The sequence below is a fragment of the Bombina bombina genome, chromosome 1 (genome assembly GCF_027579735.1).
Source record: "Bombina bombina isolate aBomBom1 chromosome 1, aBomBom1.pri, whole genome shotgun sequence".
NCBI classification, from domain to species: domain Eukaryota; kingdom Metazoa; phylum Chordata; class Amphibia; order Anura; family Bombinatoridae; genus Bombina; species Bombina bombina.
The window spans coordinates 1,131,592,412-1,131,736,590 of record NC_069499.1 but is presented as its reverse complement, the minus strand read 5'-3'; the positions used below and the strand labels follow the sequence as shown (position 1 = coordinate 1,131,736,590).

At 37.6% G+C, this 144,179-nt stretch overlaps 1 protein-coding gene across 1 annotated transcript; it reads left to right on the top strand.

Moving 5' to 3' along the window:
• The first annotated feature begins 53,073 nt into the window (after window positions 1-53,073).
• LOC128645577 (keratin, type I cytoskeletal 19-like) lies at window positions 53,074-126,111 on the top strand. Its single transcript, XM_053698655.1, has 8 exons — window positions 53,074-53,507; window positions 87,855-87,937; window positions 95,757-95,913; window positions 99,605-99,769; window positions 108,886-109,011; window positions 111,973-112,193; window positions 120,070-120,092; window positions 121,022-126,111. The coding sequence occupies exons 1-8, from the start codon at window positions 53,118-53,120 to the stop codon at window positions 121,105-121,107; spliced, it is 1,251 nt and encodes a 416-aa protein (XP_053554630.1). The 5' UTR covers window positions 53,074-53,117; the 3' UTR covers window positions 121,108-126,111.
• The last annotated feature ends 18,068 nt before the right edge of the window (window positions 126,112-144,179 follow it).

The following is a 144,179-nucleotide window of genomic DNA, read 5'->3' as shown; positions in this document are numbered from 1 at the left end:
AGGTGGCGTTTTTTTTTCTGGGGAACTTAAAGCCGGCAAGGGAATACCCGGAGGTGTTGAGGGATAAATTGTGGAAGGAAGTGAACCTGGGGAGAATGGCAGGTCCATTTCGGGACCCGCAATTGCCAAACTTGAGGGTGTCACTGTTGGGAGTGGTTCCCAAGAAGGCGGCAGGGTAATTCCGGATGATACTGTACATCACCTGTCCCACCCAAAGGGGTTATCGGTCAATGATGGTATCGATCCGGAATTGGTTTCTGTCAAGTATGCGTCTTTCGACAAGGCAGTGGCGGGGGTGAGAGCAGTGGGGCATTGATGGCAAAGGCGGATGTTGAATCGGCTTTCCGTTTGCTGCCGGTACACCGAAAGTGTCATCATCTCCTGGGTTTTAGGTTTGAGGACCTCTTTTTCGTGGACCTCTGCCTCCCGATGGGCTGTTCTATTTCCTGTTCTTACTTTGAAAAGTTCAGTTCATTCATGGAGTGGGTGATGAAGAAAAAGGTGGGGAAGTTCTCAGTAGTACACTATTTGAATGACTTCCTGTTCATCGGTCCGGCGGGGTCAGAGATGTGTAAATTGCTGGTCAGTGTTTTCGGGGAGGTAGCACAGGATTTTGGTATCCCAGTAGCAGCAGAAATGTCAGAAAGTCCGTCCATGTCGTTGAGCTTCCTAGGTATACAGTTGGATTCGGACAGGATGGAATGCAGACTTCCGGAGGATAAAATCCGGGATCTGCAGTTGGTAATTGGTAGTGTTTTGGGGAGGAAGAAAAGTCACGCTCAGGGAGGTGCAGTCGCTATTGGGTAAACTGAATTTCGCTGGCCGAATTATACCCATTAGATGAGTCTTCTGCCGCAGACTGTCACTGGCGACGGTGGGGGTGTCAAATCTGAGACATCACATTCGGTTGTCGAAGGAAGTGAAGGAGGATTTGAAAGTCTGGAAAATCTTCTTAGAAGATGTTAATGGTAAATTGATAATGCAGGAAAGGGGGTGGTCTAAGGCTAGACACGGCGGTTATTAGAAAGATTGGTAGGTGGAGGTCTGAGAGATTCCGTGGGTATGTGAGAATGGGTTTGGTGTTATGAAAGGGGGGTAGCTGATGGGTTGTAATCTTTTCATTTAGCAGATCCAGTGAAGTGTTGGATTTTAGGACACCCGTATGTTTTTGGGCGAATAAAGCAGCAGCAGTAAAGGAAGATAGGGTCCAGATGGGTTTTCCTAGAGACCAGGTAGTTGTGAAATGGTTTAGGATCCGGGGAATTAAGAGGGGGGCCTGGTATTGGGGAAAGTGTTGGAATACACGAGATTGTTTAACCCTCCAAAAGTGTTAGTAATTCATGCAGGAGGGAATGATTTGGGGTTCATGCCCCAAAAGGACCTGGTTGAGGATATGAAGAATAGTTTTGATAGATTACTACAGCTGTTTCTGGGTTTAATTCTAGTATGGTCTGAAATTGATAGTAGATTAGTGTGGAGGGCAGCATGGGACCTTAAGTAGTTGGAGGTTTCCAGAAGGAAGGTCAACAGAATGGTGAGCAGGCATGTGAGAAAGTTGGGGGGTATCGGACTTCGCCATGTTGAGTTCGAAGGGGAATCGGGCAGGTTTTCAATTTTACACTTAAAGAAGGGATCAAAAAGGCCTTGGCTTTGTGTGGCAGTACTCACTGAGGGGCGAGTTTTGGTGGGGTGCTTGCCATGGTCTGTTGAGGCTTACACCTGATGGATCATGGCTGGTACTTTTGGCGGTAGCAGAAGGGAAGAGTGATGGTGGACGCCACACCCTAAGAAGGGGTGGGAGCTTATAGTGAGGACAAAAAGCAAGCACAGAGGAGTTTAAAAAAAAAAAAAGGTTTTAAATGTTGAGAAGTTAAGATGTTAACTTGTTAATTGGTTTGGTTTTAATAAATAAGCTGCAGCCTTTTCTCTCCCAATCTGGTGGTTTTGTCTTTATTGATGATTGGTGGAATGGATGACTTAGAAATGTGGGGTCAAGGAAAAGCCCGGTTGACAGTATGGAAGTAGGGCACATTTGACCCCACGTCCTAGGAAGCAATGGTTTGTCCCAGAGAAAAGGGGGGGAGCTTGAGGTGGCGGTTTGAAGACCCCTGACAGGAAATTACATCATAGTTAACCCCAGGAGCAGCACGGTAAGAGGTTTTTTTCACGCCCTCCCTCCCTCCCTCCCAAGTTTTGAGTTTGGTGGTGGTGGTTGTTGCAGCAATGGCTTGCTATGGTCTATTGAGGCTTACGCCTGATGGATAATGGCTGGTACTTTTGGCGGTAGCAGAAGCTAAGAGTGATGAGAGTCATGTTACATGCTCTATTATTATATTACTGGAGGATCCTAAGTGTGGTTTTAAATTTTTCATATTTTATGTGTTAACTAATTAAAAGTTAAGTTTTATCATTTTTCCACAAGTTCAATCCAATATTTTGGCTGTTAAATTAGTGTCTGCTATTTAAGCTGCAATCTACTCTCCAAACCCAGAGTGCTACAAGTGTATTCTTTTTTAGAGTATGTCTCTTCCTACTCTTTCATGCTCTGTCACAATGTTATCTATATGAAACACATGAACTAGCACTGTCTAACTGTGAAAACTGTCAAAATGCACTGAGATAAGAGGCAGCTTTCACCAGCTTAGAAATTAGCATATGAGCCTACTTAGGTTTAGCTTTAGACAAAGCAAATTTGATGATAGAAGTAAATTGGAAAGTTGTTTAAAATTGTATTCCCTATATGAATCATGAAAGTTTAATTTTAAAGGAAACAAATGAATACTGACAAATGTAATCAGTATTTATTTGTTTTCTTTAAACTTTGGGGTTATATATATATGTGTTTTTATATGTGGGTACATATGTTTTTACAGACATATATACACATATAAACACAGAAATACATATGAACACACATCTATACATATATATTGCAGTCAAGGTGCTGAAAACATGTAAAATCATATTTATGCAATATTCATAATTAATAAAGGGCCAGATTACAAGTTAGGCTCTATTTAATGCTCCCGCTTGAGAGTTTACTGCGCTAGAAGTAAGCTCTTTAGACACATCGGGTTGTGCTCGTATTACAAGTTGAAAGTAAAATGATATCACTCACGCTCTAACCCAACAGGTGTGAAAAACTGAACTTGAATATCGCATGCGCAATAACCTATTCCCCCATAGAAGTCAATGGAGCAAAAAAAGCTAAAAAAAAGCCTTACACCCTACTCGCATGCTAACCCGACATGAAAATATGAATATTTCACATTACAATGTTCTTCACATAGAAGAATATGTTCTATTTATTAATATATATATATATATGATCATATATAGGCATAGATATATACAGGTATATATAGGAATAGCTATGATAGAAATAATTAAAATATATTTCCCTATGTGAAAATTTTTAGACATGCATATGTATGTATCTCAATATTACATTTCTAAGACCGTGGGGCCGAATTATCAAGCTCCCATTCGGAGCTTGATGCCCCTGTTTCCGCGCGAGCCTTCAGGCTCGCTGGAAACAGCAGTTATGAAGCAGCGATTGGCCGTGAATTTGCAGGGGGCGGCATTGCACAAGCAGTTCACAAAAACAGCATACGCTGTTGGCATTAATCGATGTGCAGCAGACATGATCTGCTATATTGGATCATGCCCGCTCGCACCTTAATAAATAGGCTCCTTAGTATCTTTGAGCTCTCATTTTTTTGTGCAATATTTTTTTGTAATAATTTTTATTAGATAGTTTTATTATGAGTGTAACTGTACTTTGTAATGTATTTGTGAAGTGTTTTGCGACACTTTTTTGTTTTGCAAAACAGTTAACCAGAGCTCTGAGGATGCAGTAATCATTCTAGCATAAATCACGATTACGCTCCAGCGATCGCATTTACTTTCAACTTGTAATCCAAGAGAGAGATAAAATAAAAAAACCTCAGTCTAGTGTAGTTAACATGTGAGCGGGAGCGATAAATTTCACTCCACTCGTAATGTAGCCAATAAACAAAACAAATCTGGAAACAAAATTTTTCCTTTTTTTTTTTCCAGATTTTGCCATATTAAATTCCAAAAACAATAATGAAGGGAAAGCTATTTGGACACTAAAACAACAATATATAACTTTCCTGTAAATATTTAAGTCTATATACAGGAATAAAATCCAAATGGATTATATATTAAACTCTTTTTATTTACCCTCTGACACTGAAGGAGTTACAACCTAGGAACTAGGAATATATACCTCCCAACATTTGTAACTTAGGGAATCAAGAGGTTGATGAGGGCTGTCACCGTTTTGTGGGCAGGGCACTGTCTGGACATGGGCATGTCTGGATGGATTGTAGGCATGTCTGGATGGATTGTAGGCATGTCTGGATGGCTTGTAGGTATGTCTGGATGCTTTTTGGTTTGGGCTAAGGGAAAATCTGTGAATCGGGACATATTGCTTTCTCAGATGAACAGCGGGACAGAGCTCAAAATGATTAGCCCCGCCTAACACAGTCAGTGTAATGATCTGGAGTAGTAGACAGTAACAGATGCTTAGCTGAGCTAGTTCATGTCAGGCCACTGCTCATTAAAGTGTTGGCAGACCCAAATTTTGGTCTTTCCATTTTGGGGGGCCTGCAAATGCAGTGTGTTACTGTGGTGCAGAATAAAGAAGCATCCACCACATGTGCATTACACAGTCCACAAAGTTCTGCCCCCAACTTCTCTCTTACTGCTTTCTCACAACATCAGGGCTCACCTCAGTAAAAATGTGGGGACCAAACTGTGCTTTTTTTTCTTTCATTTGAAGGTTAAAGGGAACAATACTTTGTAGTATAGTAGCTGGGGGAGGGAATTGCAGTGTGTGCACAAGCCCCCTCCCCCAATGAGGTGCTAGGGGCAAACCTAATGCATTATCTGATTGGTTATGCTTCCAGTGACCTCACAGAGACACGGGCCAATCAGATGGGCACTGTAATTCCCCCATCTTCACTATTTGTTTTTGCCTCTGCCTGGGGGGTTGGGGGGCACCCCGCCAATCCTCTGGCATCCACCCCAAGTGAACCTTGGGGAATGAGGTTTACAAGGGGGACATAGGCAAAAGTAGATAGTGAAGATGGGGGAATTACAGTAACCATCGTATATATGGTGCAACATGTATGTGTGGTGTATAATGCCTCACATACATGTTACATTTATGTGTACTGGTGTAAGGGGCTCCTACAAGGCGTTAGCGCTCATCTCAAACTGACCAAATGCCTGATATAATTGGCCTGTGTCTCTGTGAGGTCACCGGATGCACAATTAATCGGATAATGCATTGGGTTTGCTGCTAGTGTCTAGTTTCCCCCAAGTAGTAACAGGAAGTGTAGGACAAGTGGGAACTTCCTTCTAACAGATAACGTAATGTGCATTGCATTACTGCAGGCACTGAATGTAGTTTCCCTCCCAGCGGAATTCTGATGCTAAGGTAAGGTTTCTTGTAATGCTTGAGGATATTTCAGCATGATTTAGATGGAGTGTGGGGGGTACAAATCTGGAAATGTAAATAATCTGTGAAGCTGTTTTTTTATTGTCTGTCACTCTGTCTTAGCTGTCACAAAAGTGCTGTCCAGCTACTTTTTATGTGTCTGCCAATAAAATATGTTTTACTGCCACTAAATGGCTGCACCATAACTGTTTAACTCAACCTGATCCAGCGTGTTGGCTGCCCTGAATGACCTGTAGCCCAGTAAAGTCTTCTCTGTAACTGCAGATGGACACTTATAAACTACATTCAAAGTCATCACAGTGATTTATTACATGGCCATAGCAATCTCTCAGGTTTCCCCTTTACATGTCTGTGAAAGAGAACTATACTGTTTACATACTTTGCATTCCTATTCATTCTTGTCTTAGACACAGAAGGCTAGGCTCTTTCTCCATGTCTCATATACATATATAAATTAAATCTGTGAGATGCTATTTAGTTGCCCTTTGTGCATTTAAACTGAGCGGTGTCATACCTAGTGTGTTTTTATGATTATGTATGCTGTGCAGTGTGTGTTGCTTTGGGTGAATGTGTCTACATATATATCTGTATGCTGTGTATGTGTGTAAACATATGTCTGTATGCTTTGTAGTGTGTGTGAGTGTATATACATGTATATATGTATACTGTGTATGTATGTAAATGTATATATGTATGCTGTGTAGTGTGTGTGAGTGTATATACATGTATATATGTATACTGTGTATGTATGTAAATGTATATATGTATGCTGTGTATGTGTGTAAACGTATATCTGTATGCTGTGTAGTGTGTGTGAGTGTATATACATGTATATATGTATACTGTGTATGTATGTAAATGTATATCTGTATGCTGTGTATGTGTGTAAACGTATGTCTGTATGCTTTGTAGTGTGTGTGAGTGTATATACATGTATATATGTATGCTGTGTATGTATGTAAATGTATATATGTATGCTGTGTATGTGTGTAAACGTATGTCTGTATGCTTTGTAGTGTGTGTGAGTGTATATACATGTATATATGTATACTGTGTATGTATGTAAATGTATATATGTATGCTGTGTATGTGTGTATACACATCTGTGTTTTGTAATGTGTGTATGCACACATTTATATGTTTACACTGTTTAGTGTATGTCTGTGCAGGTATACATGTATATAGTGTCCCTTTAAGAAGCTTGTATAACAATGCATCTGATGAAACATCTCATTTGAACATGTAGCTGGCCTATGGAGACTGTAAGGTCATTGAATCTCAGCATTTAGCTGGTGTATGTGTGACTGTAGGATCCATGCCTCTGATGGTCTAATTTCACATGTAGATAGCATGGGAGCTGTAGGAACAAAGCATCTCATCTGAGTTTAATAGCAAAATAGTTTAATAGTAAAGATAAGTCTAAAATTGGAAGAAGGGTGGTTTTTATCTGGAGGGATTGGCAATACTTTTAGTTAACTGCTCTGGGTACAAGATTGTACTGGCATGACATCTACCACAAAGTCTTTACCATATTCTTTAATTAAGAGAAATACTGTATTTCAGGCATATATAAAAAACAGGGATATAGTCTCTAATGATAGGATACTGTGTAGAAGGGCATTGCAAACGTTGTTTTTGTCAATCAAACTAGTACATTATACTTGTAAGTTTTGGTCAAATTATATTCCTTGAAAAAGCTGTATATATAGGGTGAAATGCGTGTCAAGTATACATATCCATGAGGTACTGTGAAACGGTTATAGGTTTGTTTATTGAGGATGGAGTCTTTGGGATTTTGTATCCTATCACCAATTGTGGATGTAACGTCAAAGGAATTTTAAACTTTTATGTTTTTAATAAATATTTGATATGAATTTTCGGATGTGTGGCTGGTTATGGGCCAAACATAATGCTGCTTTGATATAACTGAGCTTGTTAAAACTAAGATATATGAGTAAATCCAGTTTGAGATACCATATGAATTGCTGAATATTTTACAGGATTGCACTATGTTGTGTGCTTTTTCCTGAGGTGGTGCTGGTTGCGAGCTTATCACAACATTGCTGATGACCCAATAGGCTTGGTTAAAGCTCATGAATGTGTGAGTAGTGTGGAGAAATTTTGAATAGCCTCTTTATAAAAATTGAATCACACTATTATCCGTATATTTATGTCATTACTACAAATATGAAAAATTGATCAGGAAAAGTGTATCCTCTAAACAAACCAGTTAGTCATTTTTATTTGTGTACACTTTTTATTGTACATTTATTTATTTACACAAATAATAGATTGGAGGGGGCAATTTTAGCTATAAATGTCCAGGCCAATTTTTAATCCCAGTCCGGCCCTGCAGCAGTGTTAGACAAGTTGGGCACATAAAGTAAAGTATGCAGAATGCATTTTAGCCTTTCACTGATAGTGGTAAAAGCTTAGCTTGATAAATGGACCTCATTGCCACAAATTTTTTAACTGTCTTATTTTGTGTAGAAAACTTCTTGCATCCCATGCAAGAACCGTATTTGATGAACCCATTTATATCTTTCTCAAGTGGCATTGTTTTCCTTTATGAAACTTCTAGTTAATTTATCTTTTATGTTAGGCATTTTTGGTTCATCGGGTTAAATGTCTCTTAAACCTATATCTTTCTTCAAAATATCCCAGTGATCTCCAATAATCTTCACTAATTCTTTATTTTGAGCGCAGATATCTAATACTTAGGGTCCTACTAAGTTATCTTTACTGTCAGTATATTTTTCATATTTCTTGTATTGTAAAAATTCTGTTCTCTCCTTTTGAGATATATCTTGAATTATTTTGTTCAAAAAGTTTTCCTCAAAGGATTTTTCTAAAAATCTCTCTTTAAATATATCAGCTTGTTGAGAAAAGATCTCATTTTCACTTCAGTTACGTCTTAGTCTGTAAAATTGACTTTTTAGAACATTAAGTGGCCCTCTACTTAGGCATCTTTTCTATTCTATATAGTTGTTTACATTTACAGGTTAAAAAAAGTTCTTAGTATAAATATCTCCATCTTTGATATAGATTTCCAAGTTAAAAAAGAGAACTGAAGTTTGACTATATTGCCATTTCAGCTCAACATCCCAACATTCCAATCATTTTGATTAAATCCATTTAAGAAAGAATTCAGTTAAATTTTCGATCCCTTCTCTATGTCTATGTTCCGCTTATAGGTCTCCATGTTAGCACCAAGTTCAGAATGAAACACAAATGTGTTCTCCCAAGCTGACATAAAAAGATTAGCATCGCTTAGTACAAACCTGGTGCCCACTTATTTGTAGATAATAGTAATTTTTAAACCAGAAAAAAATAGAATCTAGATTTAATACTATTCCTCTTAGTATAAAATCTATTTGGGTGTCAGGGAGGCTGCAATCTTCTATTAGAATGTCTTTCACTGCTTCCAAACCTTTCTTTTTATCATTAATAGCGTAAAGAGAAGTAATGTCTGCTGTTACTAACCACCAATCTGCTTCCCATTGTAAGTTATCTACAATTTGTATAACAATTAAAGTGTCCTGGAGATATGATTTTATCTCTTTAAAATATTGTTGTAATAGTCTATCTATATAGAAGGACAAATTACTTGTCACCCCGGAAACAATAGGTCTCCCTGGTGGATTTTCTTTGTCTTTTTGTATTTTGAGCAGTATATAAAATGTAGTGTTTTTGAAAATGTAGGGCAAATGAAATCCAACTTTTTTTTTTTATTTAAGATCCTTTTTCTAAAACCTTTATTTGCAAAGTTTTCCAATTCGGTTTTAAATTTGTTTATTGGGTTATTCTTAAGACAAATATATGTTTTAGTGTCTGTTATCTGGCTTAGAAATTCCTTCTCATACATCTCTTTCTCCATTAAAACAATCCCTCCACCCTTCTCAGTTGGTTTTATTATAATACTGTCATCTTTTTCTAATGCTTTCAGTGCCTTATTTTCATTCTTATTTAGGTTTAATTTAAAAAACGTATTCACTTTATCTAAGTCTTTTGTTACTAATTCTACAACCGTATCCATTGAAATAGATTTTAAACCAGTAGGGTAAAATTTAGATTTTCCTCTCACCTCTACATATTTAACCAAGTGTTCCCCATTATTATTAGATATAATCCTGCATTTGCTAAAATATTTTTTCTTTTTTTATACTAAATTTCTTATAAATGTATTAATGCCTATATAGGTATAAAATGCATCAATTTATTTTGTTTATTTTAAACCCTTATTCAAAACTCTTACTTGGTCCTTTTTAAAACTTTTTTTACTTAAATTAAAAAAAATATTTGGATTTTTCTTTGTCCCCATTGTTCTTTTTTTCTTTGTTTTTACCAAATTTTATATCTGATTTTTTCTTTTTCCTCTCTCTAAAAAAATATCATTATCGTTATTACTTTATTTTTGCTCTTTTTTGTTTAAAAACACAAAAACGGTTTCTACTTCTAAAATCTTTCTCCCTGTGTGTCTACTGTTTCTCCATTCTGGGATTTTCATCCATTCCTGATTATGATCACTATTCAACCTATTTCTACATGTACATATATTATATGTTTCTCTCTTTTCCATATTTACATTTGTCCTAGGGATATTACAATCTGTAGTTATAATTATCTCTTTCAGTGGATTTCACTTTAATTCTCTCTCACAGTTTCTATTATTTCTTTAATTTTTGTTCTTCCTCCTATTTAAATTATCTTTATTTTCAAAATTCTTTTCTCAAAATTTTCTTTATTGAAATTTTCTTTTTTCTCTCTCTCGATAGTCCGTTTTATCCTCTAAATATTTTTTCCTTTTGATTTCTTTTATCTCTAATTTATGTTTTTCCACATTTTTTTTAATGATTTTACTCTTTTCCTTGAAACTATTTGTTTTTAATTGATCATTTAGTTGCTCCTCTAACGATCCTATCTCTTCATCTAATTTACTCAGTTGTTTCTTTCTTCCCTAATTAATTTAATAGTGCAATTTTCCAACATGGTATTCCATTTACTAATAAACTCTATATTATCCCCTCCAATTTTTTTTAAAAAAAAATCCTTAACCCTCTTGGTGTTGTTCCTTCATTGAAATATCTTTCTAAAGTGATAACTTCTAAATCTATTTTCACTTCTTTTCACATAAATTTCTCAAGTGATCTCATTATTTCAACAAAACATTTTGATGTCTGTGAAACAGTATCACCTTCTTCTAAAAAAGTGGTTGTATTAAGGGATCATTTCCTTAGCTCAAACTGAGACATGTTTGCTAAGGCAAACATCTACCATAGGACATCTACCACAAAGTCTTGACCATATTCTTTAATTAAGAGAAATACTGTATTTCAGGCATATAAAAAAAGACAGGGATCAAGGGGCCAAATTATCAAGCTCCGAATGGAGCTTGATGCCCCTGTTTCCGTGTGAGTCTTCAGGCTCGCCAGAAACAGCAGTTATGAAGCAGGGGTCTTAAGACCTCTGCTCCACAACTGGTCCACTGCCTCTGAGGCTGCGGTCTGCAATCTGCACGATCCTATATGATCAAGTTGATTGACACCCCCTGCTAGCGGCCGATTGGCACATATATGCAGGGGGTGGCATGGCACAAGCAGTTCTGGTGAACTAATTGTGCAATGTTAAATGCAGACAGCATATGCTGTCGACATTCAGCGATGTCTGTCGGACATGATACAATACAGCGTATCATGTCGGACAGCCATTGATAAATCAGCCCCATAGTCTCTAATGATAGTATACTGTATAGAAGGGTGTAGCAAACTTTGTTTCTATAAATTAAACTAGTACAAAATATTTGTAAGTTTTATTCAAATAATAGTCCTTGAAAAAGTCGTTTATATACTGCAAAATGCGTGTCAGAGTATATGTATCCCTGAGGTACTATGAAACGGTTGTAGGTTTGTTGATTGGGACTACCTTTACCCCTTTTAGGAGGGAGTCTTTGGGATTTTGTATCCTATCACCAAACATGGATGTACCATCAAAATAATTTTAAACTTTTATGTTTTTAATATATATTTTTTTTTTATAAATTTCCGGATGTGTGGCTGTTTATGGGCCAAACATAATGCTGCTTTGATAAATCTGAGCTTGTTAAAGCTCAGACATGAGTACATTTTTCCTTCTCTGAGGTGGTGCTGGTTACAAGCTTATCACAACATTGCTGATGACGCAATAGAGCTCGGTTAAAGCTCATGAATGTGTAAGTAGTAGTAGTAAATCACAGAAATAAAATTAGCAAAATAAAACCTGAATATGCGGTGCATTCTTTTTTAAACATTTCATTTTTTAATTAGAAAACAATAAAATGGCATTTAATGAAAAAGGCAAAAATGTGTTTTAATTTTTGGAAAGTCAAAAAATACTTTGCCAAACTGCTGAAAAATTGTTTTTTGAATGGAATGTATGTGTCGTGTTGTCTCAATACAAATACTAGATTAATGGGTAATCATTGAGCTTCAGGTGTTTTTAGAATAGATTTGAATTTAAAAATATACTGGAAAAAAGGAAATGCACCGGTTGTGGAACCAAGGTAATATATACATTTTCAACAAATTGATGCTAAATAGCGTGCTTTCACATGTATCAAAGGGACCAGACAAGTGTCTTGTAATTAATATCTAATGAAATAAGTCTCTAATAGGCCACTACTGATGAGGTGGACAGGAATCGGCCAGTACTTGGATGCAAAAACATACAACTCTATTAGGTGTGAGAGGTAGGTAAACTGCTTTAGGGGCCCCCAGATATCTTAAAGGTATATGACACACAATGCTGTAACCTCTGTCGGCACAACCATAGCAAACCACTAACCTCAATCTGTACCGGTCTCACAGGCACCAAAAAATTCCACAGTTTACTCTTTCATCATCACATCTAACTGTTTGTATTGATACTTAAACGGCTTCCATTTAAGTGAGTTCCTAATGTCAAGGAAAGCCGGAAATCCTCCAGCTTATTCGTTCTGGACCTATAAGTTTAAGTTCTTATGGAGCCCACAGGCATTGTAAGTATCCAATCCAATAGCCAATACTACTTTTAGTGAGAACTGCAGGCACTTAACATAGTAGTCCTCAACTCAATAAGTAGCAATGAAAATACAAAAATATGGTTTAACTTAACATCGCAAGGAGGTGTGTTTGCTCAGCTTCTGGCAAATCCATGATAGTAAAAGTTCAATGAGAGCAACACTTCAGGAAAACTGAAATAAAATGTAGCATTTATCCATACAATTATAAAATAGCAATGGAAAGTATACATGCTACAATAGTAGCTCTCTAAAAAGTCAGAAGGTAAACAAGCTTACGCGTTTCGGCTAAGTTTCTGTATTCATATAACTGATAATAAATACATAATAATAAGCATAATTATCAGAGACAAATTACAGGAATAAAATAGACAAAATAAAACATTTTAATTTTTTTAACTAGAAAACAATAAAATAAAACTGTCAAAGGCAAAAATGTGTTTCAATTTTTGGAAAGTAAAAAAAAATCTTATATAGTCAACCTTATTGATTAGTGTTGAGTTCATAGAGTTTGGTTTGCAAGAGAAGAGGGAACATGGTAAGTGCAACTACAGGAGATATAACTTTATAATTTCATTGCCAGAAATTCTGATATTATGGCTTAATAACACAGGCTATTTTGTTTACCTGATTTGTTGCATTGGTTTAAAAAAAAAAGTGAAGTCATACACAGTTAGCTACAAACAGCATTCTTGAGTTGAAGAGCTGCATTGTTTTCTCTGTGTTCATAGTTTTGTCATGCTCAGGAAATGTGCCAGCCCTGCTGTATACTTGGCATAGCAGACATATTATTATATCTGTCTGTAGTATGCTACCTCATTGCTTCTTTGTTACTGCATGCATTTAACAGAAGCATTCCAAGAAAATCTATTGGTTAATTTCATATATATATATTTATATAGGATTCCATGCAGGACATATCATTTCATGCAGGAAATTCCATGATATGCTATTGTACCAATTCATTTCATATTTAGGGGATTCCGTAAAAGTTGGCAAAGATGAAGAATGAGTTGGGATTCCATGAAGGTCTAGGGAACAAACTGTGTTTTTTGTTTTGTTTTTATAGTTTTTTTAATTTTCTTTTGTATTTATTTTTTAGATCTTTTAAAAAAGCTATGTAAACAAATATTATTGCTTGTATCAGAGAACATACATTCATTAATTAACCGGATCTTTATTGTAGGCTGGGTATGTTATCAACCTGTCATCTATAAAATTCTGTGCTACCTGAGTCTGCAATGCCCTTGATCATGTGTTTATTATTATTCATTTCTTTTTTTTTTTACATACTTCAGAAATATTAACTATAAAGCCAGTGACCACAAAAGATAAATATCTATCTAGTTAATCCAAGAATAACATTCCAGCCTCAGTAACAAGAAAATCTCTCAGTTATTTGTGTCTGCATTAACATACAAATAGAGAAATAGCAATTCTTGAAGAAGAGAGATTATGACCAGATGATAGAAGCTAGCAGGGTATGGTGAGGAAAAATTCATTTTTTTAGTTAGATGATTCTTGACCTTCTTGAAAAAGTGGCAAAGACTACTATATTAAAGCAAATAAAGCTGCTTTCTATACTTACCTCATAGCTTAAACAAAACCCTAGCCTACACTAAACTGCCATTTGTATTTAGGTGGCGACGATGTTAGGGGCAGAAGATTAGGGGTTAATAACATTATGTAGGTTGCGGCAATGTCAGGGATGTTTAGACGTGGGTTTTATGTTACGGTGTTAGGTTTAAACATAGCTTTTTCTTTCCCCTTAGACATCTATGGGAAAATTGTGCACAAGCACGTCAAAACACTGCTTGTATTTGGGTGAGGTATGGAGCTCAATGTCTCCATATCGCCCACGCAAGCCAGGTTTTTAGAAACCAGTAATAGCAGCGCTATAGGGAGGTGAATTAACGACACTTTTGTGATGCTCGTTAATTTCCCTATAGCGCTGAAAACTTGTAATCTACCTGATAGTGAATATGGTGAAAGCCAATTTTGAACATGCTTAACCAATGTTTCATAAAATGTATTATGATGTAACTTTATGCACTTTATGGCCTTTTATACTATTGATGAATTATGTATGTGCCAAATTTGTAATACACTCAACAATAAAACAATTTATATAAAAAAAAGTTTTTGTGCATGCTCAGTTCACATACTAATATACATGATTCCTGGTTTAAGAAAAGTTACACATAGATCACAAATAACATTTTTAAACTATGCAATTTGCACACAAGGTAAATACAGCAATAATAGTTTACACCGCAATTGTTTGGACTTTTAATTGTTAATTGCACATCTCTCATACTGATATTGATGAAGGGAGAAAATCTGCAATCAAACTTATTAGACTTTATATACGAAGTCAAGGGTGTTGCTTTGGAGACTATGTACTAATCAGCGGATGCTGCTTTGGAGCCTATGTACTAATCAGTGAATGCTTCTTTGGAGCCCATGTACTAATCAGTGGATGCTTCTTTGGAGCCCATTTACTAATCAGCAGACCCTGCTTTGGAGACTATGAACTAATCAGCGAAAGCTTCTTTGGAGCCCATGTACTAATCAGCGGATGCTGCTTTGGTAGGCTGACCATATTGCCGGTTTAAAAAATACATATGGCCAGGTTCTTATAACAGAACATTATTCAAAGCATTTCTTTAAACAGCCCTGACAAATGTATTTTTCATTATTATTATTATTAACAGGTATTTGTAGAGCGCCAACAGATTCTGCAGTGTCCCTTTTTAAAGCGGCAATATGGTCAGCCTATGCGTTGGAGACTATGTACTAATCAGTGAATGCTGCTTTGGAGCCCATGTGCAAATCAATGGATGCTTCTGTGGAGCTCATGTACTAATCAGCAGGTGCTGCTTTGGAGCCCATGTATTAATCAGTGGATGCTGCTTTGGAGCCCATGTCTTATCAGCGGATGCTGCTTTGGAGCCTATGTACTAATCAGCGGATGCATCTTTGGTGACCATGTACTAATCGGCAGATGCTGCTTTGGAGCCCATGTACTAATCAGCAGATGCTGCTTTGGAGCCCTTGTACTAATCAGCAAGTGCTGCTTTGGAGCCCATGTACTAATCAGCGAGTGCTGCTTTGAAGCCCATGTACTAATCAACAGATGCTGCTTTGGAGCCCATGTACTAATCAACAGATACTGCTTTGGAGCCAATGTACTAATGAGCGGATGTTGCTTTGGAGCCCATGTACTAATCCGTGAATGCTGCTTTGGAGCCTATGTACTAATAAGCGGATGCTGCTTTGGAGCCCATGTACTAATCAGCGGATGCTGCTTTGGAGCCAATGTACTAATCAGCGGATGCTGCTTTGGAGCCCATGTACTAATCAACAGATGCTGCTTTGGAGCCCATGTACTAATCAGCAAATGCTTCTTTGGAGCCCATGTACTAATCAGCGGATGCTGCTTTGGAGCCTATGCACTAATAAGCGGATGCTGCTTTGGAGCACATGTACTAATCAGCATATGCTGCTTTGGAAACCACATACTAATCAGCAGATGCTGCTTTAGAGCCCATGGCCTCTAGTTATCAAGCTGTCAACTGCAAATACGCTGGAATTCCGCAACGTATTTGTGGCAAGGCTGATTCGCCGTAGTTATCAAGCCCTAAAGACCGGCAAAAGTAGAATCTAGTGACGTAACATACGATCTGCCGGACTCAGTCCGACACAGATCGATGGTTACGTCACTACAGATGTTCCGAACGCAAGTTCCTGTCCTTGCCGGCGTGGTCGTGGGAGGAGGAGTATTACTTTCATCTCTTCCCCTGTTAGACCAAGTCAGTCGCACACATTGAACTTGAATCTGATTCAATCAGCCAATCAGATGTTTCTACCTTAATTCCGATTGGCTGATAGAATCCTATCAGCCAATCAGAATTCGACGGACGCCATCTTGGATGACGTAATTTAAAGGTACCTCATTCCTCGTTCAGTCTTCGTGCCGGATGGATGCTTCACGGCGGAGAAGCGAAGAAAGAAGATTGAAGATGCCACTTTGCTTGAAGACATCGCCGGATGGAAGAAGACTTCACTGCCGCTTGATTGAAGACATCGCCCGGATGGAAGAAGACTTCACTGCCGCTTGCTTGAAGACATCGCCGGATGGAAGAAGACTTCACTGCCGCTTGATTGAAGACATCGCCCGGATGGAAGAAGACTTCTCTGCCGCTTGATTGGACATCGCCCGGATCGGACGAAGAGTTCTGCCCGGCAGGATGAAGACAAGGTAGGGAGATCTTCAAGGGGGTAGTGTTAGGTTTTTTTAAGGGGGGTTTGGATGGGTTTAGAATAGGGGTATGTGAGTGGTGGGTTGTAATCTTGGGGGGTGGTATTGTGTGTTTTTTTACAGGAGAAAGAGCTGTTTTCTTTGGGGCATGCCCCGCAAAAGGCCCTTTTAAGGGCTGGTAAGGTAAAAGAGCTGTGAACTTTTTAAAATTTAGAATAGGGTAGGGAATTTTATTTTATTTTGGGGGGCTTTATTATTTTATTAGGGGGCTTAGAATAGGTGTAATTGGCTTAACAATCTTGTAATTTTTTTTATTTTTTGTAATTTAGTGGGGTTTTTTTTTTTTGTAATTTAGTTTAGTTTAGTTTATTGTATTTTAGTTTAGATATGTGTAGTTTATTTAATTTATTGATAGTGTAGGTGTATTTGTAACTTAGGTTAAGATTTATTTTACAGGTAAATTGGTAATTATTTTAACTAGGTAGCTATTAAATAGTTATTAACTATTTAATAGCTATTGTACCTAGTTAAAATAAATACCAAGTTACCTGTAAAATAAATATAAACCGTAAAATAGCTGCAATGTAATTATTAATTACATTGTAGCTATCTTAGGGTTTATTTTATAGGTAAGTATTTAGATTTAAATAGGAATATTTTAATTAATAATATTAATATTAATTAGATCTATTTTAATAAGAATTTAGTTAGGGATGTTAGAGTTAGATAGGGTTATTATACTTAATTTATATATAATATAATAACGATATTAACTATATTAACCCTAATATAATTAGGGTTAATATAGTTAATATATATAATATAATAACTATATTAACTATATTAACCCTAATATAATTAGGGTTAATGTAGTTAATATAGCTGGCGGCGGTGTAGGGGGATTAAATTAGGGGTTAATATTTATAAAATAGATGGTAGGGGGTAGGTAAGGTAGATGGCGGCAGTGTAAGGGGCTCACTTTAGGGGGTAGGTAAGGTAGGTAGGTAAGGTAGATGGCGGCAGTGTAAGGGGCTCATTTTAGGGGGTAGGTAAGGTAGATGGCGGTGGTGTAAGGGGCTCACTTTAGGGGGTAGGTAAGGTAGATGGCGGCGGGGTAGGAGCTCACTTTAGGGGGGTAGGTAAGGTAGATGGCGGTGGGGTAGGAGCTCACTTTAGGGGGTAGGTAAGGTAGATGGCGGCGGGGTAGGAGCTCACTTTAGGGGTTAGGTAAGGTAGATGGCGGTGGGGTAGGGGCTCACTTTAGGGGGTATGTAATGTAGCTGATGACGGTGTAGGGGGATCACATTAGGGGGTTATGCTTTTAATGTAGGTGGGGGCAGGTCCGGGAGAGGTGGTTTAGGGGTTAAATACTTTATTAGGGATTGCGGCGGGGGATCACGGTTGACAGGTAGATAGACATTGCGCATGCGTTAGGTGTTAGGTTTTATTTAGCAGGTAGTTTAGGGAGTTACGGGGCTCCAATACTCAGCGTAAGGCTTACTACGGCTGCATTTTGTGGCAAGGTGAAAATGGAGTAAGATTTCTCCATTTTCGCCACGTAAGTCCTTACGCTGTACATTGGATACCAAACTGCGCTGGTTTGGTATACCTGCCTATGGCCCAAAAGACTACGGGCGAAGGCAGAAATATACGAGCGTAACTTCTAGGTTACGCCGTATATGTGATACCAAACCAGCGCAAATTTCGGCATCGCCAGCTTTTGCGGGCGACGCTGCATATCGGATTGGGCCCATGATATGTTTTGGAATGCTGTTACGATGTAGACAAAATGACCCTGTCATGAAAGGGTTAACATGCAATTGAGCATGCTGAACAAATAACAAAAATAAAACTAAGACCAAATATAATAAAAGAAAGTTAAACATATTTGTCAAAACATACTTTTACACAATGAAACATGTTCAAAGAGTTAGTGTAATCTAAATGTTTTCCACAATCACTTATACATAAAAATGGTTTCACAAATGTACTGTTTCTATAAATGTATGCAAACATCATACTCACATTGACATGCACCAAACATAGCTGGTGACCATGGGAGTCTGCAAGAATTTTTCAAAAGGACCAAAAGTAAAATCAGTATAAAGACAACAGAACTGCCTTCTCTACACATGTGCTGAACACAGTGACGTGCCGTCATAGGAGGCAGGGGAGGCAGTGCCTCCCCTGTTCTATGTGTGTAATTACACTTAATTTATTATGTTAAAAAATATATATATATTTTTTAATTTTACATATATATATTTTTTTTAATGTAACTGAAGGTACCCCCCCTGACCCCCCCATCCCCACTGCCAGTCACACTAGAGACTGCGCCATTCAGTGGCACTTAAGTCTCTGTGACCCATACCGTTCTTGAATCCTTATAGAGGCTGCTCTCTAAGCAGCTGTCTGAGTGTGACGTTTCAGAGACTCAGAGCTCAGCTCACTGCTCTATGTCTTAGAGACTGCGCCACCCAGTGGCATTTAAGTCTCATTGCGGCCCAAATAGTTCCTATTAGAGGCTGCTCTCTAAGCAGCTGCCGGTGTGTGACGTGTCAGAGGAAGGCTCAGATCTCACTGCTCTTGGAGGCGTGGTCCAGATGACTGGCGGGAATCAAGAAGACCGGAGAAGACACTGTGACAGAAGAGCTGTGTGCTGAGATGGACCTGCCCTGGATGATGTTTCTGGTAAGTAAAGTATTTTTTCCCCTGTTTGTGAGCCGGCACAGCAGCATGTGTTAAGGGCAGGGCAGATGCAAGTTCAGCAGTGCGCACACTACACATTATGGAATGGATATGATTGTGCACGCAGTGAAGGCAAGAGGTTAAGTGTGTTTTAACATTACATCTGGGGGGTTGGGGGTGGCAGGCTGTCTCTGCTCTAGCTATCAGGGTAGGGTTTGTATCGATTGTTGGCAGCCATGGGGTTAATAGCCTAGTGTTTAAACAGCTTAGCCTGCAAGCTGCTCTATATCTATATGGGAACCGGAGGTCACTTGGGAGGGGCTGTGCTGGGCTGCATTTTTATTTATCTTGGGCTACTTCTATATACACGCTTCTCCTACACACTGACCATGCATGAGGAAAAGAGAGTCATCATCCTGCAGTCACATCCCACTGCTTCCAAAGTATCTGCCCTATGGATTGTTTAAAAGTGTAAAAGTGCTACTGTTAACATCCCAGCTCGTACTTCATTAGAAGGCTGGAGGGTCGCAAAAACAGGGCAGCTTGGTGCCTGACATTCAGATTTAAAAACAGTAGCACTTTTACACTTTTAAACAAACGCAATCACAAATACCTTGGAAGCAGTGGGATGTGACTGCAGATGATGACTCTTTTCCTCATGCCTGACCGATCAGTACTGCATACCATGTCAGGCTGCTGTAAACAGTGAGGTCTTAGGGGAGTTTTAAGCACTCTAATGCTGTATGAGAATAGAGCCAGGGAAGAAGTGCAGCAGTGAGTGCAGATGAAGGACTGTATTTTCCTCATGCCTGACCTATAAGTACTGCATACAATGTCAGGCTGTTGATATTGCTGCTTCTGCCAGTGCCAACCCCTGACTATATGATTTGTCAACTTCCAGAAGTTACAGAGGATAATTGTAGTCTAAGTGAGTAAAATAATAAAAAAAAAATACAAAGCATTCCTTCCTGGCCCTATAAAGAGCTACACTGTATCTTATAATGTGGAAATAAATTAAAACTTGTAATATTACATAGAAAACACACACATTCACATTATTTTAACAAAACACACAAACAGAGTAGCATTCATAAGTGAAAACATCACAATGATTTGTTGATTAGTTAGAGCAGGCGCTGTGTTTTTTGAAGCAGTAAGTTGTTTTTTAGTTAATCTTTAGTGAGTTATGTATTGGCAGCAGCACTATTTAATGGTAACATAACTGTTCATCCACTATCAGATTAATGTTAGAATGCCAGCATTTGTTTTATGTCATGCTCCTGCAATATTTGATAAAAAAAAGTTAACCATTTGCCTGCACTGTTTTTTGTTTTTTTTTAAATGTAGTTAGATCAATATGCCACTGATTGCCTCTATATATCTATGCATCTGCCCACTTTACAGTGCTTAAATGAGGAATGGGTGGGGGAAGCAGAACACTGCATTGCCCTTCAACCTCTGCTATGAAATGACCTGGGGGAGAAAAAAATAAAGCACTCACCTATTCAGCACTGTGCGTTATGAACCTGCCATCCATGTCTGCACTGTAAAGTATGTTATTCCCTCCCTGTACACTACATTATACTGATCTGTCCGTTATTATGTCAGTAAAATAAACATTAAACATTTTTAGACAGATCTAAGTTTAAACAAATTTTCAATTTACTGCTATTATTAAATTTGCTTTGTACTCTTGATATTTCTTTTGAAGTGTAAGCTCTGGAGCAGGAATGCACTGCTGGGAGCTAGCTGAACACATGGGTGAGCCAACGACAAGAGACATATGTGCAGCTACTAATCACCAGCTGGCTCCCAGTAGTGCATTCCTGCTCTGGAGCTTACCTAGGTATGTTCTTCAACTCAAGATGCCAAGAGAACAAAGCAAATGTGATATTTGGGTGTATGTAGTAAGCAGCATGTGTAAATATATTATGGGCAAGTATTGTATGTTTTAGTGAGCTAGTCGTGTGTGTGTTATTGAGAAGTGTTTGTGTGTGTCAGTGAGCAGAGTGTGTGTGTAGTGTGTGTGTCCTTTGAGCAGAGTGTGTGTGCTGTGTGTGTATATACTGTGTATATATGTGCGTGTGTGTATGTTTTCTTGGGAGTGTTATAGTCACTGCCTCACCAACCTCTGACCTCACTGCACGTCACTGGCTGAACATAATTTTAAAAATTGTGGATTATTGGCCTCAAAAGAGTGTATCAGGTGGGTGCTTATGCTTAGATATTAAATGCAGCATTCCAATGGTTTCAGTCCTGATGTTTGCCTGTCTGTGGTACCTTTATAGAGGCCTTAGGGTCTGCAGTTTTGAAAGTATCTAAGGAGGCGTTTGGGAAGCCATGCCCTTGTTTCATATGACCACTGGGGGTTTTGGAGATGTCTTTGCTTTGTGGAGATTAAGGAGAATCTAAAGGTGAATCCCAGGAAAGAAATAGGAAGATGACTATAAAAAGCAGTACCCGTAAACTTCCAAAAACATTTAGCAGTCGGTCAAGAGTCTGGAACAAGCAGAAGCTTACCATACATGTGTTGGTATAGCCTGGTAGCAGCACATCAAGCCAAGTGTTCTGAGAATAGCTGTCCAAACCCAAATGTGCTGGGATTATAGGTATATGTTGAACTGGCTAGACATTATAACTCCCATATATTATCGGAAAATGTTCTTGGATCAGTGCATGTACCACCATAATTTAAGCAATTAATAGCACAGTGATGCCAATCCAAAAAGGAATCCAATGCAATCCAGTGCCATTTTTGAATTTAGGAGTGAATGTGCCCATGGCCCTTATAATTTTTTTTTTTTTTTAAATTAGGAAAATTTAGGCATGAGATGTGGGGATTACTGGGCTTGGAGGAGGGCCCTAAGCTACATAAAAAAAAAAAAAAAAAAGGACAGGAGGGATGGGGGAGCTAGGCTACAAAAAAAGAGTTTTGGAAGGGTCCCTAACATGTGGGAGGAGGGGAAGGTGGTGGGACCACTACACTGCATAAAAAATACAAAAAAGGGGTTTTTATAGGTACTGGCAGACAGCTGCCAGTACCTAAGATGGCAGCAATTTTTTAGAGGGGAGTAGGTTAGATAGCTGTTTGGGAGGTATCAGGGAGATTGGAGATTAAGGGGGTATACTACCCTGCAGAAAAGAAGTGTCAGGTGGGAGGGTAAAGCCATATATGTCTGCTATTTCTGAACAAAGGGGATCCCAGTGAAGCTTTTTACAACCATTTGTGCCATGTTTGCACAAACAGTATGTAAATAATTTCAGTGACAAACCAAAAGTTTGTGAAAAAAATTAACAATTATTTTTATTTTATCGCATTTGGCAGTAAAATGGTGGCATGGAATATACCAAAATGGGCCTAGATCAATACCTTGGGTTGCCTACTTAAAATATATGTATATATAGTTTTGACAGGTAAATACAAAAAAAACTCTGTTTAAATTGATTGATAGCTAAAATGCTATAAAGTCTCCAGTATTTTGGGCAAGATTTTATCTGAAAAGTCCCAGTAGGAAAGGGGGTTAAAGAAAAAGGAATTAATGTAATAAGATCGAAAGTTACACTGTGAACAATTCAGAGACAGTTTGTAAATATTAACAAAACAAAACATTAAAGGGACAGTCTACACCAGAATTATTATTGTTTAAAAAGATAAGATAATCCCTTTATTACCCATTCCCCAGTTTTGCATAACCAATACAGTTATATTAATGTAAAAAAAAACAGTCCCGACAACATCAGCACTCAATCTCTCTCTGACTGGTGAACCGGAAGTGAAGACAAAGGACGCCTAATATGGATATCCTCTCCTGGAGAGCCGTAACAGGTGAACCAGTCCGTAAAGCGTAAATCTCAGGGTAAAAAGATGTAGGCGCTGCAGTAAAGTGCTGTTGCACAAATCCATGTTTATTGTGGAAAAAAACAAAATCACAAACAAATACATGGCTATCACAATAAAAAAGGTTCTAACAGACAAGCAGGTGTGTGGACAAAGGCGAGTGTCTGACACGTTTCGCGCCCCCTACAGGCGCTTACTGATAGACATGATATGTTGCAAAAAAGGACTGTGCAACTTTTACGCGTAGACGGTTAAAAAAATAAATCCTAGAGTGACCAAAACAAATTGGCTAATGAATAGTGACTTAACAAATATAATATTAAAATAAGCAAAAGGCATATAAACTATATATTAGCAGTAGGAGGTTCAAGCATATGTTGTAAACAATTTTTTCAGTGACGAAAATCATTATAAATATATAAAATAACTGATACAAGAGCCCTAAGAAAAAATAGTATAAACTTAGTTATGATATACATAATATCTATGGATATAATCATCTGTTTATAAGTTGCTGCTATGCGATAAGGATTTCATAAACAGCTAGACATAGATGGTCTTAGGTAATGACCCTAGATTATTGATGTAAATATATTTTCTTAAGAACAATCATATAATATACTAAAGATGTTATAATAAATAATACGTGGGTCAACCAGGTTACTATTATGTATACGAAATACCAAGTATCTTGCAACATAGAACGTAAAATACAGTAAGGTAGCTAGATGGTAAATTCTAGTTAGCACATCCTATATTAAGGCATATCTTAATAGGGTGAGCTATTATTTTTAAAATTATTAATTATGTAGCAACTTTTATCATGTGATAATATCTTAAAAAAGACAAGGTCAAAGAACTAATTGTCGATAAAGAAATGATCACATTCCCTATTCATTCCAAAAGGGCTTCTAGTTTTTAATTGAAGTATCCTCCCTTAGAAAACTCCTGAGAGCAAACAGAAACAAACATAAGAAACGATCCAGACATCTTAAAGGTACAGATAAGCAGAATAACCTTTCAGAAGATTCTGCACAACAAGTAACTAAATCCATTATAAAAAAGAAAAAGGATAACAAGAAAGTTGTCCAGTGGATCTGAAGGGGATAACTCTAAAACAGAAGTATCCTTCTTGGGAACTTTGTAAGCATTCACCTGTTCCTCACCTCTGTTCTGTCTCTTCGATAGTTCCCGTTTTATCCTCTAAATTATTTTTTCCTTTTGATTTCTTTTATCTCTAATTTATGTTTTTTCCACATTTTTTTTAATGATTTTACCTCTTTTCCTTGAAACTATTTGTTTTTAATTGATCATTTAGTTGCTCCTCTAACGATCCTATCTCTTCATCTAATTTACTCAGTTGTTTCTTTCTTCCCTAATTAATTTAATAGTGCAATTTTCCAACATGGTATTCCATTTACTAATAAACTCTATATTATCCCCTCCAATTTTTAAAAAAAAAAAAATCCTTAAACCCTCTTGGTGTTGTTCCTTCATTGAAATATCTTTCTAAAGTGATAACTTCTAAATCTATTTTCACTTCTTTTCACATAAATTTCTCAAGTGATCTCATTATTTCAACAAAACATTTTGATATCTGTTGAAACAGTATCACCTTCTTCTAAAAAAGTGGTTGTATTAAGGGATCATTTCCTTAGCTCAAACTGAGACATGTTTGCTAAGGCAAACATCTACATAGGACATCTACCACAAAGTCTTGACCATATTCTTTAATTAAGAGAAATACTGTATTTCAGGCATATAAAAAAAAGACAGGGATCAAGGGGCCAATTATCAATCTCCGAATGGAGCTTGATGCCCCTGTTTCCGTTGTGAGTCTTCAGGCTCGCCCAGAAACAGCAGTTATGAAGCAGGGGTCTTTAAGACCTCTGCTCCACAACTGGTCCACTGCCTCTGAGGCTGCGGTCTGCAATCCGCACGATCCTATATGATCAAGTTGATTGACACCCCCTGCTAGCGGCCGATTGGACACTATATGCAGGGGTGGCGGCATGGCACAAGCAGTTCTGGTGAACTAATTGTGCAATGTTAAATGCAGACAGCATATGCTGTCGACATTCAGCGATGTCTGTCGGACATGATACAATACAGCGTATCATGTCGGACAGCCATTTGATAAATCAGCCCCATAGTCTCTAATGATAGTATACTGTATAGAAGGGGTGTAGGCAAACTTTGTTTTCTATAAATTAAACTAGTACAAAATATTTGTAAGTTTTATTCAAATAATAGTCCTTGAAAAAGTCGTTTATATACTGCAAAACGCGTGTCAGAGTATATGTATCCCTGAGGTACTAATTGGCTTAACATCTTGTAATTTTTTTTATTTTTTGTAATTTTAGTGGGGGTTTTTTTTTTTTTGTAATTTTAGTTGTAGGTTTAGTTTATTAGTATTTTAGTCTAGATATGTGTAGTTTATTTAATTTATTGATAGTGTAGGTGTATTTTGTAACTTAGGTAAGATTTATTTTAGCAGGTAAATTGGTAATTATTTTAACTAGGTAGCTATTAAATAGTATTAACTATTTAATAGGCTATTGTACCTAGTTAAAATAAATACCAAGTTACCTGTTAAAAATAAATATAAACCCTAAATAGCTGCAATGAAATTATTAATTACATTGTAGCTATCTTAGGGTTTATTTTATAGGTACAGTATTTAGATTTTAAATAGGAATATTTTAATTAATAATATTAATATTAATTAGATCTATTTTAATAAGAATTTAGTTAGGGATGTTAGAGTTAGATAGGGTTATTATACTTAATTTATATATATATATAATAACGATATTAACTATATTAACCCTAATATAATTAGGGTTAATATAGTTAATATATATAATATAATAACTATATTAACTATATTAACCCTAATATAATTAGGGTTAATGTAGTTAATATAGCTGGCGGCAGTGGTAGGGGGATTAAATTAGGGGTTAATATTTATAAAATAGATGGTAGGGGGGTAAGGTAAGGTAGATGGCGGCAGTGTAAGGGGCTCACTTTAGGGGGTAGGTAAGGTAGGTAGGTAGGTAGATGGCGGCAGTGTAAAGGGGCTCATTTTAGGGGGTAGGTAAGGTAGATGGCGGTGGTGTTGTAATGGGGCTCACTTTAGGGGGGTAGGTAAGGTAGATGGCGGCGGGGTAGGAGCTCACTTTAGGGGGTAGGTAAGGTAGATGGCGGTGGGGTAGGAGCTCACTTTAGGGGGTAGGTAAGGTAGATGGCGGCGGGGTAGGAGCTCACTTTAGGGGTTAGGTAAGGTAGATGGCGGTGGGGTAGGGGCTCACTTTAGGGGGTATGTAATGTAGCTGATGACGGTGTAGGGGGATCACATTAGGGGGTTATGCTTTTAATGTAGGTGGCGGCAGGTCCGGGAGCGGTGGTTTAGGGGTTAAATACTTTATTAGGGATTGCGGCGGGGGATCACGGTTGACAGGTAGATAGACATTGCGCATGCGTTAGGTGTTAGGTTTTATTTAGCAGGTAGTTTAGGGAGTTACGGGGCTCCAATACTCAGCGTAAGGCTTACTACGGCTGCATTTTGTGGCAAGGTGAAAATGGAGTAAGATTTCTCCATTTTCGCCACGTAAGTCCTTACGCTGTACATTGGATACCAAACTGCGCTGGTTTGGTATACCTGCCTATGGCCCAAAAGACTACGGGCGAAGGCAGAAATATACGAGCGTAACTTCTAGGTTACGCCGTATATGTGATACCCACACCAGCGCAAATTTCGGCATCGCCAGCTTTTGCGGGCGACGCTGCTATCGGATTGGGCCCATGATATGTTTTGGAATGCTGTTACGATGTAGACAAAATGACCCTGTCATGAAAGGGTTAACATGCAATTGAGCATGCTGAACAAATAACAAAAATAAAACTAAGACAAATATAATAAAAGAAAGTTAAACATATTTGTCAAAACATACTTTTACACAATGAAACATGTTCAAAGAGTTAGTGTAATCTAAATGTTTTCCCCACAATCACTTATACATAAAAATGGTTTCACAAATGTACTGTTTCTATAAATGTATGCAAACATATACTCACATTGACAGGCACCAAACATAGCTGGTGACCATCGGAGGTCTGCAAGAATTTTTCAAAAGGACCAAAAGTTAAAATCAGTATAAAGACAACAGAACTGCCCTTCTCTACACATGTGCTGAACACAGTGACGTGCCGTCATAGGAGGCAGGGGAGGCAGTGCCTCCCCTGTTCTATGTGTGTAATTACACTTAATTTATTATGTTAAAAAATATATATATATTTTTTAATTTTACATATATATATTTTTTTTAATGTAACTGAAGGTACCCCCCTTGACCCCCCCATCCCCACTGCCAGTCACACTAGAGACTGCGCCATTCAGTGGCACTTAAGTCTCTGTGACCCATACCGTTCTTGAATCCTTATAGAGGCTGCTCTCTAAGCAGCTGTCTGAGTGTGACGTTTCAGAGACTCAGAGCTCAGCTCACTGCTCTATGTCTTAGAGACTGCACCACCCAGTGGCATTTAAGTCTCATTGCGGCCCAAATAGTTCCTATTAGAGGCTGCTCTCTAAGCAGCTGCCGGTGTGTGACGTGTCAGAGGAGGCTCAGATCTCACTGCTCTTGGAGGCGTGGTCCAGATGACTGGCGGGAATCAAGAAGACCGGAGAAGACACTGTGACAGAAGAGCTGTGTGCTGAGATGGACCTGCCCTGGATGATGTTTCTGGTAAGTAAAGTATTTTTTCCCCCTTGTTTGTGAGCCGGCACAGCGCATGTGTAAGGGACAGGGCAAGTGCAGTCAGCAGGTGCGCACACTACACATTATGGAATGGATGTGATTGTAGCACGCAGTGAAGGCCAGAGGTTAAGTGTGTTTTAACATTACATCTGGGGTGAGGTGGCAGGTGCTGTCTCTGCCTCTAGCTATCAGGGTAGGGTTTGTATCGATTGTTGGCAGGCCATGGGGTTAATAGCCTAGTGTTTATCAGCTTAGCCTGCAAGCTGCTCTATATCTATATGGGAACCGGGAGGTCACGTGGGAGGGGCTGCTGGGCTGCTATTTTTATTTATCTTGGGCTACTTTCTAAAATCACGCTTTCCCTACACACTGACCATGCATGAGGAAAAGAGAGTCATCATCTGCAGTCACATCCCACTGCTTCCAAAGTATCTGCCCTTGGGATTGTTTAAAAGTGTAAAAGTGCTACTGTTTAACATCCCATCTCGTACTTCATTAGAAGGCTGGAGGTCGCAAAAACAGGGCAGCCTGGTGCCTGACATTCAGATGTTAAAAACAGTAGCACTTTTACACTTTTAAACAAACGCAATCACAAATACCTTGGAAGCAGTGGGATGTGACTGCAGATGATGACTCTTTTCCTCATGCCTGACCGATCAGTACTGCATACCATGTCAGGCTGCTGTAAACAGTGAGGTCTTAGGGGAGTTTTAAGCACTCTAATGCTGTATGAGAATAGAGCCAGGGAAGAAGTGCAGCAGTGAGTGCAGATGAAGGACTGTATTTTCCTCATGCCTGACCTATAAGTACTGCATACATATGTCAGGCTGTTGATATTGCTGCTTCTGCAGCCATGCCAACCCCTGACTACTATGATTTGTCAACATTCCAGAAGTTACAGAGGATAATTGTAGTCTAAGTGAGTAAAATAATAAAAAAAAAATACAAAGCATTCCTTCCTGGCCCTATAAAGAGCTACACTGTATCTTATAATGTGGAAATAAATTAAAACTTGTAATATTACATAGAAAACACACACATTCACATTATTTTAACAAACACACAAACAGAGTAGCATTCATAAGTGAAAACATCAACAATGATTTGTTGATTAGTTAGAGCAGGCGCTGTGTTTTTTGAAGCAGTAAGTTGTTTTTTAGTTAATCTTTAGTGAGTTATGTATTGGCAGCAGCACTATTTAATGGTAACATAACTGTTCATCCACTATCAGATTAATGTTAGAATGCCAGCATTTGTTTTATGTCATGCTCCTGCAATATTTGATAAAATAAAGTTAACCATTTGCCTGCACTGTTTTTTGTTTTTTTTTAAATGTAGTTAGATCAATATGCCACTGATTGCCTCTATATATCTATGCATCTGCCCACTTTACAGTGCTTAAATGAGGAATGGGTGGGGGAAGCAGAACACTGCATTGCCCTTCAACCTCTGCTATGAAATGACCTGGGGGAGAAAAAAATAAAGCACTCACCTATTCAGCACTGTGCGTTATGAACCTGCCATCAATGTCTGCACTGTAAAGTATGTTATTCCCTCCCTGTACACTACATTATACTGATCTGTCCGTTATTATGTCAGTAAAATAAACATTAAACAATTTTTTAGTACAGATCTAAGTTTTAAAACAAATTTTCATTTACTGCTATTATTAAATTTGCTTTGTACTCTTGATATTTCTTTTGAAGTGTAAGCTCTGGAGCAGGAATGCACTGCTGGGAGCTAGCTGAACACATGGGTGAGCCAACGACAAGAGACATATGTGCAGCTACTAATCACCAGCTGGCTCCCAGTAGTGCATTCCTGCTCTGGAGCTTACCTAGGTATGTTCTTCAACTCAAGATGCCAAGAGAACAAAGCAAATGTGATATTTGGGTGTATGTAGTAAGCAGCATGTGTAAATATATTATGGGCAAGTATTGTATGTTTTAGTGAGCTAGTCGTGTGTGTGTTATTGAGAAGTGTTTGTGTGTGTCAGTGAGCAGAGTGTGTGTGTAGTGTGTGTGTCCTTGAGCAGAGTGTGTGTGCTGTGTGTGTATATACTGTGTATATATGTGCGTGTGTGTATGTTTCTTGGGAGTGTTATAGTCACTGCCTCACCAACATCTGACCTCACTGCACGTCACTGGCTGAACATAATTTTAAAAATTGTGGATTATTGGCCTCAAAAGAGTGTATCAGGTGGGTGCTTATGCTTAGATATTAAATGCAGCATTCCAATGGTTTCAGTCCTGATGTTTGCCTGTCTGTGGTACCTTTATAGAGGCCTTAGGGTCTGCAGTTTTGAAAGTATCTAAGGAGGCGTTTGGGAAGCCATGCCCTTGTTTCATATGACCACTGGGGGTTTTGGAGATGTCTTTGCTTTGTGGAGATTAAGGAGAATCTAAAGGTGAATCCCAGGAAAGAAATAGGAAGATGACTATAAAAAGCAGTACCCGTAAACTTCCAAAAACATTTAGCAGTCGGTCAAGAGTCTGGAACAAGCAGAAGCTTACCATACATGTGTTGGTATAGCCTGGTAGCAGCACATCAAGCCAAGTGTTCTGAGAATAGCTGTCCAAACCCAAATGTGCTGGGATTATAGGTATATGTTGAACTGGCTAGACATTATAACTCCCATATATTATCGGAAAATGTTCTTGGATCAGTGCATGTACCACCATAATTTAAGCAATTAATAGCACAGTGATGCCAATCCAAAAAGGAATCCAATGCAATCCAGTGCCATTTTTGAATTTAGGAGTGAATGTGCCCATGCCCTTATAATTTTTTTTTTTTTTTAAATTAGGAAATTTAGGCATGAGATGTGGGATTACTGGGCTTGGAGGAGGGCCCTAAGCTACATAAAAAAAAAAAAAAAAAAAGGACAGGGAGGGATGGGGGAGCTAGGCTACAAAAAAAGAGTTTTGGAAGGGTCCCTAACATGTGGGAGGGGGAAGGTGGTGGGACCACTACACTGCATAAAAAATACAAAAAAGGGGTTTTTATAGGTACTGGCAGACAGCTGCCAGTACCTAAGATGGCAGCAATTTTTAGAGGGGAGTAGGTTAGATAGCTGTTTGGGAGGTATCAGGGAGATTGGAGATTAAGGGGGTATACTACCCTGCAGAAAAGAAGTGTCAGGTGGGAGGGTAAAGCCATATATGTCTGCTATTTCTGAACAAAGGGGATCCCAGTGAAGCTTTTACAACCATTTGTGCCATGATTGCACAAACAGTATGTAAATAATTTCAGTGACAAACCAAAAGTTTGTGAAAAAAATTAACAATTATTTTTATTTTATCGCATTTGGCAGTAAAATGGTGGCATGGAATATACCAAAATGGGCCTAGATCAATACCTTGGGTTGCCTACTTAAAATATATGTATATATAGTTTTGACAGGTAAATACAAAAAAAACTCTGTTTAAATTGATTGATAGCTAAAATGCTATAAAAGTCTCCAGTATTTTGGGCAAGATTTTATCTGAAAGTCCCAGTAGGAAAGGGGGTTAAAGAAAAAGGAATTAATGTAATAAGATCGAAAGTTACACTGTGAACAATTCAGAGACAGTTTGTAAATATTAACAAAACAAAACATTAAAGGGACAGTCTACACCAGAATTGTTATTGTTTAAAAAGATAGATAATCCCTTTATTACCCATTCCCCAGTTTTGCATAACCAATACAGTTATATTAATGTAAAAAAAAACAGTCCCGACAACATCAGCACTCAATCTCTCTCTGACTGGTGAACCGGAAGTGAAGACAAAGGACGCCTAATATGGATATCCTCTCCTGGAGAGCCGTAACAGGTGAACCAGTCCGTAAAGCGTAAATCTCAGGGTAAAAAGATGTAGGCGCTGCAGTAAAGTGCTGTGCACAAATCCATGTTTATTGTGGAAAAAAACAAAATCACAAACAAATACATGGCTAATCACAATAAAAAAGGTCTAACAGACAAGCAGGTGTGTGGACAAAGGCGAGTGTCTGACACGTTTCGCGCCCCCTACAGGCGCTTACTGATAGACATGATATGTGCAAAAAGGACTGTGCAACTTTTACGCGTAGACGGTAAAAAAATAAATCCTAGAGTGACCAAAACAAATTGGCTAATGAATAGTGACTTAACAATATAATATTAAAATAAGCAAAAGGCATATAAATATATATTAGCAGTAGGAGGTTCAAGCCATATGTTGTAAACAATTTTTTCCAGTGACGAAAATCATATAAATATATAAAATAACTGATACAAGAGCCCTAAGAAAAATAGTATAACTTAGTTATGATATACATAGTATCTATGGATATAATCATCTGTTTATAAGTTGCTGCTATGCGATAGATTTCATAAACAGCTAGACATAGATGGTCTTAGGTAATGACCCTAGATTATTGATGTAAATATATTTTCTTAAGAACAATCATATAATATACTAAAGATGTTATAATAAATAATACGTGGGTCAACCAGGTTACTATTATGTATACGAAATACCAAGTATCTTGCAACATAGAACGTAAAATACAGTAAGGTAGCTAGATGGTAAATTCTAGTTAGCACAGCCTATATTAAGGCATATCTTAATAGGTGAGCTATTATTTTTAAAATTAATTAATAATGTAGCAACTTTTATCATGTGATAATATCTTAAAAAAGACAAGTCAAAGAACTAATTGTCGATAAAGAAATGATCACATTCCCTATTCATTCCAAAAGGGCTTCTAGTTTTTAATTGAAGTATCCTCCCTTAGAAAACTCCTGAGAGCAAACAGAAACAAACATAAGAAACGATCCAGACATCTTAAAGGTACAGATAAGCAGAATAACCTTTCAGAAGATTCTGCACAACAAGTAACTAAATCCATTATAAAAAAGAAAAAGGATAACAAGAAAGTTGTCCAGTGGATCTGAAGGGGATAACTCTAAAACAGAAGTATCCTTCTTGGGAACTTTGTAAGCATTCACCTGTTCCTCACTCTGTTCTGTCTCTTCCTCTTTTTCTCCACCTTCCTCTGCTTTTTTACAGGGCACTCCGAGGGACAGATCGAAAGAGACCCCTCAAGTAATGAGACCCAAAATGAGGCAAATTATGCAATCAGAAAGGGGAGAAGAAGAAGATGGAGGAACCAAAGAAAAAGGAAAACAGGTGCAGAAAAAAGGACACTAAATTTTGATAATTCCATCTTACAAAAGGACTGTTTAACTAAGGACATGTTGAATAGTTTTGGTGTCATTAATTTGTCTAAACATACTCTTACCAAAGATGAAAATCAGTTGTTAACAAAGGGTTTGGGGTTTGCACCCACTTTCAATTTTTTCAAGCTTTAACACATTGAGGCCTATTTCTCAAATGTCTGTCGGACAGTGTGTCTGACAGACATCGCTGAATGCGGAGAGCAATACGCTCTCCATATTCAGCATTGCACCAGCAGCTCTTGTGAGCTGCTGGTGCAATGCCGCCCCCTACTGACTCGCAGCCAATCGGCCGCCAGCAGGGGGTGTCAATCAACCCGATCGTACTCGATCGGGTTGAATTGTGGCTATCTCAGAGCAGGCAGACAGGGTTATGGAGCAGTGGCCTTTAGACCGCTGCTACATAACTGCTGTTTCTGGCGAGTCTGAAGACTTGCCAGAAACACAGGCCCTCAAGCTCCATTCGGAGCTTGATAAATGGGCCTCATTACTTGATATTAACAAATTTGTGCGCAAACTGGCACTTAAACGGTTCTTTTCTCTCAGCAAAAGCTCAGTTGAGAGTGAAATTTTAGAGCCTTTTGACTATAGAGCATTATCTCATTCAGATAATATACATCTGCCCTTTAGTAAGGCTTACTCTATAGTTTATCTCGCTGATCTATATAGTGGTGAGAAAAGTGTAACACTTCCTGGTGACATAGTAAAGCCCAAAATATCAGGTTCAGACTTCTATCCTGTACATTTCAGAGGTCCACATATTAATGCCTATCAAAGAATGGTTCAAGACGATATTCTTAAACTAGAAAGTCATCATGAGATCCGTGCTGTCCCCCAAAACCTGAGTTCTAGAGAGCGTAAGGAAATTGAGAATCTCAAGAATAATGAACACATAGTAATTAGAAACTCTGATAAAGGGGGGCAGCATAGTTTTCTTAGATAAAGAGTACTATTTCTCTGAAGCTCAGAAACAACTATCCGATACAAAAGTCTATCAGAAGCTCATAGGTAATCCCACTTTAAAATATAAGGAAGAACTCAAAAAACTAGTGCTTGAAGAAGTACACTTAGGAATACTTAGATACTCAGATATGGAGACTTTGGTTCCACAGAATCCTTTAATCCCTATCTTTTACCATGTGACCAAGGTTTATAAGGACCTTAACCACCCCCCGGGAGACCTATTGTCTCAGGGGTGGGGTTACTGTTTGAGCCTTTGGGGGCATGGTTAGATAGCATATTGCAGCCCCTGGCTACCAAGCAGCTATCATATCTTAAGGATAGCTTTCATCTTTTGCATACTTTGCAAACAGTTACCTGGGAACCAAACTTCACATGGCTTGTTGCTGACATTTCATCCCATTACACATCAATACCCCAACATCTTGGCATAGAGGCAGTAGAATTCTTTCTAAAGAGGGAATTAAGCTTGGAATATGAAATGAGACAAAAAAAATATAGGTGATGTCTTGAGATTTTTGCTCTCACATAATTATTTTATGCATGATAGTAGCTTTTACCGACAAGTTTGTGGGACGGCCATGGGGGCTAAATTTGCCCCGGCCTTCACAAATCTATACTTCTCATGGTGGGAGCTCACATATATTTACAGTTCTCTAAACCCATGGTTGAAAGACATTTTATTATTTGTATGGTACATAGATGATTGTCTGTTCATTATGAAAAAATTGTTTAATGCAACATCATTTAAGGAGTTTATTAAATTATTGGACAATAACTACATGAATTTAAGATTTACTGGAGTATTTGATCCCACAGAAGTGAGCTATCTAGATTTAACTTTGCAGATTTGTAATAATAACATTGTCACAAAAACTTTTCGCAAGCCCACTGCGGGCAATACGATATTACACGCCAGCTCACAACATCCTAGTCACCTCATTAAAGCTATTCCCAGAGGACAGTTTATAAGGTTAAAAAGAAACACACGTTCATGTTTTTACTAAACAGAGCCACAATATTGATTTTTATGCAAATTGTGGTAGCACCTTTACAGTTTATCTTCTCACTTGCAACATTTGTCAGCATCAATACATTGGCCAAACCTCAAGAGAGGTCAGAAAAAGATTTGGGGAGCACTCAAGGGACATTAAGAACTATGTAAACGAGTCGGCCGTAGCCAATCATTTTAATGGTGAACATTTAACCAATATAGCAAATCTTACTATCCAAATCATAGACCTAGCTATTGTGCCCCCAAGAGGCGGCAATAGGTTTAAAATATTGGAAAGGAAAGACATTTTTTGGATACTTAAATTAAAAACTAGAAGCCCGTTTGGAATGAATAGGGAATGTGATATTAATTTCTCTATCGACAATTAGTTCTTTGACTTGTCTTTTTTAAAATATTATCACATGATAAAAGTTGCTACATTATTAATTCATTTTAAAAATAATAGCTCACCTATTAAGATATGCCTTAATATAGGCAGTGCTAACTAGAATTTACCATCTAGCTACCTTACTATATTGTACGTTCTATATTGTGAGATACTTGGTATTCTGTATGCATAATAGTAACCTGGTTGACCCCCGTATCATTTATTATAACATCTTTAGTATATTATATGATTGTTCTTAAGAAAATATATTTACATCAATAATCTAGGGTCATTACCTAAGACCATCTATGTCTAGCTGTTTATGAAATCTATCTCATATCAGCAACTTATAAACAGATGATTATATCCATAGATACTATGTAGATCATAACTAAATTATACTATTTTTCTTATGGCTTGAACCTCCTACTGCTAATATATATGTATATGCCTTGTGCTTATTTTAATATTATGTATTTATCTAAAAGTAATTCATGAAAAATTCAGTGTCTTGTCATAGGCTCATCTTCTGCAAATCACAGTACCAATCTGTTCAAAATGTATGCTTCAATTCACCAGTCTAAATTAAATATGAGAATTGGCCTTGATTATATACAGGCTTTGAAAGAATGTTTCATAGAATGATATGTATACATTTTCCAACTATAGGATATAAAAAATACAAAACATGAATCACATTTGACTTAGGATATATTTTTCCCAGGGTATAGTAACAAAATACTTAACATGAGTCAATTTGCTTATATATAAATAACATTTTGTGTATAGAAAATAAAAAAGGTTTCTTGTCATAGGCTCCCTCACAGAATTGGCAAAATACAGGTTAATAAAATTTGTGATTTCACTTTAAGGATTTCAGGTAATAAAAGGAGCACTGAACAGGTGCATCAATCAGCAGTGACCAAGTGCGTGGAGCACGAAACGTTTGCTGTTTTTGCACCTGTTCCTCAACTTGTTTTTGCACAACAGTGCTTACCACTTTTTATTCAATTTTGTATGGTTTTAATCAGTATGGAATAAAATTGATTTTTTATATATTTCTGGGCTTGGAGCGCTTATTTTTCCCAACCTTGGATGAACTGTTGCTTTTTGTGCGTGTGCAGACGCACTGGGAACATTTGTTTGCCGCCCGAGAACATCATTTATTTGCTTGCTACCCTCTCTCTATCAGTGCCTATCACATCATTGGATTCATAATTGTATACCCCAGGGGCGCTCCGTTGAGCAGGTTTGTTTGTACTTATTTTAATATTATACTGTTAAGTCACTATTCATTAGCCAATTTGTTTTAGTCACTCTAGGGTGTTTTTTTTTACCATCTAGGGGTATAAGTAGACCTTTTTTATTGTTATTATTCATGTATTTGTGATTTTGTTTTTTTTCCACAATGAACATGGATTTTTCCACAGCACTTAACTGCAGCCCCTACATCTTTTAACCTGAAAATTATATTAATATATGTTTTACCTCTGTGATTACTTTGTATCTAAGCCTCTGTAGACTGCCCACTTATCTCAGTGCTTCTGACAGACAGGCAGTTAAGCCAATCAGTGCAGACTCCTAAATAACTCCACAGGAGTGAGCACAATGTCATCTATATGACACACATGAACTAGTACTGTCTAACTGTGAAAAACTTTCAAAATGCTCTGAGCTAGGAGGCGGTTTTCAACGGTTTAGAAATCAGTTTGAGCCTACCTAGGTTTAGTTTTTCAAAAATACCACCAAAGGAACAAAGCAAATGTAATGATAAAAGTCAATTGGAAAGTTGTTTAAAATTGCATGCCCTATCTGAATCATGAAAGTTTAATTTTGACTTTACTGTCCCTGTAAATTACATTCAGTAGCCTTCTAGCAAAGCAATAGTAACAAACATAGGAGCCGATTTATCATGTCTTCCCGACATCGATAAATGCGTATCCTGTAGGCATTTATCATTGCACAAGCATTTCATGTGAATGCTTGGTAAAACACAGCCCCTGCACATTTGTGGCCAATTGGCCGCTAGCAGGAGGTGTCAATCATCCCGATCGTATCTGATCAGGATGATTGCTGTCCTCCAACGCAGAGAGCGCTGCTTCTTAACTTATGATTCCAGCGAGCCAGAAGGCTTGGGCAGAAAATTCTGCATTTGCAGCATCATAAATTGGCCCCATAGCATGGAAATATACAGAGTTGTTACTAGAAACCACAGGGCCCAGGTGCAAAAATCTAAGAAGCCCCGCCGCCAAAAAAAAGGTGAATTTGATACATATCTTTTTTTTTTTTTTTTTTTACATTTAACACAGAAAAAAATTGTGAATCAGATTACATGTCTGCAAAAGGGGGTACCCTGTGAGATGGTATGACCCCCCTATTACTGTATATAGTGGCACTGTTTAACCCACCATTACTGTATATAGTGAGCTAGTGACACAGTCTCTAATCTGCCGGTGAGATGGTAGTGAGTTAGTGATACAGGGGCATATCGATCAAATCGTCAATCTCAGTGCATTCGCCGGTGTCAATACGCTCGCCAGACATCGCTGATGCGGATCCACATAAGATTCAAAAAATTCAGATGCAGGAGCGCTACAGCTGAAGGTGGGTAAAGCAATAATTAGTCTCAAATAGGTGACTAGTGCGTAAACTGATATAAATACTTAATATAAGTGACCAATATGTAAATACATAGATTGAGATATATCTCAAAAGTGAGGAGTGTATTAATCAAAACAAGTGTAAATGTGTGATACACTAAAAAGTGATATAAAAGCCAGGACAAATTAGATCAATAACTCATAATGCAAGTAAATAGTAAATGGCAATGCCACAATTTAATAAAAACTAAAAATAAAATAGAGACCAAAAACAATTAAATACAATAATTATACGATAGCACTAAATGAACAGACGTCTCCGTTAACTAAAATTGAAGAGGTTGCCACCACATAGAAATATGATAAGAACTGCAGGAAAGTGAGCCAGTGCACAGTCTCAATCTAAAACAATGTCTTATATTGCACGAAGTAGTTAGAAGAATATGCGAGCAAACAGCAAGCTTACCCCCAGGCTGTACACACTCTGTCGTCTCTGCGAGTGGAGTTACAGCCGTAACGGGATGACGTCACTTTTATGGGCGCTGTCCTGGATCCACAATCTGATTGGTCCTTTTTTGGAATAGCTTTACAGAATGTAGCTGCCGTGACCCCCAACACAGAGTATCTGCACTTTAGTGCCTGACAGCACGCACGGTACTCTTAGAGGGTCTTGTGTGAGGAGGCAGGTAATAGGATATTAAACAGTGTTTTCAATCACAGAAGGTCAGTGACCCTATTGCAATCTGGATTGCTAATTTCCAGTGTATTTCCAGTATGAGCCAACATGTAATTCTTAGTCTTGCTGGCTTGTTAGAGTATACTGACTTTAGAAGTGATAGTCCCAATTCCTTCAAACAGGGTCTTTCAGACAGCGTCAGTTTGTACACACCATCACAGGTGCTAAAGTTCCTGATGGTAAAGGTAGAAGTTGTAGCTCCAGCTACACAGAAAGTGAATAAGTTCTTTAGGTTGCAACTATATCAACGCGTTTCTCCCTATACAGGGCTTTTTCAAGATAAATCAGTTGCAACATGTGTACCTTTTTAAAGGTGTTTCCCAACTCTCATTGGTCAGATTCAATTGGTAACTTTTAAGGTGGTATGGTTTTTAAAGATGGTAATGGCAACCTCTATATTTTTAAGGCAACCAAATAATTGTTATTTCTCCACAAAAATGCTTATAATTAGACAAATGGAATTAAAAAATGAAATAAAAATAATAAAATAAAAGAGAAAATAATAAACCTATAATATAGGCATAAATAATATACATTATAAAGTGTATTAGTGCTGTATATTAGATGTTTTATTATATTATATGACCACAGAATGAATTCATTCAAATTACCATTAAAATTGTCAAAATCGGTATGGAAAATGTATAAGTAACAGTAAAAAAGATTTCAGAATACACAATCCAAGACTAAAACTTAATTAAAAAATTGATTAAAAATTCAATTAGATTCTCAAGGGGGAGGAGAGGGAGAGAAGGTGGGAAACAGAGGATCTCACATATATCATATAGTGTCCCATTAGATTCATAGGTTGATAAAAAATAAAAATGAAACCAATTAGTGTTAGACTAATAGACAATTTTAATCTAATAAAAATGGGGAAATGTCCAATTCAGAATTTAGGCCTGCAGGGAATAATGTGTCATATCTGTAAATAAATTCAGCCTCTTTTAATTTTAAGAATTTTTCTATATTGCCACCTCTCCAATTCTGCTTGACTTGTAGTATTCCCCAATATTTTAAGTCTATAGTTCTGCCACCATGTACTTATTTAAAGTGCTTATAGAGGTTAGTATCCTCAGATCCCTTCTCAATACATAATGATTTCTTCTCCTGATTTATGAACCTTCACTATACTTCTTTTATCACTGTGTTTACAAGCCTTACGGGAGTAGCAGGGGAAGAAGCCTGATATCCTCTCTCCATGTAGATTTTTTTGCATGGAACACTGTTTTTTATTTACATCACGTACACTGGGTGCTAGAATTGATTTGAAGTTTTTTGTTTTTCTAAAAATCATTCTTGGTTTGCATGGGAGTAATTCCCCCAATATGGGATCTGCTTTAAGTATAGACCAATGTTTATTTAAAATCCTCCTCATTATACCATGATCTACACTATATTCCATAACAAAGGGTACATCAATGGCTTCTGGGTTTTTCTTGGGGTTCTGTTGTTTATATGAGAGGAGAGATTTTCTATCAGTTTCTCTAGCTCTTACCACAGCCTTATTAACAACCACATCATTATAACCCATATCTTTAAATTCCTCAATTAGAATCCCGATTTGATTCTCAAAATCGACAAGTCTGGAACAATTTTTCCTAACCCTCAGACTTTGGCCTACTGGGATATTATCTTTCCATTGTTGGAGGTGACAGCTACTGGCATGAATAAAATTATTGGAGTCAACCTCCTTGAAATGGGTTCTTGTTTCCAAGGTGTTATTTATGGCCATAATTCCAGGTCCAAAAAGACCACTTTTTCTTTACTGTGATTAAAAGTAAATTGTAAACCCCTATCATTGGAATTCATGACCGTAAATAAAAATTTTAATTTTGATTCGGAACCTCTCCATATTATCAGGATATCATCAATGTACCGTCTATAGAGCAGGAGTCTGGTGGTCTCACCCTGCGCTCATTTAACTTACTTTTTCTGATCCACATAAGATTCCCTTATTTATAAAAAAACGTCAAAAACACGCGCATCAAGTACGGAACGATGAGCATCAGAATGTTGTTAACTAACAGTCATTGAAGACGTGGTTATTTGGGGTTTTCCTAACTTTATTTATACCATTTCATTACTATCCATGAACATGCACATTTCCCTAAAGCTAATCTTTTATTTTTCATCTTTTTATTTATTATATGATACTTTCACATAAATTAATGTGTATTTGTATTTCTAGAAGTCATGATATGCTTTTATCTCATATTTTTTTTTTATAAATTATTATTAATGCTAGAATTTGTACATATATCTTTGCACATACTTGTGTGTATATATATATATATATTTATATATATATATAATATATATATATATATATATATATATATATACACCGGTATATGTGTGTTATGACAGCGAATATAGCATGTCATCAGGGTATCATAAGTATTTAATTGCAATCAATAGATATTTTAAGAGCTGGGCCAGTTTTCTCTCTGTACCGGTGTAACCCCTCCTAATTGCAATCTAGTTTTTAAAACCACCCCTACACAGGTGTTATAAAATGTGCTGGCATTTAAGATGACATTTCTTACTGAAAAAGAAATTCAAGAGAAGAAAGAAATACACTGAAAATAGCATGACAGTAAAGAGGTGATTTTAATTTATGCTGTATCTGAATCATGACAGTTTAATGTTAGGTGGGCTATCCCTTTGAGCTATCACCTTAAGATTATATTGAATTAAACATCAATCGATTTTTAAAATCATTGTCTAAAATACTACACTGTTTGTCAGCATCAATGTTTATCTTTAATACTAATTTCATGTTTACATACTTTCAAAATATTATACACAAAGTAAAAAATTGCACTTACAAGTTCTGATGAGTGATCAATGACACAAATATCGAGCAATTTGATTTGTTAGTAATAGTTTAAAATGCATATTTGAATCAGATTGGCTGATGTCATAAATCATGTGATTATGCATATTCCAATCAAAAGTGGTTGAAAAATGTACTAGTGTGTGGGTTGTTTAGGAGATTGCTTCATAATTGGTGCGAAAAGTGTTGCATCAAAAATGGTGTAAAGTGGAGAGTGAGACTTGTATTACATGGCTTAAACATGGTGCACATAGATTTTTCACAAAAAATAGAAAGGAAGTTAGCAATATTATTTTGTGTATTTATTTCATTTTTATCTCTATTTCTACTAGTGCACCAAATGTGGAGCAATAATATTGTTTGATTTAGAAAGGGTATACAATTTTAATAGAGTTTCTAATTTACTTTTATTATGTAATAGTCTTCATTCTCTTGCAGCATCGAACAGAAGCTTTCTGTGTTTTCAGATCAGCCAATCAGATTGAGCTCGCATTCTATTGGCTGATCGGAACAGCCAATAGAATGCGAGCTCAATCTGATTGGCTGATTGGATCAGCCAATCGGATTGAACTTGATTCTGATTGGCTGATTCCATAAGCCAATCAGAATATTCCTACCTTAATTCCGATTGGCTGATAGAATCCTATCAGCCAATCGGAATTCGAGGGACGCCATCTTGGATGACGTCATTTAAAGGAACCGTCATTCGTCGTTCAGTCGTCGGGCATGATGGATGTTCCGCGTTGGAGGTCTTCAGGATGCTGCCGCTTCGCTCCGGATGGATGACGATAGAAGATGCCGCCTGGATGAAGACTTTAATCGGATGGAAGACCTCTTCTGCCCCGCTTGGATGAAGACTTCGACCGGATCATGGACATATTCAGCCCCCCGCTTGGGCTTGGATCAGGACATCGGAGGAGCTCTTCTGGACCGATCGGTGAACCTGGCAGGGTGAAGACAAGGTAGGAAGATCTTCAGGGGCTTAGTGTTAGGTTTATTTAAGGGGGGTTTTGGGTTAGATTAGGGGTATGTGGGTGGTGGGTTGTAATGTTGGGGGGGTATTGTATTTTTTTTTTGCAGGCAAAAGAGCTGAACTTCTTGGGGCATGCCCCGCAAAGGGCGCTGTTCAGGGCTGGTAAGGTAAAAGAGCTTTGAACTTTAGTAATTTAGAATAGGGGTAGGGCATATTTTTTTATTTTGGGGGGCTTTGTTATTTTATTAGGGGGCTTAGAGTAGGTGTAATTAGTTTAAAATTGTTGTAAGATTTTTCTTATGTTTGTAAATATTTTTTTATTTTTTGTAACTTAGTTCTTTTTTTATTTTTTGTACTTTAGTTAGTTTTATTTTCATTGTAGTTATTTGTAGGTATTTTATTTAATTAATGTATTGATAGTGTAGTGTTAGGTTTAATTGTAGGTAATTGTAGATATTTTATTTAATTAATTAATGATAGTCTAGTGTTAGGTTTAATTGTAACTTAGGTTAGGATTTATTTTACAGGTAATTTTGTAATTATTTTAACTAGGTAACTATTAAATAGTTATTAACTATTTAATAGCTATTGTACCTGGTTAAAATAATTACAAAGTTGCCTGTAAAATAAATATTAATCCTAAAATAGCTACAATGTAATTATAATTTATATTGTAGCTATATTAGGATTTATTTTACAGGTAAGTATTTAGCTTTAAATAGGAATAATTTATTTAATAAGAGTTAATTAATTTTGTTAGATTAAAATTATATTTAACTTAGGGGGGGTGTTAGTGTTAGGGTTAGACTTAGCTTTAGGGGTTAATACATTTATTAGAATAGCGGTGAGCTCCGGTCGGCAGATTAGGGGTTAATAATTGAAGTTAGGTGTCGGCGATGTTAGGGAGGGCAGATTAAGGGTTAATACTATTTATTATAGGGTTAGTGAGGCGGATTAGGGGTTAATAACTTCATTATAGTAGCGGTGCGGTCCGCTCGGCAGATTAGGGGTTAATAAGTGTAGGCAGGTGGAGGCGACGTTGTGGGGAGCAGATTAGGGGTTAATAAATATAATATAGGGGTCGGCGGTGTTAGGGGCAGCAGATTAGGGGTACATAGGGATAATGTAAGTAGCGGCGGTTTACGGAGCGGCAGATTAGGGGTTAAAAATAATATGCAGGTGTCAGCGATAGCGGGGGCAGCAGATTAGGGGTTAATAAGTGTAAGGTTAGGGGTGTTTAGACTCGGGGTACATGTTAGGGGGTTAGGTGCAGATGTAGGAAGTGTTTACGCATAGCAAACAATGGGGCTGCGTTAAGAGCTGAACACAGCTTTTTTGCAGGTGTTAGGTTTTTTTTCAGCTCAAACAGCCCCATTGTTTCCTATGGGGGAATCATGCACGAGCACGTTTTTGAGGCTGGCCGCGTCCGTAAGCAACTCTGGTATCTAGAGTTGAAGTTGCGTTAAAAATGCTCTACGGTGTTTTTTTGGAGCCTAACGCAGCCTTTATGTGGACTCTCAATACCAGAGTTATTTTTATGGTGCGGCCAGAAAAAAGCCGGCGTTAGCTACGCGGGTCCTTACCGACAAAACTCTAAATCTAGCCGTTAGTATCCTTTGTTCAAAAAATCATCAATGCACACAAGTGAGCCAATAACATGAGGCATAAATGCACAGCCACCAATCAGCATCTCCTCAACCTTCATAGGTATGCTTTTCAACAAAGGATTCTAAGAGGGCAAAACAAATTAGATAATAGAAGTACATTGGAACATTGTTTGAATTGCATGTTTTCTCTAAATCATGAAATAAAATAACATGGGTTTCATGCCCCTTCAAGTACAACACAGTACTGGGGTGCTGAGGCTACTCTGGGATTTTGGGCAGACATAAGGGCTAAACCCCCATTGGACATTCCTATCTACTAAACACCCCCCTGTTAACTACTTAACCTGAAAAAAAGACTCAGACACCAAAGTTGGGTTAAGACCGGTCATGGTCACTTTTATTCAGTAAATTAACTTTATTAACTTCTAGGTAGTCGAAAATCATGAGTGGCGGCATAATGAGCAAACTAGCTAAAACCCCAAACACCAAGAGGACAAGTCTGAAAGGAATCTTGGTTATGCATGCCTCTGCTAGGCCATGCCCATGCAGAGCAGCAAAACGCCCAAGAGGAGCATGGTCAACAGGCCCACAGGATGGAGCACCCCATTGTCAGCACCTAGGGACATACGCTCAACCCATTAGCTCGACTGTCTCCACTTTCGGCCTTACGCCCTTAGATGGAGCCTTGACCTCCCACCACAAGAGACTACCTTATCAAATTAAGGAAGTTGTTGCCGCCACAACCCTTAAATTTGAGTAAGCAAGGACCTCCTTAGGTTAGCCAAGAAAATCACCAAGCCCTCTTCAGACAAGTGAATGCTGTCTGGCCTGTACAAATGCCTTTTGTCAGCTGACAGGGTCTTGTGTCTGACTACAAACCCCCCCAGTGGCCATGACCACTTTACCCAACTCCCTATTGAGCGCCTTGCTACAATGTTTGACCATCCAATTTTAACTCCCTGAAAAGTCGTTGCTTACCAACGAATATCGGATTTCATGGCTGTGATAAGGTCCAATGCTGGGGCAGACCCTAAATAGTTACCCTAGGGGTGCAGTATAATTATATGGGATCTTCCCCATCTATGCAGGGCCTCTTGAAGTAACTGGGGCAATTCGGTCCCCTGTGACCCAGCCATCACAAGGACGACCGAGAAGGGGGAAATTCGAATTGCTGTCCATCTGGAAGGGATAAGGCTTTGATGGAGGCCCAGTGAATAAAGGAGTGCCCCACTATCTATACTCTAGAGGGTCATTTGGAGACACCTAGGATAAATGAAGACAATTATAACATTGTTCCAAGAAAGTGAAACACAGCATGCAATAAAAGAAGGGGGAACGAGAAGGAAAACCTGGACAAGAAAAGAAGAAAGGCATGCAAACCAATCAACTACCCATGGAGGGGCAAATATACACCTTATAACACTGGGATTTCCAGCGCCTCAACCTCTTTATTGCCTCCACGGGCCAGCCTAGGGCCGCAGTACTAGTGGCAGGTCTGATACGAAATGAATGTGGAGCGGTCTTTGTTGTAACAAGACCCGCCAAAGCTGCTTATTTGGATAATACCCTCTGGAATTGGTATTTTGACAGGTCTTCATACACCAGAAATTGCTCCCGACCTACTGGTCTGACCTCAATGTAGGATTTACCCAGTGCCACTGGGCAAACCCCCCTCACCGCTTGTGCCGGGAGGGATAGCCATGTCTCACGAGCCTCCTCGATCTTTGATTGAGGCACGAAAATCAGCAGAGACTCCTCCGAGACTCTGACATGTGACACTTTTTGCATGCCTTTTCTGCAAGCCTGCTTGGAAGGGGATACAAGCTCACTGACCCGCAACGCACCAAAAAAGGCTAAAGCGAATGCTAGACTGAAAAGGTGAATCTCGAAATCCCCCGGACATACCTGCGTCAGGCACCCAAAAAGGTCCTGCAGGCGCTGGGCTGTAATAGGTTCCCTTATGTCTCACTGACATAATTCTAGCCTACCCCAACCTTTCACCACATGGCTCACTAAAAACATCCCAGAGAAATCAGGCAGACCATGCATCTTATTAAAGATTGCCAACGCTGACAACCTCCCATGCACTCCACCTTTTTTAACTTCTTCATTCCGCAAACGCAGCAGCCAGTCTAACAAAAGTCCTTGTGAACTATCAATTAGTGGAACTGACCTTTCGCAACAGAAAACTAAAGACTCTTCCCAATGATGTGTGTCTTCCAAGTTGCCGGGGCCAAAGATGCCCGTACTAGAGGCAAGACTGTGTCCCATCTTCTGTGATCTGCCAAATGAGAGGAGAACATGGGAGACCCTTAGCTGCCACCATCGGTACCAATCTCCTAAACTGCGCCCACCAAAACCTAAATATGCACCCGCTACCACGTTCTTAACTCCAGGCACGTGACGCGCCTCAAAGTTAATATTTAGCAGCAAGCATTTGAGTACTAAGTAGCGCAGGTACTTCACTACCATCCAAGACAAAGCACATCATTTATGAATAGCAAAAACAACGCTCATATTGTCGGACCAGAAAATTATGGAGCAATCCTTCAATCTCGCTCCCCACAATTCCACAGCCACCACAATTGGAAACAACTCCAACCAAGTTTTTTGTAAGCCAAAGTGCTCACCAGCTAACAGGCCATGGCTTGGCGCCATGCACCACCACCTGCTGCTGTCTCCACCGCCCAATGCATTAACGTGCTAAATGTCTCAAAGTAAGCACAAGAGACTGAGCAGCCCATCTGCAAACACCTGTCCACATAGTAAGAGCCCTCAAATTTGATGCCCATCAACCTGAAGGAAGATGGATGAATGGGGTGTAACCGAAAAGCGGATTTGATATCCAGCTTTGCCATCAAACACCCATACCCTACCTGCCTCAACAAGCTAAGCACCTGGTCGAACGACTGGTAATGAACTGAACTAATCGCTGGATCAATGGCGTCATTCACTGACTGACCTTTAGGATATGACAGGTGTTGGATGGGCCGAAATTTACCTAGTTCCTTCTTCTGTACCACCCCCAAAGGGGAGACCACCAAATCGGGAAGAGGCAACCAGGAGTATGGACCCACTATACACTGCAATGCCACCTCTTTACCCAATTTGTCCCTGACTACCGCAGGATGCTCGCTAGCAGACCGCAAATTTCAAGGCTGAAATGCCCCCAGGACCAGAGATGACACTGGTATAATCCATAATCCCCCAAAAATCGTTGTGGCTGCCACCTTGTCCGGGTAGGTGTCTAGCCACAGTTTAATTGCAGCCAGGTTCATGGGTGTTGGGTCCTTTGCATGCAACAAAACCTCTGCCAGATCCTCTGGGTCCTGCATTGTCCTTTTTTTAGTTGCAGTCCACACCTGGGTGGGGTCCGCTGTAATACAAACAGACGTGGTGAAAGGAACAGCTGCTCCCTTTATCGCACTGTTTGTCGCTAAATTTCCAGCATTCCCTCCCTTTTTGCCGAACACCCTGCGGGATCAGACCCGCTGCAGGCGCTGGGTGTCCGGCTGACTCATTGGTTGCTCTAGACCCAACCTCACCCAGAGATGCATGTCCATAGCCCTGTACATTAGCATGGGGTTACCAGACAGCTTGCGACAGAACTCCATGTCATAGCTATGCCACAATCCTTCCCTGTATCTAGTATAGACATAATCTATCGTGTCCATGTACTTGATAATATCTATGGCTCTATCTAGGTGATGTTCTATGTAGAAAGATGCCACAACCCGAAAGCAGCACAGCCATTCAAGATAGTTGTCTGGGCGCTTTACATTCTTGGGCCCTGTCCCATCCTCGTTGTGCTCCTTATCCCTGTGAACCTCTATTGAGAGCTCAAATATATTAACATATTTGGTATCCCTTATCTTAGCAACCACTTTGGGATTTAAGTGGGCATGGAGCAATGGTAAAAAACAAGGGTAGGAATTCCCTCCCATGGCAATCCTCCTAGGGGGAATGACAGTACTCCCTCCTTGGACTGCCCTGTAAGGCACTAGAGGCCCATCCACGCTACCCACACTACTTCCCCTATTGTACCCCATTGCAGGCTGCCCAATCTCCTGTGGGCCAGGCAACGCTGCACTCTGGGATAAACCCCCCGAAGCTGCGGCCCCTAGTGCTGCCACCCCCGCTGGGGGACCCCGCTTAGACGTTAATGCCCTAAGCATCTAGTACATCCTCCTCTGACCCTTGGAATTTATCCCCAGCGAACGCCCACTGTCAGAATTGGAGTCGCTGCTTAAACCTGTCTCTCCCCACTGCTCAAAAGGTACCATCTCACCTTGCATCCCAGAGCTGGGCCCGCTGGCCAATGACACGGGAACCAGAAGCTGCCACCCTGAGAAGAAACTGCCACGGATGTAGCTCCTGAAGTAGAGGGTCCTGCAGAAGCTGCCATGACTCCGGAACTAACTGCCCGCACCTCAGGAGGAGAGAAAAAGGAGATGGGAGTACCCAGGCTTGCAGTGTGTGGACCTACACTACCTGCACCTCCCCCAGCTGCTGCAGCATCTGCATCCTGCATGCTTTCACTCATGCTCACAGACCCTACCTGATGCTCCGGGGTGGATGTAGCTACCAACCCGGTCGCCAGCTGCGCTATCTGATTCGCACTGCTCTGCACACCCATGCTCCCATCTGCCAAACCTAACTACTGTGATCTCAAAGCGCCTGCTTCCTAAACTCTGCCCCTCAAGATTGCTGTTGCTACTTTAACTGCCAGGGCTGACCGCTGAACAGGACCCCTAGGCCCCCCCTTACCCCACCGGCAGCTCTCGGTACTCCCATCTTACCAGTGGGCATAGGAGAGGCCCTTCTCTTTGTGCGCTGTACTGCTATTCTCTCAGTAATGACACCGGAAGTGACGTCATCGCCGCTCGCCTGGAGGACTGCCGAACCGGAAGTTAAGGGCCCGGCTGCCATGCTGCCGTGGCCCACACTTCTGGTTGGGCCTAGTAATCCTGGAAGGATGGAATGGATCCTGCAGAGGGGGCCATAGCCCCAGTCGCTCTCCCGGGAACCACCGCGGTCGGGATGACTCTCACCAGGGACACGACTGCTGACAAGGCCTCTGCTGACAAGGCCTCAGCCAACAGGCCTGTCAGCACTAAAGAGGCCTGTATTGCACCCTCCGCCACCGGAAACCCCAAGCCCTGACTGGGAACCGGCAACGGGGGAACAGGTGCTGCACTAACCGCTGAGGAAGGCTGGGAAAACAAGGAGGGGGTACCGGATAGAGGGGGAGAGGGCTCTGGGCCTAGCCCATGGGAGGCAGAGACTGGATTGGTGTCCCCAGGGGGGCAGAGGTGGTTTCAGGAAGAGAGGAGACTACCACCAGGGGAGAGATGGAAGGGGGGGGGGGAGGGTTAGAAATGGGTTCAGACCCCCCTGACTACTCATCTGTTTCTCTGCAGATGACACTCAACGTGCAGGAGACCCTGAAGACTCCCTGAAATGGTTGGGCACTGTTGTGGATCTCTTGGAACACTCCATTCTGCATATAGTTGCAGAAAAACCACTTGAACAAACTGGAATAAAGAGGATGAATACAGGCCATCATTTGCTTAAATAGTGAGTACAAAGGTTCACCCCTTACCTTGCAACAATGTTGGAAGGTAACACTCACACTGCTAGATCCCATGTCAGGCAGTGGGTAAGGCCCTTAATACATTCCCTGCTGACAAGCAGCCCTACACTATCAGTAATCACAATAAATTATTATTAAGTGATATAATTATAGGTTATTACCTTGTTTATATATCTTATAAGGTGTTTTGAAATTTCACCAGCCTGCTTTTTGTTTGCTTGTTTGTTGGTTTTGTGGCTACTAAAGTAAACATTAGATTCATAGTTGAAAATAAAAATGGTATTTTGTGTTTTATATTTGTAATATGCTTTTCTTATGTCCCTCTGTTTATATTTCTTAGATTTATTTTATCCACCCTCTGTGAATGTAAGTTCTCCATCTGCATAACTTAAAGAATCACATTTATGTATATGTGTATATGGGTGTGAATTTGTATTTGTGCATCTATGTACGTGTGTTTCTATATGTAGCTAAATATGTAGATAAATCTATACTATGGGGCCGATTTAACCATGTCTGGCGGACTTGATCCAATGCAGCGTATCATGTCGGCCAGACATCGCTGAATGCGGACAGCATACACTGTCGGCATTCAGCATTGCACAAGCAGTTCTAGTGAACTGCTTGTGCAATGCCACCCCCGGCAGATTTGCGGCCGCTAGCAGGGGCTGTCAATCAACCCGATCGTATTTGATCGGGTTGATTGCTGTACATCACTCTGATGTAGCGGATCCAGTTAAGGAGCAACGGTCTTAAGACCGCTGCTTCTTACATGCTGTTTCCAGGGAGCCTGAAGGTTTGCGTGGAAACAGGGCGAGTTGGCCCCATTCGGGGCAAAGTAAATCGACCCCTATGTGTGTGCCTGTGCTTATATAGGGGTATGCTAAAAACTGTTTGTAATTAATTTAGAATTTGTTCATTGTTAACTGCAACTTTAAAAATTAAATTTCCCAATCTCCTGCTCCTCCACATGAGAGTTGTCACTCAGAGCCTGATGATCATAATTTCGAGGTGGAGCACCTTTTTGGAATTTCGCCATGGGACTCAGATACAGATTCTCTAGAAACTGCACTGCCTAAAAATATATTACTATGAAAAACAAATAAAAAAGAAACTGGATGGAAGGTAATGGAAGGTAAGTTCTAAGCAAAGCTGTGTTGATAAATATTGTACTATATAGTAACTACAGTACATATCGTCAACATTAATTAATTTCCTTTAATTTTTGAAGGGGTTAATACTTACCTTAATTCCCTCTGGATGAATCCCCTTCTAGCCAAAGCCCCGGCCATGTTCATAGGAGTCTTAACGCACTCGGCTCCCAGGACCTGCACTAAAGTTAGTGCAGGTCCTGGGAACTGAGAGCATTAAGCCTGCTATTATCGTGGCCCAGGCTCTGGCAAGAAGAGGATTGGGTTAGTGCACTCTCCAGTGAACAAAAGGTAAGTAAAAAGTTACAGGTGAACTTTTTACCTACAGCTTTGAACATTCACTTTAACAAAAAAATTATGTAAACTTTTAACTAAAATTCAGTATTCATTTTGTTTTAAACTGAACGAATACAGAATAGTACAGCCACCAAATATTCAGGAAAACGAATTTCCATTAATATTCGGTGTGAAAATTTCATCCGAAACTAAAATTTCTTGGCTGCACATCTCTAACATTAGTAACTACAATACCATTTAATAAAGATACATCTTAAAATATATTAAATATTCACACTGTTCCACAGCTGAATCTTGCAATAAGAATGCAACAGCCTAATGTATATTAAGCTGTCATAGAGATTCAGTACTATATGACTATGTAAGGCATGTGATTCATTTAGCTAGTAAATTCCTACTATGCCATAGTCATATAATAAAAACTTATATTACATTTCTCACTCTGTTTTGGTCTTTTTAAGACCTTTGTAAAAACAAAATTATATGTTGAACTCAGAGCTGTCAAAACCTTATGTAAACTGAGATAAGAATGATCACTATTTTAGTGTCTAACACGTTTGCGAAAAAAAGGCACTCAGGTGTATAGGAAGAGAGTCTGTGATAGTGACAAAAATATGTCACTGAGAATCTAAACTCTAATATTTTTAAAATATTTTATTCATTTAATTTATAGAAAATAGTTTAAGAAATATCCCACCAATATTTCATAAATATCTTATTAATAAACCGTATTCAGGAACATAACAAAATTATCTCTGTATTTAAAGGGACAGTGTACAATATAATTGTTATTGTTTTAAAAGATAGACAATCCCTTTATTACCCATTCCCCAGTTTTGCATAACCAACACAGTTATATTAATATACTTTTAACCTCTGTGATTACCTTGTATCTAAGTATCTTCTGACAGCCTCCTGATCACATGACTATTTATTTATTATCTATTGAGTTACATTTAGTACTGTGTTGTGCTAAGTCTCAAATAACTCCTCGGGCATGAACACATTGTTATCTATATGGCCCACATGAACTAGCAGTCTTTTGTTGTGAAAAGCTAATAAAAAAGCATGTGATAAGAGGCTCTCTGCAGTGGCTTAGAAACAGGCAGAAATTTAGTGGTTTAAATGTTATAAAGTATATTAATATATCAATGTTGATTGTGCAAAGCTGGGGAATGGGTAGTAAAGGCATTATCTATCTTTTCAAACAATAACGATTTTAGTGTAGACTGTCCCTTTAAATGTATACAGTTTCCAACAGAACAAAGTGCATGTTTCAATATTTTGTATGTTGTCTAAAAGAAACAGGAATGCATATCTGTTACAATATGACCAAGGTAGTATGTGGGTGCTGCAGAAGTCAAAGGTTTAATAAAGTAAATATATGTTAGATTTAAATAACATGCTCTTGATAGTAAGAAATGCCAGCTCAAAGCAGATCAGCCTCCACCTCAGACACACCTTATTAGTATAATAGAAAACAGGGTTAAAAAAAAAAAAAAGAGAGAGAGGCTCAGTTGTTATTCAAAATAATAACACTGAGATGCAGGGTTGAGCAATAGGAAACATAGTTAATGAGATGACACAATCCTATTTGCCTTGTTAGGCAACTCCCACTCTGCAAGACATAAAGTAAGCTTACAAAGTTACAGTTGTATTACAGAGCCGGGAGTGCAGGGAGCTGAGGCTTGTACAAAATTCCTAGTTAACGTGACAATGAGTTTTAACTCTAGCAGTTATCTTTCACAGTATATGAATGGAGGTCTGTCTCAGACTAAAGGAAATTACAGCTCCTCCAGTATATATAGCGGGACAGGTGGACATGGGGGATGCCTTTCCAGATCCAAGTCCTTTTCATCTTCTGGTCCAGGAAGCCACTATGAAGCCAAGGATTACGGTGAAAGCTTTCTGTCCAATAACAAGAAGGAGACAATGCAAAACTTAAATGACCGTCTGGCATCTTACTTGGAAAAGGTGCACTTTTTGGAGGAGGCTAATGCTGAGTTAGAGCTAAAGATCCAGGACTGGCACAGCAAAAGGGCACCAAAAAATAACAAGCGAGATTATAGTGTGTATGAGAAGGCCATCTCAGAACTGCAAGCACAGGTATGTGGTGCTGCTTATCGCTACTAAAGCAGAATAAAGATATGTCAGAGTCACACATGTCAAAACTCTCTAAATATTCTATTTGTTATATCCACTATAACAAATGCTTTCAATGCTTGTGATATCCCATTAAAGTGACCAGCATATAGAGAGTGCCCCTCTGAATTGAGTGAATCAACTCAAAAGAAAATCATAAGAATTGAAGAGATTGCTTGATGCATTTAAAGATGTAAAATCATACAATATGACAGCAGAGAGGCTTGTTCCTTCTTGCCTAACCATTTAATTGAAATTATTTGAAATTGCTTTAAACATTAGTATATTATAAACTAAAAGCATGGTTTTCTCGAATTCCTGCAGCCTATCCCACCTATATGTACTGAAGCAATTAATATATGATTGTCAGCTTCCCCATCTATAGCATAATATAAACCCACGCTAGTCACATTATACAGGATAAAACTGTATAGTCTAAGAAACTACATTTAAAATGTCATGAAGTTGAATTCTATAAACTGGAAGTGACAATAGACTGAGTATTGATATAGAAACCTTTAGGGAAACATTATGATGAAGAATATATTTGCTAGCACAAGAGATTTTGTAATAATTTGAAAGGTAACAGGCATAGAAGTCATTTGTGAACAAACTACTTTCCTGACAGTTTAGCAGATCAGCTTTCCAGTAGAGGTGGTATTCACAGACTTATGGAATTCAAGAAAGTATGAGATATGGACAAGGATGTCTAGAAAAATAATTAACCCTAAATTCTCAGAGAAAAATATCAGATTAGCCTGTAGGTTTTTACTTGCTATTAAATGTGTTTATTAAATAAGCAGATTACATATTTGATTGGAATTGTGTGACATTTATAGTAGTTTAGAGCCATCTCATATAACTTATTCACAATTATTGTAGCCACAGTTAACTTAGATGGAGTGTACAACTGCAAGAAGTAGGAAATTCTTCAGCAACCCTCCCCTTTACCTTTGAGCATGTATTTCTGTTCATTCTTTTAATGCAATTAGAATGTAGGACTGAAACATTCCGTCAGTAGTAGAGTCATCAGTAATTGCATCAGGACCAGTCTAGCACTATAGATGGGTAGTTAGTCATTTGAATTCCTTAACTTTATAAACATTTTGCGAAAACATAATTACATTTAGGATCAAGATTCAATATCAACCAATAAAATTAGACACATTTTAATAAAATAAATATCCATAGGGGGGTTTCAGACTTTTTAGTGCTGTGTTTTCTGTATATATCTAAATTACAGCTGGCTTAAAATGTTTTCTACAAAATAGTTTGAAAAGTGATTCAAACAAGTCATGCCTGACTTAAAATCTCTGTGTGGATGTAACATCTAGTAAGCAATAAACTAAGAGGCTGAAAGAAATCCATTAAAGATTCCTTGTGATCAGTGATAATTTAATCAAGTTAAACATTAACAAACCCAGAACACGCTGTTTTGTTAATAATATATCTGTTTGTTGTGCTCTTCTAGTTAGCATTTTTATGAAAAGTGAATTAACAGGGAAATAAGGAACACAAGGGGAGAGTGTATCAAATCACCTTGTATTACCGGTGTTTCTGGTAGGAATAGGAGATGTGGACAATGATCCTTGAGAATATGACATCACATCAAATTAAGCAGAGGGTGGGACTACACGAAGAGCTGTGTTACTCCAGAATGGATAAAATAAACCTTGTTCTAAAAGTCATAGCTTGAGGAAATAAACACCGCAATGAAAGTGACATTCAAATGCAAAATAAGCATGTGTTTAATTGTTACAGCATGATATATTTGTACCAGTGTTCCTTGCTGTTTTCCCCACTAAAAGGGGTTAAACACAAAGCTAATTGGTGGATACAAGTGTGCCCTGATCTTCACTGCTTCCTGTGGAACTGCTGTGTGTTATAACTACTGAATTGGACTTAAAGGGATATAAAACCCAAAAAAGGTTATTTTGTGTTTCAGACAGAGCATACAATTTAAAAAATAAATAAAATCCAACGTACTTCTATTATCAGATTTGCTTTATTCCCCTGTCATTTTTTTGTGGAAGAGATACCTAGGTAGGTTCCTAAAGCACTACTTGGCAGGAAATAGCGTTGCCATCTTGCATATGGATAATATTCTTGCAAACTTGTGACACACTGCAAGCGGAGCGGTGCGCAGCGTGTAGATGCGTCGGTGCGCACTCAGTGTGTCCTGCCTTTTCATCTCTGAGCACTCTGCTGCATCAGGTCGTGTAGCTGAGCGCTCAGAGATGAAATAATTGAACTTCAGAAGCGATGCGAGGCGGTGCGAAGCAGCTACATCACCTCGCGCCGCATCGCTTGCAGTGTGTCACAGCCTTTATAGTGGAACTCCTGAGTTTATGTCCATGCTTTTCAACAAAAGATATGAAGAGAACAAATAAAATTTGATAATAGAAGTAAATTAGAAAGTTGTTTAAAATGACTTGTTCTGTCCTAATCATGAAAGAAAACATTTAGGGTTTCATATCCCTTTAAGGTATGTGTTTAATCGTATACTGTAGTGCAAACAACATGCTCTAGTAAATTTTATTTAATTAACAGATGTAATATCTTAACAGTTTTATGACACCCACAGATCAGTAAAAATAACTATTGCCTTGTCCTGCAAGTGACAGTGTTGTAATCCTTGAATGTGGTTACACATTGTTTGTATAATCCGTATTATGACCTACAACCTTTTTATATTGTATTACTGAGTTTGAGAATTATCAACAAAATAACACAAAGAAACATAGAGTTTAAAGTCAAATATGAACTGCTTAGATGTTACTATGGCTACCTGAAGACTATTCCATGTAATAACTGCAATTTGAGTATGATGTCTAACATATTTGCATGGATATTTGTTTTATGACATTTTTTGTTATTAATGCAGATCTATTTTAACCTTTGCTCATAACATTGCTTCAGATATAAATAGTTATAATAAGTTAATGACATATGAGCTAATTAAGATCATCTTTATTAAACCAGTTAAAATGGCTACCTCTATGGTCACTATTTTCTGTCATTGAAATAAGATAATTACCCAGAGTTTTTTCACATAGTTTAAGCCATTTATCTCTCAGCAGCAGTTATTAATTACAGAATTTTATGTAAATAGGAAATATGAAACTATAAAAATCTACCTCACATTAAAGGGAGATTGATAGTCCACGACTCATTTACCTAACAACCATTTGGAAAAAATACTTTGCATTCCACATACCTAAATACATATTTGTCTAGTCATAGGGACATTCTAATGACCAAATAACATATCTAAATTGTTACATGTAATTTTTACATTGATGATCTGATAAATCTATGTGTTTACCACTGGGAGGTGTTAACATTACATTCAATTACGGGCACAAATACAGTAGTATGGTTACTACCCACAATGCTACTGTTTTTCCTTCCTGTGTCTGCATCTCTCTTCAAAGCCATTCTCCTAGTTTAACATATTACAGATGCTGTTTCGTGAAGCTCTGCATCTTCATATTGGATGCCACCCACCATTTAGAGCTAAAACTGCAATAAATGTAACACTTATACACTGTTTTGTTCATGCTAACTCATGGGGCCAATTTATGATGCTGCGAATGCAGCAGTTTCCGTGCCTTCAAGCTCGCCGGAAACATAAGTTAAAAAGCAGCCACCTCTGACATCGGACAGCAATTATACAGATCAGATACGATCGGGATTATTGACATCCCCTGCTAGCGCCCTATTGGCCTCTAATGTGCAGGGGGCGGCATTGCACAAGCATTTCACACAAAATGTATGTGCAATGATAAATGCCGACAGCGTATGCTGTCGGTACTTATCGATGTCAGGCGGACATGATAAATCGCCCCCATAGTATGTGATACAGTAGAGTCCGTAATCAATGAATGTGCACTACTTCCACCACAGAGTATGAGAATACCTTAAGTCCAAGATACTGGTGAAAATGAAGATGTAGAGCTTCACCAACCAGTACCTGTTAGTAGTAAAATAGGAGGACAAACAATAGCATCATATTAACAATGTCATTGTGCACACCAGTTCAATGGCACTTTAAACATCTCATGATCCAGCCAATCACCTTCTGTGTACTGCTAAGGAGATGAGAGGCAACATCCGAGCAACTTTACCTAACTATTTATTGATGATGCAGACCATTAAAAAAATATAGATCTTTCCTATGGGCTATTAACTTTTATGTTATAACAATGTTTTTCCACCCAGGGTATAGTGTTAACCCTTTAGATACACGCTGCCCTCTCAAGCACCTTTACAATGGTGAAGTAATTTTCATATTTCACATCTTCTACATGTAAAAGCAATGACAGCCATATCTGTACACCAACATGCAGCTGAGATATGTTGTTGTGTCAGCAATTATATGGCTATGAACCTCTCAATACAGAGCAAACTGATGATCCTAACAAAACCAGCTTCAAAATACAGGTGAATAGTTATGAGATCACCTTTTTATTGCATATATTTTATGAACACCAGAATCAGAGACAACTAGATAGTGCCAGGTCTGCTTGCTTGGAAAGCAAGATATCCCAGGATTTAGCTAAGCATTGTGTGTACACACTTCTACTCATGGGTGACAGGATAACAAACACTACCCTCCCACTTACTGTAGCTCTATGTTTCTTGTTGTAACCTGTTGTAAGCACCTGTTTAGGTTTTTACACTATAATATTTGCTCTTATGCTCTGCAGTCACACTCTTGCATGGGCCACAGTAAGAACACCTATCCATTACAGTAGAGAAAAGGATAAATATTGTACAAGAAATAAAATAAATGTTCTTTTAAAATCAGGTATGTGACACATCAGTTTGTACTATGCATACAGGGAGTAGTATTGTTTGCTATGAGACAGGAAGCTACTGCACAAATAAAGAATTTGATTCCAACTATAAACCACTCAATTCTCCAAGAGTCCATTTGCCACAAAAACCTGCCAATCCTATGTGACCCTTTGTTTTCATTAATAAAAATGTGTCCCAAATAATTTTGAACCAGCTTGCTGTATTTCACCAAATCTATCCCTGAATCCAAAATGTATTTTGTGTAATATAGTAGTACTTTTATTATCCTAACCCAGAAACTCGGCTGCAATGGATCTCCAGCTTTTTTGGTACATATACCTGAAATCATTTTTGAAACTCAAATGCCACCCAGTGTATCATTTACTTAAAACATAAAAATCAGACATGTGATATCCTTTATTTTTAATTTAAACGCTCAATCTCATATTTCCTTCCTTTAAAAAAAAAAAAAAAAAAAGAAAAACAACTAAATCTTACATCCACACATTGGGCCGATTTATCATATGTCGGGCGGACATGATCTGCTGAGTGGATCATATTCGCCCGATATTGCTGAATGTCAACAGAATACGTTGTTGGCATTTAGCATTGCACAAGCAGTTCTAGTGAACTGCTTGTGCAATGCCGCCCCTTGAAGATTCGCGCCTGCTAGCAGGGAGTGTCAATCAACCTGATCATATTCGATTGGGCTGATTGCTGGTCGCCGCCTCAGAGGCAGTGTACCAGTTAAGGAGCAGCGGTCTTAAGACCGCTGTTTCTTAACTGCTTTTTCCGGCGAGCCTGATGGCTCGCGTGGATACAGCTGCATTGGGGCCGATTGACCGCTTGGTAAATCGGCCCCCTAGTCTGGGCATCACATCCAGGCCTAGTTTCCCCCCAGGACGATGCTGTGACACACTACTGTATTCAGACAGTACAGGGAGTGCAGAATTATTAGGCAAATTAGTATTTTGACCACATTATCCTCTTTATGCATGTTGTCTTACTCCAAGCTGTATAGGCTCGAAAGCCTACTACCAATTAAGCATATTAGGTGATGTGCATCTCTGTAATGAGAAGGGGTGTGGTCTAATGACATCAACACCCTATATCAGGTGTGCATAATTATTAGGCAACTTTCTTTCCTTTGGCAAAATGGGTCAAAAGAAGGACTTGACAGGCTCAGAAAAGTAAAAAATTGTGAGATATCTTGCAGAGGGATGCAGCACTCTTAAAATTGCAAAGCTTCTGAAGCGTGATCATCGAACAATCAAGCGTTTCATTCAAAATAGTCAACAGGGTCGCAAGAAGCGTGTGGAAAAACCAAGGCGCAAAATAACTGCCCATGAACTGAGAAAAGTCAAGCGTGCAGCTGCCAAGATGCCACTTGCCACCAGTTTGGCCATATTTCAGAGCTGCAACATCACTGGAGTGCCCAAAAGCACAAGGTGTGCCATACTCAGAGACATGGCCAAGGTAAGAAAGGCTGAAAGACGACCACCACTGAACAAGACACACAAGCTGAAACGTCAAGACTGGGCCAAGAAATATCTCAAGACTGATTTTTCTAAGGTTTTATGGACTGATGAAATGAGAGTGAGTCTTGATGGGCCAGATGGATGGGCCCAAGGCTGGATTGGTAAAGGGCAGAGAGCTCCAGTCCGACTCAGACGCCAGCAAGGTGGAGGTGGAGTACTGGTTTGGGCTGGTATCATCAAAGATGAGCTTGTGGGGCCTTTTCGGGTTGAGGATGGAGTCAAGCTCAACTCCCAGTCCTACTGCCAGTTTCTGGAAGACACCTTCTTCAAGCAGTGGTACAGGAAGAAGTCTGCATCCTTCAAGAAAAACATGATTTTCATGCAGGACAATGCTCCATCACACGCGTCCAAGTACTCCGCAGCGTGGCTGGCAAGAAAGGGTATAATAGAAGAAAATCTAATGACATGGCCTCCTTGTTCACCTGATCTGAACCCCATTGAGAACCTGTGGTCCATCATCAAATGTGAGATTTACAAGGAGGGAAAACAGTACACCTCTCTGAACAGTGTCTGGGAGGCTGTGGTTGCTGCTGCACGCAATGTTGATGGTGAACAGATCAAAACACTGACAGAATCCATGGATGGCAGGCTTTTGAGTGTCCTTGCAAAGAAAGGTGGCTATATTGGTCACTGATTTGTTTTTGTTTTGTTTTTGAATGTCAGAAATGTATATTTGTGAATGTTGAGATGTTATATTGGTTTCACTGGTAAAAATAAATAATTGAAATGGGTATATATTTGTTTTTTGTTAAGTTGCCTAATAATTATGCACAGTAATAGTCACCTGCACACACAGATATCCCCCTAAAATAGCTATAACTAAAAACAAACTAAAAACTACTTCCAAAACTATTCAGCTTTGATATTAATTAGTTTTTTGGGTTCATTGAGAACATGGTTGTTGTTCAATAATAAAATTAATTCTCAAAAATACAACTTGCCTAATAATTCTGCACTCCCTGTATGGTTAGGAATCACTAATCTTTCTGATCTTACTATTACATTTCAATGCAGATGCAGTAGATTTAAGTCTGTTACTTTTCAAAATAAGGGCCAGATTACAAGTGTAAGTGTGCTAAATACCGCTTTAAGGAATGTGTTATGTTCCATGTGTAATGTACACTTGAAACATTCCTTTTTTATTTTTAGATGTATACTGATGTCTATAGAGTACTGTTTGTGTAATCAGTCTTTTTATATGCAGGGGAGGGGGGGTCTGCTCTTCTTGTTTTCCCAGCCACTTTAAGTCGGTATCCTAGCCTAACTTCATCAACAGTGCTAAACTCGGAGCTTCTACGTAAGTGTTTAAAAGGTTTTATACTGGATTTTTAGATCAGTATTTGTGCATTTTATTCTTTAAAGTAGTGTCTATTGTATACAGTTATTTGAAAATTGGTGTATACCATCCCTTTAAGTTGACATTTTAAGCTAAATATAAATTTTCTTATATGCATACTGTGCTATTGATGGGGTTTTTTCAGTGCTCGTGTGTATATATTACAGTTCCTTACTAAGGCCCTGATATTGTAAAGGGTGGAGTCTTCTTCAGCGCCAGATAAATACCTACTGTCCGAGAAAAATGATCACTAGCTATCACTACAAAATTTATCAAAGGGGAAAGGGGGTGACTCAGGCGCCAGCCAGACGGAGGCCAGTTGGTTGGCACCTGAGTCACCCCCTTTCCCCTTTAAGGCCCTGATAATCAAAGATCATTCAGCTTGGAGAGATATTGTAGTTCAGACTTCACAAAGGGGCATATGTATCAAGCTCCAAATGGAGCTTGATGCCCCGTGTTTCTGGCGAGCCTGCAGGCTCGCCAGAAACAGCAGTTATGAAGCAGCGGTCACAAAGACCGCTGCTCCATAACCTGTCCACCTGCTCTGAGCAGGCGGACAGACATCGCCGAAAATCAACACGATCGAGTATGATCGGGTTGATTGACACCCCCTGCTGGCGGGCGATTGGCCGCGAGTCTGTAGGGGGCAGCGTTGCACTAGCAGCTCTTGTGAGCTGCTGGTGCAATGCTGAATACGGCAAATGTATTGCTCGCCGTATTCAGCGAGGTCTGGCGGACCTGATCCGCAGTGTCGGATCAGGTCCACCAGACCATGATAACTATAGACCACTTTACATTTCAGATTGGGTACTTTCAGTATTATTGCATTTAAGCTTTGCACTTTCTCATTTGTATTTTAATAAGATTTAAGATTTAGGTCCAGCTGTGATTTTACACATTCTGATTATGCTTTGAAAGTTTCTGTGTTACTTTAATAACTTTGGATCATAATTTGTATATTTCTGTGTATCTTTTACTAATTACTTCTCCATTGTAAATTGACAGTTTTAGAAATTGTGAGGGACAAGGCAGTTCCCTGGGCTAAACAGGGAAGTTCCCATGGTATATCTGAAGCTCTCTCACAAGTCTAGTGAAATTTTGTAAGCATTTTAAACAAGCTGGTCTAACTGATTTGCCTCACCAGCTATATGCAGGTGAAGTTTTCTTCAATGTTCACAATACACTAATTTTTACTAACAGAAAAGTAATATATACTAAAATATAAACAAAAGCAAGTTAAATTGCACTGAAAATATTTCAGTCAGATTTGGAATTGATGCAAACGGAGCCTTTATATAAGCCCCAGGGGTTCTCTCCAGCTACCTTTTCTCTCCCATGGGAGCTTTGTTACTTTCTATGGAAGGCATCTCTCATCTTTCTGTGATTTCCAGGTTCCTCCCCTTTTCTTAGAAAATTCAGTGAGTTCTGCCCCTGTGAAGTCAGCACTACAATCTATCTCCAAACAGAGAATATTTGATTATCTGGCCCATAGAAAGTAATGATGCTCTCTGGGAAACAGAAGCTGACAGTTTTTCAGTTAATTTAAATAAAACACATGCAAAGGGCAATCTAATTTGTAAAAGATACATATAATTATACAAAGTATGAACCTAATTTGTTACACAGGCATAAAAACAACTTGTAAAATAATAATTCTAAATACACTTCTGTATACAAAATAAAATAAAATGCAAGATAATCAAAAAAATTCTATAAACACAAATATGACCAAATAGCAAATAAAATGACGTGAATTGCCAAAATAGAAAACAAGGATATGCTCCAAATATAGGGGGAAATTTATCATATGTTATCAATGCCGCCCCCTGCAGATTCACGGCCAATCGACTGCTAGAAGGGGGTATCAATCAACCAGATCTTATCTGATCGGGTTGATTGCTGTCTTCCACTCTGAGGCAGCGTACCAGTTAAGGAGTCTTAAAACCGGTGCTTCTTCACTGCTGTTTACGGTGAGCCTGAAGGCTCACACGGAAACAGATGTATTAGGCACCATACGTTGCTTAATACTTCGGCCCCATAGTCTCAAAGTGATTTTCCATAGTCTCAAAGTGATTTTCTGTCCCTTTAAGAGTTAATTCTCTCCTTTGGAATTCCAACAAGATATTAATAGGGAGAAAGAATTAAAAAATAAATGTGTAGTATTTTGAAAAATCACAAAACATTAATAGTCATTCCAGCTATATACTCACTTACTCCAGAGCAATTAGTTCTCTAGTTTTGTGCCTGCCATATGTTTAAAAAGCATATATGCTGCAACTTTCCTCATGTACCTTATTTTATCCACTCATCATGACTCTGTAAATTAAAAAATATAAAACAATATAAATAAAAGCATATAGAAACGTTTTCAGCCAAATGTCACAAGGGATATTATATATGTCCCACCCAGACTTCAATGCTGTTCAGCGCGAATGTATAAACCACCACTGTGGCGTTCTATGAGACCTGCATTGGCAAATGGTTAGCTACAACAGTCCATGGGGTAGATTTAACAAGCAGCGGATGCTGCTTTCTACGCCCAAAGTTTCTGGCTCACTGGAAACTTAAGTTAAGAAGCAGCGGTTATAAGACCGCTGCTCTTTAACTTGTCTGCCACCTTTTAGGTGTCAGACTGCAATCATCCCGGTCCTATCGGGATGATTGACACCCTCTGCTAGCAGTCAATTGGCTGTGAATGTGCAGGGATCGGCATTGCGCAAGCAATTCATAAGAAATGCTTGTGCAATGTTAAATGCCGACAGCATATGCTATTGGCATTTAGTGATGTCTGCCCGGCAATTGGTAAATCTACCCCTATATATTGGTCACTATCTTTCTGATAGTGATGTGGCTGTCAGCTTTTTTTCATGTTTTTTTTATTGACTTTAATTAAAACTAGCTCTAAAGAAAGAAAATTCAAACTAGTTTTTCTCAGTACTTTAATGCTTCAGGATGTAATAAAATATTTTAACAAGATTTGGGTAGAAAATTCACTTTTTAGATTTTAGAATTATGGCATACATAAGTATAAACTGTAGTCATTTCTCTGACAAAATTCCATTTGGTTCTATATGAAAATAACTGTGGTTAATGGGGCTAGCACCAAGGAAAACAGCTGAACTCCCTTTGAAAGAAACACATTTGATTAAAATCTACTTTAAGCTTTCTTCTCTCTCCTGAGTACCAGACTTTTCAATTTTAAGAAACTTGTACAACATATTAGTTACTTTATTTAGTGTTTTGGCTCCAGCAGGGGGTGAAATATAATATTTCAGAAAATACTATGGCCTATTGTATTCAGAACAAAGATGAAATATTAGCTTTGAAAACACTTATGGTATGTGAAACACATAGAAGGTATTACTTTGGCACATACTTTTGTTTTTCATGAAGGGAAACATTATTAGTTCTGCTTAAGGCAAAAAACAACATTAATGATACATTTAAAAAGAACAAATACAATGCCAGAACCTATATACTGCACTTATATACCATAAATACAATGCTTAACCTGTAAGGATCAGTTATTATAGAGGCAAAGGATTCTGGGAATAAATTCCATTCTAATTTCTGGGTCAGGATTAAACTAAGAAAACATACATGCTAGTAATGTTTTGACAACCACATTGTAGATATAATTAATTAAAGGGACACCAAGGTCAAAATAAGCTTTCATGATTCAGATTATCCAATTTTAAGAGACTTTCCGATTTTACTTCCATTATCGAATTTTGCACAGTTTGTTTATATACACACTTTCTACAGTACTAGCACCTACTGAGCATGTGCACAAGCTCAGATGGTATATGTATATTAGTCTGTAATTGATCGATGTCTGTCACATGATACAGGGTGCTGGGAAATGGAGGGAAAATAAATTTGACAGAAAAATAATCTGCTTATTTGAAATTCAAAGTAAGTTGTATTGCATTGTCTTTTTATGATTCAATTATTAATTATGTAATTCTATTGTATTTAGTGGCCATTTAAGCAATGCAAAAAAAAATGTGTTTTAAAAATATTTTAGCTGCCATTTGAATCATAATTTGCATTTGTTTGCAGTCAGAGGACATATCTATTGAAAAAAACGTCTTGTATTCTCTGCCATGGCCAGTTGGGGATAGATATAAGTGAGCTATTGAACTGATTAAACAATCACTGTGTATACACACTGTAAATATGGTTGGGGTTCAGTTCCCTGGGATCATCAACTGCAAGTTAAGAAAAAATTGTTGTAAAACCATTGCAACCTAACACCTCCACCTCAAAGGTGACAGAATAAAGTAACCCTGTTATCAAACTGGGGTAATTGAGAACACCTGCTCTCTTGCGATTAGGGGCATGATTGCACAAGATAATTTGTCTAATTTTTTTAAAAAAAACAAATGAACATCTTGTTTGTTTCAATTGTTTTTCCATAGCCAAAATCCACCTGTCACTTTCCTTATTTGGAGAAGCAAATCCATGCTTGGCTCTAGAGAGGAAAAGGCTAGCCACAGTCATTATTAGTTAAAAATGTATTATTTTGCAGTTGTTTTTTTCTGTTGAAGATATACAGCAGTGTTAGGTTTGAGAAGTCTGCATTGTGTATTTTTGAGAATTCTGAGTATGCCACAGTTTTCTCATGACATTTTTTTTACATAAAAAGTGAGCAAAATAAATAATGAAATTTGACTCCAAAGTTGTTTTACTATGCTTAAGTAAACATGTTATATTAAAATCAAAAGGTGTTTACTAGACCTTTGACTTCCACCAGTGGATGTTGGATCACTGGCACTGAAAATGGATGGGCAGGTTCTCTGCTTGGGAGCGTTGTCTACCTGCATCTTATTAAATGGGGCCATATATGTATTGGTCTCTATTTTAAGGTTACAAGACTTTTGTTTTTAAGCACTCTGTAATTTTCTACAATGATAACAGATTGCAATGTGGGAATCAAATTACAGCACCTAAGGACAATCTTTTCTTGGAATTGACAAACTATAATCTTCTCTATGACACTGTCATTGTATTTTTGTAGAAGAAACTTAACCTTCAACCAACACAAAGAAATCTGTATATTTTGTAGAAGATGACGATGGGCCAAGGAATTAGAAACGCAAGCAAGGTTAAATTGTGTACTTAAATCTGCCTGCCTGTTTCAAGAATCCCTGGTATTTGCAGTGCTTTGTACATTATAATGTAATTCATACAGCAGTCATGGAACCCAAGAATTTTGTGTCATTAAGGGAAGGTTGAGTCCAGGCTTTATTATGAAGCTGATATTGATTGGGACTTGACAAAGAAAGACGAAATCTCTAATTATCTCTAATGAGACACCTGATTTAATTAAATTTAAAGGTATATCTCTGTATGTTTGATGGCTGTTGTAAACAATAGCCATTATGTATAAAGTTAATGTATATATTTTTCAAATATCATGATTAATTTATTTGTATATATAACTATCCAAGATAATTAACTACACCAGGGGGGAAAAAAAAGGGGGGGGAGGGGGTTATATTGTAGCATTATACTAGGAATACTCTTTTCAAGTTTAATTCAATTCAGAAAATCTTTTCCCTTGTTTGCTATTTCTTATTCCTATCTCCCCCTCATTCCTTTATTTTTTTATTTTTTTTATTTAATTGTTATTGAGGTTCATTAGCAGGCATACATACATGTATACTGTAAGTCATTGAAAAATACAAAGAGCAATTGTTTACATATTTATGTATACAACATGTTATGAAAATATAGGAATATATATATATATATATATATATATATATATATATATATAATTTGCCTAACAAAACTGTATTCCTCCTGGATGAAATCTGAGGCCACTTTTGGACCTCATATTGATGTAGAGGGTGCCAAGCTACAGGAAGTAGTCCCGGATAAAAGGAGACCACTCTTGGATCTCAACTGATGAACCTCCTTTTCTATATGGTATAGGAAATAAACTCTTAATGATATAGGAAATAAAAACGTAGATAATAACAAAGTTTGTCCCCACCGAATGTTCACAACAAAAGACATAACACACACTAGGAGCTATTGTTTCCCCCATTGACTAGAGCTAAGCAAACATTATGAAAATGCACTCAAACTTCCGTTGACATCTAGGTATTGAGTACTATCCATCAATCAATCCGGTGTGAAGTGAGGCAGATTGTTAGTTTAATTTAATCCTATGCCCTCGCTCCTCGGCCGCTATAGGCGAGAACCGGAAACTAGGGAAAAATCCTGCCCAAGGGCTTAACTGAAAGTGGATTTCCTCTTTAATATACAGTCTAACTATGCTAGAATACTTAAACAAGATTAATTGTATGTGAGGTGTGAGGTTATCTAAATGATAGTATGTTGAAGCTAGCAGTTATCTCTAAAAGCTATAGGTTGGAGCCTTACTGGAACCTATTGGCACATTACTAGCGAATTATGTCAGGTCAGTGTCAGCCACATAATTCTGTGACAGCACTGTACTCTTCAAAATTAATGTCAACCTAGCGCCAAGGCATAGCAAAAGTCTGGAGACTTGCCACACAAGCATATTTGGAGTGAACACTAACTAAAGCAATAACAGGTGTATTTGCCTTAACATAAATTTAGCAGAATAGTGAGCCCTTATGAGAAGTAATATAGAATGGGGCTCGACCCATGGGACCACTAGGCCTGAAAACCACATATAGTGAGTATAGAATCCCATCTAAGCTTAAATCAACATAATAACAGTAATGGGTTAAAAGGTACTAATGAGATTCAAGAGTGCACATTAAAACAGAAATATAAAAGTTATAACAATAAGAGGCATGCGTGTGTGTTTAGGGCTCAAAATATTAGAGATGCAGACAATATAGGCATTCAACTCACACAGAAGCGTGAAATATAATCATCTTTCATAGGAAGTTCACCAGACAGCAATTCTCCCAGGTGCTATCTTGTCCAGGTTCTCTTAAATGTTCCCACTCTCATAGAATGGTTTAGATTAATTATGTAGGAAAAGTAAGGGAACTTAGAATAGGAACAAACATATGAATGTTTGCTGATATAAAGTGAGATATATACAGTCTAACTACGCTAAAGTGCCTAAACAAAATTAGGTGCATTTAAAATGTGAAATTATCTTAATGACAATATGTTAAAGCTTGCGGTTATCTCTAAGAGATACAGGTAGGGGCCGTACACAAAATAGTTGGTGCAGAGGTAAATTCCTTAGTACTAGATAATGATATCAGGTCAGGGGCGGCCAAATGATCCTATATCAGCAAGGTATTTCTCAAAGTCTATGCCAACCCAGTCTCGAGGTGTAACATAAGTCTGAAGGCTTACTATATAATGAAATAACACATGGAGCTTCTAGGAGTGGAAGCTACAAATAATGAATATGAAACCCTATATACTTGTTGACAAAGTAACAGTGGTAGGGTAGAAGGTACCAATAACATTCAGTACTGCACATTAGGACAAAACTGTAAAACTTGTAGCATTGATAAACATACATGTGTGGTTAAAGCCCAAAACACTGGGGATGTAAATAATATGGGCATTCAGTTCACACAGGTGTGTAAAACACAAAAAGAAACTGTTCACAAAGAAAGTTCGGTAACAGCCATCCGTCCAAGCGCCAACTTGCCCAAGTTCTCCTCAGCGATCTTACTCACATAGGACAGTTAGCCCACACCTATCTTGTTTAGGTTAGATCCCATCAGGGTGTTTTTAGGGATGATGCCACGGGACTCACACATGCTGTGACACGGACAGCCCTTCGCCTGCAACGGACCGACCAAGATCCAGTCTCCTGCATTTGGCTGTGACAAATGTAAGGGTGACAGGTGAAAAAGAGAGTTCTTTAAATCGGACTGGGCTTGAAATAATTCCTCCCAAATAGGTTCGGCTGCATTCAACACTTCCCGCTGGTGCGCTGCAATAGGAGGTGCTCTCATGGTGGTAGTCGGAGCAGTAAGGGATGTCTTCTGCGCTATAGATTCTTGCAGCATAGTAGATACAATCTCCGAAGCCACATTGCATGTCTCCTCTAGTAGCGACTCTTTACCGCGTTTGAATGTTGTGAGGTGATGACCGTCCACTAGTAGATTCTCTAGTGTTTCTGACGGCAGCGAAGGGGGTCTCAAACCCCCAAACAAAGCATGTTCACGGCTTGTCAAAGTGGGACTGTAATAGTTGTCCTATCTCAGTCTCCCATGTGTGCGGATCCATCTTATATTTGATTCGGTGGGAGTGGTAGGGTAGATGCTGTAAAGTATTGCACTTTAAGTGCCACGTAACGACAGGGACAAAGGTCGCCCTGCCGGGGGGTATGGTGTAGGCCAAGATCTTGTAACGGCTCCGGGCACCGAAGCCAGCAGCAATTCCTGTAAAACTGGGTAAAATAGATGCAGTGTAGAAAGCTTAAGTCAGCTCTTGCAAAATATTATAAAGATCAATCTGCTAAAAGGTAGATTTCTGCATTTGTCAGGAAAAGTCTGTAGCAGCTTTCAGTTATGCGACCGAACATGGCTGCTGCCCGGAAGTCCCCCCCCCTCATTCCTTTATTGAAAACTAAATGGTGTAGTTGGAAATTCACTTCAATAAAACAGATTGACATCCATAATGGAATTCAAGCCAATTGGATGTTTGGATTAAATATTTAAGATCCACGGTACTTCTTTTTGATCCAATAGCCTCTTCCTATCACCCCCCTCCTATGCCTTGGAATATGATCAATACCTAGTATTTGTAAAAGCATATAATTTGATTGGTGTTCATATCTACAATGTTTAGCTATGGGGGTATAGGGTTGCTGATGTCTCTAAGATGTTGAAGAGCTCTGTCTCTTAGGGCACGTTTTGTACGGTCTACATATTGTTTGTCACAACCTTTGCATGTCAACAAGTATATGACATGTGTGGTATTGCATGTTATGTGGTGTCTTATGTCATATGTTTCCTTGGTTACTGTTGATTCAAATTTTGTACCTGTTTTGATATAGCGGAAAGTTTTACATATATTGCCATTGCATTTATAACAACCCACTCAAGCAGAAAGCCAAGTATTGGGTTTTTGTTTAGGCAGCATGGAAGGTGAAAAGATAGTTCTGAGAGTTCTGAGAGTATGTGTGTATGTATATATATATATATGTATATATATATATATATATATATATATATATATATATATATATATATATATATATATATATATATATATATACCCCAATAGGGTGATGCTAGAGAAATTAGAAAGCATAAAATAATGTTTATGATTCTACTCAACTCAGAAATAAAAACAGATGGAGAAACTCTTTACTTGTTTGAAAGGACATTGCCACTCTCATTTAGCTGGCTATGCCTTTCACTGTGCAAAAATATTGTGTAGTTCATTATCCTCTGAATAAGTGAAACAAACCTTTTGGTTTTTAGCTTTCTCCTCTCACAGGAAATCTGCTTGGTATTTTGGTGGTGACGGGATCAAACTGACATATTTCAGGGTAGCATATACTTTTCTTCTCTGTGAAAGGCATAGTGAGCTAAAAGAGACTGTACCCTGAGTGGCACAGTTCTGCTATCAAAGCAATATTTTTTTCAACATGTTTTCTTATTCATTTGAGTGTGGGATAAAATAGATATATGGCTAAGTCAATATCTACAGTTCTAGACATTAAGAGGTTGATCATAATCCTTTAGAAAAACGTTTCAAATTATTTAAAACCTAAAGTTGATTTTCAGTAGAAAATGATCAGATAACGTTTTTCTAAAGTATTCTGATCAACCCCTATATTTGAGTGAACAAACAAATACGACCAGCAAACTAGATATTGAGTAGTTGGTAGTATTAGCTGGGTGTTGTCACTTTTTCTTTACTTTTCCTAAAAATTGCTCTGAGCTTAGCCATGTTATTTTACAATATTGCAGTGTCCTATCAAATATGAAGTAGGGTGAGCTGGGTACTTTCTTCATGATATTTTATAGAGAACTTTAAAGGGACAGTATACACTCATTTTCATATAACTGCATGTAATAGACACTACTATAAAGAATAATATGCACAGATACTGATATAAAAATCCAGTATAAAACTGTTTAAAAACTTACTTAGAAGCTGTCAGTTTGGCTCTGTTGAAAAGGTAGCTGGAAAGCCCACTGCAAGTGGCAAATAAGACACTCCCCCCCCCCTCCCCCTTCTTTTGCATATGAAAAGACCCTTTACACAAACAGGAGCAAGCTGGAGTAGGTAGTCGAGCGTATTCACATAAAATTTTGGGGCTTGGTTAGGAGTCTGAAAATCAGAGCAATGTTATTTAAAAATAAGCAAAACTATACATTCATTTAAAAAAAAAACTTTATGGGCTATATAAATAGATTATCTACAAAACATTTATGCAAAGAAAAAATGAGTGTATAATGTCCCTTTAAGCAAATAAAGGATAGTCCTGCATCATTAACATTAATATTTATGTGTTCTCTAGTGTATTGATCATAAGTAATGGATGTTTATGAATATAGTTTGCAGCTTTCAATTACATTTATGATTAAAGATGATAGATCACCTACCAAGAAAATTAGTGATAGCTGTCAGAATGGAATACTCTAATCTCTAATTTACGGTCATTTGAATCCATATACACATAGCGATTAAAATATAACCAGACTGAATATGAAAGATGTAGGAACTTCAGGTCAAGCGAGGATGATGAAGAAATGTAAATACACATAGCAAAAACACCACTCCGCTTTAATACAGCTGACTTGAACTATATGTGCATCGATAATGAAATTACGCTATATACTAAGTGAGGGCTAACAATCTGTATACTTGGGTGTTTCCAGTAATAAGCGACATAAGAGACACATATAGCTTATAACGAATAGACGGATGGATGTTGAGATTTGCATCGCAAAGACACTACACGTTAGTCACTGTCAGTATTAGATGTACAAGCCAATCAGATCCTCTATAACGTATACGCCCATGCCTGTAACACAGTCATTGGTGCTCAACAGGGCGTTCCCAATTGACGTTTGTGATTGGCTGGCGAACCGGTAGTAGATTGCTATAAGAAGGGGTGGCACCCGGGCCTCGGCTTGTCTCGCCATATTGAAAAAGGCTGCTATTAACAGCCGAAACGCGTTTGTGTTTAAAGTAAGCACCTTGGTGCACTATTTGGTTTTATTTTCTTAGTTGTCTCTTGTCTCTGTCACCTGAAGCCGATCGAGCAGTTATCGGCCAGGAAACAGGGGGACAAGATGACATTAAGTTATTTGGGTATTATCTTATAATAAGATCCTGGTGTTAAAATTTCTTTTTAACCTATACTTAATAAAAATTCTAATTTTTAACTATAACTGATAGTAGGAATGAGTGCTTTTTAAAACCCCACTCTTGAGGTTTTCTTACCTTTACTTGTTAAGTTATTTATGTGTTCTTACATCAAATTACTTTAAAAAATTATCAAATTAAATAGTGTCACTATGATGAAATGGTTACAATGAATATTCACTGAATTAGCTCCAGTTTTATACCTGACTGGTTTGCAAAAGTGAATATAAAAATATAAAGGCAGTGGGGAAATTGGAGTCAGACACATTTTGCAAAGAATGTTGCAAGCACAAAAGAGAATAAAATAGTCATGGAAGTGATGAAACTCTACATTTTATTAGAGAAAAGGCTAAACCTTTACTAATTTTTACTTTCATACGGGTCTATTTATGAAGCAGTGGATGCTGCCTCAGACCCACTCAGCTTCAGTTCCTGCTGTAGCGGAGGTTAAGAAGCAGTGGTCCAAAGACCCTAAGACCGCTGCTCCCTAATTTGTCCGCCACCTAAGAGGATACGATCGGGCTGATTGACACTCCATGCTAGCGGCGAATCTGCAGGGGGTGGTATTGCACCAGCAGTTCACAAGAACTGCTGGTGCAATGATAAATGCCGACATCGTATGCTGTCGGGATTTATCGATGTGCGGCGGACATGATCCGATATATCGGATCATGTCCGTCCGCACATTAATAAATGGACCCCATAATGTTGTTGCTTATTTATCAGCATGGAATCAGTTTTAAATTAGAGGCAACATCTTCAGCTTTAACCTGGCAGATATGATGAACCTGTCTTAGATAGGGTTAAACATATATTTTATTTTGTGCTTGTAACACTCTTTGAAAATAGTTTGACTTTATAACAGTCACTATTTTAAGAGCTAGATAATGGTACAGGTGGCCCTCGGTTTACAACGGTTCAATTTACATCTTTCAGAATAACAACCTTTTTTTCCAGTCATGTGACTGCTATTGAAAAGCATTGAGAAGCAGTGCATTTATTAAAATAGCCAGTAGGTGGAGCTGCCCGCTTGTGTTGCAGCAAAACCAAGCAAGCTGATATTAATCAGTTTAACCAGACCTGAGCTATCGAGCAGATTTCAAAGGAACAAGATCTTCCTGTCTATAAATCAGTTCAGATTGGAATGCATAGAAAGAACTATTTGCAGAAAAATGCAAGTGAAGTCTGTGTTGTGTGATTATTTTATTAGGTTTATAATGCTGTTTAGCATTTAAAGTCTTCATTTCAAAGCTTTAAAAATAATGTATTAGGTGTTACTTATGACTATTTTGAGAGGGGCCTGGAACCTAACTCCCTCACTTTCCATTGACTTACATTATAAACTGGGTTTCAATTTACAATGGTTTCGATTTACAACCATTCCTTCTGGAACCTAACCCCGGCGTAAACTGAGGGCTACCTGTATTTGTATATATAGTAAATTGCTGTAGCTGAATTACATTTTACTGAGTGTACATTGTCCATCTTAATTAGGTTATTCTAAAGGCACAAAATAAGTTATCACACGGACATGAATCTGTGTTTTTAAAGAATGTTGTTAAACATGTATATCTATATTAGTTTATCACATGCACACACCATGACATGGCTTTATAATTTCTCTAATTGAATACTGTCCTAAAAGGGCATGAAGGAAGATTAGTCATAATTATATTTTCTTGTGAGCTTTATGAAATCTGTGGTATTGTCTTTCATAGCTGTGTATTTATGCTCTGACATTGATAATCCCTAAATCTATTGTACAGAGTTGAGGGAGAAAAAGAGAAATTGTAAGAGCAAATAGATATATGTGAGTCTCAACAAATTTCTTTGGTGATCATTAGATTAATATGAGTGTTTAATTAGATATTTTAGTACCTTGACTATTTATTTAATTAATTATTTATTTTGTGCACCACAAACATCCTAATGTATTTAAAGTGAATGTAAACTTTCATCAATTAGTGCCTGGTTTTAAAAATACTATTAAAAACAGGGGCCCTTCAATTACCTTTTACTTCTTCGAAGCTGGATCGGCATCCCCCACCTGCACGTCCTCTATATGTCACCAATAACAAAACCGTCTTCCTCCAATCATGGCAGGGCCTCACGAGGTAGACATTCTGGGGGGGAATCCATGATTGGAAGAAGCTTGTTTCATCATTGGTGACCTATTTACATAGGACCTGAAGGCGGAGGATGCCGATCCCACTTTGAAGAAGAAAAAGGTAATTGAAGAGACCCTGTTTTTTATAATAGTTTTTTTTTAAAAACCGGGCACTAATTGATGAAAGTTTACATTCACTTTAAGCCTAAGGGGCCGATTAATCATTGTGCGGGCAGACATGATCCGCTGTAGTGGATCATATCTGCCGCACATTGATACATTCCAACAGCTTTCGCTATCAGCATTTATCATTGCACAAGCATTTCTCATCAAATGCTTGTGCAATGCTGCCCCCTGCACATTCATGGTCAATCAGCCGCTAGCAGGGCGTGTCAATCACAATGATTGCTGTCCGCAACCTCTGAGGTGGCGGACGAGTTAAGGAGCAGCGGTCTTAAGACCACTGCTTCTTAACTTCAGTTTCAGGGGAACCTGGAACTACGGGGTAGATTGCATCATCCGCTGCTTGATAAATCTACCCCTTAGGGTCTATATATAGAGAGTCTTAAACAGTTCTCAGAAGTAGAAATATATTATCAGCTATAAACTACCTATTTCCCATTACTACCGTGGATTTATATTTTATACATAAGTTGTTTATTTTCTAAATGGATGGAACAAAAAAAATAAAAGAAACTTATCCATTGTACTAGAAATGCTCACATATAAATAAGTCTAGGGCCTATGGTACTTCTAGACCAAAATGTAGAGGTGCTTCATGCGATGGAACCCATCTTGTAATATATATCAAATATTTATTTATGTATTTATTAAAATCCCTTTCCTCTGTCCGTTACCTCGCCATCCGGATATGTAAAATATGCTCTTTAAAAATTCAGATCAAATGGAACCTTTGAATACTAAAGATGTTACAATAAGGAATGGGGAGGGGGTAAACGCACAGTAGTGCAGGATTGCTAGTCTTAAAATTGCATGTTCTAACCAATCAGAAAAAGTCATTTTACAACTATTATGTCCCTTTAACAGTGTGTCAGTGTCAAGGGGAAATGTTCATCTACTTGCTAATGTACCCTAAGCTGCTGAGCATCCGCTGCTTGTTAAATCTACCCCTATAAGTTTATGAAGGCTTTCTCTAAGCAAGAATCCAAAGCATATGTTAGGATTGCTTAAGTACGACCCTGTATAAGATTATTGGATCTCTTAGCTCAGTTGTTATCCCACCTTAGTATCCCTCATTATTTTACATTATTAGAAGTCGTTAGATAAAGTTACATTTGCACGTTAAAAAAATAGAGAGGAAGAGCAAAGACGCCACCAGATATAACTACTATAGTCCTCATTGATAAAGATACTATTTTTAAAAAAAATATCATTATTTTTTAACCTTCAATTCCAATAAAAGTTAAGTTTTATTCTTCACATGGAGGAGTTGTTTGAATAAAATATATTATGACGTATAGAGTGCTAAAAATGAACTCCTCTCTTCAGTTCTTTACTGAATTTTTTGCTAACTTCCTTGTAAGGTGGCACATGGCTTCTGCACACACTATATGCTGTGGGGACAGCCGTTGTCAGTACACACCTTGCATCATTATGCTAATAAGCTGCACATCCATGTGTGATGCTGGATTAGCTCATTAGACCAGGGTGCATGACACAACCTGACAGAAGTCACATTACACCCTTTAAAACAACAGCAATCTCTTCTTTTTAAATTCATAACATCTTTCTCAATATATTTTTATTATGCAAATTTAAAACTCAATGGCAAAATACAGAGCATGTGAAGTAAAACTACTTTTCAAACCCAGTGCACGGAAAAATGACTGCTGACAAGGTTGCTTTGTTGTGTCAAGCTGTGCACAATAATATTAGTACTGACGTGGATTTGACTAAATTCATTAGTGATCCTTCTGTGAGTGACTGTAAAGTATCTGGTAACATGCTGAATATCATACCCATCAGGTCATGTCACATAATTAGGTGTGTTGTGCTCTATGTTCAGGCTTTTAAAACCCACACACTCTCTTTAGATGTCAGTTGAATTTAAGAGTGGTTAAGATGAGTCAATCAAGTGGCTAGATGAAAGCGATGTTTTACTGGGTGCAGCAACTACTGGTTATTATAGAGCACGGCCACTAATAAATCCTGCAGTTCTACTCTCTTAGATTCAGCAGAGTTGCATATAGGTATAAGGTGGCTGCACAAAGCCTTTTTTTATTGGACTGCTCATTCCCAAATCTTTTTTTTTACGCACTGTCCTTACTCCTTTTCCCTTTTATTGTTTGCTGCCACCTTGCCAAGTCTTTCATGTGGCAACAACTCGAGAAAGAAAAAACAGACCTATGTACAGTCAAGAGCGGTAACTTGTGTGTATTTGGTTATTATAGCCCTGATGTTGCTGAATATTGGTTGATCATTCATGTTTGTTACCCCCGGCTTGACCTTAAATGTTATGAGCAGTCAGTATAAGTTGAAGTTCTCCACCTGTAAAACATAACAATTTTTGATATTGAGCTCTGTGGTCAACGTGTTGTATTTTCAGCCATCTCTAATCCTTCTACGCTTTTTTAAGGAGCTTAATAAGTAATACAGCTACTCAGTGACTGTATTGTTTGAAACATTAAACTTTATATGTGCAAGTTCCTGCTATAAAATGTAACACATCAGTTTTACACCTATTTAATGAACCTATTGGAGCAGATTGCAATAGAGCTTAGTGGTTTGAGCAATAGAATCTCTATTTACTAGAGAAAAAGGGTTGGAAGTTTATAAACTGCACAAAAAGAAAGTGCATAAAAAATAAATAGTTTGACAGAAAAAAAAATAGTAATGAATCTTATTTACAACACCTTAACCGACAAAGGATGGTATGGGAGAGCTGTATTACATTTTATGCACTTCGTTTATGCCCCACTGAACAGCTTTGTATTGTGGAAAATGTATTCTGAATTTATAGAAGCGTGTTTTAATCATTACCTGTAATGATTATAATATGATCTGTGGCTTAAATGTACAGTATATACTTTTGTTTTTTCATTAAGTGGTAGTTGATAATATTTAAAGGGAGATTAAATCCCACAATTTTCTTTCATGATTCAGACAGAGAATACAATTTTAAACAACATTCCAATTTACTCCTATACTATAATTTGCTTCATTCTTCATATATCCTTTGTTAAAGAAATAGCAATGCACATGGGTGAGCCAATCACATGAGGCAAATATGTGCAGCCACCAATTAGAAGCTACTAAGCTTATCTAGATGTGCTTTTCAGGAAAGAATATGAAGAGAATGAAGCAAATTAGATAATAGAATTAAATCAGAAAGTTGTTTAAAATTGTATTCTCCATCTGAATCATGAAAGAAAAAATTGGGGTTTAATATCCCTTTAAGAGATTTATTTTTTTGGAAATCAGGTGCATAGAGACTTTTGAGTGTTTTCTGTACACAAGTTCCTGTTGTCTAGACCCAATAAAATATGAAGGGGATTAGATTTATTGAAAGCTGCACACGCTCAGTCTAAACATGCTCAACATGTTCGGTTAGTCTGGATAGCAAAGCTCAAAATGAGTGTTGCTAGAAAAGCGCTGGGAGCATCCTTAAATCCACTTTCCATTTTAAATCAATTAATATCATCTTACAAAAAAAGTAGCAAATGCATTGTGTTGTATCCAAGCAAAGGTTTGTTTTTTTTAAATAGTTTTTTTTTTAAATACTTAAAAAAAAAATTTAGGCTAGAAGCATTGCACTCTTATTTACTGTATTGACGGTTATGGCTAGGGATCAAATAATGATCATTTTTAAATTAAATAATGATTTAATACCTTAATTGCTAGTGCAGGCTGCACATTTTTGCACCACTACATTTGTTAAAACAAATGAAATGTAGATGTTATTATATAATATTTGTACAAAAATGTAAGGCAGATGAAAGTAAAAATGAAACTTATTTTGTTTATTGATTATGCAATTTTAAGAGACTTCTCAATTTACTGCTGTTATCAAATTTACTTCATTCTCTCTGTATCCTTCATTGAAAAGCATAACCAGACACAGTTATCCATTACTGGGAGCTGGTGACTGGTAGCTATACATGTCTCTTGTCATTGGCTCACCAGATGTGTTAAGCTAGCTCTCAGTAGTGTACTGCTGGTCTGGAGCAAATTGTATGAGTTGCCCCCCTTTGCAGGGATTAAACAACACATAGATGTATGCAGACAACAGTTCAATAATAAAATGCTCTAACACACCAGAACGTTTTCTTTTTGCACTTTTATATCTCTTTAAAGTCATATATAAAATAGCAGGTGAAAGGATTTAGATATATTCATATGTAATACAATATCAACTTCAGTCACTGCCTAAACCCTTGTCTCTTACCCTGGGGCTGCCTAGAGCAAGCAGTACTCCAGCACTTGTCCTGTCCTGAGTCTACTTTCAATGTATCACAAAAATGAGTGTTTCTCAGTTCTACCCTCAAGCACCCCTATCAGGTCAGACTGGCTGGTCAGCTGCTCACTCAGGGCCTGATGTTAAAAAACTCTCTGATCCAGCAGCATGAACTAAGAAGTCTCATCAGCATGATGAGGTCCAAGGAGCCCCTTAGCATTTGCGGGGGGAGCCCAGGGCAAGACAAATTTGCAGGGACCTACAACCCAGTGCTATTTTTCTCCTCCCCCTTTATGCCCTGTGCCCTGTATGGCCCACCCCTGTCCCAACATTAAGTGTTTCCTATATATAAGAATAACAGCATATACTACACCTCCTTATACTATAAACTCTTCTTCACAAACAAAATACAGGATATACATTGCACCTTCTCATCCTCTCACCCCTGAAAGTGTGGGGCCCCCCAAAGCACCCCTGGGTGGGTGCCTCTCTCATCCTGCCCAAAGGGCAGGCATGGTGAGGTCCCTCTAATTACATTTTAGCTTAAGAACTGTTTATCTCACTATACACGGTTCAGGGTGTGAAGAAGAAACCCCTACACTACAATATAAGGTCTAAAAAAATCTCAAAGATTTGATATAATCTCTCTCCTGTTGGCAATTTTCTGATCTGATTCACCTGTATTCAGGTAGAGGAGGTCCATTGTCGACATTTGTGGACTGGAGTGGAGGATTGCTTTTTGTCAAAGAAAATGTGCCAGTTAAAGTGTATATCACCATGAAAAGGTGCAAGATGGCCATGAGCCATATAAAGGGCCACAGTAAAATATCACAAGGAAAATATGTCATGATATGTCATGATAAAATGCATCAGTTAAAGGGCCAGTAAACCTAAAAAATAATGTTATATAATTCTGCACATAGTGCAGAATTATATAACATTATATTAGCGTTAGCTTTATACAACCTAATATTCCCTGTGAATTTTTATAAAAAAGACTGTTTTTCAGACCTGCTCTCTGTGCTCTTCTGAGCGGGTCTGTTTTTATCACAGAGCGCATCTGGCCAGCTGTCTAGTCACAGCCCGGCCCGACCGCGCCATTACACTCAGTGCAGCTCGCTCCCGCTGTCAGACAGCTGGCCAGATGCACTCTGTGATAAAAACAGACCCGCTCAGAAGAGCACAGAGAGCGGGTCTGAAAAACTGTCTTTTTTAATAAAAATTCACAGGGAATATTAGGTTGTATAAAGCTAACGCTAATATAATGTTATATAATTCTGCACTATGTGCAGAATTATATAACATTATTTTTTAGGTTTACTGGCCCTTTAAAGTGTATATCACCTTGAAAAGTTGCAATGGAGCCATGAGCCAGATATGGGGCCACAGTGAAATATCCAGGTCTTCTATATCCAAGTGTGGCACAATGACGTGAGCTGTGTATGTGATGTAGTTAGATGCAGAAATGCAATAACATAAATATTACTTCTCTCATTATATTTTTTCTAATATAAGTGACACAACATTAAAGAACGATCCCTATATACATTCAGTACAACTGGATTTTAAAATAAATTCCTGAAAATTGAAAAATATATCTGAGACCGATACCAATTTGTCACATTCTGGGACTTGAACGCTTCCATCTTATTTTTTTAACATAATATTTATATGTTGCAGTTTGGGGTACTTATGTCAAAAAATGTACGTCTGAAGAGGTATTTATTTTGTGCAAAAAGCCTGATAAACACTGCTCTAAACCACAGTTATTCAATAAACTATACAAACAGAAGAAAATATTTGACCCTATAGATTTAACTTGGAATTCAATCAAAAACAAATATAGCCCATCTACATGAAGTAATGTTTGTTTCCCTTGACTTTCACAGATCCTATACACAAGTTTTCAATGGGTTCCCTATATACAATGCATGATATTTTCTTTAGCAAGACAACTATATTGTGCATAATCTTGGGAATGGCATGATTACGCATAATAGGGCATTGTTTGCCATTGATTATGTTGAAGTAACAAAGTGGGAAGTCACAATGTGTTACTGGGTTAAGTACAGTATTTACAAGTTTGCACTGTGTGCCCTATTTGAGTACATTTGAATGAATGTTTTTGTTTGCATATTTACATGAAAGCTACAGAGGTCACACCCTTTATCTCTTCTAGGTTATTATATGCATGGATTAGCACATTTATCTGTGCAAGTCATTGCTAGAGTTTCAAAAATTACATCCACACCTTTATATTGTGCCATAATCAAAACAATACAGACAAAAGAGGATGGTGCTTAAAGGGACACAAAAGTCAAAATAAACTTTTATGTTTCAGATCATTCAATTTCAAGAGAATTTTAATTATTTGACTTTTTTTTATCAAATGTGTTACATTCTCATTTTATCCTTTGAAAATCATATCTAGGCGCAGGAGCAGCAGTGATCTACTATAAGCTACCTGGTGATTGGTGGTTATGCACGTATGCCTCTTGTCATGTTTTCAGCTAGGTCCTAGCAGTGCATTGCTGCTCTGGAGCCAATATTAACTATGGATGGGATTAAACACATAGGGATCAATCACAATATATCAGTTGAAAAGGGGACATTTATCTTTGATGTGATCATAAAAGAGGGTTTTTGGCTTTGTCTCGGAGCTGCAAGCTTGCTTGCTTGCCAATAAGAGCCCCATTTTTAACACAGAGCTGAAATCTCCTGGAAATCACAATCCATTTTCTTGATACTTTCAATAGGTTTTTGAGACCATTTTATACTTATTGACTGGTGTTTTTTTTACATCTTTGCAAGAATTCCAAGATAACGTGGAATCATTCTATTATGCTGCACATAAGACACCATGAAACGGCCATAGGCAACATTTTAGAGGTGTGTTTGCATGCATGGTCTACATTCATTAAAGCTCTATTCATCACTATTGTATAGTCTGTGTTCAGTGGTCAGGACACACATTTACAATTACACACACACATATACCACTACTACTACTGTACCTACTGTATATATATATATATATATATATATATATATATATATATATATATATATATATCATTAAAACATTTTCTTTTTGCACTTTTGTGTCCCTTTAAAGAGACATTACAATCAGTTTTTCTTTATTCCATGTAAAAAAAAAAAAAGTCCATATGGGCCCCTATTTTACATGTGGTTACCCTTGATGACAATTTAGTAAGGTGATCACAGTAACAGCAGTGGTCACTTGGCCATTTTTCCCATAATCTACTAAAATCTTAACAAAAATACATATTTTTACAGATTTTGTCGCAAATGTCTCATGTCATAAAATATAAATATAAGGTTGGTGTAAGGAGTTTTTGACTGAAGCACCTTAAGGGTTAACACTCCCTTAGGGCAGGAGCTTAGCAGTTGGGTTTTTTGTTTACATTGTTGCAATGTTATAGGAGGGTTTGGGGCTTATTGTAGGTGGGGTTGTGGCTTATTGTAGGTGGGGTTGTGGTTTACCTTCATAAGCTGTAACGGGGGTCTATCCTGCCTCTTTCCTGATGTGATTTTCGTCTGTTCACCCCTAACCCCTATTTTGTTAACAGGCTCGTGGTACAGGTGGGCGGCACTGAGAATTAGCTTCCTTAGAGCTGTGTTAGTTGCTGGTGTCTGGAGCATGGGCAATCGTGCTAGCTCTAAGATGTCCACTGCGTTTAACAAGACCTTCCCCTGGATAACGCATGCTATGTATTTCTAGCTAGCGTTACCTTGTTCTCTACTGGGTTGGGAGTTAATGTATCACTATATTCATCCTAGCAGGTGGTGTCAGGGCCCAATTTTTATTGCACGGGTCTTGATGAAGTAGGGATCGAGCTAATGGGAGTGGCAAGGTTGGAGCCTGTGTTGCCTCTCCCTCTGAGTCCACAGAAGGCGCCAAGCAATTGCATTTATTAAGTGTGTAGACCTAATTTAATTTGCAGCGTGATTACTTGGGGCCCTGACCTACTATTGCTTTGGTGTATAATTATATATATATATATTATATTATATATAGGAACTCAGTTGCCGCCTCCCTTCTCTATTTGGAAGAAAAAAAATCTATCTTCCAAAAAGTTTAGACAGGCCTTTTCATAATTCATTAAAATTACTTATTAATAAAGTGACCATGTTGGTCTTAAAGGGACAGTCTAGGCCAAAATAAACTTTCATGATTCAGATAGAGCATGTAATTTTAAACAATTTTCCAATTTACTTTTATCACCAATTTTGCTTTGTTCTCTTGGTATTCTTAGTTGAAAGCTTAACCTAGGAGGTTCATATGCTAATTTCTTAGACCTTGAAGCCCACCTCTTTCAGATTGCATTTTAACAGTTTTTCACCACTAGAGAGTGTTAGTTCACGTATTTCATATAGATAACACTGTGCTCGTGCACGTGAAGTTATCTGGGAGCAGGCACTGATTGGCTAGACTGCAAGTCTGTCAAAAGAACTGAAAAAGGGGCAGTTTGCAGAGGCTTAGATACAAGATAATCACAGAGGTTAAAAGTATATTAATATAACTGTGTTGGTTATGCAAAACTGGGGAATGGGTAATAAAGGGATTATCTATCTTTTAAAACAATAAAAATTCTGGTGTAGACTGTCCCTTTAATAGCAAGCTCCTGAGTTTCTGTGTTTTTGTTCTAGTTGGGGTTATGATTAGTGGTTCTTAGCTCTAGGCAACTGGGTGGGTTTAATCCTTATGGTATATACTGAATCAGCGGTGCCTGCTGAAGAAAAAAAATAATTATATATAACAAAAATGTGGGTCACTCACTGAAATTTGACTTTAAATAGTGTTTAAATTTAGGTTTCAGAAAAAAAGTTCAAAATTGGCCCAGCACTGGGATGTAAAAAATGGCTTAGAAGTGAAAGATATATCATGATAAACTGGCCTTTCAGGGGTATTTGAGGGCTGGAGTTGCGAAACTCTGCTTTAATGGAAGCCTAGCTTTACTTGGTTGCCAATACCTTTTTTAGTATATTGCCTCAACACACAGTAAAAATAATTTACTCTAGCTCAATGATTTGCCACTCCTGAGAAAGATTTTTTTAATAGATCTAGGGCCCGATTCATCAAGCTCCAAATGGAGCTTGATGCAGCTGTTTCCGCGCAAGCCTTCAAGCTCGCCGGAGACAGGAGTTAAGAAGCAGCGGTCTTAAAACCGCTGCTCCTTAACTCGTCCGCCTGCTCTGAGGCTGCGGGCACCCCCTGCTAGCGGCCATAAATATAAACAAATAAGCAAGTTTTTCACCACATTTCTTTTCATCTTGAACAAAGTGGTAATGTCTCTGTTGTCTGGGTGTGAGGTGGGCTTTGGGTAGATCAGGGACCAGTAGTGTAAATAGGTGTTTGGGGACAAGGCTTAGACGGCCCATGGTTTCATTTTGCGGAAAGGGTGAGAGGCATACAAACTGGAACTGGGTTGCCGACTTTAAATCAAAGTAAAGACAACAACTACATTATCTATATAATTTATAATTTGTATAAATTAAAGTATCATAGCATTTTAATTACTCTATAATTTACAAATGATATGTGTGTATTTAAAGACATTACTAAATGTGAAATTATAGCCATAAAGGAAATTGCAATCCAGTGAGAAAATTCTTTCCAATTTTATGACATGCTAAATATAGCCAATTAATGGTACTGTACAGCTGAATAAATTAGTAGTATGTAGTGTAAGTTTTGTTTATTAACATGGGTTCTCTCTCTTATAAGAGAGCAAGATCTCATTCTACTGATGAAGGTCATAGAACTCACAGTAGAGGAGAAAAGAGAACACAAGTTAACGGGACTGTAACCTCCTTGTAATTACAAGATATGTTTGTTTTATTGTTATAGAATAACATATAATCTAAGACTGAACATTTTTAAAACAAATTAACATCTTGTTTGCTGCAGTTGTTTTACATTACATACACGGCAGACATTGAACAACGATGGGAAAAGGATGAAGAGAAGTGCTAGCATTTTGTGCAACAAAAAAGAAGATTATTGTTTATAATTATATTCCCTATTATATCTCTCAGTAGTGCCATTGGGCTCTTGTTTCTTTGCCAAAAAAGAAGATATATTGGTTGCCTTTTACCCACCAGCGGTACATGTTCTGTATAATTATTTTTTATAGAATGTGTTTCTGCTCCCTGATACTTCTATTACTTTTTATAGGGGCATAATTATATAAAAAAAATGCTTCACTAATCTCCCACTGATCAGTGTGTTTAGTCCCTGTTAAAAGGATAAACACATGGGAAAAGTCATGTAGCTAAAATACTTATGTAACTTCCTCCCAAAAAAGAAAACAAACGGATTAGCTAATAAGTTACTCTGACAGTCAGGTTCTCAAAAGATTTGAGATTTAGGTTCTCTTTTCATGTTACAATTCATCACGTCAGGAAAGGCACGTTGTTCACATGAGCAATACAATGAATATAAAACTGTTTTTATAAACACTCTACATTTATTGGTGCTGAAGTTTAAGAAAACTTTTGGTCATTTTTAATATGTGTTATTTTTGTGTGGAGAACTTGGGAAGAAACTTCTGTAAAGAACGCTGTGTGACTCATATTTACATGAAAAACAGACATGAGTAACCAATGATAATATGGCTCTCTATAAAGGGGTGGGACTCATAAGATTATCTTCCATATCAAATACAAATGTAGCTAGTAGACAACATATTTGGATAAAATCAAGTTTCATCCATCTACATTTAATAATTATTAACTTATAGGGGCAATATAACTAGAATATAACTGTTGTAAATTAAGATACTTCAGTTCCAGTCCCCAAACTCACTAATAGGACAGATTTTCTGAATTTCTATGGATGACGACAGGTTTGCTAACTACAAGTACACAACTTCCTGTCTCCCTTCAGATTTTGGCTACCTTGTACCAATCCAACCATAGAGTATAATCCTCTAGCCTTTACACCTGTGTCATGTGCCTTACACCTGGTACCAAATAATTTTATATTATGTATCTGTATTGTTTACAATTTGTTTAAAAGAGAGGTGACTTTCTATAATTCTGTAGATCCCTGGAATTGATTCATAGCATTTTTTTTTTAATGTATATGTTTATGCTGTTAAATATATATTCTGTATATATATTTAAAATCACAGAGAGTTTGTAAAATAAAGACTTTATTTTTTATAATTTTTTATCTCTTCAGTCTTATATAGAATTCTAGGACATAAGGTGAATAAAGTTAATAATTTTAATGGCTAACTGTGTAGCTTGAACAATTTCAGGAACATGTAGGTTACTTCTTTAGGCAATCTATGAAATTTAAAGAGACATTAAACCCAATTTTTTTTCTTTCATGATTCAGATAGAGAATACAATTTTAAACAACTTTCTAATTTACTTCTGTTATCTAATTTGCTTCATTCTCTTGATATTCCTTCCTGAAAAGCATATCTAGATATGCTCATAGCTTCTGATTGGTGGCTGCACATATTTGCCTCCTGTGATTGGCTCACCCATGTGCATTGCTATTTCTTTAACAAAGGCTATATAAAGAGTGAAGCAAATTAGATAATATAAGTAAATTGGAATGTTGTTTAAAATGGTATTCTCTGTCTGAATAATGAAAGAAAATGTTTGGGTTTAATGTCCCTTTAAGTCTAACAACCACTTTATATTTACATAGACACAAATATTAAACATATTTAAAGGAATAGTAAACCCAAGTGTTTTCTTTCATGATTCACAAAGAACATGCAATTTTAAGCAACTTTCTAATTTACTCCTATTATCATTTTTTCTTTGTTCTCTTACTATCTTTATTTGAAAAAGCAGTAATCTAAGCTAAGGAGTCGGCCCATTTTTGATTAAGCACCCTGGATAGTGCTTGATGATTGGTGGCTACATTTAGCGCAATCCCAGGTGCTGAACCACAAATGGTCCGGCTTCTAAGCTTACATTCTTGCTTTTCAAATAAAGATAGCAAGAGAACAAATAAAATTTGATAATAGGAGTAAATTTGAAAGTTTCTTAAAACTGCATGCTCTATCTGAATCATAAAAGAAAAATATTTGGTTTGCTTTCCCTTTAACAACAGATAAATGACCCACTGTCACCTCCCTGCAAAGGTCATGTTTTGTAAAGAGTAGGTATGCGTATAACACCAATTAAACAAAAATAAAGAAGCAAAAAGAAAATGCTTTCATGTATTAGAGGAATTTTATTGCACTATTGCTCACCTATATCTTAGGGTTTAACCCCTGGGAAGAGATGTTAAACATTCAGTTAAAATCAACTCTGCACATGACCCCTGAGACAATCACAGGTGGCAAATATCCACCAATCACCATCTGTACTCAACTCAGATTAGGAAGTGCGTTGCTATGTCTGAGCTAACTCTTTGTTTTAACCCTTTGTGGGTATAGGCAATGCTATAATAAGGACATAATCTAATGCATTACAGTATTTTCTTATGGTAGCTGTATGTGCAAAAGATCTGTGCTTAGTCTGTAATTTTTTACCAAAATATGCAGGTTTTGCACATTCAGAGCAGGGACTTACACTTTTAAAATCATCTTGTGTGCCTGGTCATTTGAAGCTATAAAGAGGCCACATTTAAAAGGTACTAATGCACTAATCAAAGCATAAAAGAGGTCAGGCAACTGCTTCATTTTTACCAATGTAAAATTAATCCCAGGCAGTTTCCCTGGGAGTCAGAAAAATGACATAAAAATAGCAGACAAAATTAAAAATAAATATTCTCTTCTTTGTTATTACTATTTGCCTGTTCATTTCTTTATCTTCTTTTTCACAGCTCGCCAATGGGCATTTGACAGGGGCCAAGTTAACACTACAGATGGAAAATGCCAAACTTGCTTCTGATGACTTTAAACGCAGGTACACCAATATTTTTGAATGTTATATTCTGGGAAGGTTCTAGACTTTGTTCTAGGCCAGGGGCTTTCAAACCTCCTCAGACCTACCTAACAGGCCAACTTTTCAAGATATCTAAACTAGAGCACCAGTAAAAAAAAATCAGCTTATTAGTAAACATGGTTATTAACCTGCTCTCACCAAAAAATCCTGAAAATATGGCCTCTTAGGGAGCCCCGAGGGCAGGTTTAAAAAAACAACAACCCTGTTATAGGCTAACAAATGTTGCAATAAAGCTCAAAATCAAAGGCAGATCATGGTATAGCCGAGAGGAGAGGGGGACATCAGTTTCTATTACTTCCAACTTCCTCCATTTATCTCATGATCTTGTTCCAGAGCAAATATCATTTAAATAAGGGACTACCTTGCAAAGTGATGGTGGTTTAAGTTTGCTACCTCAGCCATGTTTTTCTGGACACTTATGAGTTACACATGCACCTCTGGACAGCACTATTCATGTTCCTCCTGCACACCCTCCAGCATTTGTAACTCATAGCTGCCCAGGAAAACATGGCCGAGGCAGTAATTGTAGAGTGACTGGCTCTTTTCTGAATTGTGAATACTACAATAATAATTTGAGGTGCATAACACCCCTCTAGATCATCATGTGGTATATTCCTCTCTGGCAACCTTTTTTTTTTTTTTTACAAATTGACATATTTCTATCAAGCAGATTACATGCTCTGCAAAAGAACTACTTAAACATATAAATGATTTAGAATAGCAAGTCATACAAGAGTAACATTTAACATTAATGGTGTTATCGTTACTTTTAAAAATGACCAAAAGTTTTCTTAAACTTCAGCAGCAATAAATGTAGAGTGTTTATAAGACAGTTTTATATTCATTGTGTTACTCATGTGAACAACGCGCCTCATTTCCTGACGTGATGAATTGTAACATGAAAAGAGAACTTAAATTTCAAATCTTTTTTTTCCGAGTAACTTATCGACTAATCTGTTTAGCTAAATGACTTTTCCCATGTGTTATCCTTTTAGCAGGGACTAAACACACAGATCAGTGGGAGATAAGTGAAACAATTATTTCTTTTATCATTATGCCCCTTTAAAAAGTAACAGAAGTATCAGGGAGCAGAAACACATTCTATAAAAAATAATTATGCAGAACATGTACCGCTGGTGGGTAACAGGCAACCAAGAGATCTTTTTTGTTGCACAAAATGCCAGCACTTCTCTTCATCCTTCTCCCATCGTTGTTCAATGTTTGACGTGTATGTAATTACTTATATTGTTTGCTTATCAATCACTGACATACACACCTACAAAATTCTGCTGCTGTTGATATGTAGATACGCTTCTCCTTTCTCTAGAAAGAGTGCACACTCCTCTTACCCTCGACCTGACAAATGGGCTACTACTCTCTGGCTATGCTGTGGTTAAATCACTGCTCTATGTGGGTTACTGACTTACTGGACATATGAATGTTAATTCACTGCTATGTGTGAGTTAGAGTTACTACTATAGAAAATCTCACGCTGATACATAAACACACCAGAATGTATAGAGACTCATGTAAACAGCAGCAGGACAAAGAACAAATACTGTTTATATACAAACATATCAGATTACTCCCTGTTTTGCCTGCCAGTATACAATATTCATCCTTGAGATCTCTGCATTTGTTTTAATGTTTCACAGGAAGCACAAATATAAAATAAAGGGAAACAAATATGCAAGGTCAAATGAAACTAAACATTGTAAGATTAAAAAAAACGTAATTTTTGTGAGCAATAACTGTTCTATTACTGCCAAATAGCCCTATAGGAATGTTACACACAGATTAGAAATGTAGCATCAAGGCTGCAAATAATGTGCAGTAATTAAATTATTAACAGGTTCCTAACAAAGCTAATTCATGGAAATATGGTTGTATCTTTCTAAAGGGACCTGAACACCCCATGTGTACCACCAGGCATTTAGTAAACTGTTAAATATTACAGCTGGTAATTTTTAAAAAAAAATCCTTTTATTTCATGAAAATGTGTAAGCTCAAATCAGTGTTGTAAATCTAAAGTACCTCACTAGTTGTGTTAAGTATTTATTCAAGGATATGCCAGGTACAACCAATGACACACTGGCAGCTGCACTAATACAGTTATCAGGTCGTTTACTATCCCTAGATCACTGGTTTTCAAACCTGTTCTCAGTCCTGCCCAACAGGCTAGATTTTCAGGATTACCTTGGATGAGAGCAGGTAAAATAACCATACGGCTAGATTACGAGTTTTGCGTTATGAGGGGTGCGGTGCTAACTTGCACGTTATTGTCACCACTCACTTTCCTACAGTGCTGGTATTACAGGTTTTTACAAACCCAGCGTTAAAAGACAAGAAGTGAGCGTAGAGCAAACTTGTGCTCCATATCGCACTCCAATACCAGCGCCGCTTAAGTCAGCGGTGAGCTGGTTGTACGTGCTTGGGCACGATTTCCCCATAGACATCAATGGGGAGAGCTGGCTGAAAAAAAGTCTAACACCTGCAAAAAAACAGCGTAAAGCTCCGTAACGCAGCCCCATTGAATCCTATGGGGGAACAAAATTTATGTTTACACCTAACACCCTAACATGAACCCCGAGTCTAAACACCCCAAATCTTACACTTATTAACCCCTAATCTGCCGCCCCCAACATCGCCGCCACTTACATTATACTTATTAACCCCTAATCTGCCGCTCCGGACATCGCCGCCACTATAATAAACATATTAACCCTTAAACTGCCGCACTCCTGCATCACATAAATTAGTTAAATATTATTAACCCCTAATCTGCCACCAATAACATCGCCGCCACCTACCTACAATTATTAACCCCTAATCTGCCTCCCCTAACATCGCTGCCACCTACCTACATTTATTAACCTCTAATCTGCCTCCCCTAACATCGCCGCCACCTATCTACATTTATTAACCCCTAATCTGCCGCCCCCAACATCGCCACCACTATACTAAATGTATTAACCCCTAAACCTAAGTCTAACCCTAACCCCCACTAACTTAAATATAATTAAAATAAATCTAAAGAAAACCTACTATTAATAACTAAATAATTCCTATTTAAAACTAAATACTTACCTGTAAAATAAACCCTAAGCTTGCTACAATATAACTAATAGTTACATTGTATCTAGCTTAGGGTTTATTTTTATTTTACAGGCAAGTTTGTATTTATTTTAACTAGGTAGAATAGTAACTATATAGTTATTAACTATTTAATAACTACCTAGCTAAAATAAGTACAATTTTACCTGTAAAATAAAACCTAACCTGTCTTACACGAACACCTAACCTTACACAACAATGAAATAAATTACCTAAATTAAATACAATTAACTAAAATAAATACAAATACCTAAATTACAAAAACAAACGAACACTAAATTACACAAAAAAAAAACAAATGACAAGATATTTTAACTAATTACAGCTCTTTTACCTGTAAAAAAATACAAACAACCCCCAACAGTAAAACCCACCACCCACACAACCAACCTCCCAAATAAAACCCTAACTAAAAAAAACCTAAGCTCCCCATTGCCCTGAAAAGGGCATTTGGATGGGCATTGCCCTTAAAAGGGCATTCAGCTGTATTGCTGCCCAAACCCTAATCTAAAACTAAAACCCACCCAATAAACCCTTAAAAAAAAACCTAACACTAACCCCCAAAGATCCACTTACAGTTTTGAAGACCGGACATCCATCGTCAACAAAGCCAGGAGAAGTCCTCAAAGATGCTGGGAGAAGTCTTCATCCAAGCCGGGAGAAGTAGTCCTCCAGACGGGCAGAAGTCTTCATCCAGATGGCATCTTCTATCTTCATCCATCTGGCATGGAGCGGGTCCATCTTCAAGACATCCGGCGCAGAGCATCCTCTTCTTACGACGACTCCCAACGAATGAAGGTTCCTTTAAGTGACATCATCCAAGATGGCGTCCCTTAGATTCTGATTGGCTGATAGAATTCTATCAGCCAATCGGAATTAAAGTTGAAAAAATCCTATTGGCTGATTGGAACAGTCAATAGAATGCGAGCTCAATCCTATTGACTGATTGGATCAGCCAATAGGATTGAAGTTCAATCCTATTGGCTGATTGCATCAGCCAATAGGATTTTTTCAACCTTAATTCCGATTGGCTGATAGAATATCTATCAGCCAATCAGAATCTAAGGGACGCCATCTTGAATGACGTCAATTAAAGGAACCTTCATTCATTGGGAGTCATAAGAAGAGGATGCTCCACGCCGGGTGTCTTGAAGATGTACCCACTCTGCGCCGGATGGATGAAAATAGAAGATGCCATTTGGATGAAGACTTCTGCCCGTCTGGATGACCAATTCTCTTGGCTTGGATGAAGACTTCTCCAAGCATCGTTGAGGACTTCTCCCGGCTTCATTGACGATGGATGTCGGGTCTTCAAAACTGTAAGTGGATCTTTGGGGGTTAGTGTTAGGCTTTTTTAAGGGTTTATTGGGTGGGTTTTAGTTTTAGATTAGGGTTTGGGCAGCAATACAGCTAAATGCCCTTTTAAGGGCAATGCCCATCCAAATGCCCTTTTCAGGGCAATGAGGAGCTTAGGTTTTTTTAGTTAGGTTTTTATTTGGGGGGTTGGTTGTGTGGGTGGTGGGTTTTACTGTTGGGGGGTTGTTTGTATTTTTTTTACAGGTAAAAGAGCTGATTTATTTGGGGCAATGCCCCGCAAAAGGCCCTTTTAAGGGCTATTGGTAGTTTAGGCTAGGTTTTTTTTTATTTTGATAGGGCTATTAGATTAGTTGTAATTAGTTTAAATATCTTGTAATTTGTTTTTTATTTTGTGTAATTTAGTGGGTTTTTTAATGTAGGTAATTTAATTTAGTTAATTGTATTTAATTTAGGTAATTTATTTAATTGTAGTGTAAGGTTAGGTGTTAGTGTAACTCAGGTTTGGTTTTATTTTACAGGTAAATTTGTATTTATTTTAGCTAGGTGGTTATTAAATAGTTAATAACTATTTAGTAACTATTCTACCTAGTTAAAATTAATACAAAATTGCCTGTAAAATAAAAATAAACCCTAAGCTAGCTACAATGTAACTATTAGTTATATTGTATCTAGCTTAGTGTTTATTTTACAGGTAAGTATTTAGTTTTAAATAGGAATTATTTAGCTATTAATAGTAGGTTTTCTTTAGATTTATTTTAACTATATTTAAGTTAGTGGGTGTTAGGGTTAGGGTTAGACTTAGATTTAGGGGTTAAAAAATTTAGTATAGTGGCGGTGACGTTGGGTGCGGCAGATTAGGGGTTAATAAATGTAGACAGGTGGCAGCGATGTTATGGACGGCAGATTAGGGGTTAATAATATTTAACTAGTGTTTGCAATGCGGGAGTACAGCGGTTTAGGGGTTAATATGTTCTAGTGGCGGCGATGTCGGGAGCGGCAGATTAGGGGTTAATAATTTTATTTTAATGTTTGCGATGCGGGAGGGCCTCGGTTTAGGGGTTAATAGGTAGTTTATGGGTGTTAGTGTACTTTTTAGCACTTTAGTTATGAATTTTATGTTACAGCTTTGTAGAGTAAAACTCATAACTACTGACTTTAGAATGCGTTACGGATCTTGGTGGTATAGGGTGTACCGCTCACTTTTTGGCCTCCCAGGAAAAGCTTGTAATATCGGTGCTATGAAAATCCCATTCAAAAAAGACTTTACGCAATTTGCGTAAGTTGATTTGCATTATGACCAAAAGTGTGTGGTGCCCCTAAACCTGCAAGACTCGTAATAGCAGCGGTAGTGAAAAAGCAGCGTTATAACCTGATAAAGCTGCTTTTCACCATAACACAAAACTCGGAATCTAGCCGATATTTACTTATCAGCTGATTGTTTCACTTGTGCTCTAGTTCAGATATCCTCAAAATCTGACCAGGGAGGCCTGAGTACCAGTTTGAAAACTAGTACCCTAGAGCATTGTTTCTCAACCACAAGTGATTGGCTACAGGTGTGTCAAACCTGATCATATGAAAGTGGGGAAAGTAGGGTAGGAAGAGACAGAGAGATAGAGAAGAAAAGAGCAAAGAGAAAATAAGAAGAGCCAGATGGAAATGCATTAGAGAGAGAGCGAGTGAGGGGAGAGAAAATTGGATAAAGAGAAAGGGAGAGAAGTGCAAAGCGTATTAGTAAAAAGCAGATAAAGGAAATAATTTATGTAAAATACATTATTTTCACAGAGATTTATATACTCCACAAGCTGCGAGTAACTCTCCATAATAATCTATAGAGCCAAAGCTTGTAACTGTTCACCGCTTGTTGCAAAGAACAAGCTGCACTGTGAGTAATACCACATCAAGAAAATGTCTCCAAAACATTACAGAGCAATCAAATTTAACCAGAAAAAGACACCCTCTGTAAAAAAAAAAAAATCCACTCTAACATATGCACAATAGTAAACATGAAAAAAGTAAAAGAAAAAATCCAGATAAACTTTTCAGCTTTAAAATATCGAGACATGACAGTGAGATTACATACTTTACAGTAGCAATAGAGTTGTTATGAATTCCTAATGCTTGGCGTTGGCGTTGGCGTAGGTAAAAAATCCTGACCACAACCCCAGTCAATAGATTTGATGTGTAAGATTTCATGTGTCTGGCAGTACTGATGGCAGGGGCGCCCACTAGAATGTACAGATGAAGTGATGCTTAAAGGGACATAAAACCCACATTTTTTCTTTCATGATTTAGGTAAAACATACAATTTTAAATAACTTTCCAGTTCACTTATATTATCAAATTTGCTTCATTCACTTGCTTTGTTTAAGGAGCAGCAATGCACTACTGGTTGCTGACTGAACACATGGGTGACCCAATGTCAATTGGTGTATATATATGCAGCCACCAATCAGCAGCTAGAACCTAGGTTCTTTGCTGCTCCTGAGCTTTCCTAGATAAACCTTTCAGCAAAGGTAACAAGAGAAGGAATAAGGAAGCAAATAATAGAAGTGAATTGGAAAAATGTATAAAATTGTATTCTCTATCTAAATCATGAAAGAACAAATTTGGGTTTCATGTCCCTTTAATTAATTTTGAACATGATCTCACCTTTACAAAGAGGCTCCTTAGAACCTCATAAGCATCCATAAATTTTGCCCATTGTCCAGTGATTTAGCAACAGGTTCTGGTGCAATTCTGAAAATTTAGCAATTGGTTCTCTAACTTCTCTAAAATAAGAAACCTTTACACTTTCTAATGTTTAAGAACAGGTTCTTTACACTTTCTAAATTTTAGTAACAGGTTCTTAAGAACTGGTGAGAACTGGCTGAATCCCACCACTGCCCTTGTCTCAAGAACAATTTTCTTTCAAAATGGCTAGTGTGGTACAATACTTTACCAGAAATTGAGGGCATTTGTGATTCAGGACCTGATACTGAAAAGCTCTCTACTCAGGAGGAGAGACGCCTACATTAGAATATAACGTCTAACAAATCCCAAAGATTTTGCATGATTTCTCTCCATGACGATGAGCTTTTGAATATCAGGCCCCTAGTGAGAGAAAACAAAAAATAAATACATATCATATAATAGTTATTAGCTACCCTTTGAATTGGGGTGAACTTGAGTTTTCTTCTAAGAAACTCATATTCCCCACTACTCCTTTCCCACTACTCATTTCCCCTCTAAAATTCTTTTCTGAGCCTCGAGACAATAAAAAAATAATTTCAGCAACTTGACTTAAACTGATGCTACTGAAATGAATTGGGCAGATTTTTTTTTAATATGTATTTATTTATATTCCATGAAGGTACGATACAGAGAAAGCAATTCGCACAACACTGGAGAGAGACCTTGAGGGCCTACGTAAAGTAATGGACGATCTCACCATAGTGAGGACAGATCTGGAAATGGAGATTGAAGGCATGAGGAAGCAACTTATCTACATGAGAAAGAGCCACGAAGAGGTACACACTCACGCTAATCATATGGGAAGAAGAACAGTTAAAGCCATTTTATGTTCTCTAGTTTTATTGTAATAATTAAAAGAAATTGTTGAGGACTTTTCTTAAAAAATCAAAAAACAAAAACAAACAAAATCATTAATTTATTCCTGTCATTTTCTGGATTGGTTTCAAAACTTTATTATAAACTGTGTACCTTTTTATAATACAGCTTTTCTATTTGTGGGCAATAGTGCTATGTAATGGGTGTAGATATTACAGCAAAACAAGGAGTTGCTTAACATTATTTAAATGTAAGCAAATTTTTTTTTTTTTTTTCGACAAACCTTGTTGCTTAAGGGCAGGGTGGTCTCAGGAATCCATTTGGTTGAATGCAATAAATATTCTGCACCTGTGTGATGTTTATCACTGTCACAGGGTTGCAAAAGCCTTCCTGAGATAATGGAACCACACTATATACTGTATGTCATAACCATTAGAATCTAAAAATAGAAGTTAGTTATGTTTAAAAAAATGTCTTAAAGTCTAGTAAATAATTTCCCGATTAGTGATTTGGATCACAGATAAAAACCAAAAGGCACATTGAATCTGGTCACATTTCTTTCTGAAGTGTAAACATAAAGGGACGAAAAACCTAATTTGTTTTCTTTCTTGATTCAGATATTACATACAATTTTGAACAACTTTCCAATTTACTTCTGTTATCAAATTTTCTTCATTTTCTTGTTATCCTTTATTGAAAAGCAGTGATGTAAAGCTCAGGAGTGTGCATGTGCCAGCAGCAGTATTGCACCAGTTTCATATATTAGCAGGAGCACTAGATGACAGCATTATTTCCTGTCATGTAGTTCTTCAGTCATGTGCACACCACCTACTTTCTTCAACAAAGAATAAAATGAGAGAAAAGCAAATTTGATAATAGAAGTAAATATGAAACCTTTTTTTAAATTGAATTCTCTATCTGAATAATGAAATATTTTTTGGGGGTATTAATGTCCCTTTAATTAAATAATTATGCTTATGCAAACCCTGAGCATCCTTGAATTCCCCTAGAGCAGTGGTTTTCATCTCCAGGGGGCACTAGACTAGACCATATAAAGGGATGCACAGGAGCATTGACACTTATCCTACAAAAACCACAAGCAGCAGGTGACTTTGACAAAAGAAGAGATGATAATGACACTTGTCATGTAGTGGTAGAAAAAGGCAAAGGGCAGAACGTAGGAGGAAGAAAGACACTGAGGATGAAATCACTAAGAGGCTGGGTTGCATTTGATGTCTTGATCAGTAACTTACATTTAACACAGGAGTAACAAAGTGCAAATTGAAATGTGAATGAAGCTCTCTTTTGGTTGAGCAGAATCAGCTCTTGAGAGCTGTGTGTGGACCCTGGATAAGATGTAAATTCCCCAAAACAAAACTAAAAATAAATATTACATTTTTCATTAAAGAGAATAAATAAATTAACATCTGTTATGGGAGGGGTGTTGTCTTTTAAATTTTGTCATAGGGAGGCCCACTACCTAAGACTGAAAACCTTGCCATATAGTATTTATCCCTACCACCTATTTTTGAAGTTTGTTAAATTACTCAACAACCCCTTCTGTAAAAAAGAACTTCCATGAATGACTCCTGTACCACCTTCCCTCCAACATGACAAATTAACCTTTTGTTTAGGTGTTTCTCTTTTGGGACATTTAACTCATTTTTTTAATTTTATGATTCAGAGCACATCATTTTAAAATAATTTTCCAATTTATTTAAATTATATCATTTGTTTTCTTTGTATCCTTTTTTGAAAAGTATACCTAGGTAGGTTCAGAAGCTGCTGATTAGTGGCTACAAAAAAAGTTGTTTTTAAGCTAAATCCCAGCAGTCTATTGCTGCTCCTTTAACAAAAGATATCAAGAGAATTAAGCAAATTACATAATAGAAGTCAATTAAAAAGTTGTTTAAAATTGTATGCACTACCTGATTCATGAAAGAAAACAAAAATGTGGTTTCATGTCTCTTTAATTTTGACTTTACTGTCCCTTTTAAATTTGTAATACACAGTTTATATCATATAACTTTTCTCTTACACAAAAACAGTGATTCAGACTTATTCTGTGTTAACAAATTAAAGCATTCACTCATATTGGGAGAGTTATCAAACATGTTGGTTAATCATCATAGTGTGATAACATAAGTATTAGAAGAATCTTCCTCATCGGAAAGTTCTTTTCATTTTTAGTAAATCTCTAGGACTACAATAAATCTGAAGTCTGGAATTATTCATGTTTTTTTTTTTAATTTTATTAAAACTAGTAAAATGAGACTAATGGTCCAGATTATTTTAGAAACAAAACAAAGCCAACATGTTTAACTATATCGACAATACAAAATGTCCCAATAACCTTTTTAATCCATAAAATAGTTAACACAGTTTGCTGTAAATTTCCTCATAGTACAGTACATATACACATTGTTATATGATTCTAAGGAACTTACCTGCTTGGCTACAAAAAGACTAATTGACACTATACTGATATAATTTATAATTGCACAATTTTCTCGAATACAATGTTATATCTGCAATGTTTCAATATGTATTTTATTATTGTTTAAAATAATAATAATATTACAACTAAAGAAGAAAAATAAGAAAGGAATGTAATATCTTCCCCACTATAATAATATCGCTTTAAGACAATACAATACAATATATAGCTATACCTATGGCAGGTTCCTAAGCCCTCCTCCTTCTGTCTAAAAGTTTTATTTCATTACTTGACTATCTCTCTACTTCATGATTAGCAATACATTTATTGATATGTTTAAAGGAACATAGATGATTGATAATAACGTCACTCATAATCTGTCCCATTATGTGTAGTACTTATAGGGGCCTATTTAACAAAGTGCGAGTGGACATGATCCGATGTAGCGGATCATGTTAACTGTACATCGATAAATGCAGACAGCATACTCTGTTGGCATTTATCATTGCACAAGCAGTTCTGGTGAACTGCTTGTGCAATGCCGCCCCCTGCAGATTGGCGACTAGCAGAGGTGTCAATCAACCTGATCGTATGCGATCTGGCGGATTGATGTCCCTGCCTCAGAGGAGGCGTACGAGTTAAGGAGCAGCGGTCTTAAGACTGCTGCTTCTTAACTCCTGTTTCCGGCAAACCTGAAGGCTCGCGCGGAAACAGTTACATTCAGGGCCATTCAGTCCTTGTTAAATCGGCTCCATACTCTGATTTTGCTCCATCAGTTTGTTGGAGAAGAGTTTGGTTTTGACTTGGATAATAGGAGTCTCTGATTTTAATGTGAATTTCATGTATTTATTTTGTTGTTTTCTGGAAGCATTATGGAAATGCAAAATTAAAAAATTCTCATGGGCCATTTTAAATGATATAATTTTAATTATAAATAATCTACTAACATTTTTGTATAACATGATCTCTCAAATACAATTAGTATTAAATAATGCATTTTATAGAATATTTTTACAAGCACGGCTTCCTACAGTTTTTATAGCCTTGATGTTTTGTCAATACACATACATGTTTGATAACTAAATGTAATGCGTACTTAGGACATTATAACTGTTCCTCAATAACATATGCCAGGTGAGGATTTATCAAGTTAATTTTGGGGGAAAAAAGTTGAAATTTGTAATTAATTGAAATCATTTACTTTAAAAACATAGGATATGAAGGTGGCCATGGGTCAGAAGAAAAATTCATCTGTTAATGTTGAAATTGATGCGGCTCCATCACAAGATTTGGTGAAGATCATTGCCGATATGAGAAAGGAGTACGAAGCTATCATTGAAAAGCACCGCAAGGAGGCAGCAGATTGGTACAATCAGCAGGTAACAGCATCATTTAGCAACAAGCTAGAACCACTGGACCTAGACAGATTAATGAAGATACTTTAATTGCATAGTTCCAATATATATATAATAAATATATCTATATATATATCTCAAATATCATGGTATCTAAATGGTGTTGCTGAATATAAGAGAATGTTCCTAAAAATAATAACTAATAGAGAGTTGTTCTCCTTATTGGACTCAAAACACTTTACACATGGTACATTTACATGAAAGGGTTTGAAGTTTACACATGGTACATTTACATGAAAGGGTTTGAAGTTAGGAATCTTAGGCCTAGATTTAGAGTTGGGCGGTAGCCGTCAAAACCAGCGTTAGAGGCTCCTAACGCTGGTTTTGGGCTACCGCCAGTATTTAGAGTCAGTCATTAAAGGGTCTAACGCTCACTTTCCAGCTGCGACTTTTCTATACCGCAGATCCCCTTACGTCATTTGTGTATCCAATCTTTTCAATGGGATCTTTCTAACGCCGGTATTTAGAGTCGTGGCTGAAGTGAGCGTTAGAAATCTAACGACAAAATTCCAGCCGCAGAAAAAAGTCAGTAGTTAAGAGCTTTCTGGGCTAACGCCGGTTTATAAAGCTCTTAACTACTGTGCTCTAAAGTACACTAACACCCATAAACTACCTATGTACCCTTAAACCGAGGTCCCCCCACATCGCCGCCACTCGATAAAAATTTTTTAACCCCTAATCTGCCGACCGCCACCTACGTTATACTTATGTACCCCTAATCTGCTGCCCCTAACACCGCCGACCTCTATATTATATTTATTAACCCCAAACCTGCCCCCCACAACGTCGCCGCCAGCTTCCTACAATAATTAACCCCTAATCTGCCGACCGCAAAGCGCCACTACCTACGTTATCCTTATGTACCCCTAATCTGCTGCCCCTAACACCGCCGACCCCTATATTATATTTATTAACCCCTAATCTGCCCCCCTCAACGTCGCCTCCACCTGCCTACACTTATTAACCCCTAATCTGCCAAGCGGACCGCACCGCTCCTATAATAAAGTTATTAACCCCTAATCCGCCTCACTCCCGCCTCAATAACCCTATAATAAATAATATTAACCCCTAATCTGCCCTCCCTAACATCGCCGACACCTAACTTCAATTATTAACCCCTAATCTGCCGACTGAATCTCGCCGCTACTGTAATAAATGGATTAACCCCTAAAGCTAAGTCTAACCCTAACACCCCCCTAAGTTAAATATAATTTAAATCTAACAAAATAAATTAACTCTTATTAAATAAATTATTCCTATTTAAAGCTAAATACTTACCTGTAAAATAAACCCTAATATAGCTACAATATAAATTATAATTATATTATAGCTATTTTAGGATTAATATTTATTTTACAGGTAACTTTGTATTTATTTTAACCAGGTACAATAGCTATTAAATAGTTAAGAACTATTTAATAGCTAAAATAGTTAAAATAATTACAAAATTACCTGTAAAATAAATCCTAACCTAAGTCACAATTAAACCTAACACTACAATAGCAATAAATAAATAAAATAAAATACCTACAATTACCTACAATTAAACCTAACACTACACTATCAATAAATAAATTAAATACAATTCCTACAAATAAATACAATTAAATAAACTAACTAAAGTACAAAAAATAAAAAAGAACTAAGTTACAAAAAATAAAAAAATATTTACAAACATTAGAAAAACATTACAACAATTTTAAACTAATTACACCTACTCTAAGCCCCCTAATGAAATTACAAAGCACCCCAAAATAAAAAAATGCCCTACCCTATTCTAAATTAAAAAAGTTCAAAGCTCTTTTACCTTACCAGCCCTGAACAGGGCCCTTTGCGGGGCATACCCCAAGAAATTCAGCTCTTTTGCCTGTAAAAAAACACATACAATACCCCCCAACATTACAACTCACCACCCACATACCCCTAATCTAACCCAAACCCCCCTTAAATAAACCTAACACTAAGCCCCTGAAGATCTTCCTACCTTATCTTCACCTCACCGGGTATCACCGATCGGTCCTGGCTCCAAAATCTTCATCCAACCCAAGCGGGGGCTGGCGATCCATAATCCTGCGGCTGAAGAGGTCCAGAAGAGGCTCCAAAGTCTTCATCCTATCCGGGAAGAAGAGGCGGTCCAGACCGGCAACCATCTTGATCCAAGTGGCATCTTCTATCTTCATCCGATGAGGAACCGCTCCATCGTGAAGACCTCCAGCGCGGATCAATCTTCTTCCGACGACGTCCAACTGAAGAATGACGGATCCTTTAAGGGACGTCATCCAAGATGGCGTCCCTCGAATTCCGATTGGCTGATAGGATTCTATTAGCCAATCGGAATTAAGGTAGGAAAATTCTGATTGGCTGATGGAATCAGCCAATCAGAATCAAGTTCAATCCGATTGGCTGATCCGATCAGCCAATCAGATTGAGCTCGCATTCTATTGGCTGTTCTGATCAGCCAATAGAATGCGAGCTCAATCTGATTGGCTGATCGGATCAGCCAATTGGATTGAACTTGATTCTGATTGGCTGATTCCATCAGCCAATCAGAATTTTCCTACCTTAATTCCGATTGGCTAATAGAATCCTATCAGCCAATCGGAATTCGAGGGACGCCATCTTGGATGATGTCCCTTAAAGGAACCTTCATTCTTCAGTTGGACGTCGTCGGAAGAAGATTGATCCGCGCTGGAGGTCTTCACGATGGAGCCGTTCCTCATCGGATGAAGATAGAAGGTGCCGCTTGGATCAAGATGGTTGCCGGTCTGGATCGCCTCTTCTTCCCGGATAGGATGAAGACTTTGGAGCCTCTTCTGGACCTCTTCAGCCACAGGATTATGGATCGCCAGCCCCCGCTTGGGTTGGATGAAGATTTTGGAGCCAGGACCGATCGGTGATACCCGGTGAGGTGAAGATAAGGTAGGAAGATCTTCAGGGGCTTAGTGTTAGGTTTATTTAAGGGGGGTTTGGGTTAGATTAGGGGTATGTGGGTGGTGGGTTGTAATGTTGGGGGGGTATTGTATGTGTTTTTTTACAGGCAAAAGAGCTGAATTTCTTGGGGCATGCCCCGCAAAGGGCCCTGTTCAGGGCTGGTAAGGTAAAAGAGCTTTGAACTTTTTAAATTTAGAATAGGGTAGGGCATTTTTTTATTTTGGGGGCTTTGTAATTTCATTAGGGGGCTTAGAGTAGGTGTAATTAGTTTAAAATTGTTGTGATATTTTTCTAATGTTTGTAAATATTTTTTTATTTTTTGTAACTTAGTTCTTTTTTATTTTTTGTACTTTAGTTAGTTTATTTAATTGTAGTTATTTGTAGGTATTGTATTTAATTAATGTATTGATAGTGTAGTGTTAGGTTTAATTGTAGGTAATTGTAGGTATTTAATTTAATTTATTTATTGATAGTGTAGTGTTAGGTTTAATTGTAACTTAGGTTAGGATTTATTTTACAGGTAATTTTGTAATTATTTTAACTATTTTAGCTATTAAATAGTTCTTAACTATTTAATAGCTATTGTACCTGGTTAAAATAAATACAAAGTTACCTGTAAAATAAATATAAATCCTAAAATAGCTATAATATAATTATAATTTATATTGTAGCTATATTAGGGTTTATTTTACAGGTAAGTATTTAGCTTTAAATAGGAATAATTTATTTAATGAGTTAATTTATTTTGTTAGATTTAAATTATATTTAATTTAGGGGGGTGTTAGGGTTAAAGTTAGACTTAGCTTTAGGGGTTAATAAATTTATTAGAGTAGCGGTGAGCTCCTGTCGGCAGATTAGGGGTTAATACTTGAAGTTAGGTGTCGGCAATGTTAGGGAGGGCAGATTAGGGGTTAATACTATTTATTATAGGGTTATTGAGGCGGGAGTGAGGCGGATTAGGGGTTAATACATTTATTATAGTAGTGCTCAGGTCCGGTCGGCAGATTAGGGGTTAATAAGTGTAGTTAGGTGGAGGCGACATTGGGGGCGGCAGATTAGGGGTTAATAAATATAATATAGGGGTCGGCGATGTTAGGGCAGCAGAAAAATAATATGCAGGGGTCAGCGATAGCGGGGGCGGCAGATTAGGGGTTAATAAGTGTAAGGTTAGGGGTGTTTAGACTCGGGGTACATGTTAGAGTGTTAGGTGCAGACGTAGGAAGTGTTTCTACATAAAAAACAATGGGGCTGCGTTAGGAGCTGAACGCGGCTTTTTTGCAGGTGTTAGGTTTTTTTCAGTTCAAACAGCCCCATTGTTTTCTATGGGGGAATCGTGCACGAGCACGTTTTTGAAGCTGGCCGCGTCCGTAAGCACCGATGGTATCGAGAGTTGAAGTTGCGGTAAATATGCTATACGCTCCTTTTTTGGAGCCTAACGCAGCCATTCTGTAAACTCTAAATACCAGCGGTATTTAAAAGGTGCGGCCAGAAAAAAGCACGCGTAGCTAACGCACCCCTTTGGCCGCAGAACTCTAAATCTAGGCATTAGTGTTGTTTGTACTGTGTAAACAAGTAGGTCTTAAAGGGACATTAAAAACCTCAAGATATTAATATAAATTGTTTACTTACATTTAGTAAAACCACTTTTTAATATACTTTCATTATTTATTGTGTTCTCCTTTCCTGTTATTTAATTCTGAATATTGTGGGCTTTTCAATTCATGTTAAACATGGAAGTGCAGACACAGCTATATCCCACACATTCATTGGTTGCACACTCTAGTAAACCATTCCTAATTGGCCTCAGCAGAAAAGTTAACCTATGTTAACCTATGTGTCCACTGCTTTATGGACATAAGAATGTTACCCTTATTTTTTCAATATTTAAACAACTAATATAATCTTTCAAAACATGTACAAATGATTCTGAGGCTAATCTTTGCTTTGAACACATTTAAGCAATTATTTTTTTAATGTTTAATGTGCCTTTTACGTCCTTGTTCTTCTTTCATAATGCTGGGGAGAGAGTGTTCCATTGAGCCAAAGTAGCATGGCTAAAAGCTTGAGCACCACATTTTTGCTGAATTTTTGGCACAGTTAGCTTCAGAGTGCATGCTGATCAAAGGGTGCGAGTTGGGACATAGAGAACTAGTAAATATTTTAGATAGCTTGGCCCCTGGTTGTGCAAAGCTTTGTAAGGTAGCAGGCCTATCTTGCATTGTATGCACCATTTTACTGGCAACCGGTGCAGGGAGTGGAGAATGGGTGTCGGGAGTGGAGAATGGGTGTCATATGGCAGAATTTGTACTGTACAGTTAGCAGATAATGCAGTAGTTTTCTGGGAGACCATAATAAAATGCCATGCAATAGTCCAAACGCAATGTCACCAAAATATGGCTGACTGTGGGAAGATCCTCTACAGAAATCAGATGCTTGATCCTGGCTAAAAAACAGTATTGTAAAACATTTTTGATCCTCAGCTTTCTTTTAACACTATTCTCTGGAAGTACATTTTTCAGAGGTTGCATTACTTATATATATATATAATTATTATTTTTTTAATAAATTATTACTACATTTCTTTTACCCCAAAGTATTGCCGTCATTATTGACGGTGACTTGTTAGTACAATTTCAGAAGAGTTAAAGGAAGATATAGAGCAATAATACAATGCTTCAATGTACTAGATGTTTTACTGGGTGTGTTTAACCACAGAAAAGGGTATAAAAGTATAGCCTTATTCAACTCCAGACCTGCTATGAGCTGCTGCTCCAGATCTGAACATGCCCAGAGAACCAATTAAGTAGTAGCATGTATGGGGAGCATCTCGGCAACAAAATTGCATTGCCTCTGCAGTGCTGATTTTAACTATGTGTTTAATCCATTTGCATGACTTAAAGGAATAGTCTAGTCAAAATTAGAGTTTAAAGGGACAGTAAACACCAGAATTTTTGTTGTTTAAAAAGGTAGATAATCCCTTTATTGCCCATTCCCCAATTTTGCATAACCAACACAGTTATAATAATATACTTTTTACCTCTGTGATTACCTGGTATCTAAGCCTTTGCAAACTGACTCCTTATTTCAGTTCTTTTGACAGACATGCATTTTTAGCCAATCAGTGCTTGCTCTTAGGAGCTTCACGTGCCAGAGCTCAATGTTATCTATATGAAACACATGAACTAACGCCCCCTAGTGGTGAAAAACTGTCAAAATGCTTTCCGATTAGAGGCAGTCTTCAAGGTCTAAGAAATTAGCAAATGAACCTCCTAGATTTAGCTTTCAACTAATACCAAGAGAACAAAGCAAAATTGGTAATAAAAGTAAATTGGAAAGTTGTTTAAAATTACATGACCTATTTAAATCATGAAAGTTTTTTGTAACGTTACAGTCCGTTTAATGATTCAGATAGAGCATGCAATTTTAAGCAACTTTCTAATTTACTCCTATTATCAATTTTTCTTCGTTCTCTTGATATATTTATTTGAAAAGGGAAGAATGTAAGCATAGGGTAGTGCTTTCGGATTGGTGTCTAAATATAGCCAACAATCATCAAGCGCTAACCAGGTGAAGAAACAAAAATGGGCTGACTCCTAAGCTTACATTCAAATAAAGATACCAAGAGAACGGAGAAAAATTGATAATAGGTGTACATTAGATAGTTGCTTAAAATTGCATGTTCTATCATGGAAGTTTAATTTTGACTAGACTATCCCTTTAAACTTATACTATTATTCAAGTAATATTGCAATAACAAAATGCTATAATGCATTTTATTATTGCTCTTTTTTTTCCTTTTAAAGAGATGTGAAGAAAGATGTTATGGTTGGTATGAGAGGGGCATCTAATTTACACCAGGATTCTTACTCTACAGCTTCATTAGCCCGTTGTTAAAAGTATGACTTATAAAGCATGAAAACTATTATCCTCACTGCCAGGGCTGAAAAACAAAAGCAAATTTTAAAACTCATTAAAAGTTAGATGTTAAACTACTTTCACAAAAGCTGTTGTGAAACCCTTCATGAACATCATACAGTAATAGTGAGTAACATTCTGTTGTCAAACTGGCTAAAAATAGACATTCTCTCTCAGTGAATCAACTGTTACAAAATGTCAGGATTGTATGCCAAAGGCAAGAGGATTCTACAACTCTTCATCAGTTATATTTACATATTCTCGAATTTTGGATTTTTTGGTTTATTTTAGCAATTTCCTTAAGGGCCATAATACCCAAATGTTTAAACACTTGAAAGTGATGCAGCATAGCTGTAAAAAGCTGACTAGAAAATATCACCTGAACATCTCTATGTAAAAAAGAAAGATATTTTACCTCCAAAGTTCCTCAGTAGCCACCTCCCATTGTAAAGGATTTCTAAGCAGCATTTTAGTGTGTTTGTCCTGGGACATCTGAAGGGACTAGCATCGTGCACTCTCATATTATTTCACCAATCAGGTAAAGGAAGCTTACTATGAAATCTCATGAGAGTTAAGTCAAATCTCATGAGATCACAGTAAGAGTTCATGACCTCAGCACTGCTGATGCTGATTGGCTGCTGTTCATTTCTTCATTTTTTTTTATTTTTACCTGCAGCTGGGAGCAGGTGAAGTATAACTTTTTACACAGAACTTACTCTGCTGAGCTGAGGAGATTGTGAGGTAAAATATCTTCCTTTTTTACATAGAGATTCTCAGGTGATATTTTCCTGTCAGCTTTTTACAGTTATACTGCATCAGTTTCAAGTGATTTAGCATATGAGTATTATGTCCCTTTAGTACCATTCAGCAACATAATTCTTCATTAACATATGCCATGCATAAAAGAAAAGAAAATAATTATTGCTTTACAAGCTATTTCTCTAATAATTTTTAATTACATATATAATCACACACACACTATGGGCTAGATTTCAAGTGGATCGCTAATTTATCACATGCCTGTAAACAGGAAAATTCACCTGTTTGCAGGAGCGCAATAAGTAACCAGCCATTACATGTGCCTGGTTATTGCTACTTCTAGCTTGCTGTAGTAATTAACGCCCAGAAAATTAACCAGAGATCAGATCTCTAGTTAATTTTCTAAAAGTGCCCCAATTGTCCCAAAATAAAGTATATTGTAGTTTTTTTTTTATTACAAAAAAGCATTTTTTTTAAATAAAAAACAACACTAAGCAGTCTTTGAGGGCGAAAGTTGGAGGGTGTGGGGTGTTAGAACAAAAATTGGCACTGAAAAGTGCCTTTACATTGTGGTCTATGCAGACTGTAAGTATATATTATATACATATTTATGTGTATGTACACATATTAACACATAAATATACATATATTCATATACATATATATTTACAATATGCTGCCCACCGCTGCACGACTTACCTCCTTTGCTGTGCTAGTTCTCATGCCTTGTCTCACAGTATGAGACCGAGGCTCCCACTGGCGCCTATGGAAGCACTCTCTCGTGAGTGCAATGCTTCCATGCAATGCGAACGCGATATCGCATTCACATTGCACCTAACTTGTAATACTAGTGCACATTTTGCATGTGCTGGTATTACTAAGTTGAGCATAAAAGTTGCTTTTGCAAAATCTATATTTTGTGCTCAACTTACAATCTAGACCTATGTATATTGCTACATTAGTTATAAATAAATCTACAAAGACTGAGACTAAGATGCCTGTAAACCACAGGTCCTCATTCTTGGGGCCATTTTGTGGAACAAATTATGGTTTTTAATGTACTCTATTGCTCCACAGGAAAATGCTATGAAGATCAGAAAAACTAATGAAAAAATTGCACCATATTTTATTTTATTTATTTGTAAAGTGGCACCAAATTCCACAGTGCTGGATACATGAGTAGGAGAACACAATATATAAAACAGATTAAACAGAACAAATAAATAAGGAGGAGGGGCCTACTCAAAAGGACTTTCAATCTGACCCTCACTTCATTCTAGGTGCCACAAATCTACTTATTGCATTGTGGTAATTTATTAGCTAATACACCTTGCAAACTGGTTTAGAGCTTCTACAGGAATAGCCAAGAAAATGATAATCTTGTAAAATAAATGCAAAGACCAGGATGGTAAATTAATCAATTTATAATGGATGTTTATTCTGTGTAGATACCTAAGTGTCATTATTTATTTTAGTCAACAACTGTACAGCAAGAGGTGTCCATCAACACTGAAGTCCTCCAGAGCAATAGGAATCAGATCAAAGACTTGAAGAGAACACTCCAGACATTGGAGATTGAGCTTCAAGCAGAGATCAGCAGGGTGAGTGTAATCTATTACTAATGTATAAATGATGCTCAAAGGTTCCTTATCTTAGTACCAAAATTGAGTGACCTGCTACTTTTTTTTACATCATTAAAATCTTCTAGGTGCTGAACTCTATTTAGATCTTTCAAAATGATTTATTTATTTATTCACACGGGCCATTTTATGCAGTACAGCGGTTCCATCCCTTGCTCTCTCTCTCCCTCTCTTTTGTGCTCTCTCCCCTCTCTTTTGTGCTCTCTCCCCCTCTCTTTTGTGCTCTCTCCCCCTCTTTTGTGCTCTCTCTCACTCCACCACTATTTTGCGCTCTCTCTAGCTCCCCCTCTCTTTTGCTCTCTCTCTCCCCCCTCTCTTTTGCTCTCTCTCTCCCCCCTCTCTTTTACTCTCTCTCTCCCCCCTCTCTTTTGCTCTCTCTCTCCCCCCTCTCTTTTGCTCTCTCTTTCCCCCCTCTCTTTTGCTCTCTCTCTCTCCCCCCCCTCTCTTTTGCTCTCTCTCTCTCTCCCCCCTCTCTTTTGCTCTCTCTTTTGCTCTCTCTCTCTCTCTCTCCATCCCTCTCTTTTGCTCTCTCTCTCTCTCTCTCTCTCTCTCTCTCTCTCTCTCTCTCTCTCTCTCTCTCTCTCTCTCTCTCTCTCTCTCTCTCCCCCCTCTCTTTTGCTCTCTCTCTCTCTCCCCTCTCTTTTGCTCTCTCTCTCCCCCCTCTCTTTTGCTCTCTATCTCTCCCCCTCTCTTTTGCTCTCTCTCTCTCCCCCCTCTCTTTTGCTCTCTCTCTCTCCCCCCTCTCTTTTGCTCTCTCTCTCTCCCCCCTCTCTTTTGCTCTCTCTCTCTTCCCCCTCTCTTTTGCTCTCTCTCCCCCCCTCTCTTTTGCTCTCTCTCTCTCCCCCCCTCTCTTTTGCTCTCTCTCTCTCCCCCCTCTCTTTTGCTCTCTCTCTCCCCCCTCTCTTTTGCTCTCTCTCTCTCTCCCCCCTCTCTTTTGCTCTCTCTCTCTCCCCCCTCTCTTTTGCTCTCTCTCCCCCCTCTCTTTTGCTCTCTCTCTCTCTCTCTCTCTCTCTCTCTCTCTCTCTCTCTCTCTCTCTCTCTCTCTCTCTCTCTCTCTCTCTCCCCCCTCTCTTTTGCTCTCTCTCCCCCCTCTCTTTTGCTCTCTCTCCCCCTCTCTTTTGCTCTCTCTCCCCCCTCTCTTTTGCGCTCTCTCCCCCCTCTCTTTTGCGCTCTCTCCCCCCTCTCTTTTGCGCTCTCTCCCCCATCTCTTTTGCGCTCTCTCCTCCCTCTCTTTTGCGCTCTCTCTCGCTCCACCTCTCTTTTACTCTCTCTCCCCCTCTCTTTTGCTCTATCTTCCCCCTCTTTTGCGCTCTCTTGCTTTTGCACTCTCTCTCTCCCCCTCTTTTTTGCGCTCTCTCTCCCCCTCTCTTTTGCTCTCTCTCCCCCTCTCTTTTGCGCTCTCTCTCTCCCCCTCTCTTTTGCGATCTCACCCCATCTCTTTTGCACTCTCCCCCATCTCTTATGCTCTGTTTGTCTTTCCTTTTTATCTCTTTCTCTCTCCATCCCTCTCTTTTGCTCTTTCTCTCCATTCCTCTCTTTTTCTCTTTCTCTCCATTCCTCTCTTTTTCTTTCTCTCTCCCCCTCTCTTTTGTGCTCTCTCTCCCCCCTCTGTTTTGTGCTCTCTCCCCCCTCTCTTTTGCGCGCTCTCTCTCCCCCTCTCTTTTGCACTTTCTCTCTCCCCCTCTCTTTTGCGCTCTCTCCCCCTCTCTTTTGCGCTCTCTCTCTCCCCCCTCTCTTTTGCTCTGTCTCTCCATCCCTCTCTTTTTCTTTCTCTCTCCCACCTCTCTCCTCCCATCGTTTGCTCTGTCTCTCTCCCCTCTCTTTTGCTCTTGCTCTCTATCTCTCTCTTTTGCTCTCTCTCTCTCCCATTCTCTATTGTTCTCTCTCCCCCTCTCTTTTGCTCTCTCTCTCCCCCTCTCTCTCTTTTTTCTCTCTCTCCCCCTCTCTATTGCTCTCTCTCCTCCCCTCTCTTTTGCTCTCTCTCCCCCTCTCTTTTGCTCTCTCATCCCTCTATTTTGCTCTCTCTTCCCCCTCTCTTCTGCACTTCCCCTTCTCTTTAGCTCTTTCCTATCTCTTTTTGTCTCTCCCCCTCTCTATTTCTCTCCCCTCTCTGTCGCCAACAGCATGGATTGTCAGGTAAGGCCAGGTGTGTTTGTCCTTGTGCTGTCTCTACTGCGCATGAGAACTTTGGACAAACACACTTGGCCTTTTATATAATAGGTTAATAAATTGCCAAATTTAGTTCCAATGGCTTCTACAGTTACTTAGTCAATACCCTAACAATATAATAAAGATGATAAATCTAACAAAATTATTAAAATAAAAATAATTATCACAGTTTGTGTAAAAATGTTACATAACAAAAGAATCATTAAATTTTATATATATATATATATATATATATATATATATATATATATATATATTACTAAATCATTACAATTTTACTTTATATAATTGTGTTAAGCTAATGGATTTAATTTCATTCCTTATTTAAAGGGACATAAAAGTGATAGCATTTCTTGTATATTTCACATGCAAGACTGTTGGGTATCTAAAGCAGCAATTGAAAGTTTTAAATTATTTTCTACATAATATACAAAAAAAAGTATTGTAATATCTATATTTCAATATAGATGATTTGTACTGTATATGAGTTGCCTGTTCTTCCAAAAAATTTGTAAATTCCCCTACTGAGCTTTCAGTGCAATGGTAGGAATTCCACAGTGGAATCTGATGGATATTGCAGTGGAAGATTGTTTTAAAACAAACTTTATTTAATCTATGTATTAACAAGAAGTCCAAAGAAACAACTTGGTGAATTATTTAATCTAGCCCATTGTCTCACCTTCTATTTATCAATACAATTGTTATTTTTATTTTACTTCTATAGTTAATAAATGACATTGTATGATTTTTCAGAAACATGGCCTGGAGGGCACAATAGCAGAAACCCAAGACAGCTCTGCAGACCAACTTGAGAAGATTCAGGCAACCATATGCCGGCTTGAAGCAGAGCTAAGCAAGGTCAAGAGTGAGGTAGGACGACAAGGCAATGAATACAAGATCCTTCTGGACATCAAGAGCCGTTTAGAGAATGAGATTGCTACCTACAGACGACTGCTGGATGGAGATAACACCAGGTAACTATGTCTAATATGAAGACCAGAGTAGGGAGGATAAGGAAGTATATTCATGCCTTAAAATCTATATTTAAGCTTTTGGTGAATAACTAAAGATTTCATCATGACACATTCTGCTGTTTTAAATGTTACTCATTATAGATTTTAAGTGAATCAGTGTTTTTAATATGTCTTTGACAATGTAACGTGACTTGTTTTGTGCATCTCAATAAACATGTTAATTCCTATAGATTTGTATAAAAAACACTTATTGAAATCTATAAAATGTTTCACATTTGAATATTGATTTGAACATAAATCAGCATACATATTTGAGCCACAATATCCATATGAATAAAATATGAATATTTATTCACTTTATTTAAAAAAAATCCATATTAGTCTGGGAGAATTAATATTCAGTTAATATTCACTACAAAAAAAACCTTGCTAGTTGTCAGCATTTGAATATAATGTTATTCTTTAACCTTTTACTAAAACAAGTCTGTACATTGAACACTGTATTATAGCAGGTTATCAAACCTAAAGCAGGTGGGGTGTAGCTCTCAAGTGTGTTTTATGATGTTCCATTTACCTAAACTTGAGAATGTATGTGGCTAAATAATGGCAACATTTTGCAGTCAATGTTTAGGGACCAAATCACATCCTTAACATGCACTGTACATGGATTTATATTATTTCAGAGATGCAAAGTGCAAAACTTCAATTATCCAATTATGTATTTACTATAAGCTGAAAAAAATCACAATTTTGATACTTTGCAAATTAATTCTCCTATTTTTTTTCATTTTTTAAAAAAATGTATTTATATTTATTTATTTATATTTATATTTTTATTAAAGGGTGATTAAAGTTGAAAAAGTACATACTCTAATTTGTTAGAACATGTAATTTTATATCTAGCGACCATTTAATGCTATGGGGCCGATTTATCAATGTCTGTCCAACATGATACGCTGTAGCGTATCATGTCCAACAGACATCGCTGAATGCTGACAGCATACGCTGTCAGCATTTATCATTGCACAAGCAGTTCACCAAAACTGCTTGTGCAATGCTGCCCCCTGCAGATTTGCGACCAATCAGCCCGGTCATATAGGATCAGGTGGATTGCAGACCGCAGCCTCAGAGGCAGCGGATCAGTTATGGAGCAGTGGTCTTAAGACCATTCGGAGCTTGATAATTCGGCCCCTATGTGTTTAATCTTTACAAATGGTTAAAACACATAGGTATCGTACCACTTGGGTGCCATAGAGAACTGCAAGTCCTAAGTGACACAATCATCAGTGATGTGGTTAAACACATAGCATTACAGTGTGGCTAGTTTTATTTTTTTTAAAAAATATATGAGTAGTTAACAATAGACATAGATTGGACATTGTAAGTCACAATAAAAAAGATAGCATAGCTAATAAAGGGATAATTAACAATCCTTTAGAAAAGTATATCTATTGATTTCTTACAGAAAATCCCCATTAATGTCTAAGAGAAGTTTTGTAGATAAACATTTGGTAAACCTTTCTAAAGGATTATGATCTACACCAGCATTTAGAAATACTCGGCTAGATTTAGAGTTCTGCGGCCAAAGGGGTGCGTTAGCTACACATGCTTTTTTTCGCCCGCACCTTTTAAATACCGCTGGTATTTAGAGTTCACAGAAGGGCTGCGTTAGGCTCCAAAAAGGGGAGCGTAGAGCATAGTTACCGCCACTGCAACTCTAAATTCCAGCGGTGCTTACGGACGTGGCCAGCTTCAAAAACGTGCTCGTGCACGATTCCCCCATAGGAAACATTGGGGCTCTTTGAGCTGAAAAAAAATCTAACACCTGCAAAAAAGCAGCGTTCAGCTCCTAACGCAGCCCCATTGTTTCCTATAGGGAAACACTTACTAAGTCTGCACCTAACACCCTAACATGTACCCCGAGTCTAAACACCCCTAACCTTACACTTATTAACCCCTAATCTGCCGCCCCCGCTATCGCTGACCCCTGCATTTTATTATTAACCCCTAATCTGCCGCTCCGTACACCGCCGCAACCTACGTTATCCCTATGTACCCCTAATCTGCTGCCCCTAACACCGCCGACCCCTATATTATATTTATTAACCCTTAATCTGCCGCCCCCGCTATCGCTGACCCCTGCATATTATTATTAACCCCTAATCTGCCGCTCCGTACACCGCCGCAACCTACGTTATCCCTATGTACCCCTAATCTGCTGCCCCTAACACCGCCGACCACTATATTATATTTATTAACCCCTAATCTGCCGCCCCCAACGTCGCCTCCACCTACCTACAATTATTAAGCCCTAATCTGCCGACCGGATCTCACCGCTACTCTAATAAATGTATTAACCCCTAAAGCTAAGTCTAACCCTAACACTAACACCCCCATAAATTAAATATAATTTAAATCTAATGAAATAAATTAACTCTTATTAAATAAATTATTCCTATTTAAAGCTAAATACTTACCTGTAAAATAAACCCTAATATAGCTACAATATAAATTATAATTATATTGTAGCTATTTTAGGATTAATATTTATTTTACCGACAACTTTGTAATTATTTTAACCAGGTACAATAGCTATTAAATAGTTAATAACTATTTAATAGTTACCTAGTTAAAATAATTACAAAATTACCTGTAAAATAAATATTAATCCTAAAATAGCTACAATATAATTATTATTTATATTGTAGCTATATTAGGGTTTATTTTACAGGTAAGTATTTAGCTTTAAATAGGAATAATTTATTTAATAAGAGTTAATTTATTTAGTTAGATAAAAATTATATTTAATTTAGGGGGGTGTTAGGGTTAGAATTAGCTTTAGGGGTTAAAAAATTTATTAGAGTAGCGGTGAGCTCCAGTCGGCAGATTAGGGGTTAATGCTTGAAGTTAGGTGTCGGCGATGTTAGGGAGGGCAGATTAGGGGTTAATACTATTTATTATAGGGTTATTGAGGCGGGAGTGAGGTGGATTAGGGGTTAATACATTTATTATAGTAGCGGTGCGGTCCGGTCGGCAGATTAGGGGTTAATAAGTGTAGGTAGGTGGCAGCGACGTTGGGGGCGGCAGATTAGGGGTTAATAAATATTATGTAGGTGTCAGCGGTATTAGGGGCAGCAGATATGGGGTACATAGGGATAACGTAGGTGGCGGCGGTGTACGGAGCGGCAGATTAGGGGTTACATTTTTTTAATAGAGTGGCGGCGATGTGGGGGGGGGGCTCGGTTTAGGGGTACATAGGTAGTTTATGGGTGTTAGTGTACTTTAGAGCACAGTAGTTAAGAGCTTTATAAACCGGCTACCGCCAAACTCTAAATCTAGGCCATAGAAAATACTCACTTGCGGGATTGCTTCCCTAGGTAGAAAATGGGAAAGAGCAAAAGGTTATTGAAATGATTAGGAACTCTATTTAAATGAAATTATACTTAAAAATGAATCATAAACATTCAGCAAAGACTTTGAGGTTTGCACATTGTATAATCCCAAAGGAGGCTGAAATGAATTGTGTTGCCATTGTTCCCTTATTCAGAGGATAATTGCCTGGTATTTTGGGGTTGGAATAACCTTGTTGGGCAGGATCTGACTGATATACTATAGGAAAGTTTTCCTTTGTGAAAAGCACAATTGGGCTAAAAGAAGCTACTTCCAGGTGGTAATGGGGCCATAGAACAAGCTAATGAGCTATTATTTGTTCCTGGCAGACTGTTTCTCTTTTCTGTTTGTATGTTCATTCTATAGAAAATATCAATCTATGACCAGCTGACTATTGAGTCTACCAATTGAATACATTTTTAACTTTCCTTCATTGTTAGTCATTAGTGTTGTAGATCCTCTCCCTGAAGGGCTCCACTCTGTTCTAATTATTTATGCTAGGTAGGGAAATATGGATCAAGTCATGATATATGTATTTAAATTAACTTTTTTTTTTATACAAATAATAAATTTCGGGAGAAAAAAAAAGTCCTATAAAACAACATTAAAATTGCGCAAAGGACATGTTTTGACTTGCGGTCACAGGCTAAACAAAGATTGGAAAAAAATGAAAGAAAAGCAATAGTCCTAATTAAATGATTATGAATGCCAAAGTCTATTTGAGAAAGTTAAAACGTCTATACTCTTAAAGGACCAGTCAACAATACAGGATACCATCATAAATGTGTTCACAATATAAAAATAAGTATGTAGAGCTGTGCCTGTGTAGAGCTGTACCTGTGTAAGTTGCATCCTTTAATCACTGAAAACGATCATTTAGATTTTTTTAAGCTTTCCCCTTCCTCCTATGTCACATGGGTGAGTTTGCCAAATGAAAAATGTATATATTTATATGCATTTTTCTGCCTCTGCACATGCGAAACCAGAAGTGGTGATGTCACATGTGACGTCACTGGCACAAATGGACCACTCTTCTTTGGTGGAGCAGTGCACATGAAAGGTTGCAAAGAAGACAGAGTGACTGTATGTGGCTGTCAACCTCTCAGTTAGAGCAGGAGCTTTTATTTGTTTATTGTCCCTTTAACCAGTTAGACAGATATCAACCCAAATTAAAAAATAAATCCTACTGCCTACTTTTCCTAAAGAGAAATGTGTCCCTGGGCATAATATAAATTTAAACAAAAACTTTAAAGAATATACAGGTTATATAGGGATTCACAAACATGCCTGAAGCTCTGTTACTCATAAGACTTATGCATATGATTGTGTTGGAAGGTAGAGAGTTCAAGACAAAAGAACCATGTATGATAACCGTACATTCCTCTGCAGTGCTTTGGGTGACTAGCGCTTGTATCTCACATCTGACATGTATTATACGCTGTACAGCTCATTTAAAAACCTTGTGAGCGGAGATTTTGGAGGGAGTTTGGTCTCCCTGTGCCTTATGTATAATATCTTACTGTGAATTCTGGTAAAAGTAACTGGCTCGTGCATTTGTGTGAGGGGATATGTTTTGTTTGTGCACGAGTGGGGGTGACGTGCATGGTAGGTCTCGTGACCATTCACATGCGCACATTGAAAAAATAATGCAAATTTGCCAACATCCGATTGGATGCAAAAAGTTTTCAGTCACAATGAGTTTTTCTCTTAAAGGGACAGTCAACACCAGAATTTTTGTTGTTTTAAAAGATAGATAATCCCTTAATTACCAATTCCCCAGTTTTGCATAACCAACACAGTTATAATAATACACATTTTACCTCTGTAATTACCTTGTATCTAAGTCTCAGAAGACTGCCCCCTTATTTCAGTTCTTTTGACAGACTTGCATTTTAGCCAATCAGAGCTGTCTCCATGGTAAATTCACGTGCACAAGCTCAATGTTATCTATATGAAACACGTGAACTAATGCCCTCTAGTGGTGAAAAACTATCAAAATGCATTTAGATTAGAGGCGGCCTTCACGGTCTAAGATATTGGCATATGAACCTCCTAGGTTTAGTATTCATCTAAGAATACCACAAGAACAAAGCAAAATTGGTGATAAAAGTAAATTGGAAAGTTGTTTAAAATTACATGCCCTATTTGAAACATAAAAGTTTTTTTTTTACTTGACTGTCCCTTTAATTTTAGATTCAAAGTTTTTCATTTGAGTACTCGTATACATTATACATTTCATCAGCTATGTGGTAGTACAGTGGGGCAAAAAAGTATTTAGTCAGCCACCAATTGTGCAAGTTCTCCCACTTAAGAAGATGAGAGGCCTGTAATTTTCATTATAGGTATACCTCAACTATGAGAGACAAAATGTGGAAACAAATCCAGACAATCACATTGTCTGATTTGGAAAGAATTTATTTGCATATTATGGTGGAAAATAAGTATTTGGTCACCTACAAACAAGCAAGATTTCTGGCTCTCACAGACCTATATCTTCTTCTTTAAGAGGCTCCTCTGTACTCCACTCATTACCTGTATTAATGGCACCTCTTTGAACTGGTTATCAGTATAAAAGACACCTGTCCACAACCTCAAACAGTCACACTCCAAACTCCACTATGGTGAAGACCAAAGAACTGTCAAAGGACACCACAAGCAAAATTTTTAACCTGCACCAGGCTGGGAAGACTGAATCTGCAATAGGCAAGCAGCTTGGTGTGAAGAAATCAACTGTGGGAGTAATAATTAAAAAATGGAAGACATACAAGACCACTGATAATCTCCCTCGATCTGGGGCTCCATGCAAGATCTCACCCCGTGGGATAAAAATGATCACAAGAACGGTGAGCAAACATCCCAGAACCACATGGGGGGGACCTAGTGAATGACCTGCAGAGCGCTGGGGCCAATGTAACAAAGGCTACCATCAGTAACACACTACGCCGCCAGGGACTCAGATCCTGCAGTGCCAGACATGTCCCCCTGCTTAAGCCAGTAAATGTCAGGGCCCGACTGAAGTATGCTAGAGAGCATTTAGATGATCCAGAAGTGGATTGGGAGAATGTCATATGGTCAGATGAAACAAAAGTAGAGCTGTGTGGTAGAAACACAACTCATTGTGTTTGGAGGAGAGAGAATGCTGATTTGCAACCAAAGAACACCATACCTACTGTGAAGCATGGAGGTGGCAACAACATGCTTTGGGGCTGTTTCTCTGCAAAGGGAACAGGACGACTGATCCGTGTACATGAAAGAATGAATGGGGCCATGTATCGTGAGATTTTGAGTGCAAACCTCCTTCCATCATTGAAGATGAAACGTGGCTGGGTCTTTCAGCATGACAATGATCCCAAACACACCGCCCAGGCAATGAAGGAGTGGCTTTGTAAGAAGCATTTCAAGGTCCTGGAGTGGCCTAGCCAGTCTCCAGATCTCAACCCCATAGAAAACCTTTGGAGGGAGTTGAAAGTCCGTGTTGCCCAGCGACAGCCCCAAAACATCACTGCTCTAGAGGAGATCTGCATGCAGGAATGGGCCAACATACCAGCAACAGTGTGTGACAACCTTGTGAAGACTTACAGAAAACGTTTGACCTCTGTCATTGCCAACAAAGGATATATAACAAAGTATTGAGATGAACTTTTGATATTGACCAAATACTTATTTTCCACCATAATTTGCAAATAAATTCTTTCCAAATTAGACAATGTGATTGTCTGGATTTGTTTCCACATTTTGCCTCTCATAGTTGAGGTATACCTATGATGAAAATTACAGGCCTCTCTCATCTTCTTAAGTGGGAGAACTTGCACAATTGGTGGCTGACTAAATACGTTTTTGCCCCACTGTACATTTCTTTTTGTTTTGGTTACGTGCTATGTTGACTGGTCCATTAAATGCCCTTAGGTTTAATACTGAGCTTACTTTTGTTTTAAACATTGTTTAATTTTATTTTTTTAACACCAACATAAATTTAATTTTGAACTAAATGGTTGTTATTTTTAGATTTCTATAATGTATTTAAAGACAACAATTCAGCTTATCTTAACCTTTTGCATATATTTTGATGGTAAATGGCAGACAAATATTTTAATTCCAATTACCTAAAATGAAAAGCATATAGTTCATTCATATTGTATTGCAGTCAGGTATCTTATCTTTGCTAATAGCATTACTGCAGAAATTAGTCAGAGTTCATGCCTTTTAAATGAATGCCAGGGATTGAGTGAGATGTTACCTAATAAAAACTAGCTACGCTACTTATATTGGTATCATCAACAAGGAACATTGGGTGGAGGAAAGCCTAAAAAAAGAGGTAGAAGATAAAAAAAAACATGTATTTGATTATGATAGATAGATAGATAGATAGATAGATAGATAGATAGATTGTTTTCATTGTAACCAGTATACAGGGAACATATTTATCTATGGCTAATATTTTGAAACCTGGCTGTTACTAATCATCACATTTTTTCTTTTCTTACAGAGGAACATTAACTCAATCTGAAGGTAATACAGCATTTTAAACATTTTATATTTTTTTCATATTTCAAAAAGGTTTATTTTTAAATTTTATATTTCACAGTTTATTTTCTGTATATATTTTACTGACTGGTTTCCACATTTTAATGCTATTAATGTTGCAGTTTTGGGGAGTACATAGAATTATTCAACTATTTCTATATTTGTAATATAAAAAAATAAATATTGTGGCAGATGCCAGTAATAACCAGGAGAAGAATTAAAGGAGCACTAAACCGTAAATACATTTTTATAGTACTTAAGTTATTCCCCGCCTACCTCTAGTCATGGGTGCCGCCATGTTGAAACATAGTTTATACAGGGCTGATGTATTTTCACATGTGCAGCAACTTTTCTTTAGATATCTGTTGTGTAACCTAGGTTCCAAAATTGCGAGAATCATTATTAGAGGGAAGTGCATGAAATGTATATTGTGTTTAATGGCCCTTTTAAAATATGAATATTTTATTTTAATCTAAATCTGACATTTCTATTTCTATGTTTATATGATTCTTTTTTAACCCCTTACATTTTCCACAATTACCCCGCCTTCCCACTTCTTAGTCCCCTCACGCCACTGGTTTCTACATTTAGGAATGTTATAAATTATATATTTTAAGATTACAAAGATTTTAAGGACGTTATATACTATTTACTTTGTGTTTATATATAAATATTACAAATATTTTAGGAATGTTATATACTATATACTATGAATTTTATATTTTATGATCATACACTTTTGTCAATTCCTTCTACTGTATATTGTTTTAAAGTTGGTTATTTTCTGGTGTAAATTACTCTCTTTCTGTGTTTGTGGCCTCCTAACTTGTCAGATGATCACACACACAGAAAAAAATTGACAATGGCACAATTGTGTTGAGAACTTTATTAATATTATTTTTTTGTCCACTCAGGATACACAGTCAAGACAATAGTCCAAGACGTGGTCAATGGAAGAGTGGTATCCTCCAGGATCACTGAAATACCTAAGAAGTTGTGATGAAGATGCGACTTAGGAATATACGTGTTTAATGTGGCAAAATGACGCGTTTCAACGTTCAAGGAGGCGTTACGTGCCCTGTTTACATGTGCCAATATTTATCTTTACTGTACAGTTGGACAAGTGTTTACAGGGCTTCTCCTATCAGACTGTATTCATTAATATTTATTAAGGAGAGCTCAGAGAAAGCTAAGTCAGTGCTTTATTATGGCTGAAGCAGAATTCCAATGTGATCACCATTAAACCTTTAAGTATTGGTGACAATGTGCAATGTGAGGCATCATCTGGATTCTCCAGTCATCAATTAACCTCATGCAGTGACTCTAAATACAGACCAAACAAATGTGACTCTGAAGTACACTCTTCAAATATATTTTCTTTGCAATTGCAGTAATAATGTTTTATTAGCACTTAGACTATAAAGTCATGCACTGACTGTTACAAATTCACCTTCTGCTACCAAATATTTTATCTGACTTGGCTAGCTCTCGGCTTATAATATTTGGCTATTTTTCTTGGACTATACTTAACTTAATACCCAATTAATTTAATGCTTAGGTATTCTAATATAAAGACCTCTGATTCATGAATGCTCTGAAAAATAAATATAATTTACAGCCAATTCTGTACTGTACTACCATACTTTTTAAATTAACACATTATTTTAATACTTAAAAAATATATATATATAATGTATTGGAGGCATTTGAATGAACTTTTATTTTAAATTATACTAAGCTTTTGTCCAGTTTTGTGTGTTGCCACATTCGTGAAAGGGATATATGGCTTATTTATGAATTACTATATTACTTTCAGAACTATGGAGATCAATGGGTACTGTACCTGCTTTTTACAAAGTGTATGTCAGACTTCGGCTCCTAACTATTACGGCACAATTAAGCTTTAGAGTAGGCGGGTCACATAAATCAGAGTTAAGTTAAGTTGTGCCTGCTAGGAACTGAACATATTACATTTTTGTTATATACAGTCCCAAATTAATACTGGGTCCTAAAAACATTCCCAGCATTTGTAAAAGTTGAAGCACCTTATATTTTTGATAATAATAATTTAGGCAGTTTAACAGTTTAACTAGAGATAATTGCTTGACACTATTTTGTCATTAATTATATATTTTTGCAAATCCTTTTTGTCAGAATGCATTAATATATAAATGACTTTAATGGCCATTTACTTAAACATTTGTATCATGTATATGAAAAAGCAGTGTTTATTCAAAAATATAAATTTAGTAAAAAAATATTTTTTTCCTTAAAAAATGCTAAGTAAAGCTGGTTACATTGAAACTAATGCCACAGTACTGGTTTTGTACTTATCTTCACTGGCTGGTAACAATAGCTGCCTCTACTTTTCTTTAGTGTTGGAGATTGTAATACTGGAATACAATTTTACATGCAAAATAAACATTTTGAATTTTTTTTGCTAATAAATATTTGATTCATTCAAAATGGTACAGCTCAAATTATTTTGTATGCTGTAAAGGACACAGAGCTCATATTTTGTATTTTGTAAATGTTATAAAAGTGTCAGTCTTGTCACTACACTATCAATAATGGTTAAGCTGGTAATTATCAACTCCCCAGCAGATACCATTACAGTTAACGAGCCATACACATCTTTATGCTAGATGCAGTCGCATATACTTTCTAGCGGAGTTGAAAACGCATTTACAAAGTGTAGTACAAATCAGCTGCTATCCTCGTTGCCATAGACCAGAAAAATGTGCAGTTTTTGCAAAGCTCCCTATCAAGAGCAGGAAAGGGTTCTTCTGATTGGGGTTCCCCTTTTATAGTTCTTAAACATTCAACACATCTAAAAGCATCTTGCACATTGTTTGCAGTAAAAATATAAAAAAACAAACAAAACACAATGCAAAGTATAGTTTAGCACCCCGTGGGCACATTTTTACTATCATGTCTGGTTGCTTCTCACTCAAAGTTTTTTTTTTAGTTCAGCTTTGGCAGGCAGTAAAGCAAATCAGGCTCTGCACCACTTGCCCCTTTGGAAGGAAAGAAGGCCCTTTCCTATAGCCGTGCATTAGCTCTTACTTCTGAGTGATGCATCACACCCTGGGGAATAATTTTCAAACTCAATCTAGGGGGCCGAATTATAATTGTGTGGGCAGACATCGAAAAATGCTGACAGCATATTTATCAATGCACAAGCATTTCTAGTGAAAAGCTTGTGCAGTGTCGCCCCCTGCAGATTCGCTAGCAGGGGGTGTCAATCATCCCAATCGTATCTGATCAGGATGATTTGTATCTGCCGCCTCAGAGGTTAAGGAGCAGTGGTCTTAAAAAGGTTAAGGAGCCGCCTCAGAGGTTAAGGAGCAGCGATCTGGAAACTACCGGGGTAGATTGCAGCATCCGCTGCTTGTTAAATCTACCCCAAAGACTTTAGTCCCATTTTTTTTAGCTCCCAATCTGTGTCTTTTTAAGCTCTGAGTGATCACAATCCAAGTGTTAACATCATTTTTAGATTTGGGAAACATTTTGATAAGATCCTATCAGATAGTGGGGAAATCACCCATACGATGCATGGACAGCAATGGCTTTGGTGATCATAAACCTCCTGACCACAGTTTTTGCACTTTATTTCGCCAACAAAATGGGCACATAAAATTCAATAAACAAAGGGTGTTGGTAAAATGTAAAACTCAACTTTTTTTTTAACATGCTTGACAGTATTGCAAGATGATTTGGAATAATTCTATTATCTTGTGTAAGTGAAATACACTCTGAAATGGGTACAGATTGTTTAGATTCATTGACCCTATATTCACCATTATAGTATAGTCCCTTAGTAGTAGGCAGGAGAGACATTTACATATGTATATATATTTAACAGACAGATACATGATTTCTATTACAGGCTAACAGGATTTGTAGGACTAGGAAATGAGAAAATGGAAAATCGACAAATGGCGTTTAGCAATCACACTCTCAATATCTTTGTTATTATTTCATACTGACATTTTCGTGTTGTAAAGTACAGTTTTCTCCACTTTATGAATGGGGTTTCACTCAGTAATTGCATCGTCTTATATAGTCAGTGGAATAGGAAAGTCAAATATGTGTATATCTTTCTCTACTGGGAGCTAACTGGTAATTGGTGCCTACTAGACGTGTGCATTTGGATCCTTCATTAGGATCCCGAATGGGGAAAAAGGCGACTGCTCATGGCATTTGGCTCTTTTCAGAGCCTGATTTATTCTTGTGAAAGTGCAACACACTAAGATCTGGAATTGCACAGATCTTTCACAATAATAAATCCAGCCCCTGAAAAGAGCGATTGCCACAAGCAGCCGCATTCTTCTGCATTGGGATCCTAAAGAAGGCTCCAAATGCACGTCTAGTGTCTACACACATTTGTCTCCTGTCATTGGTTACCAGATGCTGTCAGCTAGCTCCCAGTAGTCTACTGCTGCTCTGGAGTCGAGTCCCTTTTGCAGGGGTTAAACACACAGTTATATTAAGTTCTTCTTTAACATATGCATTTTTCTATCCCTTTAACAAGCTTTTTCATGAAAAAATATTTTGAACATGTTTAATTATGGTTTTTATCTGCATGATATGTTTTGGTTTAATGTCTCTTAAGATGGACATTTTGTTTATAGAGAAGGTCACACATTAAATTGCCATTTTAGTGTTAAAATGTCATTCTAGCACTATCGACCTTGTAAGTCAATGTTGGAGTTAAACACCTAGGGGCCGAATTATTATGCTGCGAATGCAGCAGTTTCTGCACGAGCCTTCAGGAATTAAAGGGACACTGAACCCAGTTTTTTTCTTTTGTAATTCAGAAAGAGCATGCAATTTTAAGCAACTTTCTAATTTACTCCTATTTTCAATTTTTCTTCGTTCTCTTGCTATCATTATTAAAAAAAGAAGGCATCTAAGCTTTTTTTTGGTTTCAGTACTCTGGACAGCACTTTTTTATTGGTGGATGAATTTATCCACGAATCAGCAAGGACAGCCCAGGTTGTTCACCAAAAATGGGCCGGCATCTAAACTTACATTCTTGCATTTAAAAATAAAGATACCAAGAGAATGAAGAAAATTTGATAATAGGAGCGAATTAGAAAGTTGCTTAAAATTTCATGCTCAATCTGAATCACAAAAGAAAATTTTTGGGTACAGTGTCCCTTTAAGACAGCTGCTCCTTAACTTGTCTGCCGCCTCTGAGGCGGCAGACAGCAATCAGTTTGATCAAATTCGATCGGGTTAATTGACACTCCCTTCTAGCGGCCGAATGTGCAGGGGGCGTCATAGTACAAGCATTTCACAAAAAATGCTTGTGCAATGATAAATGCTGACAGCGTATGCTGATCCGCTACATTATGTCCACTCACACATTAGTAAATTGGCCCCATAGACTTGAAGAGTCAGTAGTACTATAAAGGCATGCTCTAATTGATTATCACATGCCATTTTTGCTCTCTAATGGAAATTTATACCCTTGACTTCTAGAAAATTCAGGTTTAAGGATCTTAAGCAGGTTTTTGTATAATGTTACTTTAAGGTATACATATTGTTTATTAAAAATGGAAGTCCTTGGCTGCCAGGGAGTCCTGGGGTAAAGGATTTTTAAACATGTAATAAAGTGAGAAGTGTATAAGCCAAGAGGAGTAACTAAATGCTATGTTTGCATGTTTAGTAGCACTTAATTACATGGAAGTAGGTACACACATTAGAAGCACCTACAGTTGCTGGATGGTGGTCTGAAAAAAAGCATGTTCTATAAGGAAAGTAAAGAAAAAAGACAAATGTGATGCATACAAAATTCTGTGTTTATTTTGTAAGTGGGACCTAAAACATATAATTTAGATGAGCTTTCTGTGTGCTCTGCTTACTTGTAATGGATATTTAATAATATCTCTAAATAAAGTTATTTTTTTTATTTAGAATTATTAATAATGTGAATATATTAATGTATTTCTTTGTTCTTTGTATCTTATTATAATAAATTTAAATATTAAAATACAAAGTAGTGATTGTTTTTTTTGAGAGCTGTATAAGTTACAAACAGCGAGATTCCAAGTTGTGCGCTAAATCAGGTGCGTAAATAACGCAAAAAAATAGCGGTATTGCACTCTCCATACCGGACATCGCCGCACTATAATAAATATATTAACCCCTAAACCGCTGAACTCCCGCCTCACAAACATTAGTTACATTTTATTAACCCCTAATCTACTGTCCCTAAGATCGCCACCACCTACCTACATTTATTAACCCCTAATCTGCTGACCACAACGTCGCCGCCACTATATTAAAGTTCTTAACCCCTAAACCTAAGTCTAACCCTAACCCCCCCCTAACTTAAATATAATTTAAATAAATATAAATAAAATTACTACAATTAACTAAATTATTCCTATTTAAAACTAAATACCTATAAAATAAACCCTAAGATAGCTACAATATAACTAATAGTTACATTGTAGCTAGCTTAGGATTTATTTTTATTTTACAGGCAACTTTGTATTTATTTTAACTAGGTAGAATAGTTATTAAATAGTTATTAGCTATTTAATAGCTACCTAGTTAAAATAAAGACAAATTTACCTGTAAAATAAAACCTAACCTAAGTTACAATAACACCTAACACTACACTATAATTAAATTAATTACCTTACCTAAATACAATTAATTACAATTTAAAAAAATGATCTAAAGTACGAAACCCCCCCACTAAATTATAGAAAATAATAAAATAATTACAAGTTTTTAAACTAATTACACCTAATCTAATCCCCCTAATAAAATAAAAAGCCCCCTAAAATAATAAAAAGTCCTACCCTATACTAAATTACAAATAGCCCTTAAAAGGGCCCTTAAAAGGGCCTTTTACAGGGCATTGCCCCAAAGTAATCAGCTCTTTTACCTGTAAATAAAAGTACAATACCCCCCCAACATTAAAACCCACCACCCAGAGGTCCTCCAGGGGGATTAGATGAGGTGTAATTAGTTTAAAAAACTTGTAATGATTTTATTATTTTCTGCAATTTAGTGGGGTTTTTTTTCTTACTTTAGATATTTTTTTTTAAATTGTAATTAATTGTATTTAGTTTAGGTAATTAATGTAATTATAGTGTAGTGTTAGGTGTTATTGTAACTTAGGTTAGGTTTTATTTTACAGGTAAATTTGTCTTTATTTTAACTAGATAACTATTAGTTATATTGTAGCTATCTTAGGGTTTATTTTATAGGTAAGTATTTAGTTTTAAATAGGAATAATTTTATTTAGATTTATTTAAATTATATTTAAGTTAGAGGGGGTTAGGGTTAGATTTAAGTTTAGGGGTTAAGAACTTTAATATAGTGGCGGCAACGTTGGGGGCGGCAGATTAAGGGTTAATAAGTGTAGGTAGGTGGTGGCGACATTGGGGGCGGCAGAGTAGGGGGTTAATAAATCAAATGTAGGGTTTGGCGATGTTGGGGGCAGCAGATTAGGGGTTAATACATATAATGTAGGTGGCGGCGGTGTCCGGAGCGGCAGATTAGGGGTTACTAATATAATGTAGGTTTCGGCGATGTCGGGGGTGGAAGATTAGGGGTTAATAAGTGTAAGATTAGGGGTGTTTAGACTCTGGGTTCATGTTAGGGTGTTAGGTGTAGACATAACTTTTCTTTCCCCATAGGAATCAATGGGGCTGCGTTAGGAGCTTTACGCTGCTTTTTTGCAGGTGTTAGACCTTTTTCAGCCAGCTCTCCCCCATTGATTCCTATGGGGAAATCATGCACAAGCACGTATAACCAGCTCACCGCTACCGTAAGCAGCGCTGGTATTGAGGTGAGATGTGGAGCTAAATTTGGCTCTCCACTCACTTTTCTGTGGCTAATGCCGGGTTTGTATAAAACCCGTAATACCAGCGTTGTCTGTAGGTGAGCGGTGAGCATAAACTGCTCGTTAGCACCACACCCCTGTTAACGCAAAACTCATAATCTAGGTGATAGTGCGTTAAAAATAAACATCTTTGTTACAAAGTGTTTTCCAACATCAATAGAAAAAAGGTGTTTTGTCATTGTCACCTCCTCTTCCATTAATTATACCTCTATAAATGCCTATTACCCTAAGAGAGTCAGGATTGCAAGTATGAAATTTCATCATTCTTTTAGTTTTACCCACATACAAGGTGGGACACAAGCAATAGAGCAGATACACAACCCCTTCAGTGTTACAGTTAACAAAGTGTTTCAATTTATACACTTTTCCTGTATGTGAATGAAATTCTTTGGTTTTAACCATATATTTGCATGTGACACATGTTCCATATGGATGGTTTCCTCTAGGTTTAATGTGGGAAAGCCAGTTTTTTTTTTTTGTTGAGACATAAACTGACTTTAGTTTATCCCGTAGACTTGGTGCCCTTCTTGCAGTTAGTCTAGGGAATTTTCCAACTTCGCGAGCGATATTTTCATCACTTATGAGAACATTCCAGTTCTTAGTGAGTATATTTTGTAGGCCACTCCAATGGCAATTAAATTCGGTGATAAGTCTGATTTTTGTATCTACATTTTTCTCTTTTGAGAATAACAGACTGTATCTATTGATATGTCCTACATCCTTTTTTGCCCCTTTTATTAATAGTTTTGACTATCCTCTTTCTATGAAATGTTTTTCCATTTCAGTAACATATTTTATTAATTTTTTCTCTAGAAGAACAATTTCTACGCAGTCTTAGAAACTGTCTTCTGGGGATGCCTCTCTTTAAATGGGCAGGATGATGGCTTGAGGCTAAAAAAAGACTATAAGTTGCAGTCTCCTTACAATAGTTCTCTCTACCCTCACTTTAATATCTAGGAATGCAAGTTCCTCTTTACTATACTGTAGGGTGAGAGAAATATTTCTGTCATTTTGATTCAGATTGGTGACAAAATCTTTTAGATTTTCAACCGAACCCTCCCATATCATGAGGATGTCATCCACATATCGTAGCCACATGTGGATGTTCTTCTCAAAGAGAGGGTTTTGATACACTGCCCCTCTCAGTTGTTTGTATATTTTGCCATCAAACATGAATATGTTGTTATTTAGAACAAAGGTTAACAGTTGGACTATAAAGTCAGTGTGTTGACAAAAAGACTGTCCCCTTGTCATAAGAAACTGCTCATAGGCTTGTATACCAGCCCTGTTGGGGATAGACGAATATAGTCCTTCTAGATCTAAGGATACAAGTAGTGCTCCCAGTGGGATAGATAAGCCATCAATTTTGCGAAGGAAGTCAGATGTATCACGCACAAAGGAGGGCATAGTACTAAGGAGGGGGTCTAAGTCAATATAGTTACCCAGGTTCTCAGTTAGGCTCTCTATACCGTCTATAATAGGCCTTCCTGGGGGATTGGCTAGGTTTTTATTAACTTTAGTGATACAGTAAAAAACTGGGTATATAGTTATAGTTACCAAACAGCAAGAGGGTCCTATGACTCTGGGACAGATAGTTCAGAAGAGTAGAACTAATAGTCAACAGGATTTTTAGGGGAAGGAGGAGAGGAGGCAGGAAGAGGCAAAAGAGGGGGCAATACCAACTCCAGAGAGAGGCGGTACCCCTCCAGACAAAGGAGACAGCAAAAATACAAGAATCAGGAAAGATTCCAGCAGAGTCGTCCACAGAGATTTTGAGGATGCAGGAGATGCTAGCTTCCCCTAAGATGGATCTCCAGGTGGTCCATCTGTCATCCTTTAAACTCAATGCAGCTCATATGAGTGTTTTAAAAAAAGGTCTATGATTTTGTCCTACTAACAATCTTGACAAATTTAATTTCTTAAAAGATCTTCACCTGTTTGCTAGGTGAATTGTACTTTCACAAATTATGAAAGGGAAAAGCAAACATTTAGTTAAAGATGTTGCATTGAGTAAGGAAGACAGACTTTCCATACAGGACCTCGAAGATCTCTTGCTGGAGGGAGAGGGCAGTTATATGCCCTCTTCAAAACATGAGACAAATGTTCCCCAGATTAAGGCACTTTCCAACTTTAGACCAAAGTCTAAATACATGCCCCAGCTCTCTATGGTACCTGCTGTTAATATCTCTGTGAAGCAGGTAGAAAAAAACATTCTCAATCTTCCCCTTTTCAGCCTAGTGAATGATAATTTATCTAAAGCTGAAAGAAAGGCCATGAATGAATTGATCAATGCAAAAGAGGTGGTCATAAAACTGGCGGACAAGGGTGGTAACCTTGTCCTCTGGGATGAGAACAAGTATACTTTTGAGGTCAAAAGACAGCTACAATATAAAGATCAATATCAACGTCTCACCTTTAGTCCTATCTCCTCCCTACAATCGTCCCTTTAAAAAATGCTAAATGATGCAAAAATTGATAGCACTATTAGTCTTGCAGAATTTACATATATGTACCCAGAGTTCCCAGTGATGCTAGTTTTTTACTGTATCCCTAAAATTCATAAAAACCTAGCCAATCCCCTAGGAATGCCTATTATAGCTGGTATAGGGAGCCTCACTGAGAACGTGTATAACCATATTGACTTTTTTCTTAGACCCTTCCTTAGTACTATGCCCTCCTTTGTGCTTGATACATCTGACTTCCTGCGCAAAATTGATGGCATATCCATCCCACTGGGAGCACTACTTGTATCCTAGGATGTAGAAGGACTATATTCGTCTATCCCCCACAGGGCTAGTATACAAGCCTATGAGTAGTTTCTTATGACAAGGGGACAGTCCTTTTGTCAACACATGGACTTTATAGTCCAACTGTTAACCTTTGTTATAAATAACAACATTTTCATGTTTGATTAAAAAATATACAAACAACTGAGAGGGACAGCAATGGGTGCTATATGCACCCCTACGTATGCCTGTCTTCATTTGGGCTCGTGGGAGATGAATGAAGTGTATCAAAACCCTCTCTTTGAGAAGAACATCCACATGTGGCTACGATATATGGATGACAACTTCATGATATGGGAGTGTTCAGTTGAAAATCTTAAAGATTTTGTCTCCAATCTGAATCAAAATGACAGAAATATTACTCTCACCCTACAGTATAGTAAAGAGGAACTTGCATTCATAGATATTAAAGTGAGGGTAGAGAGAGGTACTCTAGTATCAGAGAACTATCGTAAGGAGACTGCAACTAATAGTCTCCTTTTAGCCTCAAGCCATCATCCTGCCCATTTAAAGAGAGGCATCCCCAGAAGACAGTTTCTAAGACTGCGTAGAAATTATTCTTCTAGAGAAAAATACATCAAACATGCTACTGCAATGGAAAAACATTTAATAGAAAGAGGATACTCAAAACTATTAATAAAAGGGGCAAAAAAGGATGCAGGACACATCAATAGATACAGTCTGTTATTCTCAAAAGAGAAAAATGTAGATACAAAAATCAGACTTATCACCGAATTTAATTGCCTTTGGAGTGGCCTACAAAATATACTTACTAAGAACTGGAATGTTCTCATAAGTGATGAAAATATCACTCGTGAAGTAGGATAATTCCCTGGATTAACTGCAAGAAGGGTGCCAAGCCTACGGGATAAACTAGTTAGAAGTCAGTTTGTCTCTCAACAAAAATAGAAAAACTGGCTTTCCCACATTAAACCTAGAGGAAGCCATCCATGTAGAAAATGTGTCACATGCAAATATATGGTTAAAACCAAAGAATTTCATTCACATACAGGAAAAGTGTATAAATTGAAACACTTTGTTAACTGTAACACTGAAGGGGTTGTGTACCTGCTCTATTGCTTGTGTCCCACCTTCTACGTGGGTAAAACTAAAAGAGCGATCAAAGACCGCATTACCGAGCATCGAGATGGCATAAAAAACAAACGCCTAGATTTAGAGTTCTGCGTTAGCCATCAAAAGCAGCGTTAAGGGGTCCTAACGCTGCTTTTTACCGCCCGCTGGTATTTAGAGTCAGTCAGGAAAGGGTCTAACGCTCACTTTCCAGCCGCGACTTTTCCATACCGCAGATCCCCTTACGCCAATTGCATATCCTATCTTTTCTGATAGGATTTGCTGATCCAATGAGCCAATCAGATTGAGCTCAGATTCTATTGGCTGATCGGAACAGCCAATAGAATGCAAGCTCAATCTGATTGGCTGATTGGATCAGCCAATCCGATTGAACTTGAATCTGATTGGCTGAGGCAATCGCCATCTTGGATGACGTCATTTAAAGGAACCTTCATTCGGTGTTAGGACATTGGAAGAAGAGGATGGATCCACACCGGCTGCTTCAAGATGGACCCGCTCTGCTCCGGATGGAAGAAGATAGAAGATGACACCTGGATGAAGACTTCAGACCCTCTGGAGGACCTCTTCTGGCCAGATAGGATGAAGACTTTGAACCCTCTGGAGCAGCGATCGCCAACCAGTGGTTCGTGGACCACTGGTGGTCCACAAGAAGATGTTGGTGGTCCTTGACACGCCGCAACTCCCTACAGTGCCTGCCTGGACATCAGTGAAAACTGACGGAGGAGGAGTTAAATTACAATCTCCCTATGCAAGTTGCATAGTACCGCGCAACTTGTTTAGCTAGATTGTATTTTTAACTCCTCCAACTCGGCGCAGTGCTCAGAGGAAGATGCTTCCATTCTAAAGCCAGCGATGGTTGGTATAGTCTTGGCTTGAAATAGTGGAACTAAAGTATATAAAAAAAAGAAAATATTAAAAATAAATTCTCATATATAATTTATTTTCTTCCCTTTACCTGTCTCTTTGTAGTAGTTTTCCTAATTCCTTCAGATCGACTTACATCACTGTATGTCTTCCTCCCCTCCATCTTTTTTTTTTTAAATTAAATATTATTTTTCTTTTTAATAATTTCCCTGCGCACAAAGCCATTCCACCTGCATTCCAGTAATTGCCATCCAGCAGATCAGCCATATCCCACCATATTATAGTAATTGCCAGTAACATCAGTCGTGGTTAGCTCACATCCATATTGAGAGTTTTCTGATATAAACTTAATTTATGACTCCAATGTCTGTCCATGATCATAAGTAGTTTTGAATAATTCCTAACTGGGGAGGTAACTTGGAAGTCTTCTGGTCCTTTAAAACATAATTATTTTCCCCCCACTTTCTGCCTCTCTGTTTCCAGGCCAAAATTTGGCACTCACCCTTCATCTGTCATTTGGAAGTATTCTCTCAGTTCTGTCATTCAGTTAGTTAATTCCAAAAAATTATTCTTAAAAATGTGTAAATATATACATAATGTAAACTTAGGTATGGTTATACTAGTTATGTACAGTATGTGTGTGTGTGTATGTATGTATATATATATATATATATATATATATATATATATATATATATATATATATATATATATATATATATATACTGTATATACTGTGTGTATATATATATATATATATATATATATATATATAAAACACGCAGAGAAAACCCAGCACTCACTTACAATATATATATATATACACACATACACACACACATTATAGAGGTTTGTACCTTTTCAAAAATAATGTTAGTGGTCCATGGTATTCAAAATTGTGAGTTTAGTAGTCTCTGAGGTCCGAAAGGTTGGCGGCCCCTGCTCTGGAGGACCTCTTCTGGCCGGATAGGATGAAGACTTCGGACCCTCTTCTTGACGGATCGGATGGTACTCGGCTGGGTGAAGACAAGGTAGGAAGATCTTCAGGGGCTTAGTGTTAGTTTTTTTAAGGGGGTTTTGGGTGGGTTAGATTAAGGGTATGTGGGGGGTGGGTTGTAATGTTGGGGGGTATTGTATGTTTTTTTTTTACAGGCAAAAGAGCTGATTTCTTTGGGGCATGCCCCGCAAAAAGCTCTTTTAAGGGGTGGTAAGGTAATAGAGCTGTTAACTTTTTATTTTAGAATAGGGTAGGGCATTTTTTTATTTTGGGGTGCTTTGTTATTTTTTTAGGGGGCTTAGAGTAGGTGTAATTAGTTTAAAATTCTTGTAATCTTTTTTTTTTTGTAATTTAGTGGGGGGTTTTTTGTAATTTAGTTTAGTTGATTTAATTGTAGGTAATTGTAGGTAGTTTAGTTAATTCATTTATTGATAGTGTAGTGTTAGGTTTAATTGTAACTTAGGTTAGGATTTATTTTACAGATAATTTTGTAATTATTTTAACTAGGTAGCTATTAAATAGTTAATAACTATTTAATAGCTATTGTACCTAGTTAAAATAAATACAAAGTGGAGACTCCCGACAGGTGTTGCTAAGTGGGAGGAGCTGTTCAGTGCAGAGCACACGCTGAGGCCGGTGAGCAGCGTGTAGTGTGGAGCACAGACAGCCTTTTCAGCTATTCCCACCTGCAGTATTTTCTCTTGTTGTTGGTGTGGTTCCACCCTAGAGAGATGGGCCATGGTATCTGGGCCCCTTTGTAGAACTATTTGTCTGTTTTGTATCGGCTCGTAGGATAGAGCCGCAACTTTGCTATACTAGAACCCGACTTGTTAATGCTCCAGCAGGGGTAGACGCTATTAGCATATTGACTGCTTCTTCTGCTTGCCAGCTACCAGCGAACCTAAAACCTGCGCTGTAAAGGAGACACAGCTGTCTGATGGATAATATACTCCGTAAACCCCTCAAGACAGTGCACAAAGAGACAAGGAAGAAAAGAAAAAAGAAAAAAACCTGTTTCCAGTATCTCTGTGGTACGAGTGAGTCCTGGCCCGTTGTGGGATTGCTGTATCTCCTAGGGCTTGGCTATCCGCTTGCTTCAATCTTTCGCCCCGGCGAGGGCAGTCCTCTTGATTTGTGGAGGTGACCATGACAGATGGATCCAGCTAGACACCTTCTTCCAATCAGGGAGTAGGACGAAGACAAAGCCCCCAGAGACAACCAATGAGAGCCGGAGGTGTGTGGAAAGGCATCAATACACAGCGGGAACAACATATCATTGACTCCAGATACGTAAGGGTCTTACCGCTGTGCTGACTGTTGTATTGAATAAGCGGGCTGACACATGATTTTTGGGTACTGGCTGTAAAAGTGCTGTTAGATTTAAGTTTTACGGAGCTGCTGCAGTGGTTGAGCTGCCCGGAATTCTGGCTAAAAGCAAGCATAGCCTGAAAGAAGCCATATTATATCTGGTCACTGTTTGCTAGAATTTAATGAACTATTGATTCATTAGGCCAATTCAAAAGGACTATGCTAATCACATTGCCGTCTGTTATTTATTTTGTATAGCCGAAAGAGCATGTTAAAAAGCCTGTAAGAACGGTATAGTTTATTACAGAAGGCTTTATATGAGCTTGCTCTTTTTTCAGTATAAGACGGCAACAAATTTGAATCCAAGAGCTTTTATTTCATCTACAGACTTTTGTGTTTTTTTTTTGTTTTGTTGTTCTATTGTTTTTTTTTTCCTCTCTCTTCTTTTACATGCATAGATTGACAAATTTGTAGGTTGTCTCAAGGGTTAAGTTAAAATTATACTGTTATTTCCATCACCTGTGTTTTTTTAAGAGGCTTTATATAGATGAAGGCAATTATAGCTATTAAATGTAATTTAAATCTATCAGGATATATAGTCAGTTGATACCATCTCTCGATATATATAATATAAAAATAAGGAACTAGGATTGTTTAGATAATGACCTGCTAATTATTAGGGGTATATTGTGTAAGTAACTTTGTAAGGAAATACGATTGTCTCAGAGAATTTTTTTTTGTAAAGAGGTAATAGGCTAATTGCCTTATCTTTTCCCTGTGGGATATATTTGACTGTTTATTTTGTACAGGGAGGAAGGGGAGAAAAAGAAAAAGGTGTTTAGAATTGCTATCTAACTGGTTAGGTATGTGAAGTCTTTTTTGCCGGCTCTTTCTGTTTCACCTTTTTTTTTTTTTTCACGTTTTTGTTTGTACCATCCCCGGGTAGCAATAGGAAAGGGGACAAGGTTAGATTGTACACGGTTTGTATATATTCACTGGTTGTATAGCTAGGCCTAGATAGGCCAGCGTAGTAGTGTTTGAATTTTCACAATTTTATGGAAAAGTATATCACTCAGGTGAAATTAAGTTCACCCATAATGTCGTCGAAAGTAAAAGATAAAAAAAATAATAAAGTAACCAATACCAGTGTAGACAGCTAAATGGAGCCTAGCAAAACCGTTGTGGATTTGCAGGAATTAATATCTAAAATTTCAGACATTTTTTCCCCCCAATTTGAACTCATTAAAAAAGAATTAGGGTCTATTTCCTCTGAAATTTTCTCTCTGTCGGCTGAGGTAAGACAGTTTTCAGTTATATTAACTGAGGCAGAGACAAGAATTTCGGACGTAGAAGACCAGACACATATACTCTCTGAGATGTCACAGAAACAGGAATCTAAAATTAAAAATATGCAGTAGTAGAGTACGAAGATCTATTAAAATTTACCTCAACTACACTACCCTTAGCATTAGGGATGCCTTCACATATGATACCACTTTCGATTGAACGAGCTCACAGATTAGGTCAGAGAAAAGTATTGCCAGATGGAGTATTGAAAAATAGAGTTTGTCTGTTTAAACTCTTAAAGTATCAAGATAAAGTGGAAATGTTGAGGCTGTTTAAAACATCTGACCCCCCACTTTTGCAAATAGCAGAGTATTACTGTTCCAGGACTTTTCCTCTGAGACCTCTTCTAAGAGGAGAGCGATGGCTCCCTTTTGCACTCAACTAATAAATAGAGGATTAAAAGCACGTATGGTGTATCCTGCACGTATCATAGTTGATGTTGAAGGTGCCAGGTGCTCCTTTGGAGAGGTCACGGAGGTAAAAAAATATATAGAGACCCTCGAGAAGTGATGTGGTCTAGCTGCATAGGATAGATAGGAAGAAAGCTGACTCCTTGTTGAATCTGCATGTAATAGGACGATATGTTGTCCTCAGCGGATAGTATAGCAATTTGTTTTTTCTGTTTTTATTTTTTGATTGGCTGTGTGTGTTTGTTTTTTTTGTTTTTTTTTTGTGTCCTCTCTCACCTCCCTTCCCTACCTATGGTGTTAAATACGGAAGGCCTCTCCTCTACACTGCATATTCTATATCTCTATTGGCCGATAATCCTTGATTCATGCCTTTCCTGATGTTAGATGGCTGAGGGAATTAAAATTTTATCGTGGAATGTGGGGGGGATAACCTCCCCCATTAAGCGCAAACTTGTTATTAAAACACTAGCGACGCATAAACCAGATATAGCTCTGTTGCAGGAGACCCACCTCAAGGAGCTCGAAGCAGCAAAACTGAAGATTAAATGGGTGGGTAAAGTAATTTCTACCTCAGGGCGTAGTAGAAAATGTGGGTTAGTTATTCTACTACATAAAGACCTAGACTATAAGATCGTTAAGATAGAAATAGATCCTGCTGCCAGATATATTGTGTTACGAATCCAGTTAAAAAATACAAAATTAGTGATATGTAATATCTATGCCCCAAATAAATTTTCTAGGGATTTTTGGGAAAAAATAAAAATGAAACTATTTCCCTTTACCACTGAGAATCTAATATTAGGAGGAGATTTAAACGCAACTCTTTGTCCAGTATTGGACAGATTTTCTGATAAGAATAGATCGGCCCAGGAAAGAAATGCAAAATGTTTAAAACAATTTTGTACCCAGTTAAAATTAGTAGATATTTGGCGAATAAAAAATCCAGATAAATTAGTATTTACATGTGAGTCTATGGCTCACGGTACATTCTCTAGAATAGATTTTTTTTTTAATCTCTGAAACATTATCTGTATGGGAATCAGAGGTAGAGGTGGGAGATATTATAATTTCAGATCATGCAATTATTTCATTATTCTTCCCATTAGGCAATAAGGAAAGGGTAAAAATACCTGGTTTTGTTTTTCCTCGTTACCTCTACACCAATCCTAAATTCATTAGTTATCTAAAAGGATCCTGGCAGAGATATTATATGGAGAATATAGAGTATCTTAACAAACCGGAAATTTTATGGGAGGCTTATAAAGCAGTGTTGCGGGGTGAGATCCAGTCATATGTGAGTATAGCTAGGAAGAAAAGGCGAGCACGAGAAACTCAAATTACAAATCAAGTTAGAAACTCTTATTGGAAATTTTGTTTAAATCGTACAGAAGGTAACTGGGGAATGTATAGAGCTAATAGGCAAGAAAGAGAACTTTTTCTTAAACAAAAATCAATAGAGGAGGAAGCAAAAATAAATCTCCATTTTAGAGGTTTATATGGTTGCTCAGCTAAATATCTGGCCAGACTCACCAAAGCTAGAAAAATAAAAAAATCTTCTCCTCGCCATTCAAACAACTAAAGGTAGATCAACAGAATCCAAAGAGATATTAGAAACTTTTTTTAACTATTATCAACAACTTTATTCAGCGATAGAAACTGATAATGTGAACCAAGATATTTTTTGGAATACGGTAGTAGTACCTAAAATATCTTCTGAGGATTTAAATGCAATTAATGCCCCGATCTCTATAGAAGAAATCAGAAGCGCTATAGATAATTTAAAGTTAAACAAAGCTGCAGGTCCAGATGGTTTCCCCGCTGAATATTATAGGTGTATTGGTGAAGATATACTTATTATCCTAGAAAAACTTTTTAACTTTTACTATTGCACAAAGAATCCCATCTCAACTTATTTTTTGGCTGCAAACATTTCCCTTTTCCTAAAGAAAGGTAAAAATTCTGAAGATCCAGCTTCTTATAGACCAATTTCGGTTTTAAATATTGACTATAAAATACTAATGACGATCATAGCGTCCAGATTATTTCTTTGTTTGCACCAAATTATTCATCCAGATCAAACCGGATTTATGGTGTCCAGAAATCCGACTAAAAATATTCGTAAATTAATTAACTTTCTAGATTATGCGTGGAATGTGGATAAGGGTAAGAGGGAGCCACTATGGCAAGATGCAGCCATTTTGTCTTTAGACGCGGTTAAAGCGTTCGATTCGATTGTATGGGATTATCTGTTTAAGGCATTAGAACAGTTTGGATTCAATGGTGAATTTCTTTGGTTTATACATAGAGTATATTATAACCCAATATCTTACATACTTAATAACGGTCTCTTCTAAAATTGTGCTACAACGCGGTACCAGACAAGGGTGTCCCTTGTCCCCGGTGCTTTTTAATATTGCACTAGAACCTCTGGCTATACGATTTAGAGAAGTGTTATCAGGAGTTTCGTTTGGTACCTTGTATCTTAAAACTCTATTATATGCTGATGATGTCTTATTATTCCTGGTCAATACGCAACAGACTATACCAGCTGTACTGCAAATCTTGACAATGTTTAGCTCTTTTTCTGGATACAAGATACATTTTGAAAAGAGGGAGTTGATGTGTTTTAATAATATAAAAATAATAACTCATACGGATCCATTTAAACGAGTTGATGCTATTAAATATCTTGGTCTAGTTTTGCATAAAAATCCTACTCTCTGGTACAAAGATAATTTTGGGCCCATACTTGAAAAGATTGAAACAGATCTTCGGCTGTGGACGGCATTTCCATTGCCATTGCCAGCACGTGTTAATCTTGTCAAGTCTATTATTTTTCCGCGTCTGCTCTACCCGCTACAGAATTTGCCGTTATTTATACCATATAAAGACCTGAAATCAATTAATGCACTTTTTTCTAAATTTATATGGAATAATAAGAAGCCTCGAATTGCTCTTAAGAAACTTATGCAAAATACTGGGGCAGCAGGACTTGCTCTCCCCAATCTTAGATTATATAATCTGGTGGCTATGGCTAAAATAGCGATAAATTGGCTTTCGGGATCTAGCTTAGTATCATCTATAGACTTGGAATCTTTCCTAATTGCCCCGTTCTCTGTAAAAGCCCTTTTACATATGCAAGTGCAGAAACTGCCGCAGAATGTAAGCTGTCTCATGTCCTTTAAGAACATAGTTCAGGCCTGGCAAAAATTTTGTAGAATTTTAGATCTAGATTACTCTGTATCAGAGTTTCTACCCATATTAAACAATCCAAGTTTTTTGCCGGGCTTATATCAAAGAGCATTCAAAGATTGGGCTGATAAAGGACTTTGTTATGTAAGACAATTACTAGATGAAAATCATCAAATATTAGCTGCGGAGGAGGTCTTTAGCAAATTTGGAATACCTAGAACAAGTCTATTCACTTACTTTCAAATCCGCCACTTTATCTCAGAGCAGAATTGGTATGCTTCATCTTTTGTGGCCTGGTCAGATGTTAAGCTGTGTATACAAAAATTTAATTCAGGTGATTCTTCAATCTCTCTGATGTATGACATTATGCTGAATAAACAGAGTCTGACAGTTAAGGATAATATTTGCAAATTTTGGGCACCACTAATTCCCTCGGTAGATTATGAAACAATTAAGCAGAGCTTTGAGTTAATACGTAAATGTAAAGTGCCGGTGGCTTGGAATGAATCACATATGAAATTTATGAACAACTTTTATTTCTCTCCATGGAAACTAATGAAGATTTATCCCTCTGTGGTTAATGTATGTCCATACTGTGCACACACCAGAGCGGATATACTTCATATGTTCTGGTCATGCCCCAAAGTTAAAAAACTATCGTTGAAAATTATTTACTGGTTCAATAAATCATATAAAGTTACAATTGCCCTTTCCGCCGAGGACATTATTTTTTTATTTCAGCTAAAAGATGTTTTTAATAGTAATACTATAAATAGCCTTAATACAATTATTCTGGCAGTAAGATTCTGTATACTTAAAAACTGGAAAGCCAGGCATGTACCTGGACTTTCTATGATTTTTAAAACTCTTCAAAATCAAATTCTCTTTGAATCACACAATTTGTATGATGTATCTGAGAAGAGAATTAAGAAGTTTCTATGGAAATGGTCTCCTGTTATTTTGTCTTTCCCAGTTGCATCCCAGAGAGTGATCCTTTCCCCATTCTTAGCTTCAGTGAGTTTCGCGGAACTGACGTTATTAAATGTCTTTCCACATACTTGGATTGTGCGGCCTTGAGAGGAGTGTGGGGTAGAGGCGGAGGGGAGGGGGAGTAGGACCAAAGTATGGTTTTTCTTTTGTTTTTCTTTCTTTTTTTTCTCTTTTTTTTTGTTTGTGTGTATGTTTGTATGTTTGTGCGACTTTCAAGTTTTGAAGATTATCTTGTATTATGATGATTAAGTTTGTTCTTTGAAAATATGGGAAGAAAGGGGAAAAAAGTATGTAAAGAGCAGATAAGGAAAAGAAAGGACCCAACAGGTATATATTTGGTTTTAGATGTTGTACATTGATATATCTTAATTCGTGGATTTTTAGATAAAATCTTTACAGTGTTGTTTTTATTTGTGTTTTCTTGCTTTTTTTTCTTTGTACCACACAGTATGCTGGGCCCTGCGTGGCGCAAGATATGTAATTTGATTTTCATGTATTTACTGTTCTTTACATATAAATAAAGAGAATTTAAAAAAAAAATAAAAAAAAAAAATACAAAGTTGCCTGTAAAATAAATATAAATCCTAAAATAACTACAATGTAATTATTTTTTATATTGTAGCTATATAAGGGTTTATTTTACAGGTAAGTATTTAGCTTTTAATAGGATTAATTTTTTTTAATAAGAAATAATTTATTTATTTAGAATAAAATTATATTTAACTTAGAGTAGCAGCGAGGTCCGGTCGGCAGATTAGGGGTTAATACTTGAAGTTAGGTGTCGCAGATATTAGGGAGGGCAAATTAGGGGTTAATACAATTTATTATAGAGTTTGCGAGGCGAGAGTGCGGCGGTTTAGGGGTTAATACATTTATTATAGTGGCAGTGTGGTCCGGACGGCAGATTAGGGGTTAATAAGTGTAGGTAAGGTAGCAGCGACATTGGGGCGGAAGATTAGGGGTTAATAAATATAATATAGGGCTCGGCGATGTTGTGGGCAGCAGATTAGGGGTACATAGGTATAATGTAGGTTGCGGCGGTGTCCGGAGCAGCAGATTAGGGGTTAATAATAAAATGCAGGGGTCAGCGATAGCGGGGGCGGCAGATTAGGGGTTAATAAGTGTAAGGTTAGGGGTGTTTAGACTCGGGGTATATGTTAGGGTGTTAGGTGCAGACTTAGAGAGTGTTTCCCCTTAGGAAACAATGGGGCTGCGTTGGGAGCTTAACACTGCTTTTTTGCAGGTGTTAGGTTTTTTTTCATCCAAAAATGCCCCATTGTTTCCTATGGGGGAATCGTGCACGAGCACGTTTTTCCAACTAGCCGCTACCGTAAGCAACACTGGTATTGAGAGTTGAAGTGGCGGTAAATATGCCTCTACGCTCCCTTTTTGGAGCCTAATGCAGCCCTTCAGAGAACTCTCAATACCAGCGTTATTTAAAAGGAGCGGGGGGAAAAACACGCGTAGCTAACGCACCCCTTTGGCCGCAAAACTCTAAATCTAGGCGTTAAATCCAAAAAGCAATGTTGCCAAACATTTTGATAAATTTCATACTTGCAATATAGAGGTATAATTAATGGCAGAGGAGGTGACAATGACAAAACACTCCTTAGAAAGGAATGCAGATGGATATCCACTTTGGATACTCAATTTCCTAATGGTCTTATTGACAAGCTTGACATGGCCTGCTTCCTTTAACCCCTTAATGACAACTGACGTACCAGGTACGTCATGCATTAACAAGCAGTTAATGACAATGGACGTACCTGGTATGTCAGTTGTCTAAGAGAGTGCTGGAAGCGATCGCAATCGCTTCCAGCAGCTCTCAGGGTATTGCAGTGATGCCTCCATATGGAGGCATCCTGCAATACCTTTTTAGAAGACTCCGATGCAATGAGAGCCACTCTGTGGCCCTCTCTGCACCGGTAGCGATGGTGCCGGTTCGTTGGTGGGTGGGAGCGTAACAGGGAGGCGGGTGGGCGGCCCATCGCTACCCGGCATCCGGTTCCTAGAAGTGCAATGTGCACGCCGGGTGCCGGGAGCGTGCGGGGGGGGGCGCGCGTGCGCGCGCATTAGCTGGCCACTGACACCAATGAGGAGGGAAGAGGGGGGGGAAGATTTTTTAAAAAAATAATATAAAAGGATCTGGGAGGGGGAGGGGGATAGGGGTATTGTGGGGGGCTGCTACACTACAGAAAACATAAAAAAAAAAGCAAAAGAGCAAAAAGCAAAAGAGCAAAAAATACTTTTGTTTTTGGGGCAAATTGGGTACTGGCAGACAGCTGCCAGTACCCAAGATGGCCGCAATTAGATAGGGGGGGAGGGTTAGAGAGCTGGGGGGGGGGATCATGGAGGTTGGGGCTAAGGCAGGAGTCCATCACAGCTAAAATATTTTATTTTTTTTTATAAAAAAAAAAAAAAACTCCTTTTATTTAGTACTGGCAGACTTTCTGCCAGTACTTAAGATGGCGGGGACATTTGTGGGGTGGGGGAGGGAAGAGAGCTGTTTGGGAGGGATCAGGGGGTGGGATGTGTCAGGTGGGAGGCTGATCTCTACCCTAAAGCTAAAATTAACCCTGCAAGCTCCCTACAACCTACCTAATTAACCCCTTCACTGCTGGGCATAATGTACGTGTGGTGCGCAGCAGCATTTAGCGGCCTTCTAATTACCAAAAAGCAATGCCAAAGCCATATAAGTCTGCTATTTCTGAACAAAGGGGATCCCAAAGAAGCTTTTACAACAATTTGTGCCATAATAGCACAAGCTGTTTGTAAATAATTTCAGTGAGAAACCTAAAATTGTGAAAAATGTAAAGTTTTTTTTTTATTTGCTCGCATTTGGCGGTGAAATGGTGGCATAAAATATACCAAAATGTGCCTAGATCAATACTTTGGGTTGTCTTCTAACAAAAAATATATACATGTCAAGGGATATTCAGGTATTCCTGACAGATATCAGGGTTCCAATGTAACTAGCGCTAATTTGGAAAAAAAGTGGTTTGGAAATAGGGAAGTGCTACTTGTATTTATGGCCCTATAACTTGCAAAAAAAGCTAAGAACATGTAAACATTGGGTATTTCTAAACTCAGGACAAAATTTAGAAACTATTTAGCATGGGTGTTTTTTGGTGATTGTAGATGTGTAACAGATTTTGGGGGTCAAAGTTAGAAAAAGTGTGTTTTTTCCATTTTTTCCTCATATTTTATTATTTTTTTTTT

Coding starts and splice junctions, on each gene's coding strand:
- LOC128645577 (XM_053698655.1), top strand. CDS start 53,118: ATGAGTTTTAACTCTAGCAGTTATCTTTCACAGTATATGAATGGAGGT. Junction 53,508..87,854: donor TCTCAGAACTGCAAGCACAG/GTATGTGGTGCT, acceptor TCTTTTTCACAG/CTCGCCAATGGGCATTTGAC. Junction 87,938..95,756: donor TCTGATGACTTTAAACGCAG/GTACACCAATAT, acceptor TATTCCATGAAG/GTACGATACAGAGAAAGCAA.